The sequence below is a fragment of the Corvus hawaiiensis genome, chromosome 19 (genome assembly GCF_020740725.1).
Source record: "Corvus hawaiiensis isolate bCorHaw1 chromosome 19, bCorHaw1.pri.cur, whole genome shotgun sequence".
NCBI lineage: Eukaryota > Metazoa > Chordata > Aves > Passeriformes > Corvidae > Corvus > Corvus hawaiiensis.
In genome coordinates, this window is record NC_063231.1 from 8,576,497 (window position 1) to 8,688,032 (window position 111,536).

Genomic DNA, 111,536 nt, shown 5'->3' on the forward strand with positions numbered 1-111,536 from the left:
TTCATGTGTTTCTGAAAAGCCCCCAGAAAAAGGATTTTTCCAAGAAAGGTGCTGAAGCACCCTGGGGAAATGAGTTTGAATCTACTTCCAGCTGTGCTCCCAGCCAGGCTGCTGTGGAACCTGTAACTCCCAAACCAAGAGCAGAGAAAGCTGATGAGCAGGAAACAAAGGATATGAGTCCAACACTGAGTTGGACACAGCTCCAGAACCAGCTCACTGCATGCTCATATTTACACAGTGATGCTGTAGAGAAATGCATCACTGAGCCAGCAGGGAAACCAAGTTTTTGTTGTTGTGGGTTTTGTTTTGTTTTTTTTTTACTTGAGCCATTTTTAGCTCTTTCAGAAATGAGACTCCCCTACAAATCACACAGATCCCTGTGCAATTCCTTCCAGCCCTGTCCCTGGGCTCTCCACCCTCCTCCTTCCATGCTGCAGGCTCAGGCAGCTGGGGAAGTGTGCTGGGAAACACCATCCCAGCAGTTTTTGGGAAAACACTCAGCAATTAAGGCATCACAGGGTAATCAGAGCTATTTGCAGCCTTTTCCTTCGGGAATTTGTGGTTATCCCAGCAAAGAGGCAAGGGCTGCTTAGCTGTGGGGACTGATGTGCATCCCCTCCTATGTCTTTCAGGTGTTTTATGCTTCTGCTCAATGTCCCACTGGGATTACAGTTCTAATTAGGCAGTTTACAGACTTCACAAATGCAGAAGCTGCCATTCTTTACCTGCGGAAAAATCACCTCCTCTGCCTTAATCAGAAGTTCCCTGTCATCTGTAGGGAGGGAAGAGATGGGAAGGAGAGAGACAAGTGACAGGAAAAGGCAGAAAAAGTGGGTCCTGCTTGAAATCGTACAAAATGATGAAAAAATGCGAGTTTTTCCCAGTCCAGTGAGGTACTCCTGTGAGTAAAATGTAATTGTAAAGCCTGAATATTGCAACCCAAACAAGGAGGCCTACTGCAGAAATGGAAAGAGAATCTGGTGCTTTCCAACACTATCAGTCACACAAGTCTGCAGCCTGCAGTATAAACGAGGAATAACTTCAGATAAATTAAGAAGTGGGTGAAGGATCCAGGAGGTGGAACAACAGAAAAATTATGGAGGAATCTGCCACAGTTGTGAATATTATCAAGACCATCCCTTGAACAGAATGAACATTTAAAATCATGAAGTGTTAACTCGGGACAGACAGATGGGGGACACACACACCTCTCCCAGCAGTCAGCAGCCCCACAGGCGGGTCAAGGCCAACCCCCTTTACCAACAACCACATTTATTGAAAGCAAAGCAATGTCCCAGCTCATCGTGTTTTACAACATTTTAATAACCCTGAAATCATGACTGCACCGGGACCACGTTTTCATCAGAGTAAAATTTACAAGCGACTCATTTGCAATGCATCGGACAGTAAAAAACAAACACGGGGGGCACACACAGGACAAAAAAGTGTCATCTCCATGTCAATGGAACATCCTCCTGGGACAGCAGGGGCGGTGGGGACAGTGGTGACCGCGGGACTGTCCGTGCAGGGCCGGCCGGCGCTGCGGATGGAGCTGGCAGAGTAACCTGAGCGATCGGGTGCAGACGCCGGGAGCCCACTAGAACATGGGCGTGAGTCCGTCCTCCCTGGGAAAGCTACGGTGGGGTGAGTGCTGGGGGGCCTCTCCCGAGTTCCAGGGCACACGGAGGGTGCTCCTGGCAGAGGCGGCCCGGGAAGGAGGGGAGCTGAGGGCACAGCACGGCCGGCTGCCCCGCAGTTAAGGTTTCACGGGTGCGCTGCCGCCGCCGAGGCGACACAAGGACGTGGGTGAGACAGTCCCGGGACCCGCAGGGACCTCCCGATCCCGCTGGAGCCGAGGGCACTTCCAGCCCTGCCGGAGCCGCGATTCCCCCCGGGCAGGGCACGCCAGGCATCCGTGCGGGTGGCACCGAGAGTTCCTTGAGCTCCGTGTCCCGTTCTCCAGCGCTCCCCCGGCCGGGAGCGGCTCGGCGGGACGCGGGGTTGTACATTCAGAGCAGCAGTTCGGGTGCGACATCAGGGGATGCTCAGCTCACCTCGGGTCCGCTGGCACAGGAGAGCTCCACGCTGTAGCTGCCCACAACCCAAATCCTAAAGGGTTTTCCAATTCCATTTCCAGACTCTTCCAACTCCAGTAATTCTTAACACATACAGATAGCCATATACAATTTTTTTTGTTTTTAATTAAAAAGCTCCTTCACATACACAATCATATATTGAATTAGCAAGAACAATAATATATTTCTCGGAGAATAGCAAAACATCTGCTCTGCCAGTGCCACCCACAAACTAGACAAAGAACTAAGAAATTTGACAATTTCAGACCACTTGGGAAAGAGAAATTCTCTTGGCCTAAAGGCAGGGAGCCATGCAGTGAAGGTGCCATGGAGGGTACAGCAAACGCAATATACAGAAAAACACAAAGTGTTAAAAATGTTTTCTTGTAAAGATTCTGCAGCCAGAGGGTGAATCCTGATCATCAGGAGTTTTCTTTACAATTTAAGAAATACTGGATAGCATTGAAGCAGAAGAATGACACTGAAAAAAATAAAGAGCTACAAAAATGCTAAAAGGTTGGTTTTGGCCAAAAGCTGAAATTTCCTTTAATATATTGGGGGGGGTGGGGGGTGTGTGTGTTTCTAAATTTTAAGAGTGGATCTGATTTACAAAAAGTCATTGCTGCCAACCTCATGGAAGAATAAAACACCTGACCCCGTAAGGGGCCTCAATGTCTTGGCAACAAAACCCAGAGACACCAAAACTGAAAGCCCTCCTTGCCAAGGACAAAATGCCCAACAAAACACAAACCAAAGAATCACAGAAGGAAAAGGCAACTCTCTTTTAAGTTCCACGACAAACTCTTGGAAGAGAAAAATATACAGGAGGTGGGAGGGGAGGCAACTTCCAGTAAAAACCAGCTGCGTGACTTTGGGGCCAGATCAATAAAATTGGCAGAACAGGCTTCAGACTGGGGATTTTTGCTGTTTCCATAACAGAAGTTATCCCAAAGCTGGATTTGAGTATTTTGAACTGTATCATATCTGCCAACACTACTCAGACCCCCCTGCCCCACTGGGTCTTTCTTCTGGAATTGTGGCTCATGGACAATCCCAGTGAGAGCGTGGGTGGTGGCTCAGGGCTGGGAACACTCTCGATAAACCAGCTGCTCATGGCAATGTTTTCCTTCCCAAAAGGATTGGGGGAATGAGCTCCACTGGACAAACTCAGACCCCTGAGACCTGGGGCCAGCCCTGCTGAGCATCACACCCAGCACCAGTGGCCCCAGTGCCAGTGAGGGGTCAGGGACTGGTTTGGGGGAGGCAGGAGGAGAACACCCAGTCGTGTTCAGCCAGGGAAGGGAGCAAGGCTGGGGTCTCGCCATGAACCCTCAGCCCTGCATCTCCTGTGCCTCAGGTTGGCATCTTTGGGTAAGAGAACCTTCAGGTGGTTAACATCTTCCTAAACTCAAACCCTGCAAGGCCAAACATGAAAATATTTTGCTGTTTCTCCCCCTTTTTAGGGGCTATTTGCTCACCTCCGAAACATCAGTGGAACTGGCACTTTATATATAGAGACATCCAGCCCAGAAACTGGGGTGGAGCCAGGGGAGCCCCCAGCCTGGCTGGAGGGGGTTACAAACTCACCTACTGTGGTACTAAAGACATGGATAAATGAGAAGAACAGAACTGGAACACAAAAATGGGTACTGCTGCTCTTGGATGAGACGTGCAAAGCGTTGATGGAAAAGCTCATGAGTGTCACCAGCAGAGAGCAGAGGGGTGAGCACACGCGCAGGAGGGGTTTGTCTGGCTGTACACTGCATTCTCATTCAAAATTAAACTTCTTCCTTGAAATACCTTCACAGATTTAACAATATATATATATATTTAGTATCCCCTGCGTAAAAGAAAAATACACATTATTTCAACAGCCAAGAAAAAACTGCAATTTATTAAGTTTCAAAGAATCTTCGTACTCTTGAAAGCAACTTTCGGTGCATGTTCTTTTAACAATCACATTCTATGAGGAGAATAAACATTAAAAGCCACAATTGTTGGTTTTCTTTTTAATCTCAGAGTTACAGACATCTTTAATTCAAAAGGAAAGGCAAAAAAAAAAAAAAAAAAAAAAAAAAAAGCCCCCCCAAGAAACAAAACCCACCCAGCTCCCCCCTCCCCAACCCCTCCAACAGAAATTTTCATTCCCAATTTGAAAATATCAGGAGTTTTTCTACAACTCAATGCTAAACTTCAGCATGGAAAAATTGTATGTAAACACGCACATACACACATACATATTTTATATAAGTGTGTGTGTGTATATATATATAAAATACATATGTAGGAGGCGTGTAATGGCAATGAGATGCAATTACTCTGAGGAAAGGTTATTCAGCTAAATACACTACTAAAACTTGAGGAACAAAAAAAAAAAAAACAAAACAAGTCTTGAACCCAGTTTGTGCATAGTTCATGATCCTCTATAAAACCAGCTTTTGTTAATTTGCAATCTTGCAGGACCCTTTAAATCTGATAAAACCATTAAAAAGCTAATCTTCCAAAAAAAAAAAAAAAAATGTAATGCACAAGTTTCCTGATCCAAGCAGGCAGGGAGCACAATGTTCATATAATTTTTAAAACATACTTGAAGTGTATGTTATTCCATTGTCTTTCTTCCTTTCAAAACAATCAAAAACATTGATCTTTTTTTAAACATAAAGCGATTTTTTAATATATAAAGCACTCTTCAAACATCTATTTCTTTTGAGTCCATTATTTGGTAAATATGTAACTGCTACACATTAGATTAGGTATTTTCTTCTTTCTTACTGTCTTTTTTTTTTATTTTATTTTGTTTTTTAATAATATCTTCAGTGCTAGGAGTTGGGTTTTAAAAATACATGAAATGGTGTGGAGTTGCTCCTCGGGAAACCCGGCTTTCCTGAGACATCTTCCACCATGTGCAAGATAGTGATCACAAAGTTTTCGCCACTTTGACGAAGAGGAGGAAAACAACAACAAAAATAGTACACAGCAATGGCCAAAGAAAAGGATAATACAACAACACTGTTCAATCCCAGAGCTCTGAAGTAGCATATCTTCATTCTGAAAATAGTTTTCTTTACGATGGAAGTCTTTTTTTTTTGTTGTTTTTGTTTTTTTTTCTCTCTTTTTTTTTTTTTTTTTTTTTTAATTCCTTTTTTTATTTTAAAGTTTGAAGGAGAAAAAAAGGTCTGTAAACAGGTGGGAGCCAAAACTCCTGGCTCCTCCAAAAGCAGTCAAAACTTATGTCCAAGTGCTTGTTTCTGTTCCTGCTTGCAAGGGAACTATCAACTCTTTACAATTATCTATGGCCACAGTTCAACAAGAGTATTTTTTCTTTTTTTTAAACTTTATATTCCGAATGGAAAAATGGTGCAATACTCCGGTAATAATTTTGTTGCATTAGTCCACAATAAAAAGCCGCTAAAGGTAGATATACATATTATTCTCCAGAGATACACACTGTAATTTTTAAAATGCAGTAAGAGTCCTTGAGTAAACATTTACACGTGAATTGTCGCCGGCCCCTTCTATCAGTTTCTTTCCTTTTTTTTTTTTTCCTTTTTTTTTCTTTTTTTTTTTGTTTTTTTTTTTTTTTTTTTTTTGTGTGTTTTTACCATTACAGGATTAGCTACAAGAAGGGCTGCGGACACTCAGTGCAAAGTTAGAAGCTAATAACAATTAAACATTTGACCAATGAGCAAATAAAAAGCATATACTGAACCAAAGGAGAAAACTTCACACGTTGAGTTAAACCACACGTGGGCACACGCACACACAGGCACACACACACACACACACTCACATCTGTCCCAACAAAAACATAGAGTCTGAACTTTAAACAAAAAAAAAAAAATTCTTAGAGCCTGTTTTTTGTGTACTGATGCTGACCTGGAAGTGTAATAATTCAACTCAGAAAGCGTTCACATTTTGTTATTGGCCTGCTGGATTCAAGTATTTGCATGTTGATATGGTTTGTTGCTTTTTTTTTTTTAAATTTTTTTTTTGTTTCTTTGTTGATTTTTTTTTATTCTTTTTTTACTTTTTATATTTTTTGGGATTTAAAAAAATGACATGAAAAAGTAATGAAACAAGGGTAATGTGCATAGGCAGATCCATGGGAGTAGTGGACACAGAGATACCCCAACCCTGCCCTCCCTCCCCCCCCTTCAACCTGTACAGTCCAGAGTTGCCACTCGGATTCATCACTTTTCTGTACCAATGGTAAATATCACACTTCACCCTTTCTGATTATTGGGTCCGCCTCTGTAATGTGCATAATAGTCACAGGCTCATTTAAATAGGCTTTCATTTCCCCCTTCCCAACCCCCCCCCAGCTGATAAAATAACCCTTTCCAGCCCAAATTCTGAAAAGTGCCCTTCATGATAGACCTATTCTAAGCAGCTTTTATACTTGGTTTTGAAAAATCACCATACAAACATAAAAAGACGACGTAAAACAAAAAAAAGCCATGAAAAAAAAATAAAACCTGTCATTAGCATGTGACACTGACCAAAGGAGCCCATACTGTTTCAGGAACAGTTCACAAGGACTTCTGCAGTTTCGGATTCGATATTGGACAGAGGTACTAAGGAGGGCTGCCAGTCTCATGGGTTAAAGCTGGATTCTTCATCAAGCCCGGGACTGGAAAGGGTTACCTTTCTCTCTTTTTTTTTTTTTTTTTTCCTTTTTTTATTTTTTTATTTTTTTTTAAATTTTTTTTGTTTTCCTTTAGTGCTGATGATTGTTATTTCCATTTTGTTTTCTCTCCTCTCCTAGATGGATTCCCCGCTGAGCAGATCCCCCGGCAGGAGGGTGTTGAGGGGCGTGGGGCTCCCGATGACTCTGCCGTCGTCGGCGCTGGGGGGGCCCCAAAGGCTGCTGGAGTACTGGGGCACCCCCCCCCAGAGCAGGTCGCTGCTGCCCTTGCCCCCCAGGCACGGGGGGTTCCAGTGGCCGGCGTCGGGGCGCACCAGCCCGTGGGAGCTGCCCGAGGAGCCCAGGCGGCTCGGGGTGGATCCAGTGTTGGACTGCCAGCTGGAGGTGGGCGGCAGCGCCTGCCCCTGCGCCAGGAAACGGTTCACTTCTTCCTCACCAGCAAACTCCGCCAGGATGGTAGTGTTGCCCAGGACACACCTGAGGGCACGAGCAAGATGTGAGGTGTGGGGTGGCAAAGAGTGCTTTTGGTGGATATTCTGTCGGGAAAGGCTGTGAGAATTGGGATTGTTCAGCCTGACCTAACTGCTTGAAGGAGCTTACAGGGGAATGTGGAGAGAGGCTATGGACAAGGGGGAATGGCTTCAGACTGACAGAGAGTAGGGTTAGATGGGATATTGGGAAAATACTCTCCACTGTGAGGGTGGTAAAGCCCTGGCACCTAGAAGTGTCCCAAGGCCAGGTTGGATGGGGCTTGGAGAAACCTCGGACAGTGGAAGGTGTCCCTGCCCATGGCAAGGGGTGGGACTGGACAAACTTTAATGTCCCTCCCAACCCAAGCAATTCTGTGATTCTGTGATAGGGATCCATCTTCCCCCAAGCTGAAATCGAGGTGAAGATTTCCACCACATCCACTCACTTTGAGCAATTCCTGTGTCTTTGACAAAGCCTTCTCTGTCCTGTTTTCTATCCACCTTTCTACACCCATCGACACCCAAATCCACACGTGTGGAGACCACCTCCTCTAACTGACACATCCTGGAGCCTCAATTCTCTTCAGGAGTAAGGACAGAAGCTCACCAGCCAACTGATGCTCCCACTACCTCAGTGCTTTCATTATGCTCAAGCTATAACCTGCTGATAAAGGGAATTGCTTTCCAACCCTAAACACCCAAATATTCTTTCCAAACATCACTCTCTGTATTCTTTATCCTCCCAAATGGCACGGATTTTGTCACTCCAATTCTCCAGCCCTTATGCCCATGGATTTTAGAACTCCTAAAAAGCACATTTTGTTGTCATACCCTTCTCTCATAACTCCTTTTAAAAAAGGTGACCACCATGAACACACTCCTTATTTAGCATTTTTTTACCCTCTCTGTTTCTCTCTAAAGCTAAAACCGTGTTCCTGTGCTCTCCCTGAGCTTCCTTGGGAATCCTTATCACGTCTTACAAATTCTTTGTGGCCTTACAGGTGACAAGTCCTAACTGAGGATATTATAAATAAAGTTTCGTAATGTCCTCTTATTCAGCACTACATGAGTATCTACCCCCAGTTAATTTTTCTGTTTCTCTCATTAGGTAATCTTGAAAATCAAGATTAAAGTAACTAGTAACTAGGAAAATATTTTCTGAGCTAGAACTGACTTTGTAACAGAAGAAAGAGGGAGCAGAAACATACATGTGCAGAGACTTCTGGGCCTTGGCTGCTTCCTCCTTGGAACTGTATCGGACCACAGCATTCCCTTGGGTCAGGTTCAAGTGGAATGTGATGAGAGGGCCGTGCTGCAAACACAGTGTCCGCAGTGTGGAACCATCGATCTGGGAAGAGAGGCAAGGGCAGGAAAGGTTACCTGTGGTATTGTGATCTTACCTTAAATGCTTGTTAAACAAGTGTTTAAAAGCTAAAGAGTGAGTTCAAGTGAAAGGAAAAAAGAAGTACTTAATTACACACTTATTGCTCTCTGCATTGAGGGAGACATCCTGTCTTTTTAAGAATTCCCTACAGTCCAGGGCACAAATTTTCCCACTTTAGGTTATACAAATTGTCTTTATCATTAGAAGTCCATAGAAATCCAGAAATAAGTCAAAGGAAAAACACACTTCATAAATGTAATTATATCTTCCCCAAGATTAATTTGGATGTCTGCATCCAAGGCTTTGTGGCTTATGTTCTTCCTTTGGAATGACACTGTGAAGGACAAGTAGAGGATTTGACAGACGTATGAGAAAAACCCAAAAAACCCATAGGAAAAGCAGATTTTACATCTCTCTATGTGCTTTACATCATCATTCACCTCCAAACTTACACAGCAATGGTGCCCACTGAATGACTAATTACAGGCTAGAAAGTTCATACTTGATTTGACAGCACTTTGAAAACTTAACAAATTCCCTGTACAAGACAGATACTTGTAATAAATGCAGAATAATTATTCTTCTTTCAAACAAATCAAATAGCCAAGGCTGCTAAATGTTGTTCTCATCATCTCTTAAATGTTGTTCTTATCATCTCTTAAACCCAAGTGTCTTTTCCTGCCCAGCTCTGTACAATTCCAGTCACCTGGGGGGTGAGGTTCCTAAGAACCAGCCAGCTGCTTGTTCTCCCTGAGCTGTCAGTACTCCATGCAGAACCTGCAACACAAATTCCACAACAAAACATTTGATCACGGTCTCTGGAGAGCATCTCACAGGCAAATTTATCTGGAATCACAACACACTAACAAGCCTCAGTGCTGCTGAAAATAAATCCTACAGCAGTTGCCTCACACCTTGATTTACTGTCTCCCTTGGAATGAAAGGTTGCTGAATGAAAAGCTGCTCTTGTTACATTTCAAAGATCTGTGGCATTTTTCATACTCCCACAGTAACTATTAGGGAGCTAACAGATGCAGGTATGGCAACAAACTGGATCCTCAGGATGCATTAGAATTAATCTGGAAGACACATTTTAAAAGCAATTCTGATGTCCAAGCTCAGATTGCTGCTGCTAATAAAGATTTTTATGGCACTGCAGCACTCTGCTCTCTTGCCAGTGACAGATTAATGTGTATGACTTATTCAAAACAGGTATTTCTGCACTGACAAAGTCCTGATTGAAGATACAAGGGCATAACCAACAGAACCTCTCTGCCAACCTCAGCCTGGTGCTTTACAGCTTAGCAGTTTACAGTAAGAAGCTGTACAAGCTTGATAGTTACGAGAGGGATTTGAGAATCACAGTGGATCCTGTGGGTGCCCCAGAGAGAATCCTGGCAACAGCTTTATCTGCCCTTCCAGGTGGGGTTTTGGTGAAGAAACATCCAAAAGAAATGGCAGGAAGATGGAAGATTATTTAATTCTCAATTTAGTGTAAGTAGATTATTAAAACAGTCAGCTTTATAAAAAAGGAGTAATACCTGCATATATATCTATTATTTATACAGATAGAGATATCTAAATATAGATATATATACAGCCAGATCCATGGTTTCTCATATTTGTATTAAAGCAAAACAATGGCATCTAAAAAAAAGGGCCTGTATGAAAAAATTCAGGTATTCCCTGAGGGCCCTGCAATGCCATCAGGTCCTAAATGCTTCACATCCATGTGTTCCATATTAAATTCCATGGGCTCCTCTTGAAGCCTTGTGGACAGTCTTACATCACACCACAAGACAGGACACATGTTTAAAAGACATTTTTAGAAATTAAGGAACTGGGGAAAAAAAAATCCTGGTTGGGAGCTAAATACATTGGGCAGTTCCTATGTAAAATTACCAATATGACCAGCTGAAAGATGCTTCATTTACAATTTATCCAAACTGAAATAAAGAGACAGGACATGCATCCCCAGAACAGACCCACTCTAGCTGTGCTGAAGCTCTGGTTTCTGGAGCCTCACATGCAGAGTGAAAAGCAAACAGTGCCAAAGAAGAGGCAGAAGAGAGAGCTGTGAGTACCAGAGGAGTAAGAGCTGGTCCAGCCCAGGGGACTGGCACCCCACGTGGAGGATGGCTTGGTGTTGGTTAAGCCTGGAGGAGGTCTTGTCGGAGCTGTAGTGTTTCTGGGTACCTTCCAGAGTTCGTGGGACAGAGAGGCTTGGGTGTGAGAGATCGGGCCAGAGGACCACGTGGACTTGATGTCTGACAGTTTACCTGCAATAGAAAACCAATGCATTTGTGTATTCTTCATTCATGGGTATCATGGGCTACATTCTTCCAACTTCTCAGGAGGAAAAGAACAACTTCTTGTACCATCCAGTGCTATAAATCCTGTATTCTTTGAACCTACTTACACCTGTGTTCACAATTTCAAGTACTTTTGTGTTTAGTGAACTTCACACTGTCTGCTACATACACAGCTCCCTTTGGAAAATCTACTGTTTTGCTTTCTATAAAAGATGATACATGGAAAAAAGTTCAGAAAATGGACATAGGTGTTTGAAATCTGATTTCACCAGAATTATAATGAAACACTTCAAGATTGTCTCTCTCAAAGGTTTAACAGGACTTAAACACTTTTTCTTGCACAACTCATTTTATCTAACATTAAGAATTCAGTATGGTCCATATGTTCTTCTGATGCATTATTAAAATTCTTAAGATCAAAGGCCAACAAAAACTTTATTTCTGAATATTTGAAGTAACCTATACTCTTTTTTCCAAGTATCTTTGAGAAAAACTAAGTCTCCAGAAGATCAGACCATATCACAACCTGTCAGTCTTTATAACTTTCTGCTGTTGCTTGTTCTTTCCCTGATCAGTTTTCAAACTCTTACTGCTGTTCCTGCCAAATCAAAGTTTTATAAAATAACACAAACCCAAGAACAGCAAACACAAAAGTATAGCACCCAGAGGGGCAGACAGAATTGGTTTAAATAATGATTAACAAAACAAGTCTTTATTCACCTTTAGACTTACACATCCCTGCCTTTCCTCCTCATACCAACACGTGCTGTGCAATTAGAGCCCAATTTCCTTGTCACAGCACAGTTACCAACACTGGCAGCACATGTAGGGCTGGAATGGACTGAAAGGGACACAGTCCTGCACCTTCTGCCCCAGCAAATGATGCTGTGACTGCGCTGCCCTAATGCTTTAATGCTGATTGCAGAGAATAAGAAAAAACTTGGTCTGACAAAGCCCAAGATGCAAAGATCTTGTGAATTTTTATAAAACTAGAACTGGCAGATATAAGTTTACACTGGATCAGTACTTTAAGGCATCAGGCAGCCACTGAGTAATTTTATGAGTCCTAAAGCCAAATTTACCAGTTGCAAAATCACAGACTCAGTTACATACACACACACTCCCCAAATTGCCTCAATTTATCTAAATCATTTAACTCAATTATTTCATATTGAATCATAACAATTTAAGTGAAAGGGCAACCACTCTCCCATCTTCTGACAAATTGTAGCAGCAAAAATAATTTGACAATGACAATGAGGACATCAATGAGTGTTAAATGGTGGGAGGAGAGGAGCAAGTCTGAGTTTGAGAGCTCAGAGCAGCCCAGCCTGTGATGGGGCACCCGATACAGGCACAGCACCACAGGTCAGATGTTGCTATGTCACTCTTTCTCATGGGGGTAACACAAACATTAGATGACACTGCAAAAACAAAAACAAAAAGGCAGCAAATAAAGCAGAAATGCATGGCAGATAAAGAAAAGCGAGCCACTCCTTTCTTTTCCTTTCACTGGAGGAAAACATCCCAAACAAGCCCTTTTTGTTTTGCATTCTGCAGCATGACCCAGAGGCTGCACCTTCAGAGAAGTGGAGGGTTTTCAGTGGATCAGCATTTTCTTTTCTAATCCATCTATACAGCCCAACACATTTTTATAATGGGAAAAACTGGATTATTGAGGTAGCTAGCTTGCAAGCAAAATTTCCGTGTTTTGCAAAAAGAAGATCCAGAATTTAGAGCTCATTAAAGAAAATGGGGTAATTAGTTAGCTCACCTATGAGCTCAGCCATATAGGGGTGCATCAGGCTTTGGCTTGACTATTAAAAGACACTGAGGAGCCTCAAACCCAACCCCTCCAGAGCCATGCAAAAAGTACCTCCTGGAGGCACTTCTAAAGCTTTTCCTAAGCTGAAGATGTTTCACTTTTAACAGTGAGTTCAGTAACACAAATTCAACATCAGCTCTTCCTGGAAGGGTCTGTTCCTGCTGAGGCCCTGGGCAGTGTTCCTCCCCCCCAAAGATCTCGATGCCGGCATTGAGTGGCACCAAGTGGAATAAATCCATTTCTCCTCAGCACAATTCCAGGCACACCATCCACCACTCCCCACCTCAGAGCTGACAGGAGAGCTGCCACCTAGCACAGGGCTACAAACACACTTCTGCCTGGGGGAGTGCTCCTGGAAGCACTGGGAGAGCACTCTCTAGGGCCTTTTCCTGGGAATGCAGAAGCTGTGGAAGCAGAAAGGCCGTACCTGCAATGCTAGGTGCAGATGCAATGCTGCTGAAAGAGCTACTGTAGCCGGAGGCACTAAGCGGCCAGGCACTCGATGAAGGCAGCGTGGCATTCTGAGATGATGTTGGGGATGACCCTGCAGAACCAGCAGAGAAGCAACTAAGAAAGATGGGCATAATGATGTTTGGTGTGACATAAGCAAATCTCTTATGTGCAAATACAAACCATGCAAGGCATTCTCTTTCATCAGCCCGGTCTCTGAAGTCTAGGAATGAAATGTTACTGGAAGCGTGATAAAGTGGGGCAGAAGTCTTTAGAAGGAAAGAGAAGAAAGCTGGCCCAGGAACAATTGTAGTGCAGAAGGTAAATTCTGCATTTTCTTTAAGATACTCAAAAAATGAGTGTTAAAGTGTTTAGTCTCAAAGGAACAGGCTTCATTTTTAAAGGTCCTCTGCCAGCTGACTTAGGCAATGGCAACTGTAGATGAGCAGAGATGTGTATGATAAACTAACCTCTTACCACGGGTGATCTGTCCTAAATTACTCAAGGTAAACGCTCCCCCTACATCCTAATGCCCACAAATATCTTTAAATTTTTGCAGACTTTCAGTAAAAGCAAGGATATATTTAAGCAATCTCATCTCAAACTGATAACATAATTGAAACAGCACGAAACCACCTCAGTCAATCACTTACAATCTGAGCAGCTATCTAAGCCTATGTACGATTTCCTTACTGGCAGCAAATGAAAGAAACTGAACATAAAATAAAAAGTCTTCATTGCAAAGACCAGGAGAGCTGGAAGTATTCTCTCTAGCCACCAACAAAATCAAGTGTGTATCCTGGGTGACTTATCATTCCTGACACACAGAGATGGGCTGTGATACTGAAACATCTTTAACTGACTAATAAAAACAGGTGAGCTCTGTAGCAAAGAGCACTGTGTTGAGGTAGAAAGGAGGAATTAAAAGGACAATCTCATCCTTCACAGCTCAATAAAAAACACAGGCTTTGTTTTCAACTGGAACAGCAACCAACCAAACTTTACCTTAACCAGACTCCCTGCGCTCCAAGGGACACCAATACAGGCATCAGTTTCAAGCAACAGAACTCTGTATCAGGCCTTCTCTGGAAATAATCTATTCCCCAGGCAGGAACTATGGAATTTTAGCAGATTCAAAGGCCCACAGAGCTGAAACTGGTCCTGATTCCTCATGGCTACAACTCTCAGCTCATAGGAGCTGACCCTCCAAAGCTTCATTAGCAAACAGGGCAAAGAAAAATCAACGAAAACCCTTAAGTTTTGCCTGTTTTTAGGTGCACAGGGCAAGGACAGCACACCCCACAGCCTGACCCTCTACCTGGGGAGCAGCTCAGTCAGCACAAGCTCTGTTCTTCAGGCTGCACTTATACAAGCATAAAGAAACAGATTCTGCAACTATAGCTTGTATTAAAATTCTATTATTACCAAGCTAAAAAGCTAATGAGGAAAGGCAGCACATGCTAACCCCCCCCACCCCAGGCACTGCTTTTCAGAAGGTCTGAGCTCTTGAGGGCCTGTTTACTTCTGTAAAGGCCATCTCTGCTGACCCTCTTTAAGAAGAGGAGTTATTTCTTCGTTCCACAGGCAGATTATGCACCAACAGAGCTCATGTTCCTTCTCAGCAAGACCTGTAGTGGGTATCATCTGATTTACAGGTACAGCTCTGTAGGTTTAGGCTTCTGGCCTGAAGGGTATTTCTTGGGTGCACTGTATCTGAAGTGTCACTGAATTACATCTTTATGCTTTTCTTTTTATAACTTCAAACCTGCCTGCCCCCTTGAAGCACTTTGGAGTCATTAGAAGTTAATTCAACCTTACTCATTACTCAAATACTCCATGTTTCAGCTGAAAGAAAGGCTGCTTCCTGCTAAGAGGCAACTAAAAATCACTGCAGGCAATCAACACTCTGGATTCCCTGCCCTCATGTCTCACATCCCTTGCCTGAGGTAACAAGCCCAGAGCTGGACACCCACTTCAAGGATAGTCCTGATTTACAATCTGTGCTGGTACCACACATGTAACTGGTAGAACAAACCCCACATTTTTAATCCTGACAGGCTCTTCTGGACAGCCTGATGATGCTATTCCTGTGCCTACTGCAGTGCTCTGACAGAGTGCAGATAACCTGGCTATTTTGGCACTCAGATCACAACCAAGCCACCTTTCCCCTGATCAACTTCCAGCACATGTAGCTAACAAGTAGCACAGTCACAATGCTTTATCATTTTAGAGAATTCCCTTTTTATTCTGAACTAAGCACTGCCAGAACAAAAGGAATGGAAATAGCACTGGGAAATACTAGTTTACCACTCAATTCCCTTTTTTTCTTTTACGGCTTTGGAGATAAAACAGTTCTAATTTGTTTTGTTTATTGATCTTCTAAGAAAGCTACAATTAATTAGTGTACCAGAAGCCTCCTGCCTCAGCAACAACTGTGGAACTTTTGTATTGTGTCTTCTGAGAATTTCACAAAGTGTATGCAGGAGGGTGGGCAGTGTGGAGAGCAAAATCTTGTTCAAAACCACGTGATACAGGTTAGAAAAACTTCCAGTGACCACAGAAGTTTAAATTACATCTGACAGCCTTTTCCAACATAAAAATATTTACATTCCCATGGAAAACACGAAACTTCTTAATCCCTCCTTTAAAACAATTATTTTTCATATTCAGTGATATTCAGTGACAGTTCCGAGCAGAAGCATTATTAGATTAGGAGCACATGCAAAAATACGCTGTATCTGCACCAAATGAGGTCAACTTTTTGGGAAGGGAAAAGAAAGTATGCACAGATGTGGAAGCAATTTGTGTGTTTACCTCCACTCTTGAGCAGATAGCGATTCACATCCTGTATCGTGGTGTTTATGGTAGGCCCAGTTGGAACACTGCCAGGAGTAACATCGGGGTCATTTTCAGGATCAATATTCTGCAGTCCTTTCCATGGCACTCCTGGGTGAAACTCTGTGTCAAACACAATAAAAAGAGAAGTGTGTGAAGTCGTAATTCTCCCAAGCTCCTGTGCTTCAGAAGGACTCAACAAACCCACCCAGCAACGCGTTTTAGGGACATCGGTTCAACACCAAGGCTTTGGGTTGTGTTACCTGGTGGCCAGTTTATGCTGGAGCCATTGGAAATCTTATCACTATCAGATTTGGCACGTGACCAGCTGTGAGGAACAGCTACAGGTGGGCTGGCAGGAGACTCACTGTTCTGGATCAGATCATAGCGGCCGTAGGAGTCATCGAGGGAGGACTTTCCCGGAGGACCAATACTCAAACCTCCAGGGATAGCACCTGCAAGGAGTGAAATGGGGATTTTGGGTATGGAATTGCATCAGGATACATTTTGTTATTATTTTCTTTTTTTTCTTCTTTTCTGTATTACAAAGATAAAAAGAAAACTAAAATGCAAACACAGTAAGCCAAGCTTAACAGCATCTGAAGCCTTAGCAGGGATTACAGCTGAGAGACACACTGCTGGTACAATCTAGACACTCAAGTTAAAGAGTTCTGCATTAAATTCCTGCCAACAAGAGACTGAGTAATTCAAACCATCACACTGATGGTAAATAGGAACTTGCTGAGACAGCATACCAAGGAATATCCCTCATCTCATCCTTCCCTAGGCATTCAGCGCTGACAGGATGGATGATTTGAAATGGCTGTTCTCATGTTCCTACAAACTATCAAACAACAATTTGGCATCAGCAGTGCAGCTACTTGCAGAATAAAAAACTGCTGTAAAGAAATAATTCATGCTGCTCATAATAAAATCCAGGATATAATAAAGTTAACAGAGCCCCATGTTCTAACAGAATACATTTGGTACAGGAAATAAAGGAATAACTGGCTGAGGATACTGGAGGTGTTAGGGATAAAGGTGTTCAAACAGATTAGCAATCACTTCTGGAAAAATAAGAAGTTTGTGCCCCTAACTCTAGGCTGGGTAACTATGTAATCCATCATTCCCTTGTGCAGGGAAAGGCTGATGATACTGGAAAAATTGTGGGAGAAAGCCAATGTAAAGTTTTTTTGGATTGAAGGTATGCAGGTCTGGAATAAGGAGAAGACTGTAGGACTTGTTTTGCCAACACTAAAGGCTTGTTTGACTTGAACTCCATGTTCTCAGCAACAAAATTCAACAAATGAAAAAACCATTCCTACATTGTATGCAGGGAGTGACAGCTGCAAGCCCCTCACTGCAGAAGCCATCTATAAAATCTCACGGGCTCAAAGGCGCTCGGTACCAACCATTTGTGAGCGCTTACACAAGAAAGGAACATGAGAGAAATAATTCCAACTGCACTGTGGGTGGAATCACCAAAAGCCAGGCTGGCAGGGGGTCCCCAGGGGACATTACCGTGCTTGCTGGAGTTCTGGTCAAGCGAAGAAGCAGCACTAGACAGATTATCCATTGAGTTGGGGTGTGTCCACTGAGGAAGGCGAGACTGGGACTGAGAAGTGTCCTTCACTGACAAACCACCAGTAATGTCCATGTTATTTACATTCATGTTCGGGTTCAGTCCAGCTGGGGGGGGAAAGAGATCCTTAGATATCCATAATATAACCGAGGGATTGAAAAGCTGTGTTTGAAAATCCAGCTGCAGGAATTACTGAACATTGATTTTCAGACAGCTGTATGCATGTGGAGCATTTACAATGCACATTTTCAAGAACTTTTGCTTTTATAGAACACCAATAGAAGTCCCATGAATTCAGACAATGTTAAAACCTTGCTAAAAAGGGGAGAAAAAAACATGCAGGGATAATATTTTGAAGCTGTAAGTGTTTCTACTTGCAGTCTCTTGTCTTGGAAGAATGCACTGGAATTTTGTGTTTAAACCAGTTTGCAGCATTCCATGGCTAAGCCAAAATATTCCTAATGTCTCCCCAGCACCCCCCCATGATGTCTGCCACTTCATTTTGCTAATAATGTTTTAAAAATCCCCGAAAAAGCAACTAATTAAAGGTCAGACAAAGAGCTGCTGTTCATCAGAGCAGGTTCTGCACTAACTGGGCTTCTATTTTGTATACACAGAGCAAAATCACTCAGACTGTTATTTAGGGAATAATTTTGACATGCTTCTGTGACACGAATCTGGGTCTTTTCTGATATATAATCCTGAATGTTAGCAGATCACAGAAAGCTGAAATATCCTAAGAACCTCTTAGACTTAGGCCTTTAATTCACAAATTCTTTTGCCTTCTGATGCTCCCAGCCAAAACAGCTCACCACAGCAGTCAGAATTACCTTCTTAACTGCTCCATGGCAGATAAAGCTTGGCAATACTATTGTACCCAGCATAAAGAGAATCACAAAGAGATTAAATTAATTCCTTTATGTCATAAAGGAAGTCTGTAGCATACATCAAACAATCACACAGCAAACAGGTCTGAAAGGTTGCTCTGTTCACTCTGTCTCCAGGCCCAACAATTTATTTTGACTTCAATCATATTTGACAGATCTATGTCTAACCTACCACAAAATACTGGGGCAGATTTCAGGAACTTCCCAGATAATTTATGCCAGTACTCTACTCTGCTTAAACCATGTGATCCTTACTGTCTAACTAGATCTCCTTCTATGCAACTCAAGTTTATTACCTCTTGCATTAGGAAATGAAAGAAAACTTCTTCCTAGCTCTCCTTTACATTTTTGAAGATTCTTGCACGTCTCTTAAATCTTCTCTTTAGACCAGTGAGCAGAGGATTTCATTTTTTCCTTAACAGTTGTGTTTTCAAATCGTTTAATCACCTCCACTAGAATATTTCTGCATTCCTTCACACTGATCCACATATTTCTTGAAATACACTGACTAAAACTGATGCCTCACCAGTGCTGATTACAGCAGAAAGATGACTTTGCACAACTTTCCCAGATGATGCTCCTGTTTATCAATATGACATTTGTGTATTTTACAACATAACGCTGTTAATTTATATTTAGTTCATAAATAGCAACATATGTAAGCAGTTAATTAGGCAAATTTTCTGCTCTGATATTTTGTAGGCAGAACACAAGTGAGCAGATACAGCCCACCTGAACAGCTACCACATAGGTACGGTGTTGTTTCGGCATTTCAGTGCTATTTAATAAACATATATAATACTTATATCTGTATTTGTTACACTGTGGAGCAAACTACTGAGATGTGAATTAAGGAGATGGACGCCCTGTGTGGAGCTGCTGCAGGAGGGCACTCACCAAGAGGGTAAGGAGCAAAGGTGTTCGGTGAAGACTGTTGCTCTTTGGTCTGCAGGTCAGGTAGGCCGGGAGCCTGGGGATGGGGTGAAAAGCTATCCATGGCTGATTTGCCTGCAGAGGGGTGCAAAGATAGATGTGGAGGGGGAGGCTGCTGCTTCATAAGCAGGGCCTGGGCCAGCTGGCGCTGGTGCTGCTGGATCTGCTGCTGCATGTTATTGATTGTACGTGCAACCTGCAGAGAGAGAGCCAACAAACAACTGTCAGTTGTCATCCACCAAAACACAACACATTTCTATGCTTTTCTCTACAGTGAAATAACACACTGGACCTCCTTACAAATAAAAACTGCACTAAGGGGTGAAGAGCTTTCCTCCAGCAAGGCCTGGAGTAGCTTTATCACTCAGCACCTTCCCTGTCCAGCGCTCAAGCCATGCACTGCATTCCTGATTAAAGGATGCTTTAGCTGCTTTGGTAAATGTCACTCAGCCTCTCTAAGCTACTGAAACCAAACTCTAAAGCAGAGATTGAGCTGGCAGAGACACCTACTTGCTGCTCCTGTTGTCTCATGGGTCCGGAAACGTTACGCTGAGCCTGTAACATCTGCTGCTGGATTTGTAAACGTTGGTACGCCTGCGGGGACAGGGACAGGTCAGACACAGCACACACAGCAAGCTCAGCTCCCTTCAGCTGCTCTGCTGCACCACAACACAGAAAAGGCGAACTCTGCAATGTTCTGAAAACACTCCATGAAGCAACAGTAATAATCCTGTCACAAATGTATTTTATAATACGTTTATTTAAGTCCCATGTTCATTTTTTGTGGTTTAAAAAAAAAAAAAATTTAGTAAGTCCACATGGCAAAAAGTGGTCATTAAAGATAAGAACCTACCTTTTTTCTGAAAAAACTGTAACACAAGGCAAAAATTAAACAGGATAAATACCAATCATTATTTTTGATTTGGCCATTTTAAGTTCTGACAGCACTTTGGAGTTAAATCACTTGTGCTGCTTTAGTCCTGAAAAAAATCCACAATTTTCAAGTGGCTGGTTTGGCAGCAAATTTTTTTACAAGGTAAGTTTTTCTGAAACACATGAATTCAAAATCCAAAGGAATTCTATACAGGTATTTTTCAGGTAGCTGGGTACTGTTCAATTATTATGAGAATAATGCTGTGCTCCTCAAAACTAGGGAAAATAATCAGAAATGAGTTTGAGTAGCACACTGAGACCAGCACCTGAACTAGTCTGTCATCTGTAATTTTATGTTTAACCCTGGTCAATACTGAGTTCACATTACCTCTTTATAAAATATTCTTAAAATTCAATTAAGTATTTTCATATGCATAAAAAATAGAGATGTAAAATTTGCAAACACACCAAAAGCACATAGAAGTAAGTCGCTCTTATCACACGATGTGTTTAATATACGCTCCATTAATTAAAGGAAATTTACCCTACACTTGCTTTTTTAGTGAGGCAAGTGGAGAAGTTCTGTAGGTAACTCAGGTGACCAGCACTGCCAAGATTTCTCTCGTTATGTTGTGACACACGTGTCCAGTTTAAACAGTTCTTCCTACTGCCGTGTAACACACAGACCAGTGCTGTTTGAGTACACTGTTATTATACCAGTAGGAACACAACTGACTTTTAGTTCCACTGATCAGCTGTAAAGGATAATTATTCTGCAAATTACTATTTATAAAGCCCAAGGCAAAAAATACAAATTTCTGTCTTTAAAAAGAAACTTCACCGAAGAAATCAGCAGCTGATTGTTTTGAGGATCAGTCATGTCATTTAAAAACTTAGTTAGTCATTCTCCTATTTTATCTTCATGCCTTCAATTCTGATTTAGAGCTTATCTGCCACATCTTTTAACTTACCAGCTGCAGCTGATAGAGCTGGTTCAACATCGTCATATGCTGAGGATTATTAATTGGCGAGGTTAACTGTGCAGGGCTGAGACCAATGTTTTTTGCTGCAAACTGCAAAAGCTGTGCTTGAACCTAAAGAAGAGAAGAGTATTAAACATTGTACATTTACTTTTAACAGTGGCAACTGTGTGAGCCATTAATCAGAGTGACATCAGCTGAAAAATGTTACTATGACCAGAAGTAATACTGTGAACTATCCAAAAATTAACAAGAGGCTCTAATAGAATCTTAATAACCGTGCTCGAGTGCTCATTTATAAAAAAAGAGATGAGAACAAACTCCTCAGAAACACCACTGTGCAAAAAGGAGCATGGGAACGTGCTCTCAGAGGTAATTACAGGACATACATGTGAGAACATCTCAGCCATGCCACATCTCCCTGCCTAGGAAAGAAATAAATAACACGGACACAGCTAGGCAGCAGTGGCTGCGAAGCCTCAGGAGCATGACAGAGCACCTGGGAAGAGTTCCAGGGACAGGGAAAACATATGAGTGAGGTGTTGTCTGACCTGAGGGGATAGAAACTGAGGCACTTGAGCACGAAGACTAGGCTGGGATGAATTAAGAGGTTGCACTGGCGGTTGCTGCGGCTGTTGCATGGTCCTGGCTTGTGCTGCTCCGCTATTGCCAAACATACCCAGATTGCCACTCGGTATCTGCAGCAGGACAACAGTGACACAGGCACTTAATGACATCACTCAGCACATCACCTGGATGTTACTTGTTTGTGCAGGCTTTATTCTTGGTGATTACGACAGGCACGAATCAAGAGACCAGCACATAAGAGACTGTACTGAAAAACAGGTTTAGAATGAGGCAGGGCAAAGATTGCCATGTACTCAACATCCCAAACCTCCAGAACTTTGTACAGATGCCTGAACAAAAGGCAGCAGAAGTTGAAGATGGCTTTTATAAGGATGCAGAACCCTGGAGGGTCACAAGATGAACAACGAAAAGTACTTGCCAAAAATGCTTGTATTTGTATAGCAAGGGACAGGAGAATTGAGGCATTAAACTCACAGCAACCCCATCCTCCAGCTGGCTAAGCAGTTTTTTTACTTAGTCATTTTACAAAGCTACTGATAATGGACATGTTATTAGTGGAGACTGCTTGGAAAGATGAGCTTAATGGGATGGAAGTGCTGGACAAGTATTGCCTTAAGAAAACTAACTTTGAAACAATATACATAATAAAGAGCCACAAGAGAATGATGAAGTTTTTCTGTGTTATTTTGTATCTTTGCTGGAACTTCAGTTTGGTGGCAAAAATAACCTGGTCACAATCAACAGTACTTTATGGCTTCTCACTCTCATGGTGGTTATCAGTTTCCCCCTGCTTCATCTCCTTTCCTTTTCTTTCCCTCTCAGCCTGTTCTACTCAGGGGCCAAAACACCCCCCTTAACTCGATGCTCTACCTGAGCCAGATGCTGGAAGCCCAGTTTCTTCTTGCCACCTTTTAAAACTATGAGCTGCCTTGACACTTGGAGCAGGAATAAAAAAATCATTTCTCCCACATCTCATCACAGAATAATTATATCAGGCAGGAAAGATGACTTAGAGCAATCTCACTGCCTTACAGTCTGTGACAATTAGCAATGCCTCAAAAAAAGAGATTTCCCACCAAGGAAGGCAGAGCCACACCAGTGTTCAGGGCTATAAATCCACAACACTACAGTCTCTTCTTGATGGATATGGGTCATCAGCAGGCTAATTACAACTAAGCAGTTGTTTTCTGTCTGTAAGGTGAAATGTTTACACAGCAGGTAGCTCCTCCTCAGATAATTCACGTGAACAAAGCTGTTGCACTTCCAGTTTAAACGCGTTTTCCCTGGGCAAGTGGCTGACGGGCACTAGTGGTTACTCCAATTCCCCTTGGGATCTCTCCCAACAGCCTTACCTGTCTAGAAGAATTCAAGTTTTGCATGCCCAGCCCTGAGGCAATCCCGCCCAGGGTCTGATTAGGGAGTGCACTGTTTGAAAGGGGGAGCTTCAGGCTTGGTGAAGGCAAAAATGGTGAAGTAGTGGGCTCTTCCACTAGGCCGCCATCCTGATTGGAGAAAGAAAGGGTGAGCTGTGTGCGGTGCCAGGAGCCCACAGCGCACAAAGCAGTGTCCCATGGAGACAGAAAAGGGCGTGGATGAATAAAAAGAGATATATAAAAAAAGGTATGAACAACAGGGAATGAAAAGCATGGAGTGAAGGGAGAAGAAAGAGAGAAACAGGATTAAGGTACTGTTTTTTGTAACTTTGTTGTACTTCATCCCCAAATGCACAATCACCCTCGCCCACCTTTCCAGAGGAAAGGAGAGATTTTTAGCAGCTGATTGCAGAGCTATCATGTGCCCATTGCCTCCTCCCCACTTAGGTTTTCTCCATTCTTCTCCACCACGCTGAGAGGCGGAAAGGGGAGAGGCCCAGCACTTTTCAGGGATACCCTCTGTCTGGAAAACTCCAGCAGCAGAGCACACACATAAAACAGCGCTTTAGCAAACCCAAAACTTGGGAAAGGCCACATCAGCTTATTTGACACCAGTCTGGATTTGGTTCCACATCATAGCTCTGCTCTTAAAAAAGCATTTTTGCATTAACCCCCTTCCCTAGCTGAGACACACGAGCCTCTTTTAATACTCACATAGCGCTGAGTTATTAATACCCACTCTGAAACATTACGCTGTGAGTGAGGCACCCAATGAACACAAACCAGCAAAGCCAGTAATGACAGCATTGGCTGGGCAGCCTTCCTGAACATCCCCAGGAGGAGGCAGATTTTAGCAAGGCAGGAGGAGCCCCCTCTGCTAACTGTGCTGTGAGGAACCACGGCTGAGCGTGGATCCGATGCACAGGACGCAGCCCCCACAGGGGGCAGACAGCAAGGCAGAAAATAAAATAAATTAGAGAAGCCCCAAACAAACAGGTAGATCTCTGCTCGTGTTTCAGAAGGGCACCGAGTTCTATCTCAAACTGTGCTTTGATGTCTGGGAAGCCTGCGGCAAGCATGATCAAATAACACTGTGTACAAAGTAGGGCTCCAAAAAAAGAGGCAGAGAGAAAAAGCTTTAATTTGCAATGTGCTGGGCTGGTGTTTTTCAGGCAGTATGTTCATTGCAAGGAATGGCTTTTTAAAAGAGGTGAGGAGCTAGCTTATTTCAACCAATAAATTCAATGCCCCAGAAGACTGTGAGATACTGGTGAACCTCCTTTGTTCAAAAAGCAGCCCAGTCTGCTTACCACATACCCAAACAGATGACCTAATGCAGCAAGCATGCTCAGTGAACGATATGTTTTAAGTTAATCCTGAAAAATGCATTTTCTACAGCTCTCCTTTGATGCAAAGGAAAAGTTTCTTTACTATCAGGCAAAGTGACACTTGACATGCTATCTGGCTATCCTGAGGGGGACACTGACATTTTCTAATGATATCCCCAAGGCCTTTCAGCTCGAGATATTTTACATTCTACTGGACATCAGTCACACTCCACAAACAACTGCAGCTTGCATGACAGTAACAGGTTCAAGGATTTCTCTTTAGATCACAGACATATGTTTACAATTCTACCCTTCCCCCTTCAAAGAGAAAATAATTTCAAGCTTGGTGCTCGCTCTCCCCTTCAGATGCCATTGTTTCCTATGTGAACAGACCTACTGACCATGAAAGACCCTCCCTGCCTCCCAAATTTATTCAAGTCTTGTCTTACTGACATTATTTTTTCTCAATTTAGAAACAGGCAGTGCCAAGGATGGTGGAGGAGAAGCCACACTGGAGACTCAGGCATTTCATTTCCAGACTCCTTCACAAGTGTGTTCCTTGGCTGAACTGCAGCAAATGGCTTTTGTGTAAGTTGTTTATAACACTTGGTTCATATTCATTTGGTTCTATTTTATTTAATTTGAACTTGTTGCATTGCACTGCACAAATCTGTGCTCTATAACTGAACTAAAATCAATTCATTTAACATGAAGTATTTTAGCTGGTCAAATTAAAGCACCCTTTAGCCATTTTAAAGCCAGACTAGAGGACACTTTTACTGCTCACAGTGGTTTCTGACCTGTTATTTCTCAGGATCCTTTATGTAATGATTATTTCCTGAAGAACAATCTTTTCTACCTCATCTTTCCTCTTCAGTGATTTTCTTACAGACTTTTGTTATACTTCTTCCTCAGGCTACTCAATTAAAAACTGAATCATCACATTAATGCTCAATCCAGCACTGCTTTTCAATTTTTTGAAGGGACTTGGCACACCCATAAAATCCTACTGGTAGCAGTGTTTCCTACTACAGTTATCTAACACAAAGCACCACAGTGGTGTTTTTTAGGACTTTGAGAAGTCTCTCACAATAGTCTCAAGTACCAAATGTGACAGAATGCAAGTGGAATTACTCAAAGATTTTTAGCCCTGTGAGATATGGACAATTTAGCAGAGGATGCCTGGACACTCTGGCAGTCACCTGCCAACAACTGCCACTTCATGAATCAAAATGTCTCAACAGACAGATGAGAGGCTGATGAATCTGTCAGAGGTCTTTATACAAAGTCAGTTACAGAAGTAGCTGGCAGAAAATACACACTGACTTCTTAAAAAAAAGATTGAAAAAAAAAAAATTCCTTCCTAAAAGTGGAAGTAATAAAATCTCATCTAGAAATAAGTTCTCTTCAAATCAAACAGGAATTAGGCAAAAGAAACCTGGAGGAAATGCAATACTCAAAGAAGTGCTCATCATACAAGGGATGATGAAAATTCTTTCAGTCACTGGATCACAGGTAACATAGATGGAGGAAAGAAGAATTTAGAAGTTAACCTTAAAATCCTAGTGATCATTATCAAATTGTGACGGGTGCAGAAGAGTTTCTCCATGATAATACAATATCCTGCTTGTTGTTCCAAAGACAAAAACCAATCGCAGTCACCAGAGATTACCGGGCTCAGAACATGAAGGATGAGGATGAGAAAACCCAACAAACACTATGTTCAAATCAGAAACAAAGAAAAGGTCTAGTCAGAAGATTTTTGGAAGAACAGGATTGCAGCTAAGAGGCATCAAGGCTTGTAGACCTGGATTTTGCAGTAGTAGAGAAGAGGAGCTGATCACTGACTGGGAGGGTAGGGAAAAGGAGACTTCATTTGCAAGGTGAGAATTTCAGAGTCCCAAGCCAAACTCTATGCTCGGAAAAAAGATCCCTTCTCTAGGCTTATTTCTGGTATTTTAAGGATGCTTCCAGGAAAATCTCACCTGTTTTTCTTACAAATCTGATGGCTCCAGAAGACACCAGGTAACATCTTCAGGCAAATCTGACACCTAAGCACAGCATGTCTGCCACCAAGTGTAAGATAATGTGGTTGATATCACGTATCAGAGCTGGATCTTTATTCCCTCAAGGCCACTGGATTTTCTCCCTTCGCCTTTCATGGTGCTAGAGGTCAAGATAACACCCTGAGAAATAATAAATTAACAAAGCACCGAGTGCTGAAGATTGACTCGGTGTGACATGGAATAAAGAGCACCTGCAGCAAGCAGAGAAAGCAAACACTCAAAGGTGATGTTGAATCACAGACCACTCCTGATCCAGAGAGAACAGGGAGTTCAGTGGGTCCAGAAGCAAATGTCAGGGTCGGAAATTTTCCCTCCTCAAATGTATAAAGTTAAAAAAAATAGTAAGTGCTGGCTTTAGATGTTTAGAGAAAAATGATGGAGTCTCAATGCAGGTGAGCTGAGAGAGTGGTAACAACGAGCACACCAACCCAAAGTACAACTTCATGAAGAAGAACCTTGCAGAACTTATTGAAGACTCAGCAAAGCCAACAAAAGGATAACAACTTGATAAGGCAGTAAGTAAAACAAGGGATATTAGCTGGAGTGCTCTGTCCATCTGTGTGGAGAGCTTGTTCCTCACCAAGGATGACCTAAGCAGAAACACAGCAGCTCCAGACTCACGCTCTGGAACAGCACCTCAAAGGGCAAAAAGGTTTTGGAGGACTTGCTCTACTAGCATGAGCTGTAAATCTGGAAAGAACTTCTTTGGGGGGGAAAAAAATTCTGTTCTTAGAGTAGAAACTATATTTACTTAATTCACTTAGCAAGTTGCTCAACACTGTGATAGCTAACAAATACAGTGTGGGATTATTTCCTTTGTTAGAGCAAAGTCACTGTGACAGACTATGCCTCGACTGATAGATTTTACTTACTCTATGAATATTAATGATTTTAGTAGTCCCTTCTCAATAGTTGTGTTTAACATATGTTTCCAGAATTATGCATCATGCTGCACATAATGCACCTCTCTCTCTGGCAAGGATTTTACTGCTGAAGATACTGTTATCCAAGAAAAGGAAAGGCTAACTGGCATGCATGCATCTTTTGTGGCCTTCAATTAACATACTCATTAAAGTCTGCCATGGCTAAGAATGAACTTTAGATGAGTGGATATTATTACTGCCTCACACCCTGTACACAGCTCATGTGAAATGAATTGGTTTCAGCACAGTTTGTAAAAAGCACTGATTTCTGTGTTTAGAATCCTCCACCACCCATCTATATGAACCTTTAAACAACCAGTGAAATATAGAATGACATCTGAGATTCTTCTTTCCTTATCAATAATTTTCAGGGGGATTCTTAGGTGATTTGCTGAGTTTCTGCAGGACTTTCTGTCAGGCTGTAAATCTCATTTTCTACTGAAGACCTGGCTGCACTTTTCCATATATTCTTTTCTTTAGTCACTTTGAATCCTGGACACCACAAACTCCTGGAGCCTTTTCCTCAGTCATTAAATGGTGCTGGAAAATCTTTCATATATGATGACAGAAAGAGAAGCTCATTGGAGAAGCTATTTATGACTGTGTATGTCTGCTCTGAGACTTAACAAAAATACCTGAGTTCCTCATTCCTCTTTAGGTACTGAACTTGCACTGAAATCTCTAAGAAGCTCAAAACTAGAAGAAGAGAAATTAAGAGCCTAATTTTTGAAGATTTTGGCTTTGGTCCTGCCTGATTGTGAATTTGGGCAAGGGTCACTGACTGGACTCTCTCACAGAGTGACAAGACTTCTGTGCTTCATTTTTTTGCTCTTTTTTTTTCCATTTCTAGTTCCACTGTGTTACTGACTCCTTAGCAAGTTTTGAAGTGTAAAACTGGGGATGACCATTCTTTATTTCTATGTGAAAATCAAATCATTCATCTTTTCCACAAGAACTGAATTCCCCACAAGATTGAAAAAAACCAAGAAGTAAAGCCATATCTACCACATTTCTTTCTGTGCTTTCTAATCAGACAGTGGAAATCATCATTATTTCTACACTGTGCACATCCTGGCTCGTGCAGATTTCTGAACTTACCTTGTCAAGGAAGGTGGGGCGGTCCATGGAAGACTCTTTGGAGATTGGTGGTGGGCGGCAGCCAAGGGGTTTGGTGACCATTCCATTATAGTCGGTCACTCCCATTCCACGCTTGTCCATTTCCACCTTCTTTTCCAGCAGAGCACCTGCACAGAAAGGGGAAATATATTGGAAAAGGTGAGGCAGTGAGAGTCGAGCTGCCAACAGCAGTTCAGAGAAATACCTCTTGCTTACAAAAGCAAAGTAAGAAAATAAATATTATCCAATTGGTCTGGACATAATCAAATGCTCTGAATCATGCAGGGTTCCTGTGTTGCTTTAAAGACAAAAAAATTACTTACACAGATACTTACTCATGGCCTGATCAAGATTCATACTGTTGCTCTTCAAGGCCTCTTCTGCTGGCTCTCTCTGTGAAAAACAGGAATTATGTTAAGAGGAAAAGTAATCACGTTCGTATGATTTCAAAGTAACCTGAGAAAACAGACACATCTCTAAAATACTGGGTTTAATATTTACTCAGCAGCCTAAATAACGTCTTTGTGGGGTTTTTTCTGCTTTCAGCAATTCCCATAATTCAGGTATTTCAGTTTGTCAAGGAAGGACCAGCTCTACAAGGTGAAACACACTGTTGTGTTTAAACGTCCTCCTGTTCTCCATGAACTACTCAAATATCACAATGATACGACTTTCTCTAAGAAACAGCCCAACTGTACTCTCATTTCACCTGTTTAATAAAAAAAAGAGGGAACGGGAGGGAATTATTACTGCAGTTCAAAGCAACACCTGTTGTTATAAAACTATGAACTTCAAAATATTATAAATGTCCTCATGGAAAGTATATCCCCAGCTTATCTCAGAGCATTCTAGAGACTTAGAGCAGATTTCTGAAACTCCAGTATGTGTTTAAATGCAGGTCAGAGCTACTTCTTGGCCCGGAAACTGAAGATCTTGGTGTAGCTACAGTCTGAAACAGCCACAGTCAGAACTACAAGCTAAAAGCTAAGGCACAGTGCGCTGGCTGAGCACTACTCACAGGGAAGCCCATGTCTGTGAGCTGTTTTATCAGACGGTTCATGATCCAGGCCTCATCCTGCTTGCTAGATGTCTTCATGCCCTTAGTAAATAAATGGGAGATTCCATTAATGGGCTGGTTTCCATGTTCATTGTGGTGAGATGTACACAAAAGAAATGGTAAGTGGTTTTTATTAATAACACATGCTACTGAAAGATGTATTAGTACATTAATTCAGAAAGTATTGAAGAACCCTCCGAGCAACGCGACTACGATTCTCTTCCCCCAAAAGTGTAAAATTTTATCTCAGCTGAATAGGTGTTCAGTGTACTATTTAGTATTTGATTTGCTGGCCACTGAATTAAAGCCACCTTTGAATTTACGTATTTCATTTTAATCCTTGGCAGAAAAATATAATGAAATAAAGCTGAAATAGTACAACACTTCCTGAAAAACATTCCCAAAAACAAGTTTGCAACCTTGAAGTTAAGAATGTTACTCAGTGTATTTTCTTAAAAACAAACAAGAGCGTCTAGATAAACACCTTTAAAAGATCTCTGTGCAGCTTTTCTATCACAAAATCCTTAAGAAGTCTCTTCCTTTCAGTTCTCCAGAAAGTACCAAGGGACAAGCGCGGATTTGTTTTGGGCTGCGGACAGTACAAGAAACAACCATACTTGATCAAATCACCGGCCTAACTGTTGGCTAATGGAATAACAAACAAAGTGGCTAAATGCATTCCCAATTCCTTTAAGTTACAGCCTGGCCTTGTCCTGAAATAAAGACTGTGCAATGGAAAATTTCCTCACACAATTGTCTATGTTGTTGGTTGAGTGCAGCATTAACACAAGTTCGCTTTGTTCTCACACACACACACACCGTCCTCACAAATAGAAAACAGCTCTTTTTGTTAAACAGCTCCATCACAAACTACTGTTTGCTTTTCCACCACCATGGCAAGTGTCTGAAAGCCCCCTTAACACCTCTTCCTCCTTCTGTTAATACATTATCATTTCTTTAGAATACATGGAAGCTTACAAAACTTAAAGAAAACAAAGGCAACAACAACAAAACTCCCGAAGCATCTGACATGCCTAAATTCAAAGATCTCCCATTTTCCCCTGCAAACAAGGTAGGCTGTACTTGAACCACTGTAGTGGCAAGCTGTGCTTGTGTTCAGGTGTCAGAGGTCTAATTTCAGGTGTAATGCACCAGCAAATTTGTGACAACTTATTCTACAAATGTTATACTAATTCCACTCTTGCCGGAGAGTGTCTTTATTTTTGTCTTACCTTTTGAAGTCCTTTCTTCGGGGCATTCCCCCAGGAATTACAGGAGGAGCTGCTCTCTTGTGAAGCAGTGTTATTCCACATATCTCCTTCTTCATCTTCCCACTGACTAGTACTGAGATTCACTTCATCCCCACCACTGCCCCAGCCTTCTTGCATAGATTTTGAAGCTGGAGGGAAAGAGGGAGAAGAAAAATGTTATTCTGTTTCTAGAAAATTTTACAGAAATATCTTTTCGTGTCATATCCAGTGTGCTATTTTCAAGAGAAAAAGAGGTGCATCAAATAGCTTAATTGGCATTAAAATTATAAGAATGCCTTCTTTGAAGCTAGCAAAAAAAAGGAAAGTTCTCTAAATACTTTGAGAAGAAAAAATCCAGGAACTGCAAGTCCTGCTTTTCCCAGAACCAGTAAGATCTGTGGTCATGGCCATTCCACTCAACAAGGAAGCAAAGTATGAGCACACACTTGTTAAGTGTTATTTTGCTTTCAGTGAATCTCACCATTTTACCTGACACATTCTTCCAAGAACAAACCCAAATTTTGAAGTCATTAACTTTCAGAAAGTCATTCCCACCTCAAAGAACGGAATCTGAAAGGAGTTCGTGGGCTGCAGGGAACATTTTACATTCAGTGACAAGGTTGTGTCACCTTAGTCTGTTTTATTCTGTTTACTCTGTTTAAAGCTGGGATTACTCATCTTAAGAGCTCTCATTCCTCCTTTTATGTTTTTTGGGACTTCTAACTACGTCTCACTACGGTATTTTGCAGGAGTGAAACTCTAGGCAACCTCCACAGCCAAAACAGGAGTCTAAAGCAATTACTGTGGCCCTCTGGACATTCAGAGACGGAGGATATTGATCAAATACCATGAGTTAGGAATCACGAAGCAGGAAGTGGTTCAGGATGTTCCTGAACCTGGCAACAGTTTTAATGGCTGAAGAAAACACCCACTCACTCAGTTTAACCCAACATGAGGTTGTTTTGATTAGTTGTTCTCAGGTGTTGCTTTTCCTACCAAAATCAATTCTATCTTGACTGTTCTCCACTGCTTCTCATCCCAATACAGGTTTCTTTTAGACACCAAGGGTTTAAGTCCTAGTCACGTTCTTCTGCAGTTTCAGTTTCCTGCACCTCTATTATGCTGCTTTCCAAACACACAAAACTGCTCTCCTTTAAATGTACAGATTGATGCACTATGTTCGTATTTTTTAATTCACTGAGTATTTGGAATAACGTGGTCTTGTGACAGCTAACGCGGTTTTGAGAATGAAATCATGAAGGCAGCCTGTGACTGAAATGCACAGAAAAGCAGAAGTGGCAGAAGCAAACCCCCTGCCCTGCCAGGACAGTGGCACCCCCGTGTGTACCTGGTTTGCACAGTGCTGGGGCAGCAGCTGGAGCGTTTGTTCTTCCATAGGTCCCTGCCGGCTCAGCAGGATTCTCTCCCCACCCGGTCCCACTGCTGGGGGGCTTCCCCCACGCCGAAGTGCCATTATCAACTGCAGCAGAAGGGGAGGAGGGCTCTCCCCAGGAAGCTTCGCTCTTGGTGTGGACAGCAGGCATCTCTCCCCAGCCTGCTGGAGCAAGGCAAGCAGAACAGTGATGAGAGGAAAGGTTTCTTCAGCCAGTAATTCCAAAGAACTTTTAATTTTATTCAAGTGTTTCTCTGGAAAGAGCATGAACCAGTGAGTACACACAGTGATTCTAGTTAAGTGTGTTAAATAAAAAAATCCCTTAAATTTGGTCTCAAGCGTTTTTTCTTAATTCAATACTAATGCCAAGTTGTCACACAGAAAGAGGGTTTTTCTCCACAGCCAGAAGCAACCAGGCTGCCAAGTGAGCACCACACCTGGTCCCGAGGACGAGCTGCTCACAAGTGCCCAGGGCCGGCATTCCGGAGACCAGGACCCCAGTGTGAGTTGGGCCTTGCTTCACGGAAAGATTTTAACCTATTTTAATTCATTTTCACTATTTACAAACTATAAAATCCCTTTTCTCATGCCCTGGCAGTAAGATGCTGTTTGACTGTTCCCACTTTCTATGAAGATTATTTTTGCTGAATGTATTCCTTAAAGCTCATGGTTACCTACCTATCCCTCATCACTGACCCTCTACATTATAATAAATATTATTTTAAGGGGAATTAATCAAGACTGCAATTAGGATCCATAATCAAACCATGGGGAACAGCAGGTAGAAGCCATTGTTTTCCTACAGAGTATTACATTAACTCACTGAAAGACGTAAGCTACTCCAAAGAAACAGCCTTAGTCTGCCTCGGCTTGAATGTAATGCGCTTAAATCCATCTGACACGATTTTAGCCCTGCAGCTGAACGTGGCAGGAGCAGCCACAGGGCTCCTGAGCCTCCAGAGCAACACTGACCAACGCAGCAAAAGGTAAATTGAATTTACAACCATTGTTACCAGAGATTTTCCAGAGAGAGGACTTGGATCACAGATGGAGTTCAAAGTACTTTTTAAACATGCACAAAAAACAGAGGCACGACAAGCAAGAAAACAAAGTTCTTACAGACCCCTGACACTAACCTATTTTTCTATAATTGTAAAAAAAATTACATCCCATGACATGACAGCTGAGATCTCAACAAATATTGTAGAATTCAGCTGGCTTAAAACTTCCACTGGTAATGAGGCTGTTAAACCAGGAACTTGTTCTCTTTTCATTGGAGATGAATGTTATTAAGATGAGTATTCTGTAAGTAAATGAGCAGATGCTGCTTTGCCACAGCAGTATTTCCTTCTTTTGCTCCACAATGGTATCTGTAAAAATACTCTGGAAAGGTTTCAAAAAGCAGGAACAACATTTTCTCCACAAACTGACACCCAGAATAGGTAGGCAATGGCAAGGGAGCTGTGTCTAACAGTACCTTGAAATACACTGCAATAACCAAGCAATAATTCTGCACTGAGCAACAAGTCCTTGCAGAACTCACTGATTTCCACAGAATTCCCGTTACCAGAAACTGCAGCAACATCCATTGCCAGTAATTACTCAAACATTGCCTGGCTGAGAAAAAAATTCAAATAGATGGGCCCAGAGCTGCCCATCGTTCCAGTGTTCCTGCATTACATATTTATTTTAGGTTCTATTCCTTACAGCCACTGCAGCTCTCTCAGACACTGATCCAAGTGCAGATGGCACAAGCCAGGGCCAAACTCTCCACTGGCATATTGCAGCTTCATAAAACTCCTTCTCTACCAGCAAGAGGCACTGAGTTTAAAAGCAAGCTCCTGAAACCACCCAAAATGTCACTGTTTCATTCAAGTGATTTCCATTTGGAACAAAAATCCCATGGTTTAGGCTCAATCAACATACCTTACATTTCTGGTTATTTCAAGGTGTGTAAAGAAGATAAACTGGCAGATCCACAGATGTACCTAAATGAACCTGTACTTAACATGACAGCTTCCTTGGTGTTGCACCTGACATGCTTATTTCAAGGTTCCTGCTTGTATCTTCAAGCCAACTTTATTTAAAGGCGGCTTTATTTGAATTTCTGCCTCACTACTCAGGAGGCAACTGGCAGACAACTGCGTGTATTTAATCATATTGGCAGCTGAGAAAGATTAACTGCAGGCAAATGAAACAGAAAACAAAACATCTCCACAGCACCAACCAGACTACAGAGACAGTGCAGAGCACTAACATCTCCCTGACTTCATGCAACCTCTACTGGAAACTCTACCTAATTCAATTTATGAAATCATCCTTAAAACACAATTCATATATTAAAAAGCCAAAGTGTGCTGCGTTATAGAATAAAAACCTCAAAAAATCTGGTTCTTCTGTTGCTCTTCGCTATAAATTCAACAACTTTCACTAAAGGCCACAGATGTGGCATGTCCAAATTATTTTAAGTGCTTTCAAATGCACTGAGCAGGAAATAATATGGGATTACAAATAATGGGGGAATCAGCCTTTACTAATAGAAAATAATACAAGTACATAAAAGCCAACAAAATAAATCAACAAAAAGTTTTCCGAACTATCTTAACGGATAAAATTAAGCGCAGGAAATAAGTAAAAAAACCCTAAAGGTTTCTGGAGAAATGACCTGTGCACTGCAAAAACTAACCTGTCTGTAAATTCTGGAGCACTTCTCAATTGCAGACCTGTTTCCCTCTATGTAAATATTGCTGTCTCAATGCTACTGTCTCTGTGCTACCTTTCTATGATTCTGTTTTAGGAAGTTTAAAGGTGAATAAAGTTACATTTTTGAATGAATGATGCAAACTCTACACAGCTGTTGGGAAGGCAAACCAAAGCCTTTGAGCGGTCTCAAAACCTGAACCTGCCAAACGTTTACAAAAATTCTGCTTGGAGAAAACTTAAGTGTTTTCTGATGAAAATAATACAGATTTAGGCTCTCCTGGTAAAAAGATCCTTAAAACCTGCCCAGATCTGCATGGATCTTGTTTCGCAACAGAACATGCTCCACTTAAAGGCTCCTTTGGCAAGAAAGTGAGGTTTTAGTACTGAAGTTTTTAAACACTGTTAGAATTGCAAGAAATGAAAAGATCACAGTGAGTAATAAACACGGACACATTGGCAGAGCTTTGTTTTATAGAAATAAAAACATAATTAACATTGGGCCACGGCCAACAGGAAATCCTCAAGGGAAAGTGAAATGTTAACTAAGCCGTGGCAGGATGCAGTTGTTTTCCCTCAAAATAACCCTACAGCCATTTGGATGGCAGAAATTGTTTTCCTTCAAGTTGTTGGTCCGTGATAAATACCAGAGCACATGAATACAATACAGGGAAAGCAAAATATTAGAACCTTATATAGATAAAAAAAGAAATTAGGTAGAAAAGAAGTTGTTTACTAACTACACACTAGTTATTCTGGGTTTTATATATACATTCAAGAGCCACCTCCAACCCTTAACCTTTCAAATCCTGATTTTCTGAAAAGGATTCCAGCTCATCACTGAGCATTCATCTAATTTGGGTTTCAGCAGTGAGATTGCCCTTGTGTGAAAATCGAGGGCAGCTCTCTCAGCATCACTTGGCTGCCCCCCAAAACCTGGCTGTTCATGGGCTGAGCACCCACCACAGGGTTTTAGGTTTTCACATGAGCATCCTAAAGGAGCCCAAAGCTGAGCTGCTTTCAAATCCATTCTGACGGAAGTTCAAAGTAAGAAAAACACTGTCACGTGAGCTGCCACTCAGTGGCACAGGATTATAAAAGGAACAGAGATGTTTGCAGCTTTCAGAACTTAGACCCAGTTCAGGTTTTTAAAACTTAAACTCCTTGCTCCCTAGTAACCACAAAGATCTTAATTTGTGCCCTACAACCCCCACAGGGAAGCCTGTGTTATCTTCTGTTGTTTCTTTCCTCAGCTGGAGGATGGTGGCTGGAACCCTGCCAGGCTCTCCTGACCTAATGAGAACAGGAAAGCATCAAGCTCACTCCTCAGCACTTGGAGGGAGGATATGATGCTGTTTCGGGATCCAAAAATCTCTTTTAATCATTTTGGTTTGCAAAACCTCTTCTTGCTTCTTACTCCCCTTGTATCAAAGCTGCATGAGTTAGAAGTGCCAGGAAGAATCATGCCCAAGTAAGTTATTAAACCCCGATCTAACTCAAACCCACCAGCTTTCTGCTCATCTTTCTAAGTAACTCACCACTGCCTTGGTGCTTGGGAACAAGCTCCTATAACCAGAAAGGACCGTATCTATCACATTATCTATCCCTTTTCCCCCCTCTTTTTTCCCCCCCTTCTTTTCCAATAGAAAATGAAACTCCTTAGAGAGTTCTTCATTTTCATCATGTACCAACATCTGCTTCCCATCAATAGCTTTTAAGTTCTGCCTTCAAAGGATCTGGAGAACTTCTGGGGATGGGTGACAAGTCGAATAACAAGACTGTAACTTGGCCTCAATTTCCAAACTAATAAAGCATAAACTTCAACCCCAAAAGGGACTGTTAATCCTTTGTGAACCCCTAACTAGGTGCTGTGCAGCAAAATTAAAATCCACTTCTTTGCTTCCAGTACGTGTGACTGTGACAACTTCCATCTGCACCAACACTTCCCTACTTACACAGAAACAGAATCCATGATTCCTTATTCATTATATTCCCTGAATGTGACAGGCAGAGCACGTCATGACCCATGCAGATGACAAAGTGCCCGTGGTAACCACGTAATTCAAGAGGTGTAGGATTTTAGATGAGCACTTAACTGTGCCCTATGGCACAAGCTCTAACGACACAATCATGCTTTGCATGGAAATGCTGTACATGGAAAAGAACTGCTGCTGGATGAACTTGTGGATTGCAGAAGTCTCCTGGTTACAGGATTCTTGTCTCCCTTACTGCAGAGGCTGGAAATGCACAGCCAAGTGGGAGAGAGAATTGGAGTAGGAAAAAGAGTTAAACAGCACAACTCCAAAGTGCAGGTCCTTGTCTGCGTGGGAGGGAAGACATTCACCACTTGCTTCCCATCTTCTGGCTGTCCCAGATGGGAGGTGATTTGTAGATGTTTCAGGACTGTGTATATTTCCACACAGACCACGAGGATGTTGCTCTGCAGCTGCCATGTGCTGCCTGCACTGGGAAAATGGGGCCTCCTGCACTCCGAAGGGAAGTCACTGGGATCACCTGGAATTGTGCTGCTGCTCTCTGTGTGTGAGATAAGCACAGGAAAGGTCCCTCTCTGGCACGGTCTCAAGTAAACATGAGCAGAGCTCAAGACACAAGGGACTGCTCTTTGCTTCCATTTAGACAAAAATCCTTCAAAGTATTTCCATGTTTGGCCTTTATACTTGTACCTCTGTATTAAGTTTATGGAGCAAAAATACTTAACATAAGGCTTAATTTATGCCTGCTCCAACTCGATCTAAATTTTAGTATCAGAACCGTATTTTAAATTGTCTTCACAACTACTCATTTCGTATTTTCTTGCATGCTGACTTAAGTATATTCTGAGAGCTGGCTTTGCTTATCTTGGAAATGTTTTTTAAAAAGAGAAGATAAAAGATTTGCTTATCTTAAAAGATCTTAGAATCTTTCTAACTCACATTTTTCAAGAAGCCCAGCACTCACCTTAACCTGGTCAAGGGGCAGCTTGAGCAGGTTGGTTACACGTTCATAGGCAGTTTCCTGAGCCTATGAACATATTGCTCCAAAGAAACCCTTCTTTTGCTACTGTCCATTCTCCAAAGGAATCACTGCAGATTAACACCAGCTTTTAAATTCCATTTTCAAAATCTGAAGGGCTAAGGACCATAAGTTTGCTTTAAATAAGGCGTTAATTATTAGAATAACACTACCAGCACATTGCTGCATATGAGCAGTTTTACAAGCACCAATGTAATCCTCCAAAAATCACTTTCATGAAAAACAAAACCTCACCCAAACTCAACCAAAAATCCACTTTCATGAGACTTCCATTACAATTCAGGAATCTGAATTCTTGTTTCATGGGTAAAGTTTTAAATATGGATGAAGTAAGTTAGTCACATATGTTGGGCTGACCAAGTGCTAAGCCATTTAAAGATTTCTCCTTCTGGAGCATGTGTTATTTTATTAAAATAGGTACCTTCTACTGTTAAAATATTTGACCAGAGTGGGGAACATACGACTATATTTACACAGACATTACAGCAAATTTAAATCATTCTAAAATATCAAAGCGAAATATGATGGAAATGGGAAAACAAATCCCACTTGGACAAAAATGTGGTTAAAAAGTCAGTACTTAGCCATGACCACGACGAAACAAAAACTTGGAAACAAAACTCAGATGGAGAATTTGAAAGAGTTCTGCATGATTAGATTTATTTTGGAGAGGTCTGTAGTTATGATAGAGATATGGGCTGCTAGTGTAACTTTTATTTAAATACCTCTCTTTTAAGAGGTATTTAATTTTTCATGCATTTTTATTTCTTGCTGCTTGTTTACAACAGCACCTTCCCTTTGACTAGAAAAATTCCTAAATGCCTAAAAACTTATCTTTGAAACACAGCTGAAGTTAGGAAAACCTAACTGCAGCCACCCTGAATATTAACATCTTGAACCAGTCCTGCTTTTTGAGAACCACAAAAAAATCCAGGATGCCGCCCGTGCCTGAGCCCTGAGGTACAGAAGAGAACCATTTCTTCATAGAAGACAACAAACTGGACAGAGAAACAGCAACAGCCTAAATTCATGCAACTGTTAACAAACATCTGTTGCCAAGAGATGTTTTGCAGAAAAGAAACAGATGCAGACTGTCTAAACACACCGAGCCTGCGCAGTGGGGACAGCAGACAAATAACCGAGAAAACGTTTGCCAAAACCCCTCAACCTCTCAAACGGTTGAATTAAAAGGTGTTAAGTAACTGTGGAAGAGATGTTAAAATAAATATGGATCCACAATCTAAGAACCTACCACGCTATTGACCAAATACTGTTTCAAGCCTTTCTTACATTCCCTTGGGAATTTGTGTCAGCTTCCATGGATTCCGTCCTCAAGATAAGACTGCTTCAGAGTAAAGGAATAATCCTATTCTGGGATATAAATACAGGATTTCTACCGTAACACAGTTGGTACTGGTATCAAGTATCTCATAAACCTATTTAATGAAATATTTCACAAAACTGTTGTCATACCTGGGCCAAGCAGCGGGGACCGGTTCGGCTGGGCACTTGACTGGTGCGATGGCTGAGGTTCAACCATGTTGGTGTTGATAATGGTGCTAGTGGTGGTGGTGTTGGTTGTGGTACTGCTCTGAATTATAGGATTATTTCTATCCCACATGTTTACAGTCTTGTTGTTGTTGTAATTTGGGTCGCCCCAAGCTGAGGTACCATCATCGATTTCCATCTTGCGGCGAATGGACGGTGGAGATGGCTCTTCCCAGCCAGTAGCCTCACAGTTCTCTTTTTGTTTGGCTGGAACTGGCCCACCAACCCACCCTGACCCCGTCTGTTTTACAGAAGCAGCTCCTCCCCAGTTACTCACATTGTTGTCCTGGGGTTTATTAGCCCAATTTTGTTGGGGGCCTGGCTTTAAAGATTCCCCCCAACTTGTACCTGTATTAGCCTTGCTGTTTGTGCCATTTCCCCACCCACTGGTCCCAGACCTTGTGGAATCATTCCAGCCAGACCCCGATCTATTGTCAGAATCCCATCCAGATCCATTCTTCTTCCCATCACCCAAGTGTCCAGGAACAGATGATGAATCTGTCCAGTCTCCACCTCCTGAAGTCCAGCTTGGATTTGATTTCTGTCCATCTCCCCAGTTTTGAGATTTGGGTTTCTGAGGTTCACCCCAGGTAGGTGATTTGTCCTCCTGATTTGCGGTCCCACTCCAAGCGTGGCCGCTTTTGGCAGCAGCAGCATTATTAACAGTAGTAGAGCTTGCTGACTCTCCCCACCCCCCCGGGCCATTTGGTGCTTTGTTGTTATTGTCTCCCCAACCTGTATTTGTTGGAACAGCTGCCGGTGGAGAGTTGACCCACCCAGATACTGAAGAGGTATTTGTACTGTTCATGATGGACCCATCGTTCTTCCCCCCTGAGTTTGAAGATTGAGTAGCTGCACAACCCCAGGCCTCTGTTCCATTGTCATTCTTCCGTTCAGACCGTGGGGACTCTTCAAATTCCCAGGCAGTGTTTTGCTTTACAGGGGTCTGTCCCCACCCCGTATTGGACAGGACCCTGGGGTCAAGGTCATTTCTTGGCAACTGAACTTGCCCTTGGTCTATCATCCCTTTGTCTCTCCTCCTGCCCTCTGCAGCCCCCTCCCTCCCAGTACTGCCTTCATTTTGACTCCCACCGCTGTCGTTGCTTCCTTCACTAGCCGTGGTGCCAGATGCTGCAGCTTTGGCCCAAGAGTTCATTTGTTCATTGCCCTGCTGCATGGCAGGATTCGGACTGGTAACACTCGAGCTATCCCACCCTGTTGATCCTTTCCCATTGATGTCGCTATTGGAATGCTGGTTTGGGGGCTTGCCCCACTCCCCGTTGACACCGTTGCTGGTGCTGCGGTTGGGGTGGCCCCACGCTCCAGAATGCACACTGCCAACCCCGCCGCCGCCACCGCCCCTGCCCCACGCCAGGACCCCGGGGCCAGAGGGAGGCCCCGAGTCCCACGCGTTCGCTCCGTTTCCTTCCTTTTGCACAGCACTGCTGGATCCGTTTTGTTTAGCACTTAATGCTGAGTTCACAGTGTCTCCATTCCCCTGACTGAACCCAGAATTGCTGTTTCCTGTGGCAGGATTACCTGGGGACATCCCCCACACTGAACTGCCCATTCCTTCACCACTGCCCCCGCTGACTTGAGAAACCGCTGTTCCATTAGCACCAGGAAGGCCTTGCAGGTGGGGCGGAATGATGGCCCCCATGCCCACGGCCATCCCCCAGTTCGGCAGTCCGTTTGTCTGCATTGCATTGATAGGGTTTGGTGAAGAGTTCATGGGGTTAGTGTTATTTGGTCCATCAGTGTTAAGGTTCTGAGGTTGTACGCTGAAAGACACATTCTGAGAAGTGGACGTTTGTGGTTCTGTGCTCTCTTGCGGCAGCAAGTTTCCCCAGGCACCTAAAGTGCCTGTTGGGTTCCCATTCTGGTTGCCCATGTTCTGACCTATGGCACTGACTGGACTGCAAATACTGGAAGGGTTGCCTGCTCCCACAGTTCCTTCATGTCCGAGTACAGGCCAGGCAGCTGGATTGGCATTAGGGTTAAGGTTAAGATTAATGCCAGCATTCGAGTTGGAAGCACCCCAGCAGTTCTGACTTCTACCGTCTCCCATCATGTTGTCCATCTTTCCATCCCCACCACTGGCAGAGCAGTGAGCTAGGCCAGAGCTGGAGCCTGCAGCCACCCCCCACACCCTGGCCGAGCTGCCGTTGCCGTTTGCTCCACCAGCTCCAAGGGCACTCTGGTTAGAAGTGCTTTGGACGAGTGCTCCGTTGGCGCCATTATTGCCATTAGTTTTCTTTGTATGTCCAGTGAAGTTGCCTTGGGCACTCCCTGTAGCCATGCTACTGTTCTCTGAGCCACAGTTGGAGGCAGAGTCAGTGTCTGTAGTACATTCTGAGGCAGACTCAGTCTCAGCTCCGGTAATGGAAGGCCACGCTTCCTTGTCAGTCCTGTCTATTATCACTTTATCCCAGCTGCAGTTGCCTTCACTCCTGAAAGCGGGCTGCTGTCCCCAGTGGGAATTCTCATAATGGTCTCCCAATCCACTGTGGCTGAGATCTGAAAGGATCCAAGGTTAAAAAATGAGTCCATGGTTCAAGCACTGCAAAAGCCCTCTATTAAGCACTGTTTTACATCACTAGTTGCAACACTACATTCTGCTAAAATTTAGAGTACATTCTCTAACATAATACAGCAGTTTACCTCACTACAATGGAGCATGAGGCTCATATTAATTTGTTTGGGGTTTTTTTTTTAATCTGGCAAAACTCACAATTAAAATAACTAAACAACTTCATTTTAGAACAGAGCAAGTGTTTTGTAGCCCCCAGTGTACCAGTAAAAATATTAAGCAGGCAATAAATAAGACCAAATACACTAATCTATGTGAAAAGTCTGAAAAGCAAATTTGGAAAAAAACCAGAAAAGTATCTAGCAGACTCTTACCATTTCTTTTGACTCAATTCTCATTCTTCAGAGAAACACAAAGAAAGAGCATCCAATAAAAAATGTAAAATGTCTGCCTGCCCTGAGATATTACATACACACCCACATACAACACACTAAATTCATACTTCATCAAGGTTTTCAACCCTTCCTGTAAATAAAGAAACAAATATAGACAACAACTTTTACTCTTAGGTGCCAATTATAAACACCACTAATGTATATTTTAGCAGAGAACTTGGGATTCTCGAAATAGCTGAATTTTGTCAAGAAACTTACCTCTCACAGGCTTTACTTGAGGCGTAAACATCATTTTGCATTTGTACACACAATCCCCTGTGTCCCCAGGCCAATGAAAAGTGATGCTGTGCCTTTTCAGCACTACTGCATCCTCCAACACAGACACTAACCCAAAAAATTAATCAAAAGCTCTTGAGCACCTGCTTGCTCGCCAGGGTATGGCGTTAAACTGGAAGGCACAACACGTCTCATGTAAAGAGCTCAAGCTCTGGTCAAGATCTTGCATTTACTTTCCATGCCAACTGCTCTGTACAAGATTACTTCTCTTAGTTTCTTTTGATAGGAATTTGATAACAAGTATTTCAGTGTGATCCAAGGCATTTGTACAGGAGACAACCTGCAGAAGAGCTCCTCTTAACTGCTTGCACATATCAAAGCAACAAATTTTGGATGTCAGTTATTTTTACTTGCTTTAAATCTGGCTCCTACTCTTTGTGATTTGTGAATAAAAGGAATATTTTTGTGGGGAAGATGGATGCAATAAATCTCCCAAACAAGTTGTTAACAACGAATGCCTAATATGAATTAATTTAAATCAAAAATCTGTTGGTGTGATTAGCTCCTTCAATTAGAGGTGTTCTGATACTGCAAAAATTACTCCCAAGATCAGAAAAGGCTCTCTCTCTTCAGCAAAGTCTTGTTCACACATTTCACCTATTGCTTTTTAAGGTGATTACTTGATTTCCTTATGAAGATTTTGCAAGATGAAGAAGTAAAGTGATAAACCAACCCAGATTGCCTTTTGGTTTTTTTTTTTTAGTTTAAATTAATTGAAGCAGAAGAAAGAATTGTAGAGAAAGGAAGGGAAAACATTCTTAATTCATCACCTGTCTTCTCATGATACCAGGAAAAGACCTAAATCACAGAAAGACCTAAATAATCAGAGAAAACTGAATGGTTTGGGTTTGAAGGGACCTTAAAAATCATCTCATTCCACTCCCTGCCATGGGCAGGGACACCTTCCACTATGCCAGGTTGCTCCAAGCCCCGCCCAACATGGCCTTGGACACTTCCAGGGATGGGGCAGCCACAGCTTCTCTGGGCACCCTGTGCCAGGGCCTGCCCACCCTCACAGGGAAGAATTTCTTCCATAGTAATTGACAAGTGCATGACAAATCTGAAAGAATGTGAACGGAGCCACTTGGAATTACCTGGATTCCTTCTTCTACATGCAATGGCTGGAAAGGAAGAAAGCATCCTGTTATTCCTCTATACAGCCAACTGCTCCAGCACAGAGCTAAGGAAGCATGTTGAACATTTACCTGGTGATCTAGATTTGCTACACAGGTGTTAAACAGAGACCAGAATCCCAGATAAGACAGGGAAGGGGAAGGCAGGCTGTGAAATGACTTAAAAAGGGTCAGCAGGGTCAGAGAAATGAGCCGAGGCACATTCTTAGCAGAGTAGGAACAAACAAAGGGAAAAAAGCAGTGGCAGGCCAGGCCAGAAGATAAGAAGTTCAGGCAACCAAGGAATCAGATAAGAGGAGTTATACGAGATTTTTTTCAACCCTGTGGGTGGTGCGACTCAGAGCTGCGTTTGAGCCTTGACAGAAGGATTTGAAAGTGGCTGGAAATACATTGTTCCAATGAAAGGCCTTGTCAGAGCCCAAAGCTCAGCTCTGCGTGCGGGTGCTGGGAGAGAGACAGCGCTGCCCAAGCAGAGCTGTGCAGGGCAGGCTGGGGAAGGAGGATCGAGAGAGCGCCCAGGACGTCTCCATACTCACAGAAACAGCACCATGGCCGACAAGATGAGACGAAAGGGAGCTGCTTGTTTAATCATTTCCTTTCTCCTCTCCCCCAAAGATGGTGGTTAAAGCAGTGCTCAAATTTAGGAGCGCTTAGGAGACAGAAAATAAAGGGAAGGGGTGGGATTGAAGATGACAACACGGCTTAGAATGACTGCTGAGAGGAGGGAGCAAAACAATTCGTTAGGTAAGAGACCAGATTTGGAGGAGCAGTAAGAGAAACAAGAAGAAAAGAAAATTATGAGGGAGAAGAACTATAAAACTCAAGAGATGGCCATATTAAGAGTAGAAAATGGCCAAGTGCCTGGGCTTGGCCAAATACAGCTACTCCAGGCAGGATCCCACCAGGAATGCGGGGCTGGGAAGCTCCACACGTGCAGCTCCAAAACCCCTGGGCTTCCCAAGGCTTTGCAAATCCAGGTGCTCCCTTTCCTGTACCATTGGCGCAGTCGCTCTTCCTGAGGTTCAGATGATTCCCTCAACAATAACTACGGACTAATCTGAAAGTGGTGACTTTGGTGGGGATTACAATAATTCCGTGTAGGGGACATGAAATCAGCAATCCCCCTCTCGAGTAGCGGGTCCCTGTGCTGCGCCTTCCCTGCTCCGGAGGCAGCGGGATCCCGCCGGTGCCTTCCACAAGTCATGGATTCAAAAACCAGAGAAAGAATCATGCAATAACCTCATCGTATCCAACACCCACTGGAACAATCGGTTCTAGCACCAAAGGCTGCTGCCATAAAGCTCGTAAGCAACAGGACAGATGAAGAGAATGGAAAAAAAATTCACAAAATGAACAGAAACCTGCATAAACTGGGACTTTGCTGTCAGACAAACCAGGAGTTTGAGTACAGATCCTGAAGAGAGTAAGTTTTATATTCTTGTCTCTAGAGGCAAATAACAAAAAGACATTTTTCCATTTTAACTAAAAGGGGTTTGCGCCTATGAAATAAATAATGAATAGCACAGTCTTACTTACTCTGTAAAGACCTTAAATATTTGGGAAAAATAATGAAAGCAAAATATTTTATATGATTACATCTAGAGAACTTTTCTGTTTGTTTGGGGATTCTTTTTTGAAAATGCCGACTTCCTCCGACTTTCTAGGAAACTAACTCTTCACAAAAATTCCTGGTATTTTCTTTTCAAAGTTGTTAAGATTGAAATGGAAAACCCAGTTTAAAAATTCTTAAGAATCGGTTCCTGCTTATTTGTGCAAAGAGGTGAAATTAAAGTACTGAGGCCACCAGAAGCATTTCTATCCCTCCTCTGTGAGCTGAGCGAAGACTGTAAACAAGGCACAAGGAACAGGAATCACAGGTATTCCGTGTTAGCAAATCCTGGTGCTGGGACACCACAGAGTGAAAATGATTTTTAAATTAATACTTTTGTGTTTCAAAATCTTAATTATGCATCTTTTATAAAATAGTTCCCCTGATCAACAACATTTCTTCGGCCACCAGGAAGGAAATATTAGTTGGACAACAATGGCTCAAATTTGTTTTTAACAAGCACAGAACTTCTGTCCAACTGCAACCATACACATGACCTGAAAAATGCACAGCTCTGATCAGTATAACCAATAGCATAAGGGGTTGTTTTGTTTTGTGTTGCTGGTTTTTTTTTAAATAATATCCTTAATGGGGTGGGAGGAGATTGCTGGTGTTATCACATACTGTAGCCAACATACTTGACCAGCTTCAATTCAGTACTTATTAAAAACAGAAAACATTTTTGGCTGTGTTGGGTAATGAATAACTAGTTACTAAATCAGTTTAGTGTTTACATAGATTACAAATGCAAAGTATGAGTAGAGTGAAATGGGAGAAGCTGTTGCATGCATTTCTTAGAAAAGCAAAATACTTCGCCTGCACAAGCAGCTGACCCCAAACTTCCATCCTCCTCTGAAAATGTCATTTACAATCATATTTAATTTTTTCTTTTTTTATTCAACTGAGTTAAAAGTAACTGTATCTTCATAGCTTCCATTGCAGTGATTAGTTCAAATGCTACACAGTAAAACCCTGTTTCCCCAACTGTAACACAACATTCAGCTGGCTTTGGAACCAAAGGACGGACAGGGTACGAAACGGCAAAGTCTGGGATAAACTTTTTATGGAACATTATTAATAAATTGTGCTCACCCCATTTTAAATCAGATCTAACAGTGACTCCTCTCTTATTACTTGTTTTATTTTTCAGTCCGTGTTCGTCACGTAACAACAACCAGACCCCCTGGCTCGCCCAAAGGACAGATGACAGACGGTGCTCTCTGCTCTGACATGCAGAACACAGAAAAATCCCAAGGGCCACTGACAGTCCCACTGGGGATTTTCCTTGGCACACAAAGGTTAGTGATCCTGAGTAGGAAGATGAGAAAAAAAGGGCAAATTACTTTCTCCCCACTCTCCCCCCCCCCAAATATAATTTTCAATTCAACATGAGCAGATCTTTCCAATACTATAAATGAGTTTTTCCAAATCTAAATTAAATAGGAATTGCCAGGAACATTTTAAGTGCTAAATCAAATGTAGCCTAATTTCATAAAGAAAACATGACATAAGCATCTATTCTGAAGCACAAAATATCATAAAGCAGAAAATTTGGGCATTGTAGTGCTAATATTTCAGGTTACCTGCTGCATCCAGCTCTAGGCATAGAGACAAATTTGAAAACTGGCATCTATCTGAAGCCCCTACAAAGCTCACTCACAACAAGTCTCATGGATTGAGGAAGCTGAAATCTTGCACAGCACACATAATGTGGAAAGGCAGAAAAGAGATGGAAGTTTTGAATAAAGCAGCTTTATTTACTTTAAAACTAAACCATAGCTAAGCCCACACGGGGGAAAAGCCTGTTATCCCCTTTTCATTTTCTGCACTACGACATTCAAACGTAGTTCCTTTCCTCTGATGCTGAAAGCTTTCAAATGCATTCAGAAAACAAGCAAAAATAAACATGATTTTTCATTATTAGTAGAGATTCCACTAAATGCTACCTCTCCAACACAAAAGCAGCAGTAGAAAACACCAAATCATTGCATTTTTCTGCTCAGTGCAACATATCTTTACAAGCAGCTCGCTGCGAAGACGCCATTTTATCAAACCTGAAACGCAGCCAAAAGCTCAGGACGCTGTGCTGCTGCTCTCTCGCTGAAATGTTATGTAATAAATTGATTTAACAGAAGCAGATGCTATTTTCTCAGGGTTAGGGTTACTTTCTCTCTTTCTTTGGCTCTAAAAAGGGCTGATGGGTAATAAAATACCTGAAGAAAGGAGCCGCCCAACCATCCTAGGAGACGCTACATTGTGTGCAGAGCTGTTTCTACTCCTGCCTCTACGTTCTCCAGGGCTCCCGGCTTCAATATGTCGGCTGTGTACAGTGTAAGCCTCATCCTGTAGAGCTGCCAAGAAAATCTCTCAGTGCGAGCGCGCGCCCAGACAACCTGCGAGCTCGGCCGGGCCTCGGCTGCACTGGCTATGGAAATGCCCTTTCCACGCACAGCCCTCCTCCCCCTTCCCCTCGCTCCGCTCCTCGGCTCTAGGTGAAGGTATCAACAGAGCAGGATTTTTAAGCTTTGATTATCTAATTGCAGCTGACACTAAACCGATCTTCCTTCCTCTTTAAATTCTTTCAACTGTCACAAAACATTTTCACTTCAGGACCCAGCTACAATTAGCGCCCGTAGCTGCTTTTCTGCCGCTTTTGAAAGTCAGCCAAGAGAAGACGCGGGCGCTGCCGAACGCCTGCCCCAGCTCCTGCCTCCTGCCCGGAGTCCTCCTTCCTCCTGCCCCAGCTTCTGCCCCGTGTCCTCCTCCCCTTCCCAGCCCCATCTCCTGCCTCCTGCCCGGTGCCCTCCTCCCTTCCCCAGCCCCATCTCCTGCCCATCGCCCTCCTCCCTGCTCCAATGCCAGCTCCTGCCTCGTCGTTCTCCTCCCTGCCCCAGCTCCTTCCTTTGCCAAGCGTCCTCTCCCCTGCCCCAGGCTCCTGCCTGCCGCCCTCCTCCTGCCCCAGTGGCAGCTCCCAAGTCCCAGATGTACTCTGGACTTCTGCCAAGCCCTTAATGACTTCCCTGCCTCTATCTAAACCAGCTCTAAGTGGCAAATGCGAGCGCATTAATCAGCGGCGCAGTTGTTTATAGAGGCAGGGAAGAGCTGCCCGAACAATGCGGCAGGAGCGGGCGCTGGCTGCGCCTGCACAGCGGGACCAACCATCTTGGAACACCCTGGGCCGGGAGCCTCGGCTCCCTCCGAGGCACAGGAACATTCAGAGTGAGCAGAACAGGGTCAGCTTTGCATTTTTAGGACCTAAAAGATCATCACCAATTCCAAGATCGCACGCAGAGGGCTTTTATCAGTGCACCATGCAAATCTTGAAGGCTAATTCACACAAACTTCCAGCATGTCCAACACACTCCTTTACAATTATTTCCCCTCCTACCTGCCCCAAATACATATTAATGACGTGGTAAAGGGGGCACATTTCAAATTTGCTGTTTCAGTTCCTGTCAGTGGCTCATCAGGGCGGTTTGGCCCCTCTGTGCTGGATCTCACACCGATGGCTCTTTACAGCTTCGGCCACACTCTCAGGGTCGCTGCTACTCCACACCGAGGCACAATCGCTGCTGCTATTCTTGCCTCGAGAACTGCTCCACTGAAGGACTCCTGAAAATAGTTGGTTTCCTCTTGACAACATTTATTCTCTGTTTCTCTGCAAGAGTCTCTGAATACTGGTCGGGTTCAACCTCATTTCAGAAACAACAGATAAATGAAAATCAAATCTGTTTGGTTTTGTTTCTATTCAGAAAATTATTTCAAATGCACCCAGGAACTAGGCTTGAGAGACAATTTCGTAGTAACAGCTTTAAGTGAAACTATTGTTGTGGTACATTAGATTCCTTTAAAACTAACCATACATGATTGAAATTTCCATTAGTTAAAATAGGTCAAAACTGGACTCCTTGTATTTTTCCTATAAATAACACAAACTTCCTATAATCAACTTCCATTTATGAAGGTAAGTACTTACACAGGGCACCTATCGAAGAGGACTGTTTTGACCAGTGGGGGTACACAGAAAGGCAAAGAAGAATCCCAAGAAATGAGTCAGAGCCCACTAAAGAGCCTGGGAGCAAAATGAAGTGCAGCTTCCAACCAACTGCGGTGGCAGAGCACATCTGTTCCCTTCCCATCTTGGGCCAACTTCGATGGGGAATGTGCCTCATAAACTTGAAATTCGTAATTATTAATACCTGAAGACTAAAAATGGCGATTTGAGAGGCGATACAGCCCACTCACCTGGTCTAAGGAACTATTCCTGACACACACCAGGTGACACTATCCCATTGCCTCCAGCAACGGAGCTTGCACATTCCCAAGTGCTCTAATCTCACACTTCTCAAGACAGCTTTCATATCGGCACAGTTTTCCTAATGTCCACCCTTAATCTTCCTTGTTGAAATTTAAGCCCATTATTTCTTATCTGATCCATCACAGGCACACAGAACATATAATTTCCTTCCCTGCAGCAGCCATTTAAGCATCTCAGCATTTATAATTCCAATCTTCCTTTGACTCAGGAGCTTCAATTCCTTCCTTCTTTGCAAGGCTTTTTTCCAAGACCTCTACCCATTCCTGTTGCATTCCTCTGCTTCTTCCAAGTGGTTCCTTCTGAAGGCACAGTACCTCCCACTGGAATGTTATCCCACATGTCCCATGGGAAGCAGTGCTGCCTCTATCCCTCAGTGACTGCTCTCTTTTCAACACATTAATTAAATTTACCCTGTGACCACATCCCTTTTTGCAGCATGACACCCACACACCTGTACTTGGGTATAGAGCTGCTCTGGCCAAAATGAAGAAACTTTCCAATTTCTTTATTTCTTATCCAATTACACAGGTGTGTCACCACTATTCCATACTGTAATTCTGCCTTTCTGTTGCCTTGCACTCTTCTCCAGTTGGTCTCGATCAAAAATTTATTGAAGGCTGTTGTTTATAGTTGAAAGCTTGACTGAAATATCAGAGTACAGATCTGCACTCTCACTCAAAACGTTCTCATCACTGTGCCAGGAAGGACAGCTACTCCCTGTCTGCACCTTCCCGAGCAGCTGTGACACTTCTTACAACAGCTCCATCTTGTACTTCCCACTTATTTACACCACGACACATCCAGCACGGGAAAGTCTTCTGAGCCACTAGGAAAGGCTGCACAGAGTTGATTTCTAGGACATTCCAGAGTGCCTGTCCCACTGCTGACAGGGAACCACCCCCTTTGGTATAACCTGCTCTCCACAAACCCTGGTGACTCCGCATTTCTCTCCTGAAAAGTTCAACGTGCACAGAAATGGCTGCTTTGGGTTTTTTCCCTAGGATCATTCTAACAGTTACTCTGTCTGATTTACACTTCCTCAGTTCCAACTTTCTCACCTCTTAACATTGGTTGGCTTTTTTCTCTTTTGTAGTTTTCATACTCTTAAAGTGACCACATTTCTCCAATCCATCCTCTACTTAGTCTCCTATGAACGTCATCATTTCCAGACAACTGGAAACTCTATTTCCTGGAGTATTTGCTGTAGCTTTTGTTCTAAGTTTACAGATGAAGGGGAAACGTATTTAAAGTATTCCTGATGCCATCCATCAGTAGTTCCCTGTGCCCCCCTGACCTTGCTTCTACTACTGAGTGACTTATGAAAGAGTTAGCTTTTTGTTCTTTGGGGCTTTTTTTCCTCCAAACTACTACAAATGTCTTTATTTCTTTCTAGTAGCACTATATGTAATTCCTGTTGCTGTCGACCTTTTACTTCTCCACCACCAGGACAGGTCCTGCTACTTGGGTCTCTTCACATGCTTTGTCAGAAAACGGCCACCTGCACATTTGATGACCTTGTCAGACTGTTTCCTAACCTTTCCTTCCCCACAGACACCTGGGCAGTTCCTGTCCCTGGCAGCACAGCCATCCACAGTGAAGCTGGAGGAGATGCAGCTCTGCAGCTCCTGAAGCAAAAGCAGCCACCTGTGAGTCATCAAGTTTTTGCACAGCCCTACTCTTTGAAAGTGAGGACAGCAAAACTACAAAAGCACCTCAGTTATTTATCCTTCCACAGATTTTTATTTTTCTTTCTCCCTGTGAAAAATTCTAATCACTGTCAAAGAGATTTGAAGCAGCAGATTTATTTTTCATGCTCTGCCGCCTGATGTCAGATAACGTACACAATACAGAAAAATTTGTTCCAAATATTAGTTTACTGATGCGTTTTTTTACCATAATTTTTCATTCCTAATGCCTGTATTTAGGCTACATCGAGCTTGCCACCTCCATGTATTCAAAGCATTATACGGAATTCTTGAAAATTTAGATGGGAGACAAAACTCTCCATTAACTGAGACTCACTTCCCACAACTTTTCTATCACTGCAGTTCAGAAAATGTTCATCATCCCGGAGACAGCACCATGGGTTAGATCCCTTCTTTGTGTTACCTGCTACATTTTTGTCCTTGTGTGATGTTTTAACTTCCTTTTGTCTAAATATACACCTGGCACCAGTGACCTTTGGCAACACTCCCTGATTTCCAGGGCCACACATCATACACCGAAGTGCTACCAGATAATAAACAGAGCCCTGAGAAACACTACAAGAAGACAGAAACACTTATCACCTCTTACACCTGAACATCCCCTTAGAGTGCTAATTCAGTGAGACTACTGGCAAAAAAAGTAATCGAGCCTAATTCTGGTAATTTTTCCATGGTTTGATCCCACTAGCAGGAAGACTTTTCCACAGCCACATTACAGAAGTGTGTGTACAGTGATGAGCTGTACAGTGAATTGCTCTGCAAATCGTGGCCAACACCAGTGTGTAAGGATTGGAGCTGTCAGGAGTTTTTGGCAGGATAGAATTGTGTGTTTGTCATATACAGTCACCTTCCACTGAAGTAGCATAAAGAGCCAATTCCTGTGTTTCTAAAGAAACATCACCATGCTGCTTTCTTCATTCGAGATCAACAGCCGTGACATTATGAAGCACATCATCCAGGTATTATGCAGAATACTTTTTTTAAAAAGTGTATTTTCTATATAAAGTTTGAAATTATATACATAGAAAGTGTGCAAACAGAATGAACAAATATTACCTAATTTCTCCTTTATAGCTTTTAGTGTTTTAACTATTACATATGAAAAACTCTGCTCTGGGAGATCCAGAATGAATCCATTTCTAAAGTTTCTGGTTTTAATTGTGTAACTTTCCAACTAAAAGCAAAAACACAGTAATGTTTTGCCAGCAAAGATATGCTGCTAATGAAATTGCAGAATATGGGCCCAAAGAGGTGAAGTTCGGCAAATCATTTCCATAAAAGCACTTTTCACATGTGCTTTGTTTGTCAAAGCTCAGCCTGTTTGCAATGCCTCCAGGAGATCAAGCTAAATCTTTTTTCAGACTTTTGAAATTAAACTTCATTAATGTATTTCAGAACTGCTTTGGCATGTGCATGCCTCACCTACAGCCATCACAAATCACGATGAGCTGAACTGCTCAAGCTGAATTCCTCAAGCATGACTTTTGCAGAAAGGTCTCTATTACTTTGCTGGATCTCATGAAAAAACAGTGTGTCAAAGCTTATCAGTGTTTTCCAACTATATTGACTGGCTTTAGAAGGCATGATGTCTCTCCCTAAAACTCTTCTCCAAATTTGACTTTACAACCATATAAAATTGCCCAGTTAGAAGGAATTCTGAAGTAACAGCAGTTAAAGGGTTGGATGTTTGGAATGAATATTGTCAGACATGATTTTAACAGTAACCAGCATATTTTAATCTTGCTTCCTAAAAAATTATCAAAACTAAGGTTAATGCAAAGAGATTATAAGAAGAGTTAACCTGTCACACAACAGCACTCGGCAACTTGCAGCTGCCCACTTCAAGGTGCACACCATACCATGCATGAATCCAGGAGCATGAATCTTGAAACTGCAGCTAAAGAAACCTTCAAACACAAAATAAACCTTCCAGCTCCAGGAAAAAGAAGAATAAAGTTCAGCACAAAATCTAGAATCAGCCCACACGAGGAAAATAAATCAGTGTCTGTAACTGCTGTCAAATTCTCACTCCACAGCAAACAACAGATAGAACAAATTAAGAATGTAACTCGAGTTTCCACAAGGCTGGTGTGTTTACTCATTCTGATTACTGCAGGAGTTACTTGCTCTCATTTCTTTCTGGACTTTGGAAACAGATGATAGGGATCTGTTCTGCAAAACACTCTACTTGCCAATAAAAAGATGGGTACAAGTTCCACCCTGACTCCTGAAGGACATGGTAGGTTGCTTTTGAGCTGACAGATGGTTTCACATTGCTGAATTTCAGGCAAGTCAAAGGCATCTTGGAGGAGAACTGATTACTTCTTTTGATCTCTGTTCTTATAATCATCAAACACACTGGTTGCCTGGAGACTCCTATATAAAATTCATCATTCGTAAAGAAACTAAGAAATCGACATTACTTGGTATTTTTAATCTCCCATGGTACCTTCCAGAAATTATCCTAATTCTTTTAGCTCACGCGGCAAAGGACCATTCCATTAATTCAGTTAATGCCTCACACCTTAATGAGGGAAGTTAACTATTCACCTGTTTAGTGGAGTGAGTTGACAAAGAAGGGAGAGAGGGAAGAGATAAAAAGTCCCATCTTTAAGTAAAAATAACAAACTAGACTAGATAATAGAATACTGCTCATAAATCAGAGATACAGCTTTCCTTCAATGTAATCCTGGAAAGGATTACAGATGGGGCAGGTCAAGAACAAGCTCTGTAGCTCAAGACAGAAGTTCCAGACAAATAACTATTCCACTCTAAAGCACTTCAGAAATTTCATAACTTCAAAAGTTTCATAATAGTTAACAACGAATAAAAGACTGTTTTCAAGGGGTAAGATTTCTAAAATATTCTATGCAATTTGAAATGTTTAAATTCTGTTACAGTTTGTCTGGTTAATGTTTTAGAGATTACCTTAAGAAAGAAACAAAGAAGTCCCTACTCTCACCCACTTCACTGATATTTCCAGGTGATAAACCTGACAAAGAATACATTAGTGGCCATTAATTCCCACTTGCCTAACATTGGCAGAACATCCTTTTTAATTCACGACATTGCAGTTAAGTTCTGATAAGTGTTTTGGATAGGCCAAGGCAGTAGATAACAGGGGCTGCTGATAAGAGAATAAAGAGATAAAATAGTGGGATTTTTAGAGTGGAGAGACTGGCAGTGACTCTCTAACAGCATTCCTTGTATCCAGATATTATAAGTAAGGCCTGAAAGGAGCGTGGATGCATAATTACAAATTAACTCTGAAGGGATATGAAGGTATAAGAAGAAATGCTACAGACATGAACTCACATGAAGCTTCTTCTGGATACAAGATGCTCATGTAAGACACGACCAGTCTCAGTAAGATTTCAGGGGAAATTCTTATGTTTACAGGATATAGAACTCCCTATTTTTTTCTCAATCTAACAGTCGCTCAGATCCCAACAGCTGAGATGAAAAGGCTTTGGTCTTCCCTACGTACTCTTCCTACTTCTTTGCTCTTTATGCTCGACAAGATGCAAACAAAGCCTGGATCAGAGACTGCGTAACAGTGTGAACATGTACAATTCGTGGCTGCAAAGGTCTCTCAGGAGAGAGGTACTCCTCCCTTGGCCTCCCAGGGCAGCCAGGCACAGAGCTGCTGTCCTTACAAGCTGAGCTGGACTTTTTTTTTTCCCTCCTGCGTCTGCAGTCAGTAAATGAGCTGATGCTCCACCTGCTGGAAAGAATGATGTGAGAGCTCCAGAATTCAGCAAGTCCTTTCTGTGTGGAAAAGGCCATCACTGAAATCTCAAAACACCACCTCGTGTCAGCAGACAAAAAGGTAGCCAAGATGTTGCTTGTTTAAGACCCTGTCCCAAGGGGTCTGTTCAGTGTGCAGATCCTGTGGTGCCTTCGAAACCTTTTGTGTTGACTTTACAGAGTAAACAGCAACAGGACAATTGTGAATCTATGGACAAACTGCTATTGAGTAATTAAAATTGCAGGTTTAGAACTGAAGTGAGAACGAAATTATTTACTCAGAGGGTAGTAAGGCCAGAGGAGACCATGGAAATGCTCCAAGGGCTGGAGCTCCTCTGCTCTGGAGCCAGGCTGGGAGAGCTGGGAGTGTTCACCTGGAGAAGAGAAGGCTCCAGGGAGAGCTCAGAGCCCCTTGCAGGGCCTAAAGGGGCTCCAGGAGAGCTGGAGAGGGACTTTGGACAAGGGATGGAGGGATGGGACACAGGGAATGTCTGTAAGCTGAAGAAGGGCAGGTTTAGATGAAATACTAGGAAAGAATTCTCCACTGCAAAGGTGGTGAGACACTGGTGCCAGGCTGGACGGGGCTTGGAACAACCCAGTCTGGTGGGAAGGTGTCCTGCCCATGGCAGAGGACTGGAATCAGAGGAGCTTTAAGGTTACTTGAGCTCAAACCACTCCATGACTATGATGGCAAGAATTACTTTTGCTGAGAGTTTGATCTGGGTTTAACTTGTTTGGGGCAATATTAAGCTGAAAAGCTGCTGCACTGTTTCTTTTCCTCTCATTTCTACTAGCTTTTACTGTACTCTGAATTCTTCCAATGGTAACATGAAAGAAGGAAAAAAATAAAAAGCCCCAAACTAATTCCAACAGTGTAAAACATCTGCTGAGGGTCACCAGGCTGACAATCTACACATACAGCAAGTTAAAATAGGAATGGGGGAAAAAATAAAGCCTGAAGGTAAAAATGCATCTGGCAAGATCAAAGTCAGACAGCTCCTGCTAAACTCTTACAAGCAAAGTTCTTTTATGAGTTATGTTATGATTTACAGTGGACTTTGTTTCATTGAACTCAAACACAGATGCTTCAGAAACACCTATAACGATGCCTGGAAGAAACCTCATCCTCACCCTCAGGCAGCCTGAGCCACTTCAGTTGGCTGCTCTGTGTGTCCCACATAAATAATGATGAGAGGGGCAGCTCCGATCTCTGCTCCCCGGGACCTGAGGGAACTGCTGGAGCTGGGCCAGGAAGGTTTGGGCTGGATATTAGGGAAAGGTTCTTCCCCCAGAGGGTGGTGGGCACTGCCCAGGCTCCCCAGGGAATGGGCACGGCCCCAAGGCTGCCAGAGCTCCAGGAGCGCTTGGACAGCGCTGCCAGGGATGCCCAGGGTGGGGTTGTTGGGGGGTCTGGGCAGGGCCAGGGGTTGGACTGTGATGATCCTTGTGGGGTCCTTCCAGCTCAGGATATGCTACAATTCTATGATTCCAGAATTCTGAAAATAAAATAATAAACATATCTCCAACACAGAACATTAGTCTGACAGTTAACAAACATTTCCCAATCCAGAAGAAGCCAAGAATGTCAGAACCATCCCTGATGAATTGGGATTTGCAAGAAAGATGAGAATGCTGTTAGAAAAGTTAAAGAACTGCTGGGAAATGATTACTTTCCATCTCACTAAAGCCAAATACTTGAGAATACAGAAGCAGAACCTCTTCCCTCCCTAAAAGAACCATTTTAATAAATAATCAATTGCTTCATTTTGCCTATCCAGTTTTGGGTTTCCAGGGAGTAGCTGAATGATATTTTCAAATTTCGAGAACTACAGAAGCTGTCATTTCAGAGAGAGATTATTCTCTTATCTAACTAAAACTTCTAAGGACATCACCAAAGAATTTTCTCTGTTGTAGTTCTGCTCAGCAGCAAAAATAGTGGAAGATTTGCTAATGCCCAAAGGGAAAAGCTGCAGACAATTCAGATCCAAATTTTGTGATGTTTGACAGTGCTAATGAGTGATAATGAGCAACTCTTGAGATCATACAGAAATGACTAATATTCAAGATATCAAACTCCTCCTTTATGATTTAGTCCAGATCACTTTTTTAAGCCATGGATAACTGTATGCCAGAACAGTCCCTGCTTTGCCTGGCACCCACACAGAACAGAGATGGAAAAGGAGATGTGCACCACCGAGCTCATCTCCACTGCAAAGCTCACACGATCTCTAGCACAGAAGGGCAAATAAGAAGAAAGCTGCTAATTTCCCATCAGCAGCTTCAGGAAAATGAAGTTAGGTAAGAGACTTATTCCTCAACATCCAATTTCAACCAAAGGAAGGCCTCTGTGTCTGTCTGAGACCCCACTTCCAGTGCTGCGTCCAGCTCTGGGGCTCCCAACATCAGAAGGATGGAGAGCAGGAGAGAGTCCTGAGGAGGCCACGGAGATGCTCCAAGGGCTGGAGCCCCCCTGCTCTGGAGCCAGGCTGGGAGAGCTGGGAATGTTCACCTGGAGAGGAGAAGGCTCCAGGGAGAGCTCAGAGCCCCTGGCAGGGCCTAAAGGGGCTCCAGGAGAGCTGCAGAGGGACTTTGAACAAGGGCCTGGGGTCATAGGACACAGGGAATGGCTTCCCACTGGCACAGGGCAGGATTAAATGGGATATTGGGATTAAATTCTTCCCTGTGAGGGTGGTGGGGCCCTGGCACAGTGTGCCCAGAGAAGCTGTGGCTGCTCCTGGATCCCTGGAAGTGTCCAAGGCCAGGCTGGATGGAGCTTGGAGCAACCTGGGCTAGTGGAAGGTGTCCCTGCCCATGGCAGGGGGATGGAAATAGATGTTTCCTAACGTTCCTTCCAACTCAGACCATTCTGTGACCTGCAAAGGACAGAATGAAGTGGTAGAAGTGCCTAAGACACTCTGCTACTTTTCCCAAAGCATTATTTTCCTAAGGTGAAAATAACACTGGAGACCATAAGCAAGCAAAGGCACAAAAATATCACAACAGAACATAGGCAAAGTTCCTATTCCTTACTTACAAACATGCAAAACACTCTTTAAGGAGCATTCAAATTACCAAAATGATAGATCAAAACTTGTAAATACCCAAAATTACAATGCTTCTGTAAGAATCATCACTAAATATTTACATTTCCTGAAGATCCATTATAACTATCAAAGAAACATGGAGGAAAAAAACCAAACTGGAGGAAGACCCCACAGGCCTGAGCACGTGAACAAACAATAAGATCTCTTACAAGTGGATGCTAGAAACGGCATACTCTGTCAGAATGTGGGTAACAGCACAGGAGGGGAATTTTCTAACAATCTTAACATCCCGCTGTTGACAAGAGAGGATGCAGCTCCACGCCGAAGCAGCTGCTCCCCGCAGGGTCCCACTCTTACCTGGCTGGGCCTTGCCGGGATGCTGCTGTCCCGCTGCTCCCTGCGGAGGAGGAGGAGGAGGAGGAGGAGGAGGAGGAGGGCTGGCTCCCGCTGCTGCCGTGCCCGGGGCCGGGCCGGGGGCGCTCAGAGCCCCGGTGGGCAGTGGCTGCCCCCGCTTTAGGAGCTGCTTCTGTTCCTGCTGGCGGAAGCGGGGAGGCACCTCTCGAGGCAGGTATCGGGACGCCGCAGGCTGCTGCCCGTTAGCAGACGCGCGCTTGCCATTGCTGCTGTTGGTGAGAGTGCTGGTGGAAGTACTGGTACCGGTACCGGCAGGTTGGGGCTGGCTTAAACTGGTCTTAATAGGTTCTGGCACTAGGGCAAAAGAAAATAATAATCATTGGTTTAGGATCTGAAAAGCTGCGGGGTGGTTTTTGTTTTACTGTAACTGACCAAACCTAGAAGTTGGCAGTGTGTTACTTTTTGCGTAGGTTTACTTTTTGTGTTGGTATCAGAAGCTTTTATGCCCTACTGAAACAAAACATCTGCATGGTTTAAAACAGGAGGGAGGACAAGAGAGAACTGTAACAATTCAGTATTGGAGAGAATGCTCATTTAAAGGGAGTGGCACACTGCTGCACCCACCTTGAGCCCCCCACTGCCTTTTCAGTTCAGCAGTTTTCGGGGCAACCTTGCCAACATTAACATGAAATCCCACAGCCTACAGCCATGAAAACAAACATTTTCAGGCTTCTAATAAGCTCCCAAAAAAACAAACTGAAAGACCTGAGACACCAGCTTCTTCAGCAGTCACATAAACTGGGTTTCTTGTGGTCTTTATCCAAACCTTTGCATCAAACACGTAGGACATCCCAGTCACCAACATCTGCACTCCAGGCGTACATCTGACACCCCCCACACTAACCCAGCCTGCAATGAGCCAGCCAGGCCAGCAGTGCCAGGTCCCTTCGGGACAGGCAGGAGGGAGCAGGGCATGGCACTGGGGGATGGCAGCCCTGGCTCGGCTCACCTGGCAGCAGCTGTCAGAGCTGTTTGGCCACCCAGAGAAACTCTTTGGGCTTCTGGGATGAACAGAATCAAGCACTGCTCCAGCTCATCACAAGCCACATCCAACAAGTGTAAAATTCCAGCTCATTCACAGAATCACAGAATAGACTGAGTGGAAGGGACACACAAGGATCATCACCCAGGTGCTGGCCCCACACAGGACCATCCCCAAGAGTCACACCTCGTGCCCAAGAACACTGTCCAAATATTGCTTGAACTCTGTCACGGACACTATAAACCCACACTCAGCCTCTCTCCAGGCTCTGACACACCTGGAAAACTGAACAACTTCCACAGCCGCAGCAGTGAACAGGCACCAAGGGAATGCTGAGGGCTGGTCCAAAGCAAGCAGGGACCTGACCAAGCAAAAATATCCCAAAAAGTCTGACAGAACCATCAGCATTTCACTTCTCCAAGATGTTTGCTCTGGAAGCCTATACAATTTCACCTGTGACTCTGTCTGTAACAAAAAAGGAACTCTGAGTATTTAAAAAAAAAAAAAATATTGAAATACCACTAATACCTGAAGAGCAGAGAACAAACCTTACTTAGCTTTTCAAAACACACAATCAGCTTTGGAAACAAACAGTCTATCCTCACTCTGACAATTTAAAAAGTAGATTTAAAGTGTCATGGAATGCAGAATAATTATTTTCAAATACCAAATCTGCATCTTCAACGTGTATGTGAAAACTATATTGTTTCCACAATACAAATAGATCTGTCGTTCACATGATAGAAAGTAAGTCTGACTTAATTTTAATGGGTTTGTTTTAGCTCCTATTGCTTCTGCTGCTACTGTTACAGCAATGTGAGCATTTACCTCTACTACCACCACCATCACAGAGATGCAAACATTTACAAACGGTGAGATCTGAAGGACTCGGGATTTCTGCAAAGTCATTTACCACAGGGTTCATCCAGAGCACTGCAGACACAGGCTGATCAACCAAAAATAACCCACCATTCCAGCCAGGGAGCTTCTCCAGCTCAGCTGACAGACCAGGCACACACATCCTGGTGCCAGCAGATGAGAGGGAATGCCAGGGAAGAGGAGGAAAAGGACAAGAGAATGGAAACCACTCACTGGCACGATGCCAGCAGAGCTGGGATTTGTCTGGCCCCAAGATTTTCACGAGGAATATTAATTAATTGGAAACATATTTTAGAGAACAAGACAGGCTGCTTTTAAAAAAGCATTATATTCTCAGTATTGTGTATGTATAAATCACATCTGATACTCCCAAAGTGCTGTGCATATAGATATATTTATTTTTAAAAAATCACTAATGCAAGTTATAGAATAGACAACACTTTTCACTTTAATGTGAACTAACAAAGGTGTTTCATCACAAAGGTGAAGCCAGAGAAACCCAATTTCAGTGTTAGAGACAATGTTTCCCTCTACATATCTGAATCACAGATGAGAGAAAAGAACAAAGAATATCAAAATATCATTGTACTTTAGAATTAAAATATTTCTGCATATTAATGCTACTGGTCTTTCTTTAACCAACACAGCAAAGTAATTTTTATTTTGTACATCAAAATGTCTTTAAAGAGTACTTAAATGGAAGCTCTTGCAAGAATACTATGTCTACAAATCATAGTAGCTGGAAAAGAACTGTTTAATTACACCAATGACAGGGAATAAAGCGAGAAGAGTGAACAATATCACACAAATGGGCTTGAGCCCTAAATTCCAGTTTCATACCAGGCTGGAATTTAGACTTCAAACACAGCAACAATATTTAGAGAATATATATTACAAAGACAATACCACTGTGTTCTAAAGTCATCCTCAGCAATGTTTAACCAGCAATTTTCACTTGATATGGCACTGTGAGAAATACCAAATGTTCCAAGTGTCTACCCTGCATCTCCTAATTATTAATTGCTGTGTAATACTGGCAATAACAGCATCTTTGTAAACCCTTTAGCCATTCCCCTTGCTGCAGGGCTGCACCCTGAGACGATGGGTACCCCTGGCAGAACACACAGGGTACAAACCACGGGGTTTTCCCCACTGCAGGGCACAAAGGCAGAGCAGCCGGGCCACCGGGAGCTCTGCCTTTAATCAGCCCCAAGGGCTGAGCTGCCAATCCGTGGAGAGCCCTGGCAGCCCCCAGGAGCAGCCTGTCCACCCTTTCACCTGCAAGGAATCCACTGTCACGGCTAATGGCATGTGGGCAGCTGCTGGAAAGCCGGGAATTAAAACACAGCTTTTATGGTTAAATTTGCCTGAATGCAAAAAAGGTTGTTTAAATCGTGTGGGGGAAAGGATTTAACACCCAGTGATTTTCATAACCAGCACGTGATTAAAGAGCTAAAGCAAGAACATTTAAGTGGAAAGCCTCTTGCAAAAATACAATTAAAGGCGTAAAATGAAAGCCTTGAGATTGCTTGCTCTTAAGATGTTTGTGATGGGTATCTGCTTACTCTCCATTCCGAGCTGTACATACACTAAACAATGAGCTTGCTTGTAATAATTATCAGTACTTAATGGTATCTAAACTTCTTAATCCAATTTTACCCAAACAAATCCAATAATTACTCCATATGCTTTTTGATGATTACAATCTCGGGAATCCCAACTGCATAAAAAAGTGTTACGAGCAATTGTAGGTGGATTTTATTAATATAATGAATAGGATCAGTCTAGCAGATTTCAATTACAACAATAGCTTTTAAGTACATTTCTACGACATAAGGAAAGAACATGCATAAATGAAAGAAACTGGTTAAGCCACATAATACTGATTTATGGCAGCTTTTTCCTTTCTTTCACCTCATTAACATTTCTCTATATTTCAGAATCCCCCACTCCAGCTCTATAAAACTTGCATTTCTAAAGCCTTCGAGGACCAGACATTCCAGAAGAGAAACAGTTAAAACCCAGAAATGCATTCTTGGCTGCTACTGTGACAGGATTTATTTACAGCTTCTATTAAACACAGCAGCTCCATTACAAAGTGCTGGATGTGAGGAGAATTTTTGATTATACAATGCCAATGCCTCACTGCGTTAAACATATCATGCCAGTGTATTATTTTTTTCCTTCAGCAATTCGTTCAGGTCATTGTTTGATGGGTTTATGAATTCATTACAGGAAACAGATGGATCCCATAATTCAGAGCTATTCTCCCAGCCAATCATATGGGCAATTTTTTTCCTCATCTTGCTCCCCCCTCCAAATCAACCTTAATGAAGCCACTTCCTCCATGGCCAGTTCCCTGCGCACAGACACTGCAGCAGCTCCACTGCTGCTTGAAGCTCCCTCCAAACACTAAAGGCTTTCCAAATGAAGCTGAGCAGGAGCACAATCCCACAGACAGCCCCTCCGAGGTCACACAGAGCGCCAGCAACTTACCCAAGTCGGGTGAAGACAGCCACAAAACACAGCATTAGAGCGGGCAAAGCCACATGTCCTCATTAGTGGGAAACCCATATTTATTTGCTCACAAAAGTCTGTTACGGGGAAAAATTCTTGCCCCCCGCCCCCCCCAATCTACTTTCAAAGGCTGAATTTTCATTTAGCAAATTACCTCCTTTGTCTCCTAAGTGCTGGGATTTGTTATCCACAGTGACATCTGCTGGCAACAGCAAAGGTGCTCAGAACTATTGCATAAAACCCACTTCTAATGTTTTTACACAAAAAAATGTCATTTTTTCTGCCTGGATCATCCCTTCCACCAAAATCATAAACTTCTGGGGAAAAAAAAACTGTAGAAAAGTTACATTCTAAAGACAAGATAATCCCAAAACTTATTTTCCACAGTTCTTATAATGGCTTTAATAATGCAACCAGAAGCTGCTGTTTGACATCAAAGCCCACACTGAGTGTTATTGTGGCTTTAGAACTTTATCACCATTTATTTAAAGAAATGCCTTGACTTTGGGCCAATTCCTGATGGTATCATTTATCTAATATTCAGAACAAATAACGTCTTTTCCTGGTTTAACTTCATTTCCCCCCTCCATGTGACCTCCCAACTGACACGGTGCAGATTCTTCTGCTTCCTCTCCCAGACGTTTCCTCTCCACTTTCTTCTCTTGTCTTTTACAACATTTCCTTCCTCAGTCTTTCACCATCCCAGTTCTAAAATCTCTTCTGTAACACACTTCTCCTGACAGACTTCTCACTTCTACCAACTTGGGACATTCTACACAGAATTTTTTTTTTTTTTTTTTTGCCAGGCAACTGGAAAATCAGAGCAGGAATTAACAGGAAGCTGCAAAGTTCATGGGAAACCTCTAAACCAGTTATTAGGATTTCTCAGCAATAGAAGGTCTTACCTTCTTATCTGCTGGCTTAATGCAAAGGTACGAAATAGAGAAGCACTGAGGACTTCATTCCCCACCCACCTCCACTCTGACTCTAAAGCAACATATCCACAAACCCAGCTGACCCCTGACTCCTATCCTGACACTCATTTGTTCCTCCCTCCCCTCAGACCCAGGTATTCACCTCAGATCAAACAACTTCTGTCTGTTTGCTCACATTTCCCACCCGTGTCCCACCAGCCAAAGCTTTCTCTCTATATCTTAACCACGTAATGGCTGCTGAAATGACATTCTTACTTGATATTGTCATAAGCAAAGTGGGGAAATGTGAGCAAAATGTAAAATTGGTTGAAATGTTCTCTGGGAGAATCAATGGCTTGCTGTCAAAACAGAGTATGTTTCAGAAGAGATTCCACGGGGACTTGATCCAAGCCTACGCTGTTCAATATTTCGTTAACAGCTGGATGATGGACTAGAGAATATCCTTATTAAATCTGCAAATGACACCATGATGGGAGAAGGAAGATGGGGGTGGTCAGATCGCTGTGTGACAGGATCAGAGCTCAGCAATGATGAACTGGAGAAGCGATGTGACAAAACTACTACAATTCAATAAGGAAAGTCACATCACGTAATTAAATGCAGAACAGCAAACAACTCGCCCCACAGCAGTTCTGCAGAAAAAGAAGCAATTTTTTAGCAGCTCACAAACCAAAGAGGAGGAAAAGATAATCAAGATTGTAAAAAGCCAGGTGGTATAATGGGATAAACACCCAGCAACCCATCTACTCAAGCCTGGCATCACAAAACCTTCTCTTTCTGTACCCACAGCTGATCATCTCTCTTCCAGATGGAGCTGGACCACCTGGAAAGGGTACAAAGGAAATGGGAATCTGCGAACAGGAACCACCACAGCAGACCGAGGCAAGGGAGCAGTCAGTCTACAAGACACTGCGTACACAAATTTTTAAAAAGATACAAAGGAAGAGGATGAAATAATTTGCTCCACCCCACAGTGAATAAGACAAGACTTGCTGGGTTTAAATAGCAGTCAGGGAGATTTAGATTTACATTTCCAACAATAAGGATTATCTGCAGACATGATACAGGTTTGGTGATCTTGTCTCAGGGCAAGAGGATGAAATAAATGACCTCTCAAGAACCTTTAGAGCACATTTTCTACCACTCTACGTGTATAACAGAGCTCCAAATCCATCTTACTCAGTTCTCCCACTTCCCTCAGCCATGACAAAGAAATCACTTTTCTCTCAGGCTGATAGTCACAGCACTCCTCCCAGCTTCTGCTGATTTTTAAATAAGTTTCAGATGTGGCCTTTCTTCACCAGCCCTACTTGCAGATCCTCTCCATTCTGTTCTTCGTTAATGCAATGTAAATTTGAAATTCTATCAATCCTGAGTGACATTTTATCCCTTCACCACCATGGTGAATCCTCTGTGTAAGCCCAGCACAGCCCACCCTGAGGCAGAACTTCTGTGCAGCCAAGGGTCAGAGCCCAACTCTATTCACAAATTGAACTTTTTTCCTAAAAACCGGAGAAGTTCCTAACAAAAACATAGATCCTTGAGTACTTCAGAGCTCAGACACAAGATTTTGTTTCCCTTTCTGGAACAGCATCTACATTTTTTTTTCTTGCAGATCTGTCAGCAGAGAGGGTGACAAATACTTTTGACAGAAAGACACAAAACCTGTTTTTGGTGACTCAACATGTATTTTTAAGTTTTTTTTCAATCCTATTCTACATTATTCAGGTTGGTTTCACATGCAGCAGTCTTGTGAGGAATACTTATACTTTCAACAGTTTTAATATTTTCCTCACTGCTTTCCTCCATGTTAGCACTGATTATAATTTTAATTTTAAATTCACAATTAATTAGCTGTGCCATTAAAAATCGTACAGCTAATTAGGTTGATAGGTTGTCATCAACAATAGATTGATAATCCAAAGCAAATATGATGCTCTCCCACTGCAAGCCAAACTCTCTCATGTTTATTGAAGGCTCTGAGTGCACACACATGGGGTTTGCCATCAGCTAATTGATGAGCAGAAATTGGACTGTACACATTAGGCCTCAAACTCAGCAGTCCAAGCTAGGAATCAGGACAGTGGGCAATGGAACAGTTAAACTCACTGAGCTGCATTCCTGCAGGACGTGAACTGATAACAGATGGTAACTTTCAAGACTTAACAATTCATCTGTTTCCTTTCAAGCGAGAGCTCTCCAACGGGCAGGCGCTGGGAACTCAAATACCAGTATTAATCACGTACATCTCTCTACACACAGACCTGGCCAAATGCTACTCCTTGTAAAGCAACAGATGAATAAATGAATTCACCTAACTAGAAGCTGCTCTCTGTCCTGAAGCCGCTGATATCTCAGCACAGGTGTATTTCCTTTAACACGTCGTCGTACATTTAACTTGGAATTCAGACCCCTGCAAACCCAATTCCCACCTCCAGAGCAGGGCAATACACTGGCATTAGAAAGAGAACTTGGCTATTCTAAACGAAAATAATGAAGGTATTAGAACTTTTTAATCACTCATATTAATAATGTTAAGAAACAACAGCATTAACAACTGTCTGAAAAGGACAGGAGGGAGATAAGAGTCATTGCTGAGATGAAATAGCTGGTGCAGGAAATTACTACAGTAAAATTTAAGTGAGAGGGCAGCTCTGAATGAAGAGAGGGACTCTCAGCAAGTGTTTAGAAATGTCGGCAGAATATTTTCAGGTTTCTGATGTAAGACTTTCCTTAGAGTGTTCAGAACTCTTCACAGACAGAGAATTCACATCTTTTATCCCTTCCCAGAGTATTTAGGAACTGAACTCCCCCACTAATTTTATAAAGACCCACTAGGGAAACATAGTAAGTTCTATGCCACCAACAGTTCACGCGAGCATCACAAACACAATCTCAGCAATTCAGGAATACAGCAAAGGATCACACCACTGACATGTCAGGAGCCAGCCATGGGCTCCCCCTTTCACCCCCATCTCACCCTGCAAACCCTCCTCAGTGTTGCTCCAGGCAATGTACCCCCAAGCAGGAACTACACAATAAAAGAGTCAGAGAAGACAGGAAACAGCTTAAAGTTAAATTACACAAAACCAACACTATCATCACCACAAGTACCAGTGGGAAAATTCAAGCATGTAATAACAGATTAAATAACTTCATGCAGAGCCACGTAAGAAGTCTGGGCAGACCCAGGAAGTGAATCCTTCAATTTTAAGCTGACTGTGTACATTTAATCTCATTAGACAATGCTTTACACACAGTTTTCATACGCAAAAGAATTTTTTAAAAACAAATTTACAAATGGCACAGCCATCACACCAGACGTGGTGTTCTTCTTCCCTTCCACAGACCACTTCCAGGCACAGACTGAGGACTAAAATATTCTTTACAGCAGAAACCCAATCGTTAAACCACACACACACAAACAGATAAATATGCAAATTCCCAGTAAATAGTACATTCATAGGAAACTGAAAATGAGGATAGCCTCAGTATCCACTGATTTACTGTATACAAAAGCCTGAAATTTCCTTCACCTTGAACAGTGATGGATCTACAGGTACAGCCCACTCTTCAGCTGGGGCTTGAAGAGTTAATCACAGTGTAAATGCTTCCAGTTTCACACATAAGTGGTTGGGTACTGTAAAGATACCTCATATCCCCATCATTTCTATCTTGGGTTGCCTCTACAGAAATCCACTGAGCTCTGGTACACAGAGCACAGAGGGTATCACACTTGGAATGTGCGCTGTACCCACGGTCGGTCCATGCAAGGTGGATGTTCCTGGAGTTTCAGGGTGTCTCAGGGTACAGTCAGTCTGGCATCCCACCCAGGACAACTGGGAATACTACACACTCATGTTACAGCAGGTACAAGCTCTTTTTCCACTTTGATATTTGAGCTGGAAAGAAGGTAAGGACTCACTCTGGCTATTTTCTGGAATGCCTGGAAATTGCAAGTGTGCATTTACGGATCAATATCCCAACATGAGGATAGAGAGATCAGTGTGTGCAGGACACCTCTGAGCTGCTGGGTGTGCAAGCAGCCTGTGTGATTTTGTGTGCCCAAAATCAGTGTCCAGGGAGCCCCAGGCCTGGAAAGTGTGGATACACCCTGGGCCCAACAGCCTGGACACATCACATCACTACACATAGGCACATTTTTCTCCTGGAAACCAGAAATACAGCTCTTCCAGATATTTCATTTTCGTTTTAGGGGAGCAGGCTGCACTGCTATTTAATTCCCTTCAGACCTGCCCATGGAAGCACGCTGTGACTGCCTGCAGATGACAGGGCTACTGCTCAGATATTTAGTGTAATGTTGCCTGACACTGCCTGTGCTGCTGGAATCATGGGACTGGGCACACATGTCACACTGACTAAAGGCCTGTGGAAACACAAAGCCTTGGCCCTCCTGTCATGGAATATTTCATGTGCAACACTAAAACAGCAAGAATTTTGTGAATTACAGCCCTCTGTAATTTTGGCATAACCCTTCCAGTTCACATTCTATCTCAAAAGAAGACTTAATATGTCTATACTACAGCTCTGAAGATAGTGTAGACTTATCTGAGCTATCATTTTATATCAGTCTGCAGGAAAAACTGAAGCAGAGCCAACAGAGTGTCCAGCATGGACCAGCTTCCCCCACTCCTGGGCAGTGTGGATTAATTCCAAGTTTCAGGTAGCATCACCCTGAGAAACTGTGCATGGAGCCAACTCAATGAAAGGTAAACTTGAAATATTTTGGCCTTAGATGTCAAAATCTTGTGTCCTTATTAGGATAACTGAAGATGTGTTCATTTATACTTCACAAAATTATTTTGAAAATTGTTGCTTTGAGCAAGTAGGTTTTTAACATACAGAACCCACAGGGACACCGTTACCACTTCAGGCGACTATACTGATAAAATTTCACAGATTTTCTATCATAGAAACCTGTTTGGGGTTCTACATCCTACTCCGGATGCAGTTCCTAGCATTTGAAAGACATGAAAATGTCTTTCAGAAAGGAGCAGCTGAGAAGAACTTGGAAGTCCAAAATGAAGAGTGATCCCTTACTCAGCTAAACCCAGTTTAAGTCGTGCTCTAGAGATAAAACAAACAAACGAGTGTTTAAGTCTGCATACAGATCTGCAGTGGGGGAGAGGAAGAAAATACACTGACCTGAAAAATTATATTTCAGTTTTTTAATACTTTCTTTTAAATCTAAACATGACATTTCATATGCAATAGTGGTTTTTCCAAATGAGCTTCTCAATGCTGGCCTCTTTCCTGGAAGGTTTTTGTTTGGAACTAGGAGTTCATCTACCTGACAGCCAAGCCTGGAGAGTCTGAAACAAACTTCATTTCTGATTCAACACTGAATCTGAAGCAAACTCGTCATTAATTCAGTTTAAGCTGAACAGATTTTTTACATCTCCAGTGCCATCGTGCATTAATGCCACATATGAAAAACAGGATTTAAATTACTCAGAAACATGAAGAAAGCAATTCCAGCAGTTTACAGACCTTCTCCTATTCAGGTCCTTCAGGAAAATTTCCTAAAGGAAAGCAGACTAAAACCTGATGGGGATTCAGCGATCATTTCCCTGCAGGTAAGGTGGAACCAAAGAAAACCCTAAGAACAAAGCCAGTTCATTTGCTGAGCACATTTTGCCAGCACACCCCTTCAGTGAGCAGTGCCCAGGGAAGCTCTTCCCGAGATTCCAGCACCACACTGAGCAGGAAGAGCAGGCCCAGAGGAAGCACTGTGGATCCATCCCGTGTTTCCAGCGGGGTTGTTGTCCCAGTGACAGCCCTGGGTGATCGGGCTGTCACCATAGCAACTTTCACCAAGAACTCACAATGCACCCAAACGAACTCCGAGCTAAATTAACTTATTGCATGTCACCAGTGAGAAATGACTGTTCAGAGGTAATTTTCTGTACTAATATGTAATAGAGTTAACTCTCTAAATTGAATTAAATTAATTAAATGCCACTCCCAGTAAATCAGATTCTATTACGTGAATGTTAAAAGAAATTAAAGATGTTTTAATAAAGATTACTAATAATAACTTAATATTATTACTTCATTTTAATTCAAAAATTCTGCTCAGTTTATTTTAGACACATGTCTTCCCCTCACTAGGAAGGAATACCTAATTACTGCACATGCATTACACACAGTTACTTCATAGAAATGGGCTTAGACTTAGCTAAAAGAAGCAACACCAGAATTTTAAGAAGAAATACAGCTTGGTTTAATAAGTGGCATCCTAGGATTCTGTCCCCACTGCAACAGGATTCTTTCTACCCTCACACTTTGGGTAAATGCCACACTTTCAATGAGTGTGTCCAGGTTCCAGAGTTTCATTTCTGCTTTTTGCAGAAAAAAAATAAAAATGTCTTGCAGTAAGGTCAATTGCAAAGGAAGAGGAAAACGCCATGTCTGGCTAGGGAGGGTACAAAAATAACAGCTCTTTAACGGCTTTGCAGATCTATCTAACAGTGCATTATTAAGCTTGTTTTTTAAAGCAGATTCTTGCACTTTGGCATAGGACACACAGCTGGGAGGCAAATCTAAGATGTTCCCAGTTGCTCACGTAAATAAAAAGTTAAAATTGCCAGCTGATGGTGTTTGTGCTGTCCCCACGACCCTGACTTTAACTCGTAGCACACTCACCAAGCACACTCACTCTGGGCAAAAACGGGGGCTATTTAACAATAATCACTTCTCAGAATTCCAAACCACATTATTCAGTTTTATCCATTATTGAGTTTTCAGAAAGAAGCTGTGTTTGTGCTGAGAAGGCAGCTGGTGACAGCAGAGGGAGCACACGGAGCTGCCACATCTGCCACTGGCCACAGGATGACAATGACGTCAGCCCGAGCACCAGCTCAGCTCAACACTGGAGGAAAGGCAGCACTGCCACTAAAAGAATATGGTAAATAAGGATTAAAACATTCCCTGAATCTCCAGCAAATGTGGAAAGCAATGGTGAGTTAAGGCTGTGACAACCCCGTGCGGTGGAACAAGATGAGTTTTAACATCTCACCTACATCCCAGGTATCAGTAAAATGGGATTATGGATTTAAGTGTTCAGTGTTACAATGCATCTAAGTTATTATCCACAGATTTTAAGTTAGATTTTTTTTTTTAAAGTCTTGGTATCCATAATAAGGCACCAAATCACAAAGTCTTCCATGGATTTTTTTTCTGGGAAGAAGAGCTGAACAACTGAGGAGGCTGAATGCGACCTCTCATTTGATTTCTCACTGTGATCACTGGACAAGGTTAGAGATAACTATACAACAGAGACAAAAAAATTAAATTATTACTCCTGGAAACTGGCAGCAAGATATGAATTATGATGGAGCCTATGTCAGAAAGTTGGCACTGAACACATTATTTTCTTCTGTTTCCCCCTGAAGACTTTCTCCTGTTGAGAAAGGAGATGCCAGGTGCTCACATGTATGGCAGGAAAGAACGGCCAGTGCAGGACAGACAGCCTGAAACCCCCAGCACCTGCAAGAAGGGTTCTCATGGTTTGTCAGTCAAGTCTAAACAAGTGCAGTGGGAACTGTGGGGAAATTAAAGCAAGGAATATATTTAAATCTATACTTCAGGGGACTACCTGCAGAGGGAAAATGGGTAGTGATTAAGCAGGAGAAATGGGGAGTGAAGAAGAAACTGCAGATAATCAAACTGAGGTCTTCACAGAATCAAAGAAGGCATCTGAAACTTGGGAGCTTCTCAAAGCAAGCTGAGTTTACAGACAGAAAAGTGAAAGAGAAGGATCAGCACTGCTGTGGAACAGCCTGGATTACAGAGGGAGCAAAGGGGGAGCCTGAAAGGCACAGAAAAGAAATCAGCCTTAGGTTTTACTTGTAAACAGCAGCAGGTTACTGTTCCACAGATTGACTCAAAGGCTACTTAATAATTCTCCAATCACACTGTGCTGGTTTTGGCTGGGACAGAGTTAATTTTTTTACAGTAGCTGGTGTGGGGCTGTGGTTTGGATTTGTGCTGATAACCCAGGGTGTTTTCATTACTGCTGAGCCGTGCTCACAGAGAGCCAAGGCCTGTTCTGCTCCTCACCCCACGCTGCCAGCGAGGCGGCTGGGGGGACACAAGGAGCTGGGAGGGGACACAGCCAGGACAGCTGACTCCAGGGAATATTCCACACCAGATGGTGTCCCATATAAAGCTGGGGGAGAAAGAGAAAGATGGGGATGTTTGGAGTGATGGTGTTTGTCTTCCCCACTCGCTGTTCCCTGTGATGCAGCCCTGCTGTCAGGGATGGCTGAACACCTGCCTGCCATGGCAAGGGGGAATGGACTCCTTGTTTTGCTTTGCCTCTGTGTGTGTGACTTTTGCTTTACTTATTAAACTGTTTTTATCTCAACCCACGAGTTTTCTCACTTTTACTCCTCATACTCTCTCCGCATCCTGCCGGGGGGAGTGAGCAAGGCGCTGAGCTCCCGCCTGGGGTTAAACCACGACATACAGATACTGCATTTAAAAAATAATTCTGCACTAACTGGAAGGACTTCTGAAGAAGAAAAACAAATTATTGTGGTTTGAAAAACAGCCTGAAAACACTAGCACAAGGAAAAACTGGATGGGCTGTTAAGTAAAAAACAGGAGACACAAAGCCTCTGCAGTGGAGGGGAAGATCAGCTCTCCACAAACTGGGCAAAGCAGCCAACAAAGAAAGGGCTTAAGTTACAGGAAAGACTGTTCAGGCTGAATTTGAAGATGACTTTCCAACAATAATCAAAATATCTTTCAAGAACATCTGTTTGGCCTGTCTGAGAAAGGAGAGAGGGTTAGAATCATCCTTTTTTGCTCATCGAAAGGGATATATCTAGTCCTGTGACAAGAGACCTCAATGTGGCATTTGAATTTATGGAGTTGAAGAATCACCAGTTCTCTAGCTTACTAACTGATGTGCTTCACAGCAAAAGCTCATGAGAGCCTGTCTGGCCTCCTAACAGTGAAAAGTCTGGCTTGGCTCCATAAAAACTGATGAAAAAAAAAGACAGCCACAGCAGCCAAATCAGAAATTATGCCTGAAACATTAAGAGCATCCTGAAAACGGGAGGACAGATCTTCAGGAGACTATGATAAGACAGAGAACTATTTCTGCTAACATGGGAAGAGGCCACCAGGAGCCTGAGTCACACCAAGTTCAGCTGTTCCTATTGGGCAAACAATAATAACAGTGGCTGCCACACCCGGGGCAGCTGAGGAGCCTCTGAAGCATTCGGTTATGCTGTTAAACACAGGCCCCACAAGACAGCTTAGCATGAGCCACTGCTGCCACCCCACACGGGCAGGATGCCTGCAGGGAAAATCACCTCCTCTCGGGATGCTAATGCACACTGCACTGCCTGAACCAGTTCAGGAATAACCTGAAGGATCAGGTGCACAATGCACACCTGAGCAGAAGCTTTGGAGCATTTACCAGAGTGTCAGCTGGTTAAACAGACATTTTAAGTAGTCCTGTAGGATTTGTAAAGTATGGGCTACCACCTTAACAACTCAGGAAAAACATTAAAATAATCTAGCAAAACACAGGGAAGCCAAGGGTTCTCAGAGTAACCTTACAGAGGAATGTCAACACCACATAGTCAACAGGAGAACACAAAGTCCCTCAGGCCAAATGCTTCACACACAGTGTAAAAGAATCAAAACCACGTTTTCATTCCCTTCCTCTTCCCAAGATAACCCTCTCCAGAATTTGTACAGTAACTATTCTAGGAGCATGTACTAGCATTAAGAGTTCAAAGTGGATTTCATCCTTCCCAAAGAAGGGATCAGGTAACCTTAGAAACCCGGCATGTATCTCAAAACAATCATTACCAAAGTGAGCTAATACATCTCCTGATGAACCTCTCTTCAGCTCACAGTTTGCAGATCTTATCAACATTATATTTATATGCCTTACAAGCCTCCTCCAGGTAGCAAGATGATAATCTAATAATGGAAAGTGGTCAGCACACTGCAGATAAATCAAAGCTGATAGGTCATTTTTTTCATGGGAAACTCTTAGCTGCCTTCTCCATGAAAACCTGCGTGAGCCAGGCCTCGAGGCAGAGAAGAAACTGCCTTTGTGGACATGTTTCTTTAAAAGAAGAATAAAAACAGACTTTAGTTCAGAAAGCAAAGGGAAGAGCAGCACACTGATGAACAGGTGAGTTGTGCTGTAAAGTCACTTCCAAGGAAACAAATCTCAGACTCTGCTGGATGGGGAAGAGGTGTGGGATGGGTGTCTGCTGCTATCAGTCCATACAAAAGTGGCACCTTACAAAGGAAATACTGGGGCATTATATGCTCTGAGGGATGGCAAATATCAGACAACATTCTATTTATAATTGGAAATCAGTTATTTTACAAGCAGACTGACAGAAGAAGAGAGCATTTGCCAATGCCTGAGCTGCTGCAATGCCTGAAGTGCAGCAGTTTGACCATTTCACAACCCACATGCTCCACACACTGCACTGGGGAACAGCAGCAGGAAGGAAAGCAGCCACTGTGGGCAGATAAATACCCATAACCCAGCGTGCAGTTTGATCATAACCAACATCATTATCAGTGTGCAGCTGTGTTACAATTTATCTTCTAGAATATCCAGTTGTCAACAACTTTATTGGCAGTTCTGTTGTTGAGAAAGCAAACTGGGATTTATCTGAGAGCACTTCCCACCAAGGGGCACCCTGACAATTAGGCTTAGGGTAAAAAAGCCAGGCTGCTGTTACCTAATCTGTGCTTACTCTCTCTTCAAAGGGTATTCTTGGAGAGATAATGTCCTAGGCCAGAAATGTATTTGACAATGTAAAGGGAAATCTGATGATGCACATGTCGTCCTGCTGCCTTCAGGCAGGGTGTCAACCTTTGCAACACCTAGAGCATTTGAAAAGTGCTTTTAACCAACTGTGTCTAATATTGGAAACCTCCCATTTTTATCTAGCTCTAAAACTATTTACAGGTCAGGCTGTTGCCATCCTCAATCTGATAAATCCCGATCATTCCTAACTGAGGAAACTGAGAAAAAGCAAAGCAAGAGGAAGACCAGAGCAATATTCTGCCTGTATTTATGAGCACATGCCTAAATTTGCATAACAACAAACAACAACAGACCATCTCTAAGGGGAATAAAAACTACCTGAGGAGCACTAGGAGTATCTACTTGAGCCCTTACCTACTTTTCTATTCCCAGATGAGGAATCTGCAAAGCTCACAAGGTAAGCACTGACCAGGACTGGAGGTGCTTTACTGGAGCAAAGCAGCAGCAACTCCAGACAAAGACATTGAAGCACTTCTTAGGGGACAGCTGTCCTGTAAATCCACCTCAGGCTCAGAGTTTTATGTTTGTTTTTCTTTAAGAGATAAATGTTTTTTCCCAAAAACCTATACTAATTGCTTTGGTGTCTTGCTGTTTGAAAAGAGCATTTCTTTGAAAGCTAAGGAGTCTACAGCTTCCTAGGAGCTACAGAAGATTTAAACCTTCAGAACTGTCAGTCCTTGCTCGCAGGGCTCAGGGTGTCCAGCCCTGACAAACCCTCTTTCCTGCAGAAAGACACCAATTCTCAATGCAAAACCCTCCTTGGGCACCTTTGACTTGCAAAGCAGCAAGACCAACACAGAAAGAGCTACAAACCCAAATGAAGTTTACCAAAGATTATTCATGCATTTACTGTTTACCTTAATTTTTTCTCCTTCACTTCACAATGGCAATGTTGAAGGTACTCATAATTCTTGCACTTGTGAGAGCAAAAAGCCTATTAGATACCACTGAACTACTGCCTGTCACAGTCATAAAGAAAAGTAGGTAGGAAATCAAAGTTTTTTTCTCTACTATTTAACTCCAACCCTCCCAGCTCATCCTTCTTGCTTTGTCTCCTTGACTACGCAAATTGCTCCTCCTGTCTGCTCCAATCTTTTTGCATTTTCTACTCCTCTTCACCCAGTACTGGACTCACAAATTACTTCCATCCTCTATTCTATGCAGGCTGTAAAATGGTAATTACTCCTCTATCAGAGAAGTGATATCTCAGTGGGTTTTATGAACAAATTCATGTTTGTTTAAAGATACTTATAATAGCAAAACACCCCCATGATAACGTTTATCAAAAAGAAAACATTTTTGTGTTACAAAGCCTTAACGTATGGCCACAGGTTATCATTAAGTTATCAAGTGACTGCATATTAAGATCTAATTGAAGAACTTATTGCAGTGCTCCCCCTCCTTCTGCAATGATGATTTATGGCACATTTTGTCACTACAATGTGCAGCAGTTCAGTACAAACACAGCACTTAACTAACAAGATGACAGAGGCAGATACTCAAGCATAAGCTATAAATACTCAAATGAGTCAGAGGCTGTAAATCTGTTGTAAATCATACCTGATTTGTAGGCTGGAACACATTTTCTAATCTTATGGAAAAAGGCTCTGCTGGTTCCTACAATAATATGACACGAACCATAAAAACTCAAGACTTTGCTTTTTAAAAAAGACTGATTGTGTTACACGCTGTTGTAATTCTACTTAAAATATTGACGGGATTCTCTAAAAAGTTTCATTTTCCCTTATTTCCTATGGAACCACCACTAAACACCAGTAACATCTACCACAGCCAAAAGGAGCACATTATCAATATACATAAACTGCATTCCTGTATGAGCAGAATGGAGGTTACAGGAAGGTGATTCACACACACAAGCACAAGCAGAGAACATTCTAACAGCCCATTTTGGGCAGAGTAAGTAAAAAAATCAATTTAAAAATACGTAACAATCTACATGGCTGACTTGGAAATGAAAATAACCTGGCTTTGAAAACAGGTATGCTGCTACTTCAGTCATCCCAAAAGAAATGCCAGAGCAGAGGATGGGATCTCAGATATTTTCATCCATTCTTTTTTTCCTTTTAACTCCCCTTTCTAATACAGTGCACCATGTTCCTCCAGGTAAAATACACAGCACTGCTTGTGGGATAACAGATAACCTGAAGGAAGTATGCCAACATTTGTGACACCACAACGGTTTACCGAGCAACCACACGCTGCTAAATGTTTTCTGTTCAGTCCCCCAAAATAAAATGTATCAAAGTGTAAACCTTGGCAGAACAATCTCCCAGTCTGCAGACAACCTCCCTGACTCTGCGAGTTGCATATTAAAATCATCACACACCGAGGAGTCCCAAGGCACACAGCCCAGACAGCCTGGGGGAGGGGACAGCTCCGCAACAGACCACAGATGGAAGGGAATGATGCTCAGCTCAGCATCCACTGCACCACTGGAACAGAGGATGGGCAGTGCTGGACAGGCTGCTGAATCCCAGGATCGCTGCAGCCACTCTGGCTTCTGCAATCCTGCTTCATCATTCCCCAGCAGTGAGCTCAAGGTCCCACTTTCCCCTTGGAAAGCCCACCTCTCCCTTCCTGGTCCCACGCCATGAACATGCCAGACAGACCTACAAGGATCATGGAGGTCCAAGAGGCGGAGAGTCACCATCTCTGCTTTACAGTAGAGGAATAAAAATATTTTCCAGCTAACATTTCTAATCAAAATATTTACCAAAATACTTTCTATGCTGGACTATTTGTGGTATAGACAATTACTTCTCTGTTTGCAGATTTAACACTTACCTTTATTGCAGATAATGCTGGAGGGTTGGATGCATACTTTGCCCTTCAGTTACCAGGGTGGATGTTTAAGTAATGAAACACTTAAGCTATTTTATATCAGCTTTAGGCAAACGCATTCAGCTGAAGTGGGAGTGAAACAGGCAAGACACTGATCACCTGTGCTGACTAAACCTGCAGGAGGATGGCTAGAAGAGAAGCAGGCAGCAAAACACACCCTGAGATAGTATTTACGACAAGCACAGCTCCCTTGAAGTCCCTGTAGTTATTAAATAACAGCCATTCCCATACTAGTGACCCTTTACCATACAGAACAGAACTTGTAGTTACAGCTAGATGTTTTCATTAGAAAAGCCTTTATACACAAAGTTTCTTGATCAAGTGCATATAAAGTGGCAAGAGTTTACACATGTAAAATAAACACTAATAGCCTGTGCTCAATAGTCCTGCTCTCAAAAAAATTACCATAAAAGAACAGCAACTTGAATGTGCAATAAAAACCTGCTCATTTCCCACCTCATCTAATTCTGCAGTGCTTCTCTCCAGCTGAACAGGAAGACTACTTTCATTTGTTTTCAAGTAATTGAGAAACATTTCAGGTCTTTATCAGCTCTCCAATCTTTCTTCCTTTCACACATTCCCTAGAATTGTTGCCAACAGCGTATTTATAAAAGATCCAGCCTCACAAAAACACTCAGGCAAACAATGTTGCAGGAAAAAAACCAGAAACTGAAGGAGCTGTTATGTAGGGAAGACTTAAAGGGTTGGATCATTATTTGAACAGAAAAAATAATTTGTTTCAGTGGACAGAAGAGCTGTGTGAGGGAACACTTCCTAGGGCTGCACTCCAGCAGCAGCCACATACCTTTCCCCTAAGGGTGGAAATGCGTGTTTATTTTGGAAGGGGTTTGTGCTCCACATCACAAATGGAAACATTCAGCTGGGGCTGAGGCCTCAGAGCAAGACTGAACTGACAACACACCACAAACACACCCCCACAGGAAACCTCCTTCCTCTTACTTCTTTTCTCTTTCCTGAGGCCTCACCAGTGACTGAACCTGCAGCAGCCCAGATCAGCTCAGAGCTACACGTACGAAACACATGAGTTCATTATTGGCCAGGACAGCAACTTCACACCTCTGTGACAGACAAATCAAAACTTACTATTAATTAAAAAGAATTAGACCTTGATCACAGGCTTCTAGCACAGAAGAAGCCAACCCAAAGGGCAAACCCTCCCTCCCCCTCAAGCCCCACCACCTGGCCCTGCCCACCCACTTCAGCAAAGTGCCTTCTCCTGCACAAACACTGCTGAGAGCAAACAAGGAACTGCACAAACACCCTGCCCCAGGCAGCTGAAAAACAAACTGAAAAACCCTTCCAGATCCCATCTGCACTTGTATGATTTCTTTTTCTCCACTAGGGCCCAAATGGTGCAAGCACCTCGCACTGCCATGGCAACCCAGTTGCAGAACTCACACACACATAAAATGATGCAATTTTTTTTAAGCTACCACAAACAGCTCCGTTAAATCATATTTATAAAGATCTCACCTACCAAAACCCACATTTTGCAAAACACCCAATTCCAGTCCAGTTTTAATCTCTGATTTAATACATCCTGCCATTGGCATGCATTACCTGCAGCAGTCCATTCACTCAGTTTTACTGTGCCATCCTGTCTTCACAACTAATTTAATTGCTGTGTCCCACATAGGAAATAAATTAACTGAAGACAATGATAATCCCTGTGCTGCCTTTTAGTTCTAGTAGCATTTGTCACTCAACCTTTTGAAAATGTATCCAAATAAAGCACTTGGTGCAGCACTGCAATAAAGTTTACAGTCAACTCTGAATATTCTAAGAAAAAAGTTCAGTCAAATTTTTCCTCTTACTTAATTTTGTATTCATATTTTCTATATTTTAAGAAATTCCTGCTACCTCTCATAAGCTCATACACATCACTCCTTAAAGATAAGGAACTGGACTATAAAGTGGAAATAAAGCATTTCCACAGAGCAACCTGAAAAGCAACGAGTAGTTGCCAGACAAAGGAAATTCAAAGAAGAGTCACTTACAGGATTGTAAATAACCCCTGGCCCTTGCCCTGAGCATGACCAGGAGGTTTGGGTTCTCTGTAGGACAGGTCCCTCCCTTCTAACAATGCTGAACTACAAAAAGGTGCATCACTGCTTCTAACAGGTGAAACAATAAATGCCAAAGCTGCTTCATTTCTAACATAACTATGCTTATTCACTGCTGTCTTCTTCCTGATTCATATTTTCTAGCAATAGAAGTTGCTGAAATACATGGATGGTGAACCAAAAAAATCCAACAGATGGAGAAATGCAGTCCCCAAATCTGAAAGAAACAAACTCACAAGCATACCTGAAAAACTGACGTTATTAACTAGAAACTTAAATGTGGCAGTTTCAAGCAATTAAAAGCAAAGCTGTCACAACAAAGACAGAAATAGTAACATCCCACAGAGGGAAAGCAGAAGGCTCTGTGTCTCACTAGTAACAGAAATGAAGAGCCACTGCATTAACACGTGAAAATGAATTTAGTTACTCTGACAGCAAAAACATCTGCTGCTGAATTGTGATATTAAAAAGTCATTATAATCCATTACAGAACAATGAAGCCTTTTCACACAGAAACGAGCTGATACAGAGAACAAAACAGGCAATGCTGTGAAAACAGAAATATTCCATTTAGATAGAAATTTCTCTCATGTATCTTAATTCCAAAGTTTTTTTATGTAACTAAGATTTGATGGGACTCATATACTTCTGCTCCCTTCTCCTGAAAGTAAAATCCACTGTTATGAACTACATGAGATCTCACAGGGCAGATGCAACCGAATTCAAACTAAAACTTTCTGACCTCTCACTTTCTACATAGGAAAAACTTGGAAAGAAAAGGACAGAGTTTCAATAAATTCCTGTTACAGTGTCTTCATCATGCAGTTATCACTTCATTTTTCTGAATTCATATTATTGAAGTAATACTTAATTTCTGCTGTATGAATCATAAGAAGTGTTTGAAACCTACGTTGTTTTGTCCACCCCTTACGTTAGGCTTGGCTCCTCTCTAATTCTCAGCCTTTGGGAATCTGGGAAGATCCACTTGCCTGTCACCTAATTACCCACCAATAAATTACAACGCATTTGAACTGGTTCAGAACTGTTCAAATCAAAGGACAGACAACACAAAAAGATCTGTAAGCCATCAGCTGCAGAAGAGAGACATTACCTTGCCTCTCTTCCTCGCCTTTCTGAAAGCCACAGCTTCATTAACTTTTCTCCTAGGGAACCTGGCAGTCCACTGCCCCCAAAGGGAAGGCATTCCTTACCTCTGCTGCTTCCTGACCATGCTGCAAACCAGCTCCACTCACTTCCCAAGCACAAAACCCACACAGAAAGAAAAACAGGCAGTGATGGCAGCAGGGGAAGTAGTTTCTCCTAAGCTCCATGAACTGAGTTTACACATTAAATTGAGTTGAATTGTGCAAGGGGAGAGGGGCAATTACTTGTCTTTGAAACAGATAAATAACTACTAACAACTAAATGGGAAACTACATCTGTCTTGACAAAAGAGATGACATATGCTGTGTTATGGTTCACAGAAAATTAATCCATATATTCTTGTCAAGAGGCTGGTGTAGAATACCCAGCAAGATAAGCCAAAGCTTATGCTGAGAATCCCAACAAACTTCAGGAACATAACAATCCTAGTAAGATACACTCCCCTCATTAAACAGATACAAAGAATAAAAAGTACAAGCACACTTCTAAAACAAGCTTATAAAAATATCAAACATTTCACAAAGAATAAACATGAACTTACCTTTGGTTTTTTGTTCAGCAGCCTGAAAGAAGAGAAGAACAAAACAAATCAACTACTTGTCAATACTGCAAATTATACCTAATAATTATAGGGCTGCAGGCCTAACTTTTTTGCAGAAACTGTACACATAAATCAGGCATGCATTTCATTTAAGGACTAGAGAATGTTAGTTTAACTCCATATGCTAGGAATGTGAGAATGGCAACCTCTGTCTGACTGAAGCCAAAAGCAGATGCCCAAGAGGCAGTGTAAAGCACACCAAGAGATGACAGCAGCCCCATCTACCCACGCAGCCTTCCCTCTCCTGAGGGTTGGAGGCTTTCTGGACCCACACTATATCTGTGAACCCTTTAGCACTCAGCAGAACTAACTTCTGTGGTTTTGTCCAGCATCCCTTTGAATCCACCCACACTACCAGCTTACACAGAAGACCTGTTTATTTTTTAATCTGTTTGGAATCTACCCATTTTTTTTAATGATGCCTGATTTTTATACCAGAAAAGATGGTGATCAATTCTTATTTAAAATTAAAACTAACTGTGCAATCCAGAAAATGAGGGAGGAGAATGCACAGCAGTTAAAATGAGCCTGGGATCCCAGAGTCCCTTCAGCACTGCTGGGACTGACCCAGGTACCTCTGGCTGAGGAATGGCCACGGGAGCCAGGAGTGCGAGCAGCCCCTTCCCACCAGGGCACAGGGAGCCCTGGCACAACTGCTTGGGCAGGGATTCTGTGACCACAGCCTTTCCACAAGCCAGTGGCAACGATCACTTGTGCCAGGCTCACTCCCAGAAGTGAAGCTGCAGCATCAGTACCCACACTCCCATTTAAAAGTGAAGGGATCATTTACAACGAACAAACCTTTTTCTGAGCACCTTCCTTCTTTTTCTTTTCTTCCTGCTTTTTCTTTTTCTTTTCTTCCATCAAATGTTCCTCTTCTTGTGTTTCTTGTTCTTTCTCCCTGATAAAAACAAAGGTTAGGAAGAGCTTTTCAATAAGATGAAGTTTCTCTAGGAAGGTGAATAATCCATATTTGCATTGCTAACTTTCTACATCTCATGTCTAAAAAAGGCTGCTTCTAATGCTGCAATGAAAGCACTAAAAAAAAGCTGTTCCAAAATTGAAACTCACAACAAATAAAATAGCAGGCAGTGAGAATTAAGAAAGGGTAAATTTTATTTCGAACCTCTTTCCACAATCACTCATAAGTACTACTTAATATTAGCATATTCTAGGGAAAGGAAGTTTAAAACTGGGAAAAAAAGGAACAAACCCAAGTAATTAATTCAAGTTCTGCTGGCTTTCAGCAGCTGTGATTCACAATATACCTTGAAGATCATGAGCAAGTACATTATTTTGCAGCTATTTTTCTCTTTTTGATCAAACACATGCTGCATTAATTTTCCATACGCATCAATTTTGTTCTCAAGAGTTGTAAACCAAGGCCCAGATGAATTCCAATAATCATATTTTGTGTTCGTCCTATAAATTCTAGCTGAAGAATTTGCATTAATGCAAAACAAGACTGTTCTGGTACCATCTTGATTAAAAATTAACCTGAATTGTTCCAAATCAAGAAGAAAATCTATTTGAAACCTTCCTATCTCTGCTTTCTATGTCCATCACTGTAATAAATGGTTATAGCAATGACCCTCCCCAACATCCTTTTCAATAAATACCAATGCAAATAATTCATTTACTTCTCTATAACTCCTTTATCTTCCTCGACAGCTCTTCAGGTCCTGATCATTTATCAACCTTACAGATCTTCTGAGAAGGCTGTTTCTGATGGGCTGAAGACATTTACTATCACTATTATTAGATTCAATGTCTTCCAATTACTCCTCAAGACCACTTTTAGCCTAATTTACTTTTGCTTTACATTTAACTTGCCAAAGCCTGCAGCCCTCCCTCCCTTTTCTTCGTTTGGATTTTTGCTGTTGTTTAAAAAGAGTTTTTTAGTTACAAAACTCTGTATTTGGTCACAAGGTGTGAGACTGCTTTTTACCTAAAGGAGAAAACAACCACTCTTCAGATTTTGCACATTGTGTCTTCAACGTTCCCCATGAAACATTTTGCCTCTTAGCAAGCTTGCATTTTCCTACATAGTTTCCCTTTGTTATAAAAAAGGAACATTGTAGCCTTTTGATATTTTGATTGCTGAAGGATGTTCCCAGATTTGGCTTTTTCATTTGCCTGAAAATACTGATCCTGGCCACTGCAGATGCTTTAACGCTTACACAGATCCTGTATGAAGCTCCAGACCAAATTAAAAGCAGATTCCCTTTCCTTGTGTCACCTCAAACTATAAACACTGCAGCAAGCAATTTACAGGTCTAAACTTAGGTGTTAGTGCCTTTTAAAGACACTTTACAGCACTCAGACTATTTACAGAAGTGAGAGATATGGCAAGAGCCAGGGTCTGGAATAGCAGCCAGAGGTTGGGCACATCTGGAAGCTCCTGGTGCACCACTGGAGGTCCAGACAGCTGAAAAGGCATTAGGTGTCTGTATTTTAGATACTGAACCTTCTGTCATGACCAAAAATCCACCACCTGCACGACTGCTCAGTTTATGCCAGTTCCAAAGGGCCACCTTTTAAACACTGTACTGTAAATTGAGGTTTGGAAAACACTCACCCTTAGGAAATGCAGGTGAGTATTTGCATTAGGAGTTAAATTGCACTTAAGACAAAGGTACTTGAAACTGCACTTTTAAATGGCTTCTTCTAGGACTTTGCAAAAAAAGCAATGACTTAGGTTGCCAAAAGAAACTGAGTTGAAACTCAGTCATAGATTTGCCTTTATTCCTGTTAGCTCGGAGGAGAACTGAAGTCCCCAGGATCTCAGTAACTACAAAGAAACAACATCCAGTCCCTTCATTTTCAATGCTCCCTACCCAAGTCACAGCAGACTCTACAAAGGCCCTGTTCCAGTGAACTCTCCCAAGCTGTCAGACTATTGCCAGAGGAAGTTCAGCCTTTTCGGTTTTTGAAAGCAGGTGAATGAGACAAGCCCATGTAAAATGAGAAACTTGTTGGTTTCCTCTTGCTAGTACTTAAGAAACCCCACGACATTACAGCAATTCCAAACACCACAGTTACATTTAAATCCCCTTCAATACTCAGAGCAGTATTTAAAAACAAAAACAAAAAACCACACACAAAAAAACAACAAACCACCACCACCACCACTTTCCTTAACATGCAGAGTTTTCTTTACGCTATGAAAATACATATTATCCAAGTTTCTTGTCAGGCCTCTTTTTTTTAACATCTTTCCCTAAAATACCAGATTGAAAGGGATCTTAAGGATCATCTGGTCCAACCTTTCTTGGTCCAGCCAAGCCTTAGAAGTGTCCAGCCCTGGGGATCAACTTTCACCACTGCCAAAAATCACTCCTCACACTGGACTTCACCATGAACTTTTGTTTCCAGGCAATGCACCCTCTCAGTAGATTTTCCAAATCAAAGAAGAGCAAACATTTTGCTCCACTAAGAATACAACATATTTTATTACAGTATTATCACAGCAATTACAACATCAGAGGTAGAAGTGCCACTCCTCACAGAAACCTGGAGTTTGGTTGTGGGGTTATTTTTTCATTTCTGAGATTAAAATAGCCTCAGATTAGCTCAGAAAATGATACTGTAATTTTTAATGGAGTTCAATTTTCAAAACTGATTTACATAATGACACTTCTGAATACATGTGCTTTAAATATGCTTAAAATAGAAATTAAGCTCCAAGCGGCCTCTTAGATGGCAACTCTTGCTGTTACTTTTAGGCAGAAATGAGTCATCGAAGAGCAAAACAAAAGGAAAACAATAAAAACATGGCTATATAAAGTTTGATTACATTGTCAAAGGCATGTGTTGCAGCTTTACTTCCTGAGCGACAATTTAATCTTTATTGCAGGAAACACGCTAAAACATTTATGAATACAAAGCTCATGTTCTAAAGCAGGAGTGTCTCAGAATATCCCTGTAGGAGTTTGCCTTGTTCTTACATATGGATCTGAATTGTGAAGGATTTTTATGAGCAAGGAGTTTTACTACAGAATGAAGTAGTGTTTTTACAGATTGCCTAACCCAAGGTTATCTTTAAAGTGCATGTGCTTGAAAGCTCTCGGAACAGGAAAGCAAGAGGAGCTGCAGGTCATGGCCAGAACAACTGGAGCACTGTGGCTCTGGCCTGTCAGTGCCTGTTGCAGAAATTTTTATTAATCCCTTTAAAAAATTAACAAATTTAGGCTGATTTATTTTTTTACACTAAGTAAGGACTTGAGTTTTCTAGTTGGTATCAGGCATTGGATGGCTTCCACAGCTGAAGGCACAGCTGGTGTTGTGGATCAGCACTGCTGGGACATTCTGACAGCACTCTGCAATTTTCCTTTTGGGAAAGGAAAATTTGTGTTCTTCAACAACCTTCAGGCAGAGTCTATTTGTATTATTGCCCAGTGTTTTAGAGTTCAGAAGTTCCTGCAGTAACTGAGGGCTAAACAGAGACCTGTCTCTCTTGTCATTCTATGTCGCACTGCTCCAAACCTCAACAACCTCATTAATTTTGTTGTACGTGCAAGATGCTGAAGGTTTATTTAGTAACATAAGAAAACTGCCTTTTCAGCGTAGCATTCCTAACCTTTGTCTACAAATGCCTTTGTCTGGTTTAGTGACCATAATTTAATTCCAGGACACCTCTTGTACTTTAAATCCTGCTTTATGCTGGAAAAACCTCCCGTGACAGTTGTGGAAGTTGCTCTTATTGACAGAAATCCTACAACTTGCACACAACTGCTCACGTACTGCTCTGGTTTTGACTTCCCTCACCGTACAAGAGGCCATTGTGCATTCCTGCACAGGCATTTTTCCTAACAGTGATGATGGGAGGGGAAAAAACTGGAAAAAAAGAAAATCTTTAAACTAGAATTGTAAGGAACAGGCAAACAATCATCCAAATGCAGGCTGGGGAGGCTTTTTGGAAGGAATTAATAGATCCATGCATTGTTATAGGTGATAACAGATAACAGAGGGTCTGGACAGCACAGAGACAAGCTCTCACAGACAAGTTCTCCGAATCTGGTATCACAGAGTTTCAAACAGAAAGGAAGAAAATTACTACTTAGGAAGTTCTTCAAGATCTGACTGTATGAAAAAAGTGACTGAAATCATGAAGGCAGAAAACAGCTTGAAGGGTAGCCAGGAAACGGGATGAAAAATTAACATTAAAAGAAGAACATCTAACTCCAGAAAGGCAGGCTTTGATTCCTTCAGGACAACTAAAATACTGTCCCACAGGAAGCAGCAGGTGTTGTTTCTTAGAAATCACCAGGAATCTAAATAACAATGCAGATATCCACATGCATGAGACAAATCCTACATAAAGCAAGAGGTCACCAGAGCATCAGCAATCCTTGTTTTCACAAGTGCTGGAACAGATAAACTAAAATTCTGTATTTGTCTAATTTTGTTTCCTGCTTCATCTCTGCACAGCCCAGCTCTGTGACCTTTCCAGAGTAAATATGGGTGAAGGGAAGGAGCTGGTGTGACTGTTAAAGTGCCAGCTTTGTTCCCTTGATATCCAGGCTCAGTCATTAATCAAGAAGAGTCAAGCTGGTCCCTAATTACAAGCTCTCCAATCACCTCAAAAAAGAAAGCAGCACGCAAAACTAGGTCAAATAAATAAGAAGGAAATATTAAAAAACCAGCACAAACACACAGGGACAAATTGAGAAAGGCCAGAAAAAATATGAGCACTGTGCATGTAAAAAGCAACAACAAATCAACCTTTAAGTGCTTCATTAATATGCAAGAGGAAATATTAGTTTTGATTCTCGGTGGGAAAGGGGGAGCAGTGACAGATGACCCTGTGAGTGCTAAAGTGACAGTACTTTTCTTTCTGCTTGAGCCCTCCCTAAAGAGGTCAGCGGGGAACAGATGGCCAACAACCGCCTGCGCTGGTGCGGAGCCCGCAGATGACGACACTTCTCCCAGGGATTTCTCCCAGGGATTTTGTGGGGCTCTGTCCAAGCTGGTGCCAAGGGCAGCAAAGCACCGACAGCCAGGCTGCTCCTGCCCCAGGATCTCCACCTCCACCGCTGCAATGGTCCATTCTGGCTTCCTTCCCAAAAGGGCTGCTGAATACAGCTCCAAGCAAGAAGCTCGAGATGTGTTTTAAAGTCCCTTTTCCCAAAATTTGGGAAGAAAGGAATGATCTGGCTTCTCAGAAAAACTCACATGACCTGGCAGGGAAGAAAACGAGATGGAGCTAAACATTTTACTACTACTCCAAAGAGGAAATCAGGCCAACAAAGGCAAGAACAACTTTAAAATTCCCAAGAGTAATGGGATGTTTCTCCACTGGCTGGGCCTGCTGTCATTTACCACGGGAACAACTGCATCTAAGTCATTGCAGGTAACCTTAAAGCATGAGCAGGTGGATGGATGGCACTCTGGAAGAGCAGCAGATGGCAAAGACTGTGCATAAAACTTACAAGGGAAGAGAGAAAAACATCAGCAAGACCTAACAAGGATTTGTGGAGCTGAAAAAAAGCCTGATTTTTTTTCCTACAGCATAGTACCAGGCATTTTTAGAAAAGGACGAAAGAGAGCAAACCAAACTACATAACTGACTTTTCAATCCACGTGGATTAGTAAGAATATGATTGCTTTATTATTTAATAGTTTTAAGGTACATAACAAAATTACAATAAAAACCCACAAAACCCCTCCCACAAGGCAGAGACCTGATGAATTTTTGTTGCAGTATGCCACATGTCCAGCAGCAAAATTTTTATTAACCACTTTGCTGCTGGAAAAATGGGTACACTTATTTAGTTTCCAGAATATGTCACGTCATGGGGCTGCGAAACAATTAAGGATGGACAATATTCAGAACACCCTGATGAACTCAAAATGCAGAAAAAAGGGAGAGCGTTATTCAGTGATAAAAAGTGCAGGGTACCATGTTTGGCAGGAAAAATCCTATATAAATATAGCATAGGGAACAAGTGGCCGAACGCCAGCTTTGGGGAGGAGAAAAAGCAGGTGGCTACAGCGGATTTCACTCCAAAGGCAAAGCAACAATGTCACAGACGGTCAGAAATTCATCAGCTGCTGCGCTGTGTCCAGTTTGGGACTATCTACAGCAACAGAGACACAGGTCAGCTGGAGAGAGCCCAGAAAACAGCACCACGTAAATCAAAAAAGCACAGGCCCTTGGAAAAAACTTCAGACTTGGATTCACTTAATCTAAAGAGATGGAAACCCCATTATTCAAAAAGGTGTTAAAGACAGAGGTAGAGAAGCATGGAGTAAAATCTTTCTCCTTTAGCTGCGGTAAGTAGCACTGAATTTAAATTGCAACAAAGAAGATTTGGATTAGGCATAAAGAAAAATCCTCCACACTGAAGTATTTTTAAAACCCCAACATTAAAATGTATACCAAGTCTTTATAAATATACATTTGAAGAAGAAGAAAAACACGAAAAGAAAATAAGATTTTTTTTTTTATGAGGCAACACTGATACAAGACCACACTGACTCCTAGACACAAAAAACAATTAGACAGGGAACTGGAGGCCTCTACCCATCCACAAAGTGAAATCCTACAATCTCCTTTCCAGGGAATTAGTGGGGGAAAAGCGCTCAGTCACACCACTGTGGACAAGACAAGTCTATGGAGGAGTTCCGTGCACAGGTGTGATCACACAGCTTGAAACGACACCCTGCAACTTGAAAGTCTGGGTGCAACATTTGTTCCTGTCATAAATGAATTTCAATGAGAGTTTTTGTTTGATCTCAATTTATGATTTCTTAATCCCATGTTTTCAGGTTTCTCGCTGTCCAGTTATGTCCCTGTCCTGCACTTAACCCTCCTTAACAGATTATTTGCCTTGACAGGGGATTCCTGCCTCTGAAACATCAAGCTATCATCCACTGCTAACAGATGTGGGCTGGGACTTTGATACCTCCAGTTTCTCGTGAACTTATCTTGAAGTGCGTAACAGAAAACTTATCTCCTGAACAGGGACAGCAGCCTGATTCCTGCACTCACTTAGAAATTCCACCAAATTTGAAGTCTCTGCAGGACCACAGTGTAGCTGCCATTCAATTCACCCAAGAACATCACAGCATTAGTTGAGAATATGGTGTGAAAAGCAACACATTCAATTAAAATTGGTGAAACCAGAGGCAGGTTTTAGGTTGTCCAAAAGACTAAATTAATAATCCTGTTCCTACAACCTGTAAAACAGAAATTCCGGGATCAGAAAGAGCTTCTGTGTTCCATACTCTGTCTCAAGGCTGCATTTCCAGCAGTAGCACACAGTGTTTCCAAAAGGCCATTTTGGACTATTGGTTGAAGAGCAATAAAATCCTGGCAGGACCCCAAGGCAAGAAAAGGAGAATGCCAGCTGGTGTGTGCTGCAGGACCTGGACTCCCACTGGAAGTGTCCAGTTCACCCAGTGTTAACTTATTGTGACCCTCCTTTATGTACACGTAAGGTAAATAACCACTCAAGCAGATTAGATTAGAAGAAAAATATAGCAGAATAGGTAGTTACTACCATTCAATTCAAGGTATTTTTCAAAAGCGCACTGACCTGGCCTTGTTTCAGCTTCTACTGGTTATTACCAATGACTAGAAGAGGGGGGAAATTCCAGAGAAGAAAATGTTTTACAAACTAAGGATGCAGATGAACTATGACTGGTAAGCCAGAACTTTGAAGAGCCCGTATTTGAGCACTGCCAAGTCGCAGAGAATGTTTGCAGGACTTGGGAGTTTTTGTGTTTCATCTAGAGATTTCCTTTTGGGTTTGTTTACACTCCAGTTTCTCCTGGTGTGTTTAGCTGAGAGGGATGGGTACTGATTAGAGTACTGGAGTACAAATGGGAATGTTTCAGATGTTTGTTACCCCTTCATTACTAGGTAGTGCACACCAGAGTGCATCTGCAGAGCAAAACTGTCGCTGCAGAGGATTTCCTACTCACACCATCCCTGTTTCAGGTGGAGCCTGGCTCCAGCCTGCTCCCATGCAGAAAGCATTAACTGCACCCTTGGAACTCATCATCCAGCGAGGTTTTCTTTAAAAGGAATCTGATAACTGCACTCCAAGACACATGACGCCAATCAAAGCACAGCAAGTGAGGACAATCACTTGATCAGTCATGGAAGTTCCAATTCAAATGAAGAGATTCATGTAGATAATCCCATAGGGATGCCACCACACAGGCACATCCCCTCTCCTGTGGAGGTGTTGCTCTCCACAGTGCAGGGCTATTAGTGTACACACAAGCTCCAACATGCTTAAGGAGTCAGTGGGTAAATCTGGGCATGGGCTAGAATACTGTACACCAAACTTCACACATTTATGCATTTCAGGCACGAACCATACCAGAATTTGCTCCCTCAATCTGCTGACAACACCCCAGCAGACCTTAAGTACCCCACCATGGGCACCACTCAGGCTGTGCAAAGACCAAGAGAAAAAAAGCCCCACATCCCCAAAAAAAAGCTTGCATTAAATTCACCACTCAAAGCAGGCTACAAACAGCAAGAAACATGCTACAAAAAACAACCCTCCTCCCCCAGCAAACACGGACTGATGGAAAAATTAAGCTACACACTGTGAAGAGTGCAGATAACCAGATTTACTCTCCCAGCACTGCCTCCCTCCCAGGCCTGATGATAGCTACCAGCAGTTGATCTGGCATCTGCTCCACAGCTCGTCCCCAGTCTTCCTGGGACATAATGCACAAAGGAAAACAGCTTTGGAATCCAGCAGCTCAGCAAGGGCACAGCATGTTTGTCTCTCCAGATACTGTTGGCTATTTTGGTTTCTGCAAATACTTCAGAAGATGAGAGCTCTGTGCCAGCAGAGGAGAAGCCCCCCTCACTGACCAAGTGTCACTCTTTAGCTGACCCGGGAGCAGAAGCAATCCACGGACAAGCTGCTGGCTCTGTTTAGCTGAACTCCAAGAACTCTTTAGAGGAGCACTGCTTCCTGGGGCAGCTGCACAGCGATACTGCAATGTAGGCAGCCAGGAAACTGGAAGAGAAGCAGCAGCTCCACGGGATGTTTTGCCACGCAGGCTCAGAGCTGACCACTCCCAGGGATGGAGCCTGATGGAGTCAGTCAGTCAGTCAGTCACCTGTCTGGCAGTACCAGGGTCAGGAGGGACAGGCCACAGCTGGGAGCACTGTACAGCAAACCTTCAGAGCCCTCCAGCAAGCACAGCTAAGCCTTTATGCTCCTCTGTTGAAAAGACTGAAAAGCCAGTTTGCGTAACTATAATGATGCACCGTTTTGCCTGTAGGGATTTCTAGCACACCTAATCCTCCTTTCCCCGTTCCATCACAGTTAGGTGCCAGTACTCAATTATTTCTGAGCCAAATCACTTTGTCAGCAGCAGGTGAAAGCACACTGAACTTATTTATTGCCAGAGCTGAAGATCAGATTGGTGCTCTCACATAGGTGGAGCTGGACAACACAACCTACAGCATCAAAAAGTAGGAAACAGAAGTTACCCTGAAGACAGATGTGTTTATGGTGCTGCTCTTGTGCTTACTCTGGGAAGAAGGTGATGCTGACATCTTCAGCAAAAAACACCCAGCTTAGAGCAGGCAGAGGCACACAGGTCCACCACTGGGTGTCCATGTTCATGAGTGGTTCCAGTGCAATTAAAACAGGCCCAGGAAGGTGAGCAATACCTACCCTTAGGCAGACTTCCGGCCACAGGCACAGTGGAAAAATGCACACACACTTCCTTCATTCCTACCCACAGGCAGGGAAACTGTACCAGGCACGTCTAAGAAGAACACCACACACCAGCAAGACAGTGAGGAGCAGCAGTGACCAGACACACATGTGTCACTCAACCTAAACACTCATCTGCCCATCTGAGATGACCTACGGTCCCCTCCAGGCCAGGATTTCCTGTGATATTAAAATCATACCCCAAATGTGTGGCAGAAGCTGTAGAAGCCAATCTCCAGGAAGCCAGGGGCTGAGCCTCTGCTACCACACCACTGAGATCTCCAGGTGTCACCTCAGAAGGCACAAATGGTGGGAGATACAGGACACTGCTGCAGCCCTGACTCCAGGAAGCTCATGGGGAGACCTGGATGGGGGAGTCAAAGGACAGCGGCCTCACAGGGAAGGGGTGTCTCAAGATGACGATCAGAAAGAAGTACGGACACTGTTCCTCATGCTGTAGAGCCCAGCATGGGAAGGACGAGGTGCTCTCTCTCCACACCACAACACACACACTGCCTTGGGAAGCTGAAGTCCCTCTGTACTGTGTCACCTCACCATAGCTGTCCCACATGGACAGGTGAGGTGAACGCACAGCTCCTGACACAACAAGGCAAAACAAGATGCAAAAGGGAAAAGAGATGTCAAAAGAACTCCTTGTCTCAGAAACCAAAAGGGAAATACACTTAAAGCAAATACGATGATGGAGATTTAAGTTTTTGTAAAATGTTTATTCTTTTAGAAGATTTCAGAATACACAAACCCATAATTTCCTTCTTCTGCATTTTTAAATTTGCTGAGTGAGCTCATTGAACATTCAAGCTGTTGTCTTCAAGTTTTCCAAATACCATTCTATTTAAAGGCACTGTGAATAGGGAATTCAATTTATCAAATGAGTGAAAGAAGAATTCTTAGCAGGAACCCTGGTGAGCTAATCAAGAGTCACAATAAAATGTCAGGGGTCCTGGAATTCTCGGCAGGAGGTTAACACCAAATTTGATCCAAGTCAAGGAAGACAAAACATACTATAGACTAATAGAACTGTACTAAAAGTTGTGCACTGCAAATACATGAAAATTTAAACGCAAATGAAGAAAATCTACTTGGTTTGTGCACTTTATACACTCCTAGTATTTAACTACAAAAATCAAAACATGTTGTTCACCATGATCATGTCATTTAACTTAAAGACAACACTTTTTGAAGATTTTAATACATTTTGAAGCTAGTAAGTTTTTGTTCCACTGTATCTTCAGCTGCAATGCTGTTTTAAATTTGAAAATTAAGACAGTAACATAATTTGAATAAGATAAGAAACAGTTACTCTGTACCTATCTTTAGGCTGGAAACTGGATTCAGTAAAAGATTTATCCTATCATCCAAAATTAAGGAAACAGCATAATCCACGCTAGCACCTTTCCTTCCACAAACCTACCAGAGTTTAAAAGATCAGCTCTGCAGTGCTGAAAGGGTAATCCTTAAAACTTGATGAACTTAATGGAAATAAACTTCTCTGTTCCTCTACTTCACTTTCCATAGTAAAAGCATAAATTAGAGTATCAGACCCAGCATCAGAATGGGCCATCATCCATTTTTCAACTTAGCAAATGAATAGCAGCTCCGTGGGGGAGGAGAGACAGGGTGGGAGAGAGATCGGGAAAGGAAATAGCCATAAATGATCTTCCAGGACAGGAAAACTAGTTGCAGTAAATACCACTTTGGAAATCAATTTATGGTCAATTATGATCTTAGTAACAACTATTTCATGCCTTCATTTACTGCATGGAACACCCAGGGGAGCAAATATTCTCAGAAATATATCCAATATGTCTCCAAGTACGTTATCTGACCAGTAGATGCAGACAGAATTCTAGAAAGAGCAGCTCTTGCTTGTCTGGATGCTGACTGAGGGATTGGGATGGGGGAGGATGGAAGCACAATTTCAGAGCAGTTGGACTATCAGTGTTGCAGTATCACCCAGATAAAACAGATTACATCTATCAGTCTGGGTTGTTGGCTTCGAAAGCAATGAGTTTTGTCATCACTGCAGTATTTCACCTAAAAATTTATGAAGCAAGTTTCATTCTCACAAATGTAAGAAAAAATTAACGTTGAGGGTCTTTTTTTAAGCAAATCATTATGTAAACATCCATCCACTAAGCCAACCATTGCTTTATTCAATTATTACATGTAAATGCGGTAGCAGAGTATAAAGACTGACATCTCTAATGTACTGTTGGTGTAGTGAGACTTACTCGGACCATTCTTTTCCAGAGTGAAGGAGTTGAGTTCTATGACACTGATTAGAAAAATAGAAATAGTAAAAATTACACATTCACCAAGCTCCACCAAGTCCCAGATAATAAATCTTTCACCCAAAACAGTGCTATTTATACAGAGACTCTGCTCCTTAACAGCAGCAGTTCTATTACTGTGAGAGACCAAATTTAGCTCCACACCTGGGTCAGACAGATGTATTTTATTATGATCATACTCGAAAACATTAAATAGCATTTCGTTTGCTACCATGAGGCTCTCCTCCTTCCCTATCAGAGGATGCTACATCTTCCATATTAATTTATTTTTGAAAGACTTAAGGTAAACATATACTTCATTATAGTTTACATCAGCAAAGAGAAACCAACAGGCAGAAAGATGTGAACAGCACACGTATGCCAACAGGTTATTTTTAACTAAAAGCAATTTTTTCTGCATCATGAAACAGGAATGAGGTATAGTACTGGGCACTTCCAGCATTCCAGCCACGACAACATAAGGAGATAAGGATGATTAGATTTGCAGAGATGGGGCATCTTTTGTAAAAGAAAAAATTTCAAGTGCAGCACCCATTTCAAAGCTGACACTGTGGTAAAAATTCAGACAACACAAACACTGGAAGCAATTCTCTCTCCTCTTGTTAAGTAAGCTTGTGCACTTGGTAAGTGCAAGTAAAAACACTGAGAGAAGAGGAAAGTTGAGACCTGCAGATCGACAGAATGATGTTAGCAGAGGGATAATGAGGAATCCTGCTCCAGACTGCCTTTGGTAAAACACTTGTGTAAAGAGACTTACTTGATTTACACACATCCCCCCCCCCATTAGGTTATGCCTGCAGTGCCATTAAAGTTTTTAACTTCATATTTCATGTGCAGTATCATCCTCAAGGCTACTGTGAACATACACTGAGTTCAAGCAAAAACATTACAAACACCACCCAAGACCACCTTCTATGGCCCATTAATGACCTTGTAGGAACACAGGAAAATGGCAGTCAGCACATTATGCATCTGTACAGCTGATTTTTTTTTTCCCTTGGCATTCTCCCTGAACTGCTCCTTTTTTCTAGAATGGTTTGTGTTAAAGCACTGGGCTGATGCTCTTTTGTTTACCAGTAACCAGCTACTGTTTAAAAACAAGGATCTCCATTGTCAGCACCAATGAATGACGGGAGCATCAGCCATGAAAACACTTTGGAATTCTGAAGAACTAAAAGACCTGAGAGTCGGAGGCTAGAGCAGGACTGAAATCAGACTGACACAACACAGATATCTGGCTGAGCTTAAAATAGACTTGGCAGAAGTCAGCCTGGACTAATAATCGATCTGTGGACGTACTGACCACCCAGAACGTATCCAAGCCACGGCAAGTGTTCCCTATCCCTCCATCAAACAAAAAGCTCTCCCACTTCCCATCAGAAAGCTTTGGAAACGCAGGATGAGAGAGAGAAAACTGTAAACTTTGAGCATACAGAACACAGGAAGGGAGGAAAGGGACAGGAAGGAAAGCAGCACATCTCAGAAAAATCAGGTAATGCCATTCTAAGAGACTCCTCTTGGGCAAGACCATAACAAAGGGAGCACCACCAACCCTTCAGAAAGTCAGCATGGGAAAACATGCACAGACCCCACAAAAAAGAAGCTGGGGGGAGAGAATTGGAGGGAAGAACGGATCTGCCTCCGGAAAACACCCATGGGCAGCCACTAAACATAGCCCAGGGTGGTTGTTTTCCTTGAGGTGGAAGGGAGACGGGTGTTATCTTTTCCTAAATGAGCCTATAGCTGGTAGCTGCATGAAAACTATTTTGAGATATATAAACGTATTTTTCTCTGGGGCTTAATTACCACAAAGGATGCCGACCGATTTGACAAGTCAATTTTTCTCTCAAATAAAAAAAAAAACAAACAAAAAACCAACCAAAAAAACAAACCAACCTGAAAAACCTCATTGTCTAGCAATGCAGAGCTTAAAAAGCAGCCCAAACATCCAAGGGATAAATATTAGGTATTTTCAATACAAAGCAATAAGCAATTGTTACCATTTCTCCTAATCGAGCTCCTAAAACATAGAAGTTCTGGACTGAAATCTAAGTGAATGTACATCTAGCTTACAATTTTTTAAATGGCTGTACATTTCAAAACCCAGAAAAAGCAGGCTGCAGATAGCTGTTTATTACAAATGACTTCCACCTCCTCCACAGCCCTCAAAGGCAAACTATAAAGCTGTGTGCAAAGCCAGACAATCTGGGCACCCAGCCATAAAGCATCACTGCTGCAGCACAGATAACTGTTCTCGCTCTCAGCCATCCTTGGCTGCAAACCCACGGGGAAGAGCTCCAGAAACCAGACCTCAGGACCGTCAGGGCTCCTAATATTTTATGAACTTGAATTACAACTACGTTCAAGACCTCAGTGCTGAAAAATTACAGTGCTGATTCACACCCAGGGTTGAGACCAAAACTCACTCAGATTTGCCTGGTACCCTGAACCTTGAGATGCACGAACAGCCAGTCATTTCACAGCTGCCTCCAGCGACAGAAGCCTTTTTATTGGGAGGAAGAGAGAGACATGCCACACTTCAAAAAAAAGACAAAAGAATCAGATGCATATTTTAAGGTAGTGCTGCATTTTCCACCATCTTTGACATGACCTCAAAGAGCACGGTGACTATTTGTGCAGGAACAGGCAGTTTGTTTAGGATGAAATCCAGAATTTTTTATCTTGGGTGGGAGATTTTAAAACATATTCGTGAGGTATTCCTACAAGGTAGGAAGGTGCACAAATGAAGTTTCAGAAAACACAGTTGTAACTGTGTTTGGGAATCCACAGTGAAGTTAACCATGATTAAGTAATGATAAAATAAGCATAAGTACATCTCCCTCTGACACTTAAGATGTACAACTTAGCCATGCTTTCAGTTGACAATTTTCCTAAATAGCACAGATTCCTAAAGGGAGATCAAATAATACTTTGATTCCTCTGCTTTCATACATTAAGAATAACCATCTTTCATTTTACCAATAGCATTTGCCAGTGAAGAGATGGTGCAGAGCACATAGATCATTTAGTAATGCAATTTAATGTCACTTCTAGATCATCTCTCCATTCAATAAAGTATACTTCTCTTCTAAACACTATTTGCCCTGGCTGATATCTTCATAATACAGCTGAAAACCTCAAGCCATTATCACTAGAAGGCATCAGCTGATCCTAAATTGGCTAGACTGCAGCGTCACAGGCATTTAAGAGGTTTCCTTATCATTCATCTTTAATACTGAGGGATCGACACACTCCTACCTGCAGCTCCTAGGCCAAGGGGAAACCTTCTAATGGTATTACCATTATCTTGTAATCTGAATTTTAAACAATTAAAACAATAGCACTTCTGTGTTGCAGGTCTCTACTGCAGCCAAAGATGATACATTTTTCATCAGTTCTCGTGTTCAAAGTCTTACATAAAGCACTGATTTTTTTAAAAAGCAGCAATATGCAATCTGCATTGAAGCAGCTGAACCTTCAAAGAGAAGCAGCACTGTAACAAGACACTTAAATTTAAGTAATCAAGAGAGACCATTTGGTTTACTCAGGAAAGGTTTGGTCATTTTATTTTAAATCTGCAGTTCTTGTAGTCAATAAGATCTGGCAATTCTTTCCAAATGAAAGCCTCTTTTTACTGAAGCAGGGGATGGCTCCACCCCTGACCTCCTCCTTCAGCTTGTTTTGGAAAGGGGCCAGATGACAGCATTTGGAAAAGCGCATGTTTATCTCGGCGAGGCCAGCTGCTAAGTTAACATATTACCCGTTCCCACATCCCCCGCTCTTGGTTAAGTCTTCACAGCTAAAACTGAAAGTAAACGCTGCCATTGGGCTTTTAATAAATGTAACACGAAAGAGAAAAGGAGTCTCCATCGCATGGAGCATCTGAACTGTCTGGAGAAGTGCAGGTCAATTTGAGTGAACAGCAGGCAGTAACTCTGTCAATAAAATTCTCTGCCTTTCTGAATGAAGTGAATGAAAAACGGAAAAACAAGTGGTTTTATTTCTAGACTAATTTAAATCTATGCTTTCTACAAGGCTGCCACTCAGCAACAGTTGGCTCCAATACACAAGGAGATTATAAGCCCCTGCCTGACAAAACCTTAAACTTTACCTTGTTTTATTGTTAGTCCATACTTGGCAAGGTATGGAACATGGGAGCTTTGAGAACTTCAACATAGAATCTTTAGATTAAAAGTAGTCTTATGCCCAATTATGTTTTTCTCATTTTAAGGAACTTTCATCCCATTATTTTCAAAGTCTTAAAAACCTCTTTCAAGCAAAAAGAATATAGAATTACCTTACTTCCCTCAAACATCAGTGAAAGGTCTCAACTAATCAAAAGCACAGTGTGTTATCTTATTAGAAAAGACAAATCCTGGAAAAGAAACCAGAAATTAGGCCGGAGAGGTGGGGTTTTCATTGATCCCAGCCAGGTCCAGCAGGCTTTGCAGTGAGCAAACCCATCCACGCACAGGTGATCAGAGACAGATTTTGGAAGAAGCCAAGATGCCATGGCTGAGGGTGAACCTCCAAGTCCCCAAAATGGTTTTTAGCCCAAGGGCAGTGTCCCAGAGCAAACTCCACTCTGCTGTGGCCAGCGGGGAAATGGCACAGCCCAAGGCTGCTCACAAGGACATTCCCAGGCACTGGGACTGACACCCTGCACCAAAATAATCCATGTGCTGTAAAGCTGATGTACAGCACACACAAACCACCCGTGTGTAACACAACAGCTCGTAGTCTGATGGGTACCCAGACTTAAATCTATCAATATGGGAATCCACACATAGAACAGGAACATGAATACACCCTAAATCTATCCTGCTGCAATCCAGAGGAGCTCTCAATAAAAAGGTTTGTCTGCCCTGTTTCTTTCATTGCTACAAACAAAACCTTTAAACAAAAGTATAAAATATTGCCTAAAATACAGCCCCTACTAATACCCATCCCTCTTGCCCTGGAGCGAGTCCTGGCTCCAGCAGCTTCCCCTATGGCAGCACCTGTTCTCCGGGGGCTGGACTGAAATGAACCTTCCTCATCTCAGGAAGCCAGGCAGATCACTTCCAGTCAGAAATGATCCGTTCCCCTTTGAAGATAAGGACAAAGCCACACAAGGCTTTATTGCTCTACTGCTGGTGCCCTTAAGCACTCATTTTCCCTAAAAAAAAAAGTTCAAATTAATCTGATTTACTACAGCCTTTTTCACAGGCTGAGTCCCGGGCTCGGAAGCAGCCAGGTTAGGTTACCCACCAGCCGGCATTCTGCAATCTCACCCAAAAAGCACCACCAGGGCTACCCAGGGCAGACCGAGCCTCCACAGGCTGCAGCAGTTTCCTTACTGGGGTATCCACGGCTAACACTGATGCTTTCACGTTCTGGAAAGAATTCCAGAAGCCAGAGCAGGGACGCCAGCGCATCCGGGGGCTGTTCCTCAGCACACCATTTTGAGCTCACAAATAACACACAGGAGCAGCCAGCCAGACATCCCAGGGATTCCTGAACCCGAGGAACCGCGTTTGTGGAAAACTCTGTGATGTGCTAAGCACAGGTTGCACCCACTGCCAAGTCACCTCCTATTTCCTTGGAAAACACCAGGGGAAGCAGTGAGAATCTGTGTGTACCTTCCCACTACTTTCTCTAAATTATTATTTTAAAAAATGTAACATCCGAGAGGAAACTGCATTTAAATTCTCAGTCGTCGGGGAATCCAAAAAAACCCACCCACCGCACGGAATGAGGGCAGGATTTGGAAGCCATGCCTCGCTCTCCCAGTGCATCCAGCAGCAGTGCAGATGTTCTCCTGCTCCTCCGCTCTGGCATTGTCCTCAGGTCCACAGCACCACCGACACCCACCTGATTTAAAGCTCTGCACCACCGACCAGCCCACTAACAGCGGGATTTATTGGAATTTTAATTACCTTAACCGGCCTAATGTCCACAGCAAATTTCTGTATATAAATTAGCATAATTCACCAGATACATACATATGCAAACGAGAGGGAAAAATATGCAACAGACACGGGTATGACGTCCCAAAGATTATTTCTAAATTTAAACTGGCTGTTAGAATAATTGAATAAATCTCTTCTCGCAGATACACTCGAGTTGTAGCAGAAAATAAACTAGCCACAAAGACCTGCAGTATTATTTTTAATGGGAAAACAGGGAGGAAAACCCAATTGAGTTCAATAAATCCCATAATTGAACCTCCAACTAATTACATATTAAGAAGATTAACCTTTGACACAAACTTGTGATACAAACAAAGAAGCCTAGAACAATTAATAAACTTCCAGTGTTTCAAGATTTCTCAGGTTAACAACTGAGCCCTCCCCATTTTCCTCCCCTTCTGTGTCGCAGTTAAAAGGATAAACTCTGTTTAATATTCTTTCTCCCCCTGGACATTCCAGGTTTAGACGAAGATCTCTCTGTGAATACTCAGGAGAAAATTACTGCAGATCCCCACAACCTCATTACGTGGCGGGAAAGAGGAAAAATAACCCAAATCTAGATATTGAACTTTTAAGAGAAAGCAGCCATGAAGGACAAAGCTGGAGCTCGTGTGCTCGCCCACAGGACAGCACCGCTGGCCATGCCAATTTTCCAGCCCTGGGATCATCTCCAACCCGCTCTGCGATAATTTTCACACGTCTAAGCTCTAAAGCAAGAGCACACGCTCATGCCTTGCAGCAGAAGCTGCCTTCATGTCGTGTCTGAGTAGCACAACATGTTCACAAATGGCACTTTCTGCTCGCTGTTCAGGGAGAAACAGCGATTCCGGACAGAGAAAAATTACGGAATTAATTCTAGCAATAAAAAAAAAAAAAAAAAAAAAATCCGGAGGTTGATCACATTTTAAAGAATTGTATAAAAATAAAATGGATTTTGAAATGTTTTGGGGGTAGTTCTTGCTTCGCTGACTAATAAGCAGTCTAAAAATAATAATAATCTAGTTTAGACTTGTGAAAAAGGAGGAATGCACCGGCTTTGCAGGTCTCTTCCCCTGCTAACTTCCACCGTGCCCGGATTAAGAGAGGCTCTTACCCCTTCTTACCTTTTAGTCTTTTCTTTATGGGGCTCTTTGGCAGCTTTCGATTCAGTCTTGCTGTAAGGAAACAAGTGAGTATTTTGTCTACCGTGTAGGGGTCTTTCTGACGTGTTCCTTTCTTATTTTTAACGCTTTTTTTTTTTTTTAATTTTTTTGTAAGTGTACCCGTAATTTCACGAATATGAATACGAAAAAAAAATCTCACACGGCCAAAAAAATTAAGTTTTTTGTTGTTGTCGTCGTCGTTTGTTTACCCCCCTCAGGGAAAAAAAAAGTCTGCCACACAGGAGATGAAAAAAAACCCAACAGATCAACAGGAAAACACTATCCAAGTAGAAAAGCAAAGAGCTTCAGTGTTATCCAGCCCAGAAGAGAAGTGCAGCAAAAGCAGGTCCAATTCCAAAACAAGCTTTCGATTTCCAGTGAAGCAAAAAAAAAAAAAAAAAAAAAAGAAAAAGAAAAAAAAGACAACAAAAAAATAACCAAGACCAAGAAACCAAGACAAACTACACGTTCAAGTCCCCAGCTAAATTTTTGCACGAGTGTGTCTTAAATACAAGTTTGCTTTTATGTGTTGCAGCAAAACCCACGAAAAGCCAGGATTTGGAGTTGATCGGGATGAGTTCTCGTGTGTGTGTCTTGATGGGTTCTCAGTCCACATGGAGGAGCATCTGAGGGCTTTTCAAAAAGTGCAAATCAAAAAGAGAAACTGGGATCCAGAAAAGAGTTTTAAGATGGATCCCCCCTTCAAAATAAAAGGAGGAGGGGAAAAAAAAAAATAAAACACCACCTCGGAGGCACGGGGGGGATGCGGAGTCTCACATGGGGCTGCGGGCAGGAGGAGGATCCCGCCGGGAGGTCCAGGGGGGGGCGGAGGATCCAGCGGTGTCTCTGCGAGGGGAGGAGGGTCCGCGGCTCCGCAGGGACCCCGCGGGCGATCCGGGGCGGGAGGAGGATCCTGCAGCCGCTCCCGCAGGAAGGAGCGAGCGCGGGGAGGGGATCCGGGGAGGAGGATCCAGCAAAGTCTTTCACGGAGGGAGGAGGGAGCGGGGAAACCCGACAGTCTGTGTGCCTGGCTCGCAGCGGGATCCGCGGGCAGGCGGGGGTGGGGAGGGGGGGGAGATCCCGCGGCTCTCTCCGTGTCCTCCGCAGAGATCCGGCAGGGACCCGGGTGGGCGGCGGGGGGAGCTGGGACCCGGGGGTCGGCGGGGAGCGGGGCAGCCGAGGCGGCGGCGTGTCCCCGGGGAGCCGCAGCAGCGCCTCGGGCAGGGTCGGTCGGTCCGCCGGGCTGCTGAGGGGGGGGGGGGAGGGGGGGGGGGACGCAGCGCCTCTCGCCGTCTCTCCCGCTCGCTCTCGCCTCGTCCGCTCGCAGGGCAGGCGGTGCCGGGCTCAGTGCTGCCGGGCCGGTCCCCCGCTCCTCCGCGCCGCCGCCGCTGCCGCCGGTGCCGCCCTGGGGAGCAGAGGAGCCGCTGCCGCCGCTGCCGCCGCCGCGGCCATTTTGTCGCTGACTGACAGAGCCCCGCCAGGCAGCGCGAGACCGCGGGGCGGCTCCGCGCGCGCCCCCTCCCGCGCTGGCCGCGAACAGGAAGTGCCGCGCTCCCCCCTCCCCCCCCCCCCCGACCCGGCCCTCCGAGCACGTGACGCAGGCGGGGAGGGGGGAGCACCCGCCGATATGCAAATGAGCGCGGCCGCCGCAGCCAAACAGCGACGAGGCCGCGCGCGCGCGCGCCGCGGGCCACGCCCCCTACTCCGCCCCCCCCCCCCCCCCCCCCCCCGCGCGCCCTCCCGCCACCGCCGCGCGCGCAGCCCGCGCCTCGGGGCGGGGGGGGGGGGGAGGAGAGCTGTGCCCACCCCACCCCCACCCCACCCCTAAAGGGGTGCAGGGGGGTCACCCCCCCCCCCCCATGCATTCGCACACACACACACAACCTCCCCGTGCAAACGGCAGGTGCGAACGGCAATTCACTAATTCACCAATTCACCCCTCCCCCGCACAAACCCCCGCCGTGGGGGGGTGAGAGAAGGCGAGAGAGATGTGTCCCTCCAAAGGGGTGTAGAGAGGCTGTGCCCCCCCCCCGAAAGGGGTGCAGAAGGGCTTCATGCGCACACACCCCCATACAGATGGGCGTCGGAGCACCCACCCCTCCGTCGCGCACCCCCGCGGGAGGTTGGGGGGAAGGGGCGGGGGAGCTGTGCCCGGCCCCCCCCAAGCGGTACAGAGGGGCTTCATCCCCACTGCCGTGCAAATGGGTGTCGGTGCGTTCACACACACGCACACCCCGGGCGAGCAGCATTAGGCGCATTCACCCTGGGGGACGGGGGTGGCAGGAGAGCTGTACCCCCCCAAAGGGGTATAAAGGGGCTGCCTCCCCAAAAGGGTGCCTTCCCCCCCACCCCTTGCAAATGGGTGTCGGTGCCTTCACCCCTCCTCACACGCCCCCGCAGGCTGGGGCTCTGTTGGGGTGGAAGGGGGGATTAAACACGGTCCTGCTGCACCCCGAGTTTCCAGCAGCCCCCCTCTCTGACAGCATCCCTTGCCTTAAACATCCATCCCTCTGGATATATCCGTGCCCTGGCATGAGCAGTGTGCACGGTGTGTCCGAGCGCATCCACCCAGCTGTAGGTGTGCACAGAGCTGTGAGCACAGCGTGCAGGGACACCCCTGGGTGACACTCTCGGGGTATCCCTGGACACCGCCCAGCCCTCCAGGACACCCTCCTGCACAGCCCTGCTGGGCTCTTGGCCATCGGAGGGGATCCCCGTCCTACCCAGGTGCCTCCAAAAAGAATTCTGGTGTTTAAAATGCGCTCGTGGCTGAGAGCAAGCCGGCGGAGCCGCCGGGAATTGTGCACCTCGGGGAGGGGAGATGGAAATGTCACATTTCAGAGTGGTAGCGTTGACTTTTCCCCCACAATAACCACATTAACTGCTTCTGTCAGGAGAAAGTCAGGATCTGGTCTCAAAATACCACGGGAAGAGTGGAATGCAAAAAAAAATGAGTCATTTTAGCTAAAAATTGTTGTGTCTGGGTCTTTCAGCAGATCTTCGCCGGTTCTCTCTCCTCTCCTGCCTCCTCTCCCCCTTCTGCAGCGAACGTCTTGGGAACTGCAAGGAAATCCAGAGCCCGAATCTTTATTTGCTCAGGCCGTTCCACTTAAATCTGAATGGAGCACGGGTTACAGAGCAGGGCTGTTACTGCGGCCGGTGGGACGGCACCCACAGCAGAGGATTTGGGGTGAAAGAAGCACACCCCCAGCATGATTCCTGTTGGCATTTGTGATGCCAGCCCCTGGGCAAACGACACCAGGAGCCCGGATCCCCTTGACCACTGGAGGGAGCCCATATTGTGCCAGAATGCAACAGAAACGCTATGGGGAAGACGAAAAAAACCACTAAAATATGAAATACCAGATCATTGTAGTCAGAACAAAGTGTCTTCTCCAGGTCAGACCGTGATCTATAGCGATGCAAAATGTTATAAAAATCAGATTTAAATGTCCCATTGTACTTCATCAGCACAAAGAAAGGAAAGAATTATTAAGAACAAGGCTCTTTTTTTCCCCCTCCACGTTTTGAATGTCAGTCTGGCACCTTTCACCGGGAGTGAATTCATCCGCCAGGATGGTGGCAGACCTGGCTTGGAGGGAAAATGCCTTTGTGTCATCCCAAGGACCAGCTCAGCTTCCCCTCACTCTCCTTGCTTAAATGTAGGTCAGCACCTATAGACTCCTTCCCAACCCGCCCCGGAGCAGCAGCAGCTCATCACTGCTGCTCTCCAAGGAGCTTTTGCTCTCCTGATAAGCCATCCACTCCAGAGAGGCAGAACAGAAGAGGCCACACGCCCTGCTTATGGCACAGCATCCTCATCGTGCACCTACAGAAGGCTGCCCCGCACCAAAAACTCTGCTTGGCAATTGCGCCGAGGAATGTTCCTGGTTCCCTAAATTATGTGTTGTGAACGTTGAAATATTTGTAATTCAAAACACACTTTTAACACACAAATATTTCTGGCTTCGCAGAGTGGTGCCAAGTTGCTGGAGACCCTGAAATGTCAAAATGGAATAAAACTGAAAGTGATTTGTGTACTAATCTTTTTTTCTTGGCCCTGGCAAAATTACCATCAAAAGCATGATGTAACCACAGCCCCACAGACACAGAGAGCCCGTTGTGTTTGACACCCGTGTTCTAAAATACAGGTAAAAACACATTCTAGTAAACCTTTCCTATCTTACCTGAGCTCTTCTACCATTGATATGAATACAGGGCTTTATCCAATGTAATTTTGATTTTTTTCCCCCTACTTTGCTCTCCTGCTGGTGTTTTGCCCTCCCACTCCCCTGGTTGTTCTCCTTGGGAGCTCACATAGATCTGGGCACATTTGCCCCCCCAGCACCATGAGCTGAGGCTCTGTACCAGCTGGTGGCTGCTGTCACCACGGATGGTACATCTGTCCCCTAATTGCCCCTCAGCCTGAGCTGACAGGACCCTGGTAGGGCACAGGCTTCTCCTTGAGCTGTGCTTTTCCAGAGCTGCTCCAGCACAGGAGCCGCTGCTGCCTTTGAAGCCTCTCCTTCCCCCCAGCGCTCAGGTAGTGGCTTTTTGTCACACGTGAGTAAGAACAGATGTGAGCTGGTGCGAAGGGGAGGAAAAGGGACAGATGATGCCAGCGGTTCAGTGCTCGCAGAGCAGGAGGAATTCCGCTGCTGCCTTGTAAACCTCCACTTCCCCAGTCTGCTTGTGTCTCGGGGAAAGGGCTGTGACCAAAGTGTCCCCACGTTGGGTGGGTGGCTCTGAGCACAAAGAGCCAGGCACTCACACAGATGCAGTGTTTTCTCTGCTGAGAGTGACAAAGCCGAGCTAAGCAAAGGTCTTCACACATTCAGGGCTGTGTTGGGGTGGCTCAATCACACCGAGGCAAAATATTCCTCCACTGCAGGCTTTACACCTCTTGCTTGGTTTTGTATCATCCAACCGAGCACAAAATCGTCACCAAGCACTTCTTGCACTTCTTACCCAGCAATAATGAGCGCACACAAAATTAGTGTCAAAGCCTGACTCGAGCACTGGCCATGCTCCAATGGCATAACCTCATTCCTTAAGGACAATCCTGTCTCTGATGCTGAACAGCATTTCCCAGAGCCCACACAAAGTGAAGCTACACCTCCAAGGCTCTCCCTTGTCTGAGCTGATGCTCAGAGGCTGAGTGGGCAAGATTGCACTGGGCAGCCAGGATCCAGGATACCATGGGCTCTTGCCGAGTTTTCCGAGGAGAGTAAGAAAGTCCAAGACATTTGTACAGAGTCCCTCTGAAGGATGCGAGCACATCCCTCCTGGCCACCCTACCATGAATTGTGTCTTTGGGGTGAACACTTAAACAGAATCATAGAATCATGGAATCATAGAATTGTTAAATTGGAAAAGACCTCAAAGATCTTTGATTCAACCATTAATGAACTGTACTGAACTTATACATCATTTTTTACTGGAAAAACTCACTTGCATAACTTATGTTTCTTTCCCCACACTTTCCTCCCACTTGCTGGGACCATGCCCTGCTGTGAAACCTCCACATCAGCATGGTTGTACCTAGCTGTGAAATATCCTCTCCATGGCACTGGCCCGAAGCAGAAAGGGCTCCTGAAACCCTGGTACCCGGGTTCCTCCTGTTGTCTGGCCCACACATTTCACATCAGCAAACCCATTGTGGCGAGCATCATCACAGGAGTCTGACAGTTCACCTCTTACCCCTGCCTTGGATGAGCCAGGTTCCCCTTTTTTTGTGTAACAACGAAATGCTTGAAACATTTTCCCAGAAAACACAACATCTGGATTCAATCCCTCCCCAAGCTGAGAGTGTCTAACCTGTATTTCCCATGAGAGAGATGTAGCACGATGCTAAACAGCAATCTGGCAGGGGGGAAAACAAGGTATTTTTTATTCTTGCTCTCCAAGCAGAGCTATTGTACAAACAGGAACACAAGTGTCCTGAGGCCAAAAAGCGAGCGAGAAGCACATGACTCCCTACCCTGCCTGCCGCAGCAGCAGTGATAACACGTTCTGCTTATTATCAATAGCTGTTTTACAATAAATACATAATCCTGAGGGCTCAGAGCCCAGGGTTTGCTTACCCTATAGCTCACCCCATAATTTACCCTATAGGTTGTTTTGGGGGAGAGGAAGCAATGGTTTAGAGGTTGGAAGCTGTGAATGTGGCACCTCGAGTTAAGTCTATAGGCTGGAGGAATGTGCAGGGATGCAAATTTCCCGTTGTGCTTCTGAGAATAAAAGTACTGCCATTAATCAGCCTCTCTTCCTCTGTTTTTTAGGTCATCACTTATTGGTACAAGGGGGCTGGAACAAGCAGAGGGAAGACACAGAGTGTTCCAGTGGCACAGACAGTGCTCATCATCCAGGCACGGCTGCGGATGTTACAGAAAACCCTGGTTTTGTACAGAAAACCCTTGCTGAGCATGCAAACCCCCAGTGAAACACTGGAGTTGTCACCTCTGGTGCTGACAGGGGCACCAAGCCAAGTGTCTGTAATAAAAATCCTGCCGCAGAAAGGGAAAAAGCCCTGATTACCCAGCATTTCAATGAACTGGGAGGAAGCTGCCAGTGCTTCTTTGCTGAAAAGAAGCCATTCCAAAAAGGTTTTTCCAAGCTAAAATTCAGCTTGTAGATTTTTATCTTCACCCCACACAGAGCCTCCTGCACATGTGGGAAGCACTGGAGCTGTTTTCATGATGTGCTCAAATGTCAAGGTGCTTTTGGTTTTCCTACCTGTTTGCAAGTCTCTCATCCTAATGGAAATAAAGCAGAGTTGGGGGCAGGCCACAAAAAGGTTCATTTGCTGCGTATACCAGTCTGATCTTCTTTGGCAGCTCAAACAGCTGCACCCAAGAAACACCTAAGGGATGAAAATTCTTCTGAAACCAGTGGTCAGGAGAATTCCTTCTAGCACCCCACCAGCTATCAAAGCAGTGGTGAAACAATTTGGAAATACTTAATTTAAAAAATAAGCCCCAGTCGTCAGGCCAGGCATTGCTCCCACACTGGTTCTGCAGTGCCTGTGGCAGCCCAACACCATTTCCTTAGGACAAACCAGCCTTTGGTGGGGTTTTGCAGCAGGACTTTTACGACATATGTCAGTCATCTAATGCTGGCAGTGGAACAAGGCAACAGAACAGATTTCAGCCTCCAACATTTCTGCTGGAGGATTTCTTTGTATCACAGGCGCTAAGTGTGGGCATCACCCTCACTCCATCACCTCCTAATCCTGGGAGCTTTGCAGAGTAAAGGATGGCAGAATGGCAAATGCTTACAGCTGCAGCTCCTTTCCAAGCAGTTGCTGGGCCAGCAACTTCAATGTTCAAGGTAAAAATGAGTTATGATAGCCCATATAGATGAGACAAAAATGAGATTCTTGGGCAGTTTTTGTGAGACCAGGTGATGGATCCAGTGGTAAAAGAGCTTTTCCCAATGTCCTGACTGATACACATGGGAATAATTTGACCTCTCTAAAGCCTTCCCATATTTTCAGAGGGCTGTAACATCCACTTCTTTCTTTCTTTGATTAAGCTGGGCATCCTGGCTGCTGCCTTCCTTCTCTGTCAGAGGCAGAGAACATTTTGAAAGGGATTGATGCCAGTATAATGTACATTTATTGCCTGCCTTGGGAACTTTGGGTGAATGTCTCTGATGTCATGACTGTTACTCTGCACAGACTCACCAGGTATCAACACTTCGGGTTGGATTGTACCTAGGGCAGCTTCTGTATTCCTGACAGAGCTGATATGACTTATCCCTGGGGTGAGGAGGTGGGAGAGAAAGAATTACTTGTGACAGATACTAGTCATGCTGCTTAATGAAGTTTTGCAAGGTGTTCAGAAACAGCAGGACGGGGTCAAATCAGGGAAGGTCACGCCGCTGGAAGCTGCAATCCTGAGTCAAGACCTGGCTTCTCCCCAGAGCCTGTCACTCTGCTCCCTACCCGGCTGGCGGAGCTGCTCAGATTGCAAAGAATTTATTGACACCCACCCACCATCCCTAAAGTTTTATGGCAATATAGATCCATTAGAAATCCATTTTACAGAGGTATTAAAATAATGAAGGTGAGAATTAAGAGAACAGCACACTCCTTGGAAAACCCGCTGATCATAATATACTGCTTTAAAGAAAGTTATCGTGCAGTCCCCTTAAAGAAAGTTATCAATTAGTCACTGTATTAGACATGGGAGAATTGTTCCCTGAAGAGGATTTTAGGAGGAAAGCCAGTGAGTAAGTGATGAATTTATCACCGGGGGTTGCATGGCTCCATGGATTAAGATGACGTGGCACAGAGGGCTCGGAGAGCAGACCGAGATGCTGGTGGCCCTGGGGAGGTTCAGGCAGGAGCATCGGTGTGGGGTGAGATGTGACACGGCTCCCAGACAGGGTGACAGCAAGTTGAGGAGGAGATGTGACACCAGGGGGGTGGATCAGAGCTCCCACATGTCCAGCGAGCTCAGGCCACTGGGCAAACACTCCCACAGTTGCCTGTACCTGCTGCAGTGCTGGCTTGGGGATTCTGCCCCATGCTCTTCTTCCCCACAGCCTTCCAGACCACCACAATGTGCTGGGTAGAATCAAAACACAATGGATTTTCTGGTACAGATGCCCCACTGAAACCAGGGACATCAGGGCTGATATGAAACAGGCCCTGGTTAGGGGCTGGGTAGGGGAGATTTGTCTGTCCCTGCAGCTGAGCTGTGAAATGCCCTGGGGTGAGCCAGGACAGCAAAAGCTGAAGTCAAAGTACAAAGGACAAAACCTACTTAGCTCCTGCAGCTCAGATAACTGAACATGGAGAGAGGAAGGAGCCACAGGGACATGGCTTTTCTCTGTGGACAAACATCACCTGGTAACATCTAGACAGGATGAGCACACGTGAGCCTGTTCCATCCCAGCAGTCTGGGGGAGACAACACAAAAGAGAGAGGCTTGTCGAATGACAAGGTTGTGAATGTTGCCTAGAATTGGGAGAAATCACAGTATTTCCATGGAATTGGAATAAACTTGCAAAATATTTTGTTTTGATCCAAACCATCCCTGGAAGTATTTAAAAGATGTGTAGCTGTGGTGCTGAGGGACATGGTTTGGTGGTAGTTTTGGCAGTGCTGGGTTAATGCTTGGACTTGATCTTAAAGGTTCTTTCCAACCTAAACAATTCTGTGATTCCATAAATCTACATTTCTCAATGCAAAGGCGTTTTGTGAGCCCAAAGCTGCCCTCCTCTATTGCTGCATGGCTGAAAGGGCTCCTGCAGTGACCACGGCAGTCGCCCGCTGCCCACACCTCGCCCGGCTCAGCCGAGAAGCTCAGCAAAGCCCTGACAAATTGCCAAGCTCTCCTGAGATAAATAATCACAAACAAAAATATTTGTGTTTACTGTGGGGATTTGTCTGTGCATAATTATGCATTAGTCATTACGAGGACTACAGGAGAGTTTTACACATGTAAATATGTTCAGTTAATTAGACAGGACTGCTTTTGGTTTGTTTCTTCTCTGCAGTCTGATCCTGAAGTCATCAAACACTCCTGGATCACGAGGCGGGTTGAACGATGTACGTGAGGAAAACAGCTCTCTCCCTGCTCGTAACGCAGCTCTGGGTATCAATATATACTCCTTTAAAATACTTCTTGTAGCTTCTCTGTTACAGCCTCAAGGTACTGCACACGATGCAGCACAACCTTCACACTGTTCTCTCATGTTCGTGTTTCAAGGGGAG

At 43.3% G+C, this 111,536-nt stretch overlaps 1 protein-coding gene and 1 long non-coding RNA gene across 12 annotated transcripts; one reads left to right on the forward strand and one right to left on the reverse strand.

Annotated features, from left to right (window-relative positions):
* Nucleotides 1–1,302: 1,302 nt before the first annotated feature.
* On the reverse strand, nt 1,303–103,209 carry TNRC6C (trinucleotide repeat containing adaptor 6C). Of its 10 annotated transcripts, none has more exons than XM_048323993.1 (24): nt 101,777–103,209; nt 82,518–82,617; nt 81,657–81,678; nt 58,802–59,152; nt 39,552–42,143; nt 32,301–32,507; nt 30,935–31,101; nt 30,187–30,291; nt 29,664–29,744; nt 28,981–29,038; nt 28,628–28,773; nt 23,192–23,365; nt 21,803–21,949; nt 21,243–21,365; nt 19,909–19,992; nt 19,363–19,594; nt 17,518–17,685; nt 16,260–16,451; nt 15,976–16,119; nt 13,139–13,255; nt 10,659–10,853; nt 9,281–9,351; nt 8,399–8,538; nt 1,303–7,197 (listed from the first exon to the last, which is right to left on the reverse strand). In XM_048323993.1, exons 2-24 carry the CDS (start codon nt 82,578–82,580, stop codon nt 6,837–6,839), a joined length of 5,940 nt encoding a protein of 1,979 aa, XP_048179950.1. In that variant the 5' UTR covers nt 82,581–82,617; nt 101,777–103,209; the 3' UTR covers nt 1,303–6,836. The 10 variants fall into 10 exon arrangements, with proteins under 10 accessions (XP_048179950.1, XP_048179951.1, XP_048179949.1 ...); XM_048323994.1 differs by having other exon boundaries at nt 23,192–23,341; nt 32,301–32,510; XM_048323992.1 differs by having other exon boundaries at nt 32,301–32,510.
* LOC125335962 lies at nt 45,154–55,785 on the forward strand. 2 transcript variants are annotated; one of them, XR_007207598.1, is made up of 4 exons: nt 45,154–45,443; nt 46,780–46,927; nt 51,499–52,612; nt 53,423–55,785. It is a non-coding gene; the product is annotated as an uncharacterized LOC125335962 (long non-coding RNA). The 2 variants fall into 2 exon arrangements; XR_007207597.1 differs by having other exon boundaries at nt 45,157–45,443; nt 51,499–55,785.
* Nucleotides 103,210–111,536: the final 8,327 nt, after the last annotated feature.

Excerpts from the sequence above, each read along its gene's own strand:
- TNRC6C (XM_048323992.1), bottom strand. The coding sequence starts at position 82,580 with ATGGAAGAAAAGAAAAAGAAAAAGCAGGAAGAAAAGAAAAAGAAGGAA. Across the intron at positions 19,993-21,242 it reads AGCTCTATCAGCTGCAGCTG|GCGTACCAACGTTTACAAAT; the intron begins GTAAGTTAAAAG and ends CTGTCCCCGCAG. Across the intron at positions 19,595-19,908 it reads TGAGACAACAGGAGCAGCAA|GTTGCACGTACAATCAATAA; the intron begins GTAGGTGTCTCT and ends CTCTCTCTGCAG.